Source organism: Vigna unguiculata, chromosome 11, assembly GCF_037176805.1.
Source record: "Vigna unguiculata cultivar grain cowpea cultivar isolate G323 ecotype 2 chromosome 11, ASM3717680v1, whole genome shotgun sequence".
Lineage (NCBI taxonomy): Eukaryota > Viridiplantae > Streptophyta > Magnoliopsida > Fabales > Fabaceae > Vigna > Vigna unguiculata.
The window spans coordinates 5,560,724-5,704,902 of NC_140802.1; the positions used below are offsets into that span (position 1 = coordinate 5,560,724).

Genomic DNA, 144,179 nt, shown 5'->3' on the forward strand with positions numbered 1-144,179 from the left:
ATGCTCGCTGTTCAAGTTCATCCCTCACTAATGCTCATTCTTGTTAATTCTGCTCACCCAACATCTCATTACAAGTTGTTCATCAGACACTCACTATGATGTTCGTCCCAAGCAGATGCTCACACTTGTGCATCGTTCGTGTCATCAGCGTCGTCCGCCTCGCTGTTTGTGTCATCAGCATTGTCTGCATTGCGGTCTACGTTGTCATTTGCGTCATCAGCGTTGTCTGCGTCACCATCATTCGGATCGCCATCGTTTGCATTGTTCGTGTTGTCTGGGTCTTTGGTACCGTCTAACCCATTTCATTGAAGGTAGTGAAATTACAAGGTATTGTCTGCAATCCTTAACTCCATTTTTGCACAAAATTCCTTTGTTCTATTTCGCTACTCAGTAATATCATTTTGGGTCACCAATCTTATCTCATTGGAACCCTAACTTTCGTGAAGCAAATTCAGTTGCAGCAATGAATCTTCGTCTTCTCGGCGATGTTTGACGTTTCAGGTGACGTGTTAAGTGTCTTTATTCTCTATTTGGGGTAAATTTTGTAGTAGTGAAAAGGATAGATTCATTTAAGGAAGAGAAGGAAGCAATCAAATTTGAAGAAAGTTAAGTGTCTGACTCCATTCTGTTTCTTAAGGCTCCTATAAAAATTATCCTTACTCCTTTCAGCAACATTAACTACAACGATTGATGTTTTCTCACTAATTATGTTTGTTCTCAATAATCTAGCCCAAATAGGTATTATTGAGGGGAGGAAGACATCACCACCTTGCTTTCAATTTTCAGCTTTTGCAATTTTCTGGGGCGGCTTGGTGGAGGAGTTGTATCAGAACATTTTGTCAGGTGAGTGACACTTACTCATGCTGAGAAAATTGTTTGTACATATAATGTTTATCTACATAAGTTACAATATCAATAGATGACTAAGTATTGATACTTCTTTGGAGTGATACTTCTTAATCCATGTTTTTTGACGTTTTTCAGGACAAGAACAGTTCCAAGGACCGCATGGATGTCGTGCACGCAGACAATTATGCTCATTGTATACCTTCTGTTTGCCTATGCTGTCAATGGAACCCTTTACCCTGCAGTTGCATTCCTGGGTGTCTACTATGGTGTGCAAATCTCCGTGATGATCCCCACAGTTTCTGAAGTTTTCGGTCTCAAGCACTACGATGTACTGAGCAGCATGATGGGGTTGGGGAATCCAATTGGTGTAGTGTTGTTTTCTGTTCTGCTAGCAGTGAACATATACGATAATTGGTATGTTTAAAAAGAAATTAGAATTGTTCCTGCAATTTATTAATATATATTTTCCTATTATTATTCTTTTTTGTAGTCTCATTTGTTTTATTGACTATGTGTTACATGTACATAATTAAGCTTTTTGTTTATTCTGGGTTTGGTGCTAGATAATGTGACTTGGAATGTTTAATTACATATTAGTTACCTTCGCTCGGCTTTGGAACTTGCAAAATGCATATAATATTGTAGTCCTTCCTTCTATGAGCTATATTGGTATTTTTTAGTTGCTTGTCTTCTGACTCTTCTTTTTGGTGAACCTTTTACTGGTAAAGTTGTATGCTGACATTCACTCTATGATTCTTGATAATTGTGTTACCATATGAAAATACATCTTGATAGACTAAAATAAGAAAAATCTTATAAATTATTAGTAACCTCAATTCTTAAATGATATGATTATATGCTTGACACATGTTATCCAAAATATTATCACAAAAAGCAAGTACAAAACTAATTAGTTTCTACGACCTATCTGAATTGAAGGTATCATCTAATTAGTTACTAAACTCAAATGAGGTAGTGATGAAGAAGTTTGTTACTTAAGAAAAGTATGTGACATAGTTTAGTTATAAACATAGGAGATTAACGAGAAGGGTTACTGTGATGAAGATGAAAGGAGAGGAATGAGAAGCAACTATAAAAATATAGGAGATCGCCTATATTTTTCTTTTACATGGTGCATGTTTCTCAATGCCTTACTAGTACAGAATAGTATCTAAATTTGGTAGTTGTAAGCTAACGACGTTCACATGAATGGTGTCTCCTATCATTTACTTCAATGACTGAAAATTGGTCCACATCCATAATTCAAGATGTTGACACTAGAAATTGTTCAACCCTAATACATTGACTACTAACTATATATATAGAGTCATTATCATTATAATTAATTATTCTATGCATAATTCAATGGTATAAAGTGATCACGATGCTTTATGCATGTTTTCTTGTCAACAACACCAATTATGAAAGAAAACAAAAATGGATAGCTTTTGTAGTTTTATTAGGATATCTAGTCATTTTTTTCAATGGCAAGGTTCTTTTGTAATGTTGGCATGCAATAATTTACAAGCGCAGGCAATGAAAGAGCAAGCTCAACTTAGGGAGGAGATGGCTTATCAGTACAAGCTGGGAAACTTCAAGGTCAGAATTACATGATAATTTCCTATTTTGAGATCTGATTTTAGCTTTTAAGACTCATCTAAAACTATTTGTTGTTTTATCACTATAGGTTGTTACTGCTATCCAGAGAAGGTTGGATCCTGATGTTGCCATATAGTTAAACATTACTTGTTGTAAATGAAGAATTGGGTTTATAGGGCAGAAATAATGTTGTCGGCATGACCGAGTAATGATGATCATGTCGCCACAAGGATTGATTTTGTGCCAACTACATGTATCTTTTAACCTGGTGTTAGCATGCCATGGATGGTTATGTTTCGATGGATGAGTAAATTTTCACTATTATTGCCTCTTCTATACTACTTTTGCTAACTGAAGAGTAATGCTTTTTCAACCAGTGACCATTTCAAATCTCTAAGAGTTCAAGTTGCGTGCATGGCTTCAAAATTGTCCACCACTCATGATCATTCGGACATACAGAAATTGACTATTTGAAAGTTCATCTTTTGAAATGATCTTTTGTCTGACATTATTTCTTACCACATGTTTGAGTGAAAACGGAGAGAAGGAAAATCTGGATATGGAGAGATTAAGGACTAAAGTTGCAACCTGAGACATGCAGTTGTATTATGTACCCACTGATAGTTATGTCGTACTGCTTCCATTGAAGACAATTGTCATCATTCAGTTTGAAAATGAAAAGCTAAGATGCTTTTTGGTTGAGAAAATATTATATATTTTTGTTTCATGTTGAAGTTTCTGGAATTTTTTTTTTGTTTCAATTTAAAAATATTTTTACGTTTACTTCCTATTTACTTAATATTTTTGCTTGTCAATATTGAAGGCTTGAAAAAGGAAATTGAAAAATATTCTTGATGTCACGGGCAGCAGCACATATGAAGATATTGAAGGCAATACCCTTGGCATATTATTCATTGTGTTTGGTCTTAAATGAAGCATACTTTTATTATTTTATTATTTGAGAGAGTTAGTTGTTATTTGTTTTTTTTTTCATAATGTGGATATTTAATTATAGTGCTAATAAAAGTAGCCATTTATACTTTTATTATTTGAGAGAGTTAGTTGTTAATTATTTGTTTTTTTTTTCATAATGTGGATATTTAATTATAGTGTTAATAAAAATAGCCAATTGGGTTCGATCTCAAACCTCTTAGAAAGTAGGCAAATGCTCTACCACTTAACTAAGCATTATACACTTTTAAAAGGATTCTTGAAATATATATATATATATATATATATATATATTTTAAGGATTTTAGAATGTTTTAATTTTTTTTTATATTTGAGTTATCTACGAAATTCTTTGTAGGTAATTTACCTATGCTGGTTTTTGTAGGTAGTTATCTGCGAAAATTTTCATACATAATTTATCTACGAAATATTTCGTAGGTGATTCGACTATTGGATGACAAATTTTTTGACGAAAATTTTTGTAGATAATTATGGATGCTCCAATTTCATAGATAATATTCGTAGATAAGTTATCTACGAAACTTATTTTCGTAGATAAAGTTACCTACCAACTCAATATCTATGAAATTTACGTCGTAGGTAATTCGTAGATAACAATATATTACCTACAAAAATTTGACGTAGATAATAAGTTAATTTCTTGTAGTTTATATATCCATAAGTTGCTTGCAAAGAAAAATAAGTGACTATTTATAGTAAAAAGGTGTCCCTCAGGCTAAATGTAGATAAAATTCAAATGTTTCTAAAGTGAAATGCAAATCTAACATAGTGGTCTAAATTAGTTAGGCAAAATTACAAAGTTCTTTGAGGGAAATTTGAATTTCAAAATTCAAATAAAAGAAATTATCTTAGTGGTCTAAAATTGTGAACACATTTTATATGCTTGTTGATGCTTTCTAAGTCTTTGTTTGACTTTTTTGGTTGTGCTAGGTTGAAAATTGGAGCCTTCCAAAGCGGTTTGATGGGACTCAAGTTCCTCTTTCCTTCTTTTATTATTATTTTTTCTTATTATTCACACCCTTAGCTTATTTGCGTTGAATAGTCTCAACTATAAAAATTGCTATTTAAACATATTTTTACAATGAAAGTAAATTTTTCATTTATAAAATTGAATATAAATATGCTTATTCTATTTTATAAACATCTATTTATTTAATATTATTTAAGATTCCTCTATTCATCAAATTTATATATAAATCTCGTTGCAAGTTATTATATATATACCTCCTCCATGGCAACCAGTCGCAATTGACCTTTTGGTCCTTCTATAGCCTCTTGGAAGCTTCTGGGCTCTTAACCATTTATCTTTTCAATTGTTTTCAAAGCATAGATGACAAAGTTAGCATATACAAACCTCTATGTAGGTTTGATTGTCATATTCTCCCTATCATGTGTAAGCTAATAGCTGAAGTCGACCTCTTTACTTTTAGAACTTCTCATGAAAGAGGTAGAGGTTTGGTACACATCATTTGATGCCTTATCGCCTTACACCACTTGATGGTTTGATCCACCACCAAAAGGTTTAACCTCGAAATTGATTTTATCTTTCCTTTTCTTTGGATCTCTACACATATCCTTGTTAACAAAGAATTTGGTCTCTCCTACCCCAACCTCCATAATATGTATACCTTCACAACTTTTTTGTATCCAATGAAAATTTGCCTTTCAGTCCATGCCTCTAGTTTATCCTTCTTAACATGTACAAATCCCGAGGTGCCAAACATTCTCAAATTCTCACAATTTGCAAGCCTTTCACTTCATATATTTTCATAGGAATTTTGTAGCTTAGAGTAGATTATAGACTATTATTTATTAGGTAGACAATAGTGTTTGCAACTTTCCTCCAAAAGGCAATTTGACTCCTAGAAGTATAGATCCCAACCTCTCTAAGATGGTTTTGTTCATCGTCTTAGTCAACCCATTGTATAGTTGTGTACTTGTAATCATCTTTCACTTATTTATACCTTATGCCCTACAAAACTCATTAAACTCCCTTAAAACAAACTTCAACCCATTGTTTATCGTCGAAACTTCCAATTTGGTACCTTGTTGATTACTCACCATGGTGTGTCACTCTTTAAACCATTGAAAAGTATGGATGGAAATGTGGGACGGCCCGGCCTGTTTAGGCCCGCCCCACACTTGACCTGCAAAATGTGGGTTGGGTTGGCCTATCCCGCGTTAAAAATACTTATTGTACCAGCCTTAGATGTCATAGCTTCACCTTATCCTACATTGTTTGACTAGTCATAGACACAAGCACAGTCATTCTTGAATACAGTCATTCTTGAACCAAATAAGATGTACAAATCGTTCTTGGTTGTTGAATCTTTATCACTCATTGTCCAATCTTGGTTGTTGAACCACTATGATTAAACATATTTATCGATAAAATGATTTGTCTTGAGCTTTGGAACATACCTCACTTCTTGCAATAGCATTTCTCAGTCATCAAACATCTTTAATATGATAGACCTCGGGCCTTGCACCTTATAGACTTCATTGTTTCTAAGAATGATTACTCCGCCTTATTTCAATTCCAAAGTCTCATATAGCTCTTTCACTAGACATGTATGATAAGTGCATCTTGAGTCCATGACCCAGATCCTATGTGCATTAGACACAGACTCCACTCGCATCCCAACAAACTGACAATTATCATATACTAAAGCAACATCAACAAATTCTTTCTTGGAATGGAATTTCTTGCCTTTCTCGTTTCTCTAATTTTGTTCACAACTTATCATGAAGTGACTTTTCTTGTGGCAATCATAGCACTCACCTTCTACTAGATCGTTTGATGAGTATTGCTTTGTCTTCTTCCCTTTAAACTCATTTTCCTTATTCCCCTTGAACTTAGACACATTCAGACTTAAACCATTACCCTTTCCTTTAGACTCTTGAAACTTATGAAGCTCCTTAATCCTTATCAAGGTTTGCACCTCCTTTAAAGAGTAAGGGTTTTCTACTTCCTGAACACCAAAGTGTATTTAAATCTCCATACATCTCAGGCAAGACGTAAAAAAAGTAAAGTCTTATCTTCATCCTTAAGTTTCACTTTAATGTTCTCTAGGTTGTCTAAAATCTTACTAAAATTTGCTAGTTGTTACAACATCATTCTTGTATCAGTCATCCTGAATGAACATAATTATTGCATTAAACAAAGTTTATGTTCCAAAAACTTAGTCATGTACAATAACTCAAGTTTCACCCACATTAACGCAACAATTTTCTCTTTACCAACTTCTCTTAGTGTTTGACTAAGACACTAAATTATGGTTCTCTTAACTTTGTTGATCGTGTCAAACTTATTCTTCTTCTAAGACATAAATGCTAGAATGGTCGTCTCACTCTTCAAAGTCTCATCTCAACCTTGTTGTTTCAAGATGGCTTCCAACTTGATCCTCCACAGTCTAAAGTCTTTGTCCTCGAAAAACTTTTGGCCATCAAACTTGGTGGCCATATTTTTAACTTCTTGACTTTCTTTTTCTTATTTCCATATACAACACTAGTTGTTGGGTTCTCAACAATATCAATTCAAGAAAACATAAGAATAAGATTGAAAGAAAGCACTTTTATTGATCTTGGAAGGCTCTATAAACAGAGGCTAATTATAATTCAGTGTGATGTTTAAGCCCATAAGGGTCTTTACATAAAGATCTCAGAATAAGAGAATAACAAAAAACAATTAAAACATTTAAATCTAAAAATACTTTCACTAGACTGTATTACATCACTATTAGACAATCTGTAATAAACAATCTATTGTGTCATTCTATCAAACAGTTTAATAACCTTACTAAACTATTTAGCACATCATTTGTTGCACATAATTTAAAGTCAATCATCACACAATTCATACTTAGATTTTTGACATTGTCATCTTTTCTGGAATGGCGTATCTCATATTTAATTCTAATTGTTCAACGTTTCCATATGACAAATTCAACTATCAAATAAGTAAAACATCTTCACTTTTAATACACTTAATAGATAACCTATTTATCCTTCCTTCCACTTTCACAAAGAAATTAGTAATCTTTTCAATAGTTCTTTTATGATGTCATGTGATTACATTCAATACACACTCTTCCTCTTCGATTATCAATCAACTTTCATCACATCAAATGTTCTTTCAACATTGACTATTTTTAATATATTCTCATTTAATCTAAAATATATCAATTTATGTCATAAATTATTTATTTGTAGACCAATGATTCTAATCAATTTTGTTAGCATTTTTTTTTTTTTGAAAAAAATCTATCAATAATAATTTAAAATTTTTTTCTGAACAAAATAGTTTGATATTGTGATTTTATTATATTCGAAGGAAAAAAGTAAGAGGAAGAAATTGAAAAAAAAAAAAAAACTTAGAACGAGAATGGAAGTATGATATTTAAAAAAGTTGCTCCGCTTGTTAAATATTTTTACTATTTTTACTTTATTTAATTATATTTTCTCTAAAATATCTTATTGTTAATTAATTTTAAATTTTTGATAACACTAATTTCTTTTAGTATTTACTTTTAAAATTTGTCTTTGATTTTTATATTTCCAAAATGATAAATTCAATCTTTTAACTCTTAAAATGATGTGATTGTAATTATTTTTATTCTAAATTTGATACTTATTGACCGTGTTTAAATTAAATCCATATGATATATAGTTTTGAAAATTTGAAATTTAATATTTAAAAATCATCGTATATTATTACATTAGTTGATAAAAAAACTAAATGCATTTTTTATTTAAAATTAATTAACTAATTTTTAAAACCCGAAACCAAAGACAAATTTAATGAATAATTGTACGAAGGAAAAATAATATTCAACCCTTACTTTTTTATTCAAGCACACTAATCTCAACATAAATCCTTTATTAAGAGAAACAATAAAACCAAAGTTAACACACGAAGGCACACGGTCAAACACAGTTACCAAATCTAAAACGGCGGCGTTTCGATTGCCGTCGTTTCAGTTCACGGAATCCTGAAACGCCGCCGTCTCTATTCGTGTCTGGTAAGCTTAGAAACGTCACCGTTTTCATTCAGGTCTTGGAAGCTTCGAGATCCGCGGCTTTCTGGAGGAGACTGTTGGGGTCGTCTTCGAGGACCATCTGGATAGGGAAGGAGCCGAGGCCGTCGGCGATGGCGAGCATGATCTTCTTCATCTCCTCTCGGAACTCGTCGCGGTCCACGGTACCGCTCCGGTCGACGTCGAATTTGTCGAAGATGGAGTCGTAAAGCGTGGCGAGCTTCTCCGGCGTAGTGGTCACGTCGATGCCAAAGTGCGCTTCGATGAGGCGCATGGACTCGAACGCCTTGCGGAGCTCCGACCGCGACAGCACGCCGTCGTTGTTGAGGTCCAGCGCCGTGAACTGATCGTCCACGCACTTCGTGAACGCGGCGGTGTCGTTGACGAAGTCGCTCACGGTGGTGCCGTCGATTATTACCACTCCCATTCTGTTCTCTCTCACTTTCCCTCTAAAGATTAGTAGTGCTCTTTGTGACAGTGAACTATTTAATACAAGATTTTATAAATTATTTTATAAAATTTTATTTATTATAACTGAATTTCATTTATTACATATTTTTTTATAAATTTTACTCTAAAAGCAAAATGTTTCATCAAATTCACATTTGTTACTTTAAAAATTAATTTGATTATCGGGTTAAGATTAACAATCATTTTTTTTTTTTAAATTCAGGAATCTTAAATTTAAGATTCTCTTTATATCATCTTAATATATTTTAATGGATTTATTTATGTTTAGTTGTTAAAATTACAGTTATTAATACTAGCATTAAAATTGTTCCAATGATATTTTGTTGCGACTGGAAACCGTTGGAAAAGGGTGGCCATTCGATTCTGCGTCGTCAGCAGCAGATTTTTTTACGAAAATCTATGGACGCAGTTTGATTTTGGGACATCGAGATGGAAAATTTTGTACTCACATGTAAAAGAAAAAATTAAATTGGTCTGTTATTTTATTTTTTAATTTGATCCTTATTTTAGAAGATTTGTTTCGTGATATTCTATTCGTGATTAATGTATTAATAACGTTTATCGATATGTTATATGTTAATTCCAGATTTTTTTAATCTTTTAAAAATTTTAATTTGATTTTAATTTTCTTTTATGGATAATATTAGATTATTATATGATTTAAATCTCATCTTATCATAATTTTTGAGTTTTTCGGATGGATACTCCCTTAATTTTATTTGTCATGTTTTTGTTACTCAATCTTAATGGAACATGGTGGAACATGGGGTTATATGTAGAAAAGTTTTTGACAAATACGTACCTTTAATTATTAGGGTCCACTCTTATTTATAGGAGATTAATCTCTTTTTTACCTTGATTCAAAATGTGGGTTGAGTCCTGATTACGTTCACAGTGATCCAATCTTCATTGGGCTTGGTGTGGGCTTAGTTGGACCCAGACTTTAGGCCTATCATTCTTTCATAGTGGTTTCCTTTAACTTTTCTCTAAGTTAAAGTACACTGCATTCCACTGATGTGGTTGGTTAGTGTAGGTATCGCCTTTATGATTAAGGAATCCGCCTAGTTGGTTACCCTTGTCGTTATGTAAGTTAGTTGATTCATGCATGTTTATTGATGAGGTATTAACTCAGTATGTCGTTATGTATTCGGTTGTGATTTGTGTGGTATTCCTTTAGGCCTAATGGTTACTTTAAGTTAGCGACCTTTTTGGATAGTGGCCAATCTTGCCTTAAGTTAGCAGCCTTCTAGGATAGCGGACAATTTGGCCATTATGGTACACTTTAAAAAAAAAATTATGTGTTAAATTAAGATCCTATTCACGTGGTAAAGATAATGTGACATGGCATTTATAATGTGGCATTGATAGTACTACATGTCAAGGTTGATGTGAAAAATCTAAATTTAGTTTCTGTATTTGTTATTTTGTTTCAATTTATCCCCAATTTCTTTGTAAACCAAAGCAATTTCATCTCGTGGCGGAACTTTAAAAAAAATTTAGGGGTGCCAAATTAATTTTTTTTAAATTCATTATATGCAACTTTGAGAGTTTTAGATAGTTGTTTTTCGTAGTCTTTAATTTTTGGATTATCGGGAAATTTTTCAAGTTTGATTGATGTACATAAATAAATCTTCTTCTTAAAAAAAATCAATTATTTTATTCTTTATCATAATTTTTCTAATATAAATCTACCACCTCTCACCTATTTAGAAAAATATGAATTTGTTATCACCTAATCCAAAGTAAACAAATTTATCACATGCAAGAGGAAACCATATACTTAAAAAAAGTACAAAATAAACCAATTCAAAAGAATAAATTAATTGATCTAAAATATTATTTAACTTATCAATTTTACTGTGTTACCATTTTATTTTGAAAAAGAAGTGATATTAAAAGTAAAAATTGAGATAAAAAGAAGAGATAAAATACAAAATAAAAAAAAAGTATGTATGATATTTTAAGAAAAACTTAAAAAATTAATATAAATAATATAATAATACATAAATAAATAATTTAAATGTATATAACAAATTAAATAAATAAAAAATTGGGGGAGTCATGGCTCCCCTCCATCATGCGGAAGGTCTGCTACTAATTTAATCCATTCTAAATTGAGACGAAAATTTTAATTTGTATATAAATATTATATTGATATTTTTATGGATTAAATATATTTTTTGTCTCTTAACTTTAGATGAGATTGAAATTAATCCTTTCTCGAAACTTTGGACCAATTTAGTCTCTCATCCTTAGAAATACGTGAATTTAGTCATTTTAATCAATTTTTTGTTAAGTTTATTTGATGTTCAAACACGTTTCTCAACTAATATTGAAACGAAAATGTGTCAAACGGTGTAAACAACTTCAATGATATCATGAAAAGTGTTTGATACGTCAAATAAATTTAACAAAATTTGATTAAAATGAATAAATTTATGCATTTCTAAAGGTGAGAGGCTAAATTGGGCCACCAAATTTTCTAAGAGAGATTAATTTCAATTTTCATTCAAAGTTTAGGAAGCAAAAACATATTTAACCTTATTTTTATTATAATGGATATTTTTAACCAGATTAAGTTTATTTAAATTTATATTTTGTATTAAACTTTATTTTAAACCTATTTTAAATATTATATATATATATATATATATAATTTATTATATGTATTTATATTATCTTAATTAATGTATTTAATTATTTCAACTTTGAATATAAAAATGAAGGAACCAATACAAATTAATTATCATTAACTAGTGTCCTTACTGGTTAACATTCTCCTTTTAATTGTGTATAACTTCCACGAGACTCTTCATTGTCTGTACTTTTGGATCTTCAACCTCCATTTGGAGCTTGATTTCTTTAAAATCTTTTGACATCTAGACTAGGTCTTAATATGAAGACATTATTTGATTATAAAAAAAAAACAAATCTCTTATTTTTAATTTTTGAAAAATCAACTAAGTGTAGTTATAGAAAGTCTTAGAAAGCAAAGTTTACAGTTTATTAAGAATGAATATTTTAATTAATTAAATTATAAGGATATAAATAGCAAAACAGACAATTCCTTCTTCATTTATTATAAACTTCAATCTTTGTATTACTTGACTCTTCCTAACCTTGCTCTAAATTTAGGAGATTACCATTCATCCATTTCACTTCCAGAAACCAACTTAAAAGACAACATAAAATATATCAAATCTATTTCATTATAATCTTGATATGAGTAAGTTTTCTCTTTTCTCTTAAATTTTAAGTTCCTTAATTATCGTTCTTGTACATGTCGATTGTAAGAAAAAATGAATGTTTGTTATCTTAGGATTGTAATTACATATTTGGTCTCTGAACAAATGTTTAGAATTAAAAGAAAAATTGTCTTAATTTAAATGAAAATTAAATTGGGTTATGATTATCAAGTATGTTGCTCTCATGTGATAAATGGTGAATTTGAATGAATTCTTTGATGTTATTAATATTGAGTAGTATGATGAAATTAACATGCTATTGTTGAATAAGAATTGAATGTATTATGATAATTGAACTTAAATGAAAAAGAAATAAAAGCAAACTCTTTAAGGCATAATTGAGTTGAAATTTTTTTATAAATTTCAATACGCAACCAGGCTTGCTCGAGTTAAATCCGTGATGAGCCGGGTTGGTGAGTCAACCCGTAGATAAAAGGATCACACACGTATTTTTTATTAAGTTGGGTTTTACATTTCAGTCATGTTAGGTTTTTTTTTTCTAACCAACACATAAATAATTTGTATTTTTTTTATTTTGGTTTGTATTTGGATTGTATTAAATTTTATTTAGATTTTAATTAGAATTATAATTTAGTTTTGACTGAAAAAAAATTGTATTTTTTTTAATTAAGTGAACCTGTGAACCAACCCATTTAACTCGCCAACCTGTGGTTGGCCAGACCGAGTTCGAATTTTTTTGACTCGCTAAAAAGTAAGCTGGATTGGGTTAGTTCGCTAAATGATCAACCCGTGATGGGTCGAGCCGGGTCGGGCCAGGTTACCCATTTTGACATCTCTACTTTTATACATGAAAGTTTTCGAAAGAATAATGATATTTTGATAACTAATTTTTAATAATTTTTTTTTACAACTTAAGTTGATATTTTATAAATAATTTTATAATAAATGAAAAAAATATAAATAATACTATAAATTATAAGAAAAAAATTGTTAAAATTTAATCCTTAAAAAATATTTTTCTCTTAGAAGAGTAGAAGAAATTTTTTTTCTCTATAGGCTAAAAGTGAATGAAGGTAAAGGCTTGTAATAATGAATATGAAGTCACCAAAAGGAGAATATGATATCATGTTTTCTTGCCACTTGTCATCCACGCATGCCACGAGAAGCCACTAAGTCTCTATACATCATTTGCCATAGTGGGTTGGTGAAGTGACGCACTAAGTTATAATACACTTTTCTAGTTTTGTTCACACCATTCTTTTCTTGCTTTTACACATTAAAAGAAACATTAGTTTACAACTAATATTTGTTATTGTTGTTTTTTTTTTCGTTCCAACCTTAATCATAACGCTATTGTTATCTTAAAATAACGTATTTTCATTACATTTTAATTTAATATAAACATCACCAACACCATATATTTATACATACATATATACACTTTCACCAACACCATAATGTTTTCTCAATATTTAAGCACTTTCCATTCTCACATTCACCTCAACCACTTTCCCATCTCTCTCACTTCATTTTCTGAACACTCTTCACAAAATGTCCTACCACCACAAGACAAAAGCCATGGCAGAGTTCTTGTTGCTGGCAACAGTGATAGTTGGCACTGCCATGGGAGATTCTTCATCAAATGACAAAGATGAATGCGCACAGCAATTGGTAGGGCTAGCAACATGTTTGCCCTATGTTGGAGGTCAAGCACAAGCTCCAGCTACAGATTGTTGCAGTGGTCTCAAGCAAGTTCTGAAGAACAACAAGAAGTGTTTGTGTGTAATCATCAGAGATCGCAATGATCCTGACCTTGGTGGCTTGCAGATTAATGTCACTTTGGCTTTGAATCTCCCCACTGCATGCAATTCCCCTGTCAATGTCTCCAAGTGCCCCGGTAACATTCTGTTTGTAATACTCTAAATTATAGATTTCTAAGTACGAGCTTAAATTCGTATAGTCTGATTTGGAGTGAATACTCCGTCACAGTTTTATCCTTAAAAAACGTCTTGAAGGGTAAACAGAGTAAGAGGGATTGAAACCGTCTAACTTCTCAACTTTTAAGCGAAGTGAGATTATTAGACGTGGTATGATTGTTTTAAGGTTTTAGATCGAAGGGTTTGTTTGTAGGTAAAGTTGAAAGGGAGAATGAGATAGGTTGTAGATTTAAGGTTTAATTAGTCAGATGATAGTCACTCTCATTTAAATGTGTCAGTTTGGTATCCACTTTTAAAAAGGTGTCGATTGAGTCCTAACTTTTGAAAATATGTCTGAATTAAGTCATTTTCAGCAAAAAATTATTACCACCGTTAACGATATTAATATTTAAAATGACTTACAAAATTAAGTATTGATATTTATATTAAAATTTAGTGGTAAAAGTCATGAATTAAGTTAACGACTTTAGTAATTTTGTCTGAAAGAGACATGATTAAGATATTTTTTCAAAAGTTGGAACTAGATTAACATATTTTAAAAAACGGGTACCAAAGTGACACATCTAAACGAAAGTGGATGTCATCTCACTAATTAAACCTAGGTTTAACTTCACTTACTAACAATGTAGGATATAAGATTAGTTTATTGAGTTTAAAAGGATGGTAAGAGAGATTATGGATTCAACTCCACCTATAATAAATACTATAACTAACATTGCTGATGAAAAAAAGAGAGGTTAAAGTTGATGTTATTTTAAGTTAAAACATATCCGTATTTTATTAGTGTTCATTTCTACTACGAAACCTCTAAAAAGACCATGAAATTCTTACCTCTTATCTCATGTGAAAGTTAATTGTGATTTGTAGAAAAATATATTCTTTTTCTTTTACTTATATTTTTTTTCCTTAAGAAAAAGAAATGCTTGTTACCTAATAGTCACTTTTCAATGGAAGCAGAACTCTTGCACATGGACCCCAAATCAAAAGAGGCTCAAGTTTTTTATCAGTTGGAGAAAGGAAAAAATGGCACAAGTCCTGCACCAAGTCCTTCAGGTAATGAAATTGACATCAAACTTTGTTTGCTAGTTACTTAAAGAACATGTTTAAATTGTGAGTTTAAATGAGTTAATTTGTATAAAATATGAGTTATTTTTTATATATTGTTGAATTCCTTTATTTCTATTTAGTGTCAACTCAAATTTACACATGAATCTTTATAAATTTAAAAAAAAATGAAAACGTTATTTATATATTAAAAATTAATTTGTATGCGGATTAAAAATATTTCAAGAAAGTAAATCCAGAGTGATTATGATGCAGCTGCAGTTGGGGCAAATCCTTCAAGCAACCAAACATCCAGTGCCCCACAGAAGAATGATGCATTCTGCAAAAAAAATGGATTTTTTAGGTTAAATGTTTTGGCTATTGGGCTTCAAGTTTGGGCTTTAACTGGGCTTTTGTGCTAAATTCTTTTCTCTCTTTCATTTATCTCCCTTTATGTACCACTAATGTTATTATTACTTAATATAAAAATATGCCAAGTATGGTGTGATTATTTTTCCCTTCAAATTATTGTACAATTTGTGAGAAAATGTATGGAAAATATGAAATTCATGTGTATGAAAATAATAGTTTTTAATATATATATTTTTCTTATGTTCATATTTTTTTAAACTAAATACTTTCAAAAACATTTCTAAAATAATAAAATGAAATTAGTCTTTCCATAATTTACAAATTGGTTTATACATAAAGTAATTTAAACTTATGGAAAAATTATTTTAATTTTTTTTTTCTTTTAGAAAATTGTTTCTGGAAAATTTATCTAATGATAAAACTCATTGTAATTGATGCGAGAATATTTATATTGGCACCAACTCCATTTAACAAAACATTTTGTCTAACAGATCTAAAAATATCACTTTAAATATATTCTAAAAACAGTTAATTCTCATTCTGGTACATTAATAATTTTATATGACTTAAAAATTGAAATTAATGACAATTTAAATATATTTACATTTTTGAACACGTGTTAGTTGAATATCTTTACTTCAACATTTTTTATCAGAGTGACTTAGAAAGTTTGAATTATTCCATGTCATCTAAAATTTTCAATTTCTTTTAATTAAAATTAAGATAAAATTAATTTTAATGAAAAAGTAATTAAAATTCAAGACAAACTTATAATAATTTATACTATACTAATTATTTAAATAACATTAATTAACAATTAGTTACAAATTATAAAATGATGAAGTTCAACCAATAAAAATAACATTAATGAATACCAACACCTTAGCCATAAATAACCTAGGAATGACCACTCCATCAATGATCTACTTACTCAACTTCAATTTAGGTCATTGAATTCTCCACCTACTTATTTCTATTGTTGAAATTAATGCTTCTATTTTATTATTTATTACAGTAAAATTAAAAGAAATATTTGCTTTTTTGACAATTATTAAATCAATTCTCGATACATAAGAGTGTTTTATGAATTTGGATTTTTTGGATTTTGTTGTGTTATTTTTCTACTTAATTTTCATAATATACTGATTATTATCGATTTTGACATTTTTAAATATATTAGAAAAATATTTAAAATATCGATGTAATGTATTTTTAATATTCGATATAGAATAGCATCCAAAAAATCAGTAGAAAATTTACACTCATCTTTTATTTATATATTGAAAATGTGTTTTTCTTTCTTACACTTAGCATTGGGTTATGTTTGTTTTCTCTTTTAATCCCTTAAACTGTGGAAGATTTTTTTTTCTTTTGTTAAACACAGTTCGTATAATGTCACTAGCATTAATGATATTTAAAATATAATATTCGTCATTAAAAGAGAAATATTATATCAATAAATATATTTGGAGACTAACAAATTTTTATATATACTTTACATTCACTATTCTACTCTTCGATTTCTCTTTCTTTACAAATACAAAAGATAACTTTTTTAATGACCAAAATACTCCTAAAATTATATTGTCAAGCATATAGTGTTAAAAAAAATTGTTTTAAATAAGAGGTACTTAAGTTTCTAAATTAGGTTAGACATGCGATTAATGTTTGGTTATATTTGAGGTTTGTTTCGGCTATGTATGGTTTCAAAATTATTTTGGTAGACATGTTCTTGTTGTATTAAATGTGAACTTTGAGTAACATGTGAATATTTGGATCTTGGAAGAAAGATGTATTTCTGGTATAGATTATTGTTTCTGACATGGGTTTAAAATGTGGGTCCATATATCCTATGTTCAAGTCTCTAAAAGTTTCAACCTTAAAATTAAAGGGTTGAATGTATTTTTTGTCCTTTAACTTTCAGTAAATTTTAGAAGATATAATTATTGATTTGATACCCCAACTTTTTGGTTAAGTTCAATTTGATACCCATATTTTTAGTTTGTTCAATTTAGTATCCCAATTATCTAAAGAAATTCAAATTGATAATCTCTGTTAAGTTGAAGTTAACACTGTATTCGTACAGGACACGTGTCAAGCCATGAAATTTTTTATTTTTTTTAATTTTTTCAAAAAATTTTAAAACTACCACGTGTCAGTTTATCATCGTGCCACGTAGCAGCTTACAATCATGACACATGACAGTGATAATAGTTATTTTCAATTTAGTACCCAATTTAAATTTTTGGTTCAATTTAGTACCCAATTTTATTAAAATGATCAAATTTCGTCATTTTCAATTTGAGACCAAATTAGTAACTAAGTTTAATTATAACTTATATATACATGTTAAAATAATTGTTTTGAATTTATACATCAAATCACTACACCTAAATATTAAAATTATTTTATTTTTTACAAGTGTAAAAAATTTCATGTGTAAAAAATTACAAAGGTTAAAATGTAAAAATTAAAATAATTTAAGTATTTAGGTGAAATGATTTGATGTATATATTAGAAAAAGTTGCTGTAAAATATGTATATATAAGTTGTAATTAAACTTATTTACTAATTTGGTCTCAAATTAGAGAGGACAAAATTGGATCATTTTAAAAAATTGGGATACTAAATTAAACCAAAAATTTAAATTGGGGTACTAAATTGAAAACAACTATTATCACTGCCACGTGTCATGATTGTAAGCTGCCACGTGGCACGATGATAAACTGACACGTGGTAGTTTTAAAATTTTTTGAAAAAAAAATATTTTTTTTAAATAATAATAATTTTAAAAAATTAAAAAAAAATAAAAATTTCATGGCTTGACAAGTGTCCTATACGGACACAGTAACTTAACGGAGATGACCAAATTGAATCTCTTTAGATAATTGGGTCCTAAATTGAACAAACCAAAAGTATAGGTACCAAATTGAACTTAACCAAAAAGTTGGGGTACCAAATCAGTAATTATACAATTTTAGAATTAGTTTATTTTAAAACTTTATACCAATTTAATCATTCAGCTTTCGAAATATGTAGATTTAATCCTTTTAATAAAATTGTGTTAAGTTTATTTGATATTTCAAACGTTTTTCATAATAATATTTGACTTAACATTAAAACAAAAATATATCAAATAATATAAATAACTCAAATACAATCATGAAAATACATATAAAACATCAAATAAACCTAACAAAATTTGATTAAAAGAACTAAATTCACATATTTCGAAAAATGAAAAACTAAATTGGTCTAAAGTTTCAAAATAGACTAATTTCAAAATTCACTAAAAGTCAAGGGACAAAAACATATTTAACCCAAAATTAAAATCCAAATTTTCTAATTTTTTAGTTCAAATAAAGACGTACACGATAAATATTTATTAAAAAAGATTACTAACCTAACATCATTCTTTACAATTCAAGTATTATAATTTATAAATTTTAATCTTTAAACTTGTATTCGTTTTATTATCGTATATTTTTTAAATGTCAGACCTTTTTGTCATGTTTGTAAGCAATTCACCATACTGCCAATTATGTAATTTTGTTTATTTAGTAATATGTAACGTTACTATTATAAATCCCAAATTCATATTCAATTTAAATTTATCTTAGGTTCCATTTCCTACCGTTATAAATACCAATTAAAACAAACTAAATAATTAACTTTTATATGAAGAAAGATTTCTAACACTGTATTTCCCCTACACAGTTTCAAAAAACCTTAAACCCAACACACATTTACAAAAAATAGTTTCTACTTGTTTTTTTCTTTTAGGTCTTCATCTATAACGATTTATAGATATATAAAGATGATTTCCTCTTTTTTGTCCACATTTCAAAATATCAATTTTATCATTTAAAATATAATTATTTATTAAATTTTTTAAAATTGACCGTTACTTTTACAAACTTTTTTATAAAATCGTCTATCTCTGCTCTTTTATTTTTCTCTATTTATCAACCGTTATTCTCTCATCTTTTCTGATATATTTTACTTTATTTTCAATAAATATAATTTTATTTTATATATTAACTTAATAACATTATATTATCATCATCTACTAATATAATATCACGACAGTGTTTTTGTGTACGCCAGTAAAGATTAAGTTTGTTTAAATATATATATAGAAATTGTTATTTTAAATTTATGAACTAGCTAATTTAAGTTATGATTTTTTATTTATTTTTCTTAGAAAGTGCTCACTTAAGGTGAGTTAGTGTGAAAAGTGTTGGCATTAGAGAAGCATGGGCAAAGAAAGAAACTTGGAACTGTTAAGCACCGAATGAAGCCCCAATGCATGTGTAACACTTGATATCCACGAATATACCTATTTAGGGTTAGGGTTTATCTGATGATGGAAAAATGCCATTGGAGTTTGGCAAAAATTGCAGGGAAGTGTCTATTTCTAAAAAATTGTGTGATGGTCCTTCCTCTAACAGACCCAATGCATGTTGATTCCATACTACAGAGATTCATCAATAATGTGTCAGGTTGCAGTGATGCATCATGCATTGGGAACATGAATCACCACATGCAAGGAATTCATCTTAGGATTCTCTTACTCTTTCAACAATTTCTACATTTTCTACTCTATCATTTTAAAATGGATCATCATATTTTTAAATTAAATTTTGATAAATTTTTTTACAACACGAAGTAATTTTAAATTATAAAAATAAAAATTTTTCTTAAAAAATGTTACATCATATTATAAGAAAAAAAGTTATTAAAACTTAGTCGTGAAAAATGTTTTTAAAACTACATTTACGCAGTTAATTCATATATATATATATATATATATATATATATATATATATGTATATATATATTATTAATTTATATAAATATTACAATAAATATGACTAATTATATATTTAAGTTATAAAAACGAACATGTTTGGATAAGTTATTTAAAAGGATTTTTATGAGAAAAAAATATAATAATAAACTTGACCTTTTATAATTAAAATTCGCTTATACATAAATTAAAAATGAAAATTTTGGAAATTATATAAAAATAAGTTAACTAACTCATAAATTATTTTTCATTAATAAAGAAATATTTTTTATTTTCTTCGTATCTTTCATTTGTAAGAGCCTTGAAAGTTTTTCCAAACATGCTATTTTAACTTCTCAATTCCTTATTAAGGAGGCTTTAACTTCCACGTAAAAAAAAAAAAAAAAAACTAATTTGCAAGTAACAAAGATATATAATAATAGAATATTAAGAAAGTATTTACACCTTCATGATATATAATTTTATTACCATATAAGAAAGAGTTAGTTAAGATTTGGAAAAATATAACTTTCTTCAAATCTTTTAAATAGCCAAAATAATTAATATAATTTATATTTTTGCTCAAGCATACATCATTCTTCACCTTCCCATAACTAAGTTAAGAGATCACTCTTCTTAACTATTTTTCATTAATATTAATAACAAATGCATAATACAAATAAGAAAATAAATAATTTTTATAATAAATAATTTTATTTAAAGATCTGACTTGTTGTGATAAAATTTTAAAAATTATAATGTTTCAAAAAAAAAATGAAGAGAACAAAAAGGTAAAAAAAACGAAATTTACATAAATATAATAATTTTAAAATATTTGAAAAAAAATGCGGTTAATACAACTATTTTACATAAATAATAATTTGTTTTCTTGAACAAAAGGAAAAAACACCAACTCTTATATCAATTTAACTATTTGAAGAAAAGTATTATGTTTTATTCAACATAAAAAAATAAGCACATTTATTTAGTATTATTATATATGTCAATTTTTTATGGTGATATAAAAAATAAAAAAAAATAGATCATATATTATCATAATTATTAAAATAAAAATATATTACTAACTTTACAAAAATTAATTATAAAATAAATATTATAATTTTGTCATTAATACTTTTTCATATGATTAATAGTTAATTAAATTTAAAACAGAATAATAACAAAACATAAAGAATAAAATAATAAAATAAATTATATCAACAATAATAAAATTAGTAATAAATTATATATACTTTGAGCGGTTACAAAATAAAAATGATAAGATATAGATTATAAATTAAAAAGAATAGATTAATACTTATAGTGTTAATAAATTAATAAATATTATACAAAACTGATCAAATAACTATAACGGAATAAGACTTGAATAAATTAAAAATTTGACTATAGGACAATTTGTTTTAAATATTTAACAAGTAAGTGGATCAATTTTTTCAAAGTAATAGACCAATATTTGTAATTTTATTCTTGGGTTTAAAATTGCCCCAAAAGCAAGCACAACACTATATTCATCCCAATACTTTTCAGATTTGACCACCATCAATTTAACCACATTCTTTAATACTTCCTCTCCATCCTTCACATTCTCAATCAACAAACTTTGAATCTTCTAAGCTTGTAAGAAATATAAATTCAAGTTGGGATAACTTGTGGCAAAAATTAAGGTTGTGATATCATAAAAAGGCAATAAAAACCTAAAAAAATTTGAGTCCTCTCTCCTTCCTCTGAAGGGCAATATTTTTAACATTCACCAACCAAATGACAAGCTTCCAAAAACATGTTGATATTTTAGGACACTTTTGAGCTTCAAGCATGTTGAGTTCCATCGTGTAGAGACATCAAGAAACAACCCACATGATGTAATCAACATTGCCAAATTCTTCAAGACATTGTTTGAATTCTACCATTATAGTCTCTGAACCCCTAACATATTTGATGTTATTTCTAATTTGATCCAAATCATTGCCAAACACTTTTAATCCTTCTTGAACAATCAAATTCAATATGTGTGCACAACAATATATATGAAAGAATTCCCCCCCCCCTCAACCCCCACATATCAAACAATTTTGTAGATTAAGTTGAATTCTTAAGGAATTTTGGAGCACATCATTAGCAGAAGCATTGTCCAAAGTAATAAAAAATACTTTTTTCTCAAGTCTCAATCTTGCAAAAGTTCATAAACTTTCCTAAACAACTTAAAACCTTTATGTGTGTGTGAAAGGAGGGGGAGGGGGAGGGGGTAGGTAGACATGTGGCAAAAGTTTATAAGCTTACTATTTAATTTTTAATTTAAGTTCACAAAATGAGCAGTTGAAGATATGAAACCCTCAGTATTAATAGATGTCCACAAATCATAAGTGAAAAAATCCCACTAAGAATGGAAACAAGCAAATTCTTAAGCATCATATTTTCTTTAATGTACAATCTCCCAATATCATCTTTCTAGTAACCATAATTGCATTAGGACACAAGTAGCTTATCCAATTCCTGAGTTCAGGATACTCAACAAATTTATAAGGCAAATTGTGCCTAATAATTAGTTCACACAACAATTCATGGTGCATTGCTTGATCTATTTTATTTCCCTTCAATTTTCCTTGGATATCTAGCATCATTTGACCAACATCTTCACCTTTTTCTTTTATCATATTTCATAACATAACATATTCAAATGAGAAGTTCCATATTTTCTTCCACCACACACAAATATTTTGTTGCAACCATTACACTTTGCTCTTTTTTTCCCATCCTTATCCACCCCATTCCTAGTATAATACCTCTAATAATCAACTATGCTAGCCTTATTTTTTCTATTTTTAGTCTCAACTACTGTTTTCAATATCATCTTCCTCAATTTCATTTTCACAAAAGGGTATATTAACATCCTTTCATCCATTCTTTCTTATTTTTAAATTCTAATTCAATTTCCTAATACACCTACATCAACAACAAATCAATAACAATACACACATCATCAAGCAATACAAATTCAATATATACAAGTTACAACATCATCAAATCAACAATATATCCTGACTCAACTAAGTGTTTAACTCATATAGAATAAAAATACTTAGAGTGAGAGTTAAAAGAGGTCATCAGTGTGAGTTTAACTTCATGGTTGAACTTACATATGGATGATTTACCTATTATACTATTTTAATTGAGGTATAACCATGGAATGGCGAGGAAAGTCCTTGAAAATAGGAGGTGCATGGTCCTAGAGTAATAAATACATTGTGTCTTTTGGAAGTTTTGTTCAGTTAGGATATCTTTGAAAGGTCACTAGTGCAGTTTCATGTTTAGACAGCGTCTTATATGCCTCGGTTCTCCCGCAAACGAGGTAGATAGAGACGCGGTGGCATTTTTGTGATTTTAAACAACTTTTATGCCTCGGTTTACAAAAGAACCAAGGCCTATGAGTGTTTATGCCTCGGTTATAATTCCAACCGAGGCAGTAATGCTGTCAAAAAATTCCAACCTTCCTGCTTTTTTGAAATTCAAAAATAATGACGCAATTTTATGCCTCGGGTCCCACTCAACCGAAGCCTATTCAGGTTTATGCCTCGGTTTCGAATTAACTGAGGCAGTAAACCCAATTAGGTTTAAAAACCCCAAATCGCAACACTGTTCTTGCGTCTTATTCATTCGAAAAAAAGGGGCAGTCGCTGGTTCAGAGAATCCAGGTCGCGCCACCACTGATTTTGCTCCTCCATCACGATGACTCCATGATTGTCCTCTTCATCTTTGAGAAGAAACTCCGTGAGCGTTGCGAAACCCAACGAGGGTTTCACCGGGAGAGTGAGAGGGTGAGGGAGACCAGGGATTTGGTACGATGCAGAATCGAAGAGAAAGGCTTCGGGGGGTTAATGGCCTGGATCATGCACACGTCGAAGATGGATATAGGGTTGAAGACGAGCCTCTGGATTTGAAAAGTCTTGGACAAGTCCTTGCTCCAGGTGAAGAGGATGTCAGGGATGAAGACATTGGGATGAGACTCTTTCAGGACAGCTTCGATCTGAGGCTGGATGAAGTGCGCTGCCATGTGGATTTTTGCGGCGGTGGTGCTCATGGTGGCTGAAACCAGATTTTCCACAGCTTCCGGTAGACCCACACTGGTGTTAGGGAATTTGATGAGGTGGACGCAGATGTGGTGGTCGAAGGCTATGTCGTCGTCGATGGTTTTCTGAAAGAGTTTGGCGTTGCCGAGAGTGGTGACGATTGTTACGTGCTGTCCACGTGAGGCGACCAAGCGTGAGAGCTGAACCAGTGAGATTTGATGGGGGCGTGCGATGGCAGATTGAAGTTGTGGTGGTTTGAAGGGGAAAGAAGAAGAAGCTTTATTTTTTTAATTAGGTTTACCCATTAGGCCTCGATTATGAGAAAACCAAGGCAGTAAATATTAAATATGCCTCGGGTTAGTAACCGAGGCATAAAATACTACCTTTTTACCTTAGCCGTATATGCCTTGGTTGTGGACCTGAAGCCAAAAACTGAAAATAATCGCTGTCATTTTCCTTCCCTGCATTAGTGGGTTGAATATATGTGATGTGAAATTGTTTGTGATGGAATAAGTTATTGATGTATGGTAGATGTTTTATTATGATCATAATATTTAAATCTATATAGTTATATGAAAAACCCTTTATTATGACCATAATATATAAACCTTTATTAATATTTTAAATGACTTTAGCTTTGTTGTCCATAATTTTACTCTTTGCTATGACCGTGTTATTGACGTGAGTAAAGAGAGAGGTGTGCATGTGTAAATTATGAACAACATTAAGATTATCTAAGGATTTAGGAGACTAATAAGATATATGTAGATTACATTATATATTTATTTTGTAGCAGTATGTAAAAATAATTTGATATTTTATTTTGGAAAACCTTTTTCTATATTTTGAAGCACTAAACTTAATCCTCTTATCCTATGTGTTTGCTTTTTGAATACCTTTGTTATATGGATCTTTGAATTGTTACAATAATAGTTACAAATATCATATTTTCATTATTATATCCATTTAGTTAAAATGTAATATAAAGAATTTGTTCCTTGTACAAACAAAATAAAATATAATAAAACCACGGCAATGAATAAATAAAGATAGTAAAAGAGGTAAACATAACAACCATTTCAATAAAAAAAAAACTTAAAATGTTTAGAAAGTAGCATTTAAAACAAGTTATAAATTATTTTTAAAAACATAGCTAAACCAAAATCAAATAATAGGGCAAGAAGTTATTTTAGCTATTAAAAGGTTAACAATTAACTACAATGATGTGCCAAATGACAAAAAGTTAAAAACTAAAGCAAGTTATCATGCAACACTTGTATCTGCTCCTTAACTGTATTTAAGAAAGGTAAATAAAAAATACTTATATTTTTTAAAATTTGAATAAAATATAAAATATTTGATTATTTGTATTTAATTTGTGGGTTTTGGTTGCTATATAAGTTGAAAAAGAGGGGGAGGGAGGCTCGTTGTTCACCCGCCGCCTGAAGAAAAACGAGAAGTGTGGCTGCAGAGAGGGAAAGAAAAAGGGTTCAACCAATTCACACATCACGCATTCCTTCCCATCAAACCCACTCTAAAACTCAAACCTTCTCTTTCTCTTTCCTCTCTCTCGCATTCCTTCTCAACACTACTCCATTCCTTTTCCTGATTCAGATTCCAACCCTTCAAACTTTCCCACCAATACCCCTTTTTATTCTTCTTTTTTCTTCCTACCAAACGATAAAAATAACCCTTTTCGCCATCACCCTCATTGCCACCTAAGGTTTTCTCACACACCCATCATCTCTTTTTCTGTAAAGTTTCGGTCTTTGTCAGTTTTTTCCTCGTCTTTCTTTGGTTCTGCATGTGGGTGATGTGTATGCAATGTCACTGCCGCGTGTGTATCTTGTCATCTCATATTTGCATTTTTCGTGTAATGTTTCTGTTCTTGGTGGTTCTGGTGGTTTCATCGTTTTTGGTAGTTTTGTGGCCAACTGGTGGATCTTAGGAATGGTTAATTAATCCAATAACACTGTTGTGTTTGAGTCTCACGATGTTTTTTGTGTTATGGTTACTGACATGTGTGAGTGTTTGCATGTGGTGTAGGAGAAACAGCAAAAGAGGGGTTTCGATTCAGAGAAAAAGATGAAGTACGTGTTGGTGACAGGTGGTGTTGTGAGTGGACTTGGGAAAGGAGTCACTGCAAGCAGTATTGGTGTGCTCCTTCAGGCCTGTGGCTTTCGAGTTACTTCTATCAAGATTGGTATTTTTCTGTTTTCTTTTGTTTCTTTGATTTAATTGTCACTCGTTTCTTGGAATATAGAAAAAATATCGAATGGAATGGGGAGGTTTTGCCGGTTCCATTTTTTGCTTGAAACAAGAATGAATGGAATTGAGCAAAATAACATGCATCTTGTACGGGAAAGAATAAGGGTTTTTTTTTTTTTTTTAAATTTATTTTGTTTAGTTTTATTTTAAAATATCCATGCAATGGAATGGTGAGTTTAATTCTTACCATCTGATCGTTTGTTACATTTTGTATGCATGTTTCTGAATTGATTATTATCGTCTTTATAAATGATTTTTTTTTACAGTTGTATTGAAACCAAGACAAATGACTATTTATTTGAAATAAGTTGAACATATCTTAATTAATAATGGTGAATGACATTGTGAAGTTCTAAGGGGAACTGAGAAATATTGCATTTTAATTTATCTCTGTTGGCATAGAGGAAATGGCTGGCTTGTGTTTTTTAAGTTGGTAATGATGTGAAAGCCTGGTCTTTCTTTGTTTGTGAAAGTATTTTTGGTATGCAAAATAATATTTGTTTTTATGCAATTTGAGTTGTGATTAAACTTATCTATCTCTTGCAGATCCCTATCTGAACACTGATGCAGGAACGATGTCTCCTTTTGAACATGGCGAAGTGTTTGTTTTAGACGATGGCGGTGAGGTAAAAAACCTGACCCCTTTTATATAATGCCATGATGCTATGCACTCATTTCTTTGAACTCAGTTGATGAATAACATGGCATTGGGCATTATCATGTGAATATTCAATCTTGTGGTTGAATTCAGTTTTAGTAAAAGGATACCTTTTCATTCATGTCTTATTTTCAATTTGGTTAAAGGTTGACCTCGATCTTGGAAACTATGAACGTTTCCTGGACCTCAAGTTAACTCGTGACAATAATATCACAACTGGAAAAATTTACCAGGTTGGTAAATTGTCTTTTTTTCCCTTTTAAAATGTCATGAAGTCAGTTAATCTTCCTATTCGTGCTTGAATTCTTAATGTTTTTGTTTTTATTTTGAATGCTTTTTAGTCTGTTATTGCAAAGGAGAGAAGAGGAGATTATCTTGGCAAGACCGTGCAGGTACATCTCTCTTCTGGGTTTATCTCCAAATATATTTGTTTTGGGTTGAATGCATCTTGGTTCTGATTTCATCTTTGCTGTTTTGGTAGGTTGTTCCACACATTACTGATGCCATCCAAGAATGGATAGAGCGTGTCGCACAAATACCAGTTGATGGAAAAGAAGGCCCAGCTGATGTCTGTGTCATTGAGTTGGGTGGAACTATTGGTACATTGATATTTTTTAAATATTTTTTTATTGAAGTAGAATTTGATTTCCAATAGCATTATAATTTTATTCTTCCAAATAAACTCATGCTAGGCATCACTGTGAGCTTTATAAGATTTTTTTAATTATTCAATATTTTAATTTTAAATATCATGGATGGGGTCAAACCAGAATTTCTCACTTTAAGTAGGACTGTAACAGTAATATGAAAATGCCTGAACCTTCATATTTTCAATGTTAATCCAATGACTTTTCTTTAATGTAGGGGATATTGAGTCCATGCCTTTTATTGAAGCACTTGGGCAATTTTCCTACCGTGTAGGTAATAATTGTCATGCCTGATACCTCATATTCTACTGAATTATATTCACTAATTTCTGTTTGGTGTACTTCAACAATGTAGTCTTGCTTATGTTACTGTTTCCTTTTCCTAGGCCCCGGAAACTTCTGTTTAGTTCATGTCAGCTTGGTGCCTGTTCTCAATGTTGTTGGTGAACAGGTATTGCAAACTGTTTGCTATCAGAGAAGAATTTTTATTCATCCTTCTTAGAAATAAACAAGAGAAAATGTATTTAGATTGTATCTTAGATCTATTTTGCACAGTTAATAAATAGATTGGGAATGTATTGCAGAAAACAAAGCCAACTCAGCACAGTGTCCGTCAACTTAGAGGGTTAGGGTTGACTCCAAATCTTCTTGCTTGTCGCAGTTCAAAGGTCTGTCTATTACTTTTTAACCTTGTTTTCATGTTGGTTCCATATTTTGATTGTAGTTTTTCATTGTCCTTTACAGGAACTTGATGACAATGTCAAGGAAAAACTTTCTCAATTTTGTCATGTTCCGGTAACGATACTAATGTTGACAATTTTCTCCTTGTTATCTTTATATACCCTTGCATACTCAAAGGAAACTTTTGCTTGCGCAGTCATCAAACATACTCACTCTCTATGATGTTCCAAATATTTGGCACATTCCTTTGCTATTAAGAGTAAGTAATTCTGTGAGATTTTATGAAACTACTTTTTTTGTATTACTGAAACCCTGTTTGTGGAGTTTTAAGTTGTTTCGCTTGTGGTTTAGTATTCTTTTTCCTAGACAGTTGAATAGCATTATTTTTTACGAAGCAATGTGATTCATAGAATAACCAAAATTTCTCTTTTTTGATGTTCTTTTACTATAATAGGACCAGAAGGCACATGAGGCAATCCTGAAAACATTAAACCTTCGAGGGTTTGTTTGACAAACTCATTCTTTAATTTGTTGTACATCTTCATCATATTTATGTGCTGATGGCAGTTACCTCAAGCAGTTCTGTGATTCAGCTAATCTTTATGGTCCTATTATTTGCAGTGTTGCTACAGAGCCCAATTTTAAGGAGTGGATTGCAACAACAAAAGTATATGACAAATTTAACGAATCTGTGAGTTTCAATATTCCTGATGTAATATCATCCAAAATTTTTTTGTATATTCCATCAGTGAGTTTCAATATCAACACTGAGTAGTGGCTAGTACTGAGCGCACAACTATTTTTTTTTCTTCACAGGTTAGAATTGCAATGGTGGGAAAATATACAAATCTTTCAGATGCATATCTTTCTGTACTGAAGGTACGAAAAATTTGCCAGTGATCTTTGCAATGTCCACAAAATGTGCTCGTATAAAGGCCAACTAACTCTTAAATTAAAGTATAAATTTTGTCCTGTTCAACCCGTACATTAGCTTTTATTAGAGTTCAATCACTGTTTTATCAATTTGTGGTCCTGACTCTGTTATCTGTAGCATAGAGGCACTCATATCATTTGTTATGACTAATCTGCAGTAATGTAATCAGCAATGGGTGTCTATATCACCCTACGATTCTGATGCATGGAAACCTGGATTTGGTATACTAAGGCAAAGCAACAGAACCTTAAGAAAATAAGGAAAAGTAAGAAAAATGGCTAAAAGGAAGCATTGATTTTTCAGAATATATAGGGAGTTATAACATCACTAGTGATAAATTATGGCTTACAAACACAAAATATATTGAATTGCTTTTTCACATGTTATGTTTTTTTGTGCAATTCCATTCATAATGTCAGTGGCTAAGTGAGTGAGTCAACATATTTACAGATTTACTTGAGTAAAAACACCAGAGAAAGTTTTTTCATGTTAAATTTGTATTTTCCTGCATGGAATATTGTATCTTTCTTTATTTTATCACTACATTTTATGGATGAACTCCTTTGCCTTTTCTTTTTGGTTTTTGTTTTCTTTCTGTCTAAAAGGATGTAATATTTGTGAGGATAAGCCAAGGACTTGTTATTATTGCTCAGAATGCATGTATATAACGTAAGATTGATTTTGAATCTTTGGTATGTATTGAATTTCCTCATTCAAGTGAATTTGATATGAACCATACTCTACGGAGTGTTTGAACTATAATGTTGCAGACCCTTATGTTCTTTGTCCTTTTGTGCAGGCACTTTTGCATGCTTCTGTTGCTTGCAACCGTAAGCTTGTTGTGGACTGGGTTCCTGCAGAAAATCTTGAAGATGATACCTCTAAAGAGGTGGACAGATCTTTCTATTGTTCTGCATGTCATCTAACTGTTTTTGTTTTACTTTATGCCAAATCTCTGATGATATGTTTACTTCTTGCAGGATCCTGATGCACATAAAGCTGCTTGGGCTCTTTTGAAGGTTTTTTCCTTGCTACCATTCGGAGTGTTTTAGACTAAATGCTTTCATTGTGTGTCAATACACTCTTATTGATAATGAATGTATTGGAATGTAGATGTTGACTAAAAACTCTTATTGCAGGGTGCTAATGGGATTCTAGTTCCAGGAGGATTCGGTGATAGAGGTGTGCAAGGAAAAATTCTTGCTGCCAAGTATGCTCGAGAAAATAGTGTTCCATTTCTTGGCATTTGCTTGGGGATGCAAATTGCTGTCATTGAGTTTTCAAGATCTGTTCTGGGTCTTCATGATGCTAATAGCACAGAATTTGATCCCAAAACTAAAAATCCATGTGTCATATTTATGCCAGAAGTATATTTCTTGATACACCTTTTTACTCTGTTCATATTGTGATAATATTGTTCCTTGGCAAATTTACTTAAGATGGTTTGTAACTTTGTATTATATATATATCAATAGGGTTCAAAGACTCATATGGGGGGAACTATGCGTCTCGGTTCGAGGAGAACTTACTTTCACGTTGCTGACTGCAAATCGGCCAAGTTGTAAGTATAAATAAATATTTCATATGTTGTCATTTCCTGAGGGGATAACACTGATTATAATTTTGATGATCTTTGTTCCAACAAGAATATATTCATTATCACTTTTATGTTAAGAGTTTTAGTTCACATGGTACCATATTGGTCTCCAAAAATTGATATAGCAGTGATATGATATTTTTTTTTTTCATTAGGTATGGCAATGTACACTTTGTTGATGAGCGACATCGGCATCGATATGAGGTAAATTGTGTTTACTTTTAGAAGCTTCCTTTATGTGAAAGGTGTTAAGAATCATTCATACAATACGAATTCAGATTCTCTGCTGAGTTTTTAGTGTTGTATTTTTGCTGAACTTTCAAAATAATTTGATGGGTGTGTTTGATATTTTAACATATATTAAACCCTTTTCTATATACTGTACAGGTTAATCCTGACTTGATATCACAACTTGAGAGTGCTGGTCTGTCTTTTGTTGGCAAAGATGAAACAGGGAAGCGCATGGAGGTGTGTCCTTGAGATTGATTAAACCCTTATGGCATTAAATCTTGAAATTGCCACAAACTGTTAAACATATATATATATATATATATATATATATATATATATATATATATATATATATATTCCTTTTATCATTATGTGACTATGAATTATACAAATGCAGATAGTTGAATTTCCTGGCCATCCTTTCTTCATCGGTGCTCAATTTCACCCCGAGTTTAAGTCAAGACCAGGGAAACCTTCTCCATTGTTCTTAGGTATTTTTCCAGAGTTACTTCCTCTTGATTTTTATTTAACTTGAAGATAAATGAATTGATTCACTTCCTAGGCGAATGAAGTGCAATTTTGACATCTCAGTTATGCTGATATTCCAAAATCCATCAATCATTTGCCATTAATAATTTTGCCAAAGTTTAGTGTTTTGTGCTATTTTTCTTCCATAGCTTGCTATGGTTATTGCTGATAGCAATCCTCTTTAGTTCTGAACCAAATATTGAATTTATTACATTGATTAAGTTGGGAATCTTCATCTTGGGAAGTTCCAAACTACAAATTTGGTTGAAAAAGATTGGCACATTGAATGAACTAAATGAAGAGTGTGTGATTGTGACAGGGTTGATAACAGCAGCATGTGATAAGACAGTTGTGCCTGCAAGCAAAGGGTATAGCACAAAGATAGCAACAGGGATACTTGGTTCACACTCACCAATGTTGAAAGCACACAATGGAAATGGGTTCAAGTCTCCCAATAGTTCCTTAAATGGTGTATATACAAGTACAACTACCAATGGGGTGTGTGTGGATGGTAGCTGTTAATCAACTTGGTTGTTTTTGCTTACAAATATGTGGGGTTTGATTTTCTCCAGTGACAATTTTGTCCACGGTTAGCTTGTACAGTTTTTAGTGGACTTAGTAGTTCATCAGGGGTTTTCTTTCTCCACCAGATCAAGCAAATTTTGAGTCTTTTAACAGCTTTTCATATTTCCAACCATATAGGCCAAACCTTGTGGATCATCATACTTGTTCACAATGAATATCAAAACATGGTTGTTGCCTTCCTTAATTTCCATTCTGCTTTTCTTCTGTAGTTTTTGAATGAATAATGAAGAGGGGTGATCCTATGTTCCATCATTCATCATGTCACACTTTGGATTTCCTTGGGGAAAGAATAAGAATAGAGCAAAATGTGTTTTTAGAGACTTCATGTTTGTGTCAAATTTGGTCTTAGTTATTGTATTTTAGAATCAATGATTTGGTCTTTGACATTTTTAAGAAAAAAAAAGGTGGAATTGGTTTTTGTTTTTCACCTTATCTCTTTTAGTCTTGTTTGTTGATGTGGTTAATTGGCCACGTGACATTTGGGATTAATTGTATCTTATTTTAGAAATGTGAAGACTGGTTTTAGATTTGAAGTACAACGATTATCATCAATCTTGATTACAAGTTTTATACCAAAAGTTGAATTTTATATAATATTATCAACTCCTTATTTTTAAAGGTTTATAGATAATCAAATTTGGAAGTAAAATTCACTTATATATTAACAATAGGAATTAGGTTATTGTTAGAGATCAAGTCAAAAAATAGGGACCAATAAATTTCGATTAGAAACTTGAGAACAACATTCATAAATTTTAGTGTACCAAGATAAAAGTTTGTTATTATAACATGTTTAAACATTTTTAATAATATTAAATATTTTATAATAAAACTAGTCATATTAAAAGTACTTTTTATATAATTATTATCATGGATACTACTTAGGTTTGAACTACCAATACTAAGCAATTCCATTCTCATAGGATTTGTTGATATTTCTGGTATAATAGTATTTTCACATAAACCCTTTCACTATAATATAGTTTTTATTATGATATAAGTTATCAAAATAAGTGCATGACCTCATTTTGTATGTGTGGTGGAAAGGGAATAAAAAAATACTTTCCTTTTCAATTCTTTCTCAAACTATAGAACAAAACAAGTGAAGATGAAAATAAAAAATCCTAGCCCCATATATTATGATAAGCCTCCTAGGTTTAACTTCTAAAATCCAAGCTAATTCTTAAACTTCTTTTACTCTCCCTATCAATCAAAGGGTATAGTTTGAACTTTATCTATTATCACTTTGTTTTAATATTTATATTTATAAAACACTTTCACTTTATGATCTAATCTGATTTAAATATGTTAATTAAGCTAAATAAATAACTTGTATTTTTTTTTTTATTTTAGTAAAGAAAATGTTATCTATAAAGGGGATTCCCCTTTTTGTGTCCACATTTCAAAATACTAATTTTATCCTTTAAATATAATAATTTATTAAATTTTAAAAATTGACCATTATTTTTGCAAGCTTTTTATAAAATCGGCTATCTCTTTTTTATTTATCAATGATTATTCTTTCACCTGTTCTGATATATTTCACCTTATTTTTAATAAATATAATTTTAGTTTATATATTAACTTAATAACATTACAATATTATCACTTACTAATATAATATCATGCATATTTAAAAAATGCATACACACATGCACAATAACGTCTGTGTTTGTGTTTATGCTAGTATTATACAAAGTGGATAATTAAGTTGGACACCTTGTCGCAAAGAATAAATTATTTTAATCATTTAATCAATTGACTTGTATACATACTCGTTTGTAATAAATTATTTATATTTTTTAATTGATTATTTGGAATTGTATGATATTTGCTTTTCATAAGCTTGTACTTTAAGTAAGTCTTCCTCTAGTTTCCCACTTTTTCTTGCATTACTTAGTTTTTCTCTTTTTAATGAATTTTAGTTTTATTAAAAAACCAATTGAGAATTGAACTTTTGTTTTTCTACTATAATTGTGCCTAACTTTTCATGTGCAATTGTTGAGTGTTATTTCTAGAAAACATAGGAGATGCAAAGTATTCATATGTCGTTGTGATTTGTTGGCTTCAAAAAGCTTATGAGGATGTTACATAAAGGAATCAAACAAGACAGAACTCATGGTATGTTGTTATTTTGGGAAGTGGATTTTCATATACAAAGGTAGAAAATGTGATAAAGAAAACGCCTCAATTTGAAACATTTCCTTTTATGATGCATGTATTCACATGGATTGTAGGGTTCGTTTGTGGTGAGTCACAATTGGTTATTAGTTTTTCTCATTTCAATTGAAAAACTTGATAATTAAAGAAAATGTTAGATATTTTTTATAACTATTTTTAATAGAAAAAAAAACTACAGTAAATGTTTTTTTTTTATAAAATTAAATTCCTTTACGTATGAATTAGTTTATAATTGTCTTTGATAGAGAAAATGAAATGAATTCCCTTATAAATTAAAATACTTTTATTTGTAGGGTTTCTAAAAGTGCTTTCCTTTTAACCTTTTTTAGAATTTGATTCTTAACTGTCTATGATCTCATGGGAGGTGGGAAGTTATTGCGATAATGTTTTGCTGCAATGAATTTACCATAAAATGTATATCATATTTCAAAAGTTAGTATACGAGAATTTTTATAAATTACTTCTTACATATGGTAAATATTAAATTTTTGTGTTGGTATGAACAAGTTTATTCGAATAAACTATAGAAAGTGATATCACCGCAAAAAGGAAGATGGATAAGATAAAAAACTAAAAAAAATTAGAAAAAGATTAGGAGATGCTTGGAAATTTCTTGTATTTATAATTATCTTTGCCATCTAAGCTAGAATTAGAATAAACTTATCCAAGTTTAAAAATATGTAAAATGAGCTTTTTTATATGAACATAAAACAAATATTGAAGTCTAATATCATTTAGGAGTAATTTTCTAAAATTGGACTAAATTGTTGCAGATAAACTAGATCTTTCACATGCCCCTTGAACAAAATACATTGTGTCATCAAAGAGCAACTTCGATAGAAAGGTCCAAAAAAATACTTCAAATTAGACTAAAATTATAAGAGGCAAAATTAAAGATATATTTCCCCACTTCCCAAAGACAACTTAACCATTCAAATTTGATATTTGTAGTTCTAGTTAATATTTGAACAAGACATTTGAAAGTAAAGCATTTGAAAATTAGTGAAAATTTTCACCTTTAGTTTGAATTTCTCTCTTCTTCTATAGGTTTGAGTCTATATATTGAATATCCTCAAATGAGAACATTCAAGGATCCTCATAATACTTACACTTTATGAAAATAAAGAAGCCAATGTTAATGAAGTGCATGTTAAAATTACTTCTGTTGATGAAGTTTTTGTAATATGTTGAACATCATCCCTTCAAAATTAAATAACTTTATTAGATTTAAACAAAAAGAGATCAACCATTCAGTTGCAACAATTACAAATTCACCTGTATACATCAAATTCATAGTAGGATTAAACACAATATATGTTTGATTTTTGGGACATAAATGTGTTAGAATGAATTGTGCCATTGGTAGGTGAAAAGAGAAATTAGTCACTAAAGGAAACATAAACAGGTGTTCAGTCACAGCTCATAGCGATTCACACCATGGTACGAAAGAGAAAGCAGAAGAATTAAAGGGATGATGAAATCCAGAGCAGAAGATTATATCAGTCTTCTGCTTCCCCTCCATCGGCTGATGTTCCTTGAGATTTTGCCATCTCCACAACTTCTCCAGGTGGTGGGTGGTCAAACTTGCAGGTCGCACCAAACTTGCATGTTCCAGTTTTCAAATAATATGGACAAATAACAGCACCCTGTCATGTAACAGAACATCAACCATACATTGTTTAAATATAACCTTGTTTTGGTAGAAATTTTGAGGCTGCTACGTAAGCTAGAGCTTATGTCCACAATGAAAGAATGCACATGGACGATTTGCTTAGACACATAAACAGCATCTACTAAGATTGTTTTGGTAAGCTCTCTTCACATGCAGTGAGACATATCAAGTGAATTGAAATAGGTTGACACCAAAGCCAAAGCCAGACTAGTCATATCAATCTTACACTTTTTGAAAATGTTAATAGAAAAATGCAAATAAAGCGACAAATTGAAGTATGCCCCTGAAAAAGATTTGACATACCTCTCTTCTTGGTAATCCTGCAGGAGTGAGCTTGACAGAAGCCTGCTTTGACAGTGATGGTGCTGAGCGATCAATTGGGTGATGATACTTGCATCTTTCACCGAATTTACAGTCGCCAGTTTTCATGTAAAACTACACGGCAAGCCATTGAATAGAAATATAAAACGAAATTAGAATTTAATGAGGTTGTGACAGAAGTTCAGTAAATCAATAAGTTTCCATGAAGATTTAATAATTATCTTTCTCTATATGGAATAATATAATTAAAAAAAAATTAGTTAGTTAGTTAGTTACACTCACAATTGTAAAATAGAATCAGTGTTACATGCTACGAAACCCGGATACGACATGGAGATACGACTAAATTGAAAAAACATAGAACACGGGACACGGCGTGTATATACATATTAGTTTCAAACTTTTAACTAACACATTCTCAACTAACACAAAAATGAATATAATCTACCTAATATCCAAAAAAGTGAAAAGTAGCAATCATATACAATTTTTTCCTTATTTTTATAATCATAATAGAAACTTATGTAATAAGTTTACAAGTTTATGGATTTTTTAGAAAATTATTGAATTTGTAATTATTAACATTGTGTTGGAGGCATGTCAAAATCATGTCAAATACAAAAAAAATGCCTTTCAAATTGGACTTTACTGAGATATGTGTCGTACAAGAATCGTAGGCGTGCCGGTGTTCGACACGTGTGGGACACGGGACACACCGTTGATGAGGTGTGTCCGAGCTTCATAGATAAAGAGGAAAAGAGAGGAGGAGAGAAAATTGGGATCTTCAGCTATTGCTCAGTTATATTAACTTTAATTATCAACCACAACGTGAGCTTACTAATAAGCAGCCATGGAGCAGTGGTGAACACTATTAGAATGTAACTTCAAATTTTATGTAATTACTTAAAAAAAGGGAACTAATCCGACTGATCAAATTGTCTCCACTTTGTAACCAATTCACCTGTTTCAACACCCACTTTCCACATACTGGCTTTGGATGCTTTAAGGGAAATATCATATTGTCGATGACAAGAAAATGACATTAAAAACGTACTTGATAATCAACTTTATCCTAATCCCTTCCTTGAAATCTCAATAATGTGTCTGCTATTGCCATGACAATAAATTCATATTCAAGCCCCCAACATTAAGTTAATCTCATTCTAACCATACAATATATCAACAAATGTTTATTTGTTTCTAGCCTAGAAAATCACAAAATGATACTTTGTATAATTCTTGATCTAACCTATTTCATGGTATTATTATTAAGGCTACCCTACCTTATTTAGCTTTTAAAAAAAACAGATAGATCTGAATTGAACCCTTAGCCCCCTGCATTTTTTAAATTGAATACTAAATAACCCAACAAATAAATACTGACATGTAAAATTCCAAATACGTATTGGCTGGAAATCTAATTACTATAACAAAAGACAAGTCTTTGCTTACATCACATTCGATCTGGCCAGGTCGTTGAGGATAGATGGTTTCTGCAATTCCCACCTGAGACTGGAAAACATGCCACATGCATAAGACAGAGTTTTGGGTAAGTCATCTACGATGACATCTCATGGAAATGCAGTTTAGAATCATTATTTTTGTTTGTTTGTTTTGTTGTTAATATTGTGAATTGTTAAGAGCAAATCTCAAACTTGTCCTCCTACATTATTGAGTCAAAACAGCAAAGAGGCTTCACCACTATAAACCCAAACATGTATTTTTCTAAGAGAAACATATCCTACGCATATAATGCACTAGACGAGCAGCAGCATCTCAAAAAACATTATGCTTAACAATTTAAGGCAACCAGGAAACTATGGAAGACAAACAGAAAACGAGACTTGAGGCAAAAACAATGAAAAATACAAAATGAATGGCTATAGCACACACCCACAAAAAACCGTACCTAATTACTTAATATTGATTTAGAATGGAAGATGAGCAAAAGTACACCACACAAATATTCTTCTTCTTTGAGAATATAACTAAGAAAAATATTACTTTTACAATGTTTACATATCACCAATACTTATCCGTTTAAATCTATCAAGCAATGATTCAATGTTCCATGTTTGACTGTATACTAGAATACTGTGTGTTCATTTGGTGGATAACCAGAAATATACAACACATTAAGAAACTCAGTCTGAAGCATCTACAGTTCCAGCCCCTACCCCACAATAACGAGCATCAGGGATAACATTATTTGCAATTTGAATTTGTCAATCCTCTACGACAATAAGTACAGTAGCAATTTCCACATTACCATTGGATTTGACAGCCTTGGGTCAAAACCTTGATAAACAGACATAGCTGGACTGAGAAGTCCAATATTCAGACTAGTAGCTGAGGATGGAAAAATAGAAGCGCCTAATCCAGCAATGGGTGGATTAATTGCTGCATGAAAGTATGATCATGTGAAATAGTTGTTTAGAAAGGAAAAAATATGAACAATCAATATGTTATACATACCATTCCTATCAGGATGATTGTAGCGGCAAGTGGCACCGTACTTACAACTGATTCATATGAATGAAAAAAAAAATTAAGGATATTTAATCCAAAGAACATGTGCTATGCCTAGCTTATTATGGAGAAATAATCACCTTTTATGCAGTTTCCTATGAGAGCTATGGAAAAATAAGTATGACTTCCTCTAAAATTATGAAACCAATTGAAAATAAACCAATACTTACCTGCCAGTTTTCATGTAGAATGGACAATCCACTTCCCCCTGTCAGAAGAAAATTGCACAGTAAAACACAGGCTTTTACAAAATGAAGGCAACAAATTAGAACGGAGAAGGTCGTCACAAGCTAGAAGTCAAGGAATGTATGGGTATCTTATTGTTTAACTATAGAAAAAAGAGATGCATTGAGCATAAACCAAGTTCTTCCAAGAGACAGTACGGAGACTTTATTTATATTGAGAAAACAAAAGCAATAGAATATTTAAAAGATATGTGATATCCACTAATATAAAGATACGAACAAGTAAAATGTATTTAAGAATGCATATATAACATAAATACTGCTTATTTAAAGGATTTGCTCATTATTTCTACAATTATAACATTGCCCATCAGCTTACTGCAATTATGATCAATCATTGGTCCTCCTACAGAATTTGTCAATTTGTTAGTCCACTTTTTACTGGAGTTGATAAATTCCTGGTGATGTCTCCAAATTCCAACTTTTCTCTAATGAAAAGACAGTTGTCACATATAAGGTTCATTTGGGATTTTTCGTCATGTTTAAGCTCTTTGAGAAGTTGATTTAGACATACAAGCTTGTAAGTGTCTAATGTCAGTGTCCTGTATTCCACTTCTGCACTTGACCTTGCCTTGATATTTTGTTTTTTACTTTCCCATGATATTAAATTACCTCCAACAAGAATAGAATATGATCTAACGCTTGGTGACCCTCCCCAGTCAGCGTCATAATACCCAACAATTTGATTATTTTCATGAGACCTTTGATAGGAATACTCTTAATATCTGCATCCTAATGGTCTCAACAAGGAGAGTTTAAAATCTGACTTACTATGCTCACAGCAATGACAATGTTAGGACGAGCCACAATGAGTTAATTTAGCTTACCAATAAAACTGTCCATATCTCACAGGATCACAACACAATTTTCCTTGGTCAATTACAAGTTTGACACTCGGATCCATTAGGGTGTCACAAGTTTAGCATTTAACATCTCTATTATCTCACGTGTTCAAGATCTTTTCTCTAGAAATGTTCTGCAAGATATTGTTTAGGTTAGACAATACCCTCATTACTATATGTAATAACAATTTCTTAGGGAAAATGATGATAAAACAAAGAATGATCAGCACCACTTTGTATCATTCCAAACTGTTGGATATCAGTTTGGAATGCCCAAACCATCAACACCCAACGATTGATGTGCCAGTTGGAAGAGGAACCAACTCCTAAATACCACTACTAAGGAAGACACACATCTCATCAATCATCATTGTTGCTACTTTGAGTGAGATAAACGTGACTTGATAATAGGAACAAAAGATAACAAGGATAAAAGTGTAATGCACGATGGGAAGTTTATTATAACTGAGGTTAGTATGGCGGAGATAAGGGTTACATGGGTCCCATACTAGAATGTGAATACATCATGAGTGGTGTTGAAATGAAATGTTATTTTTATTAGTTTTCTTGTGTGTACCACCTTTAGGGTTAGGGTTTTAGACAAGTGCCTTGCCTCTTCTTTTGTCCTATAAAGACATCAACAAAAGCCCTACAATGTAAAGCAGATATACATTTTATTTTCTCCATCTCTTTAATTCAAGTTGGTATCAAGAGCCTTACTCACCTCTGTCCATTGTCTTTAAGGTAGCTGCCACCATCCCCTGCCATAAAGTGCAATATTTCTTTTGGCAAATTCAGGGTTAGGTGTCTCGAGGAGCACAACCAATCTCCGATGGTCCCTAATTCAAAATATCTTTGACATGCAACTCACCTCCAGGCCCTCTTTAGGCACGTGTCTCCCACGTGTCATCTTCCTAGTGTTGGAATCACACTGAACTGCTATTATTTGTCTTGTCAACGCCTTCTAAGCTTGTTACTGCCCTTGTTGTCTTTATTCATTGGCAGTAGCTCCAAACTAGGGTTTTTCCTTCAAGGCTAGGGTTTTTCCTTCTCTCCTCAAATTTGGTGTGGTTGTCTTTAGAATGACTTCTCCCATTTCTACTACTACTATGACCACAACAAAGCTCATATGGAAAGTTTATTTATCTTGGCCTACTTCCATGGTGTTATGGTTGCTATGTCAAGGATATCATGATTATTTGGAGAAGGATGTCATTGCTATTGCAAATAAAAAAAACTTCAGTGGCAAAAACTGGTCTTCTAGTTATGTGCTATTTTATGGCAATCAATTGAACAAGATGTCTTAGAAATTCTAAGATTGTACAAGACATCTTCCATTTGAAAAAATGCATAAGATATTTTTGCTAATGAAATTCAATGCTCTTTTATGCAACTCAAAGAGTAGCCTCTTTCAAATAGACCAATCATGATATGATCTTACATGTAGCAAAAGGTTGAGTTATAGTAGAAGAATTGAAGAGATTGTTGGAATAATAATTAGGTCTAGTTATGTTAGTGTAGTCAGTAGGCCTGAAGCAAGGAGTTGTGTGTTTGGGTTATCTCTAATTTTTGTTCCTAGTTTTGTAGCTAGTAGTCTAGGACAGTCTCTTGACCTTCCATCTTCCTATTGTATCAACTCTTAATCAATATAAATAGTAGAACATGAGATGGGTCCTTTAAGCCCTCTAGAAATATATTTTTGTGTTTAATCTCAAGTTGTTATCAGAGCGGGTCGATCCCGCTCTAGTTTTCTTGTCTTGTCTTGGTTGTTGGACGTAGTCACTAGTGTCCGCATCTATCCACCTCCGTTTGTTGCTGTCCACCACTATCTACAACTGTCCACGTTTTTTTTGAAACTGCCCAATTTGTCTAACGCTGTCGTCCACCTTTATCTACAGTTGTCCACGTTTTTTTTAAACTATCCAACGCTATTAACCATTGTTCTTTGCCCGTCCACCGCCGACCACCATTGTAGTTTCGTCGGGCAACCACCGGATTTGGATCGCCTCTCCGAGCAATAGCCAACCCTTTAGTGAAGCAGATCATTTAGTCTTTTACTATCATACATCTCTCGAGAAATGTGTTTATTTAATAGTTTATGTTGATGATATAGTTATTACAGGAAATGATGCTGCTGGAATATCTCAACTGAAGGAGTACTTGTAGGAATCTTGGAAGCCTCAAATACTTCTTGAGCATTGAAGTAGCTTAGTCAAAAGATAGATTTGTAATCTCTCAAAGGAAGTATGCCCTTGATATATTATAAGAAATATGTATGATTGATTGTAGACAAGTAAACCATCCTATGGACCCAAATCAAAAGTTAACGACAGAAGAAGGTGAATTATTCTTTGGTCCAGAAAGATATAGAAGGCTAGTTGGAAAGAATTAGGGGGGCATATTAGGAAGACACAAAAGGTTTACGAAAGAAAGAAGTGGAAACCAATTGCATGGGGACCACAAGCCCACACACGTTGATTCTGATACTAACATAATTGCCTACGTGGCTTCTAGAAGGAGGAGGGGAGATCTTTCGTTTTGGGAGGTAGAGAGAGGGAGGGTTTTAGGGGGGTTTTCCGTTGGAGGAAAAGGGGGGCTGGTTTTTTTTTTTGGACAGGGAGAACCAGATAGTTAGAAGGCAGGGCCATGGAAAGAGGGTTATCCTCAAACAGTTGTTTTTGAATTCAATAATACAATCAGTATTTTCTTTTCATCTCTCCTTTTCTTTGTGGTTACTTATTAGTACCTAAAAAAGACTCCTGGGCAAGGGTTCTTATATGAAGATAAAGGAAGCATCCACATCTCACTGTATGTTTCCCAATAATAGGATGTCTTCTTCCTCTCTCAAATATAAAGTTCCTCACTATAATTTTTCCAAATAACCCTTTATACCATGTTTCTCCACGTGTGTTTGGGTGTACTTGTTTCATTCACAATGTCTCTCCAAGTCTTGGCAAGCTTTTTGTAAAAGCTTGATGTATAAATGTTATTCTCCCTCAACTAAAAGGTATTATATGTTTGCTAATTTCACCTTCTTTGAGGATGCACCTTCTTTGAGGATGCACCTTCATTACTATACTTGAAGAGGTAATGGAGAAACATCACAAGTTATAGCAGATTCATTGTTGGAGAGACATGAATGTCCTAATTGTGCATTCATCATTTGAGGGACAACACATGCACATATCGATGCTGATGGGAATAATAAAGGTCATGTGACTCATATCCCAAGTTGTTAGAGATCAAACATTGACTAAAGATATAATTAAATTATAATATATAAATGAATGCAAATCTTACCTAATAAGTTTGTTTTGTGAGATTGAGTTAGATTTAAAATTCACTTTTTGAGATGGTATTACCTATTCTAGTGAAATTTGTTAGGACTAATGTCATCCACTATTGAACCACCCATAAATATCTAGTCTCACACTCGAGATGTCTAACCTTCAGCACGAGACGATGCATTGGAAATCCTACATCGACTAGAGATATGAAAAAATTAAATATAAGTTCATGCAAACTTCACCTTACAAACTAATTTTTTTATATTGAGTTAGACTAAAAGTCCACTTTCTAAGAGTCATCTTGCCCAATACCCGATCCTACAAGGTAACATCTTGCCCAAACTAATTTGGAAGCCCAGTTGAATAGTTAGACCCACCCATCTTCTCAATATTAAACATATGGTTAAAAATGCTAGAGAATATGTTCTACGTGTTGATTGGGTGCTGGAAGACGTTTCTTTATTTCTTAAAATCCAGAAAAAAATAACCTGAGGGAAAATTAGATCAAACCATTGAATAAGCTTTGACGGAGCCACCACCACAAGGGTAGGAGTTCATGAAACAGGCAACCTAGGTGCAAGTTGGTTGGCCTTCAGGTGCCACCACAAGTGTCGATTGGAGATTTGGGTTTGTAGGAGAGAAGTCATTTTGGGTTGTAGGAGAGAAGTCGCATGTGAGGGCACATGGATGCGTGGTTTTATATAGGTGTTTATACAGTTGGATAGATTAGTGCAACCCAATCCCAACCTTGTGCTTGCCGGAGCAAATGGAGGTTGCCAGAACAATGCACGTGAACTTGAGAGAAAGGTTCACCAAAAGAAAAAATCCTCTAGAGAAGATGAGTCTACTAAGCCAATACAGTTTTAAAAAATCCTCTAATTACCATGTTAAACTATAGGAAAGAGAGAGACATTGAGCTGAAACTATATGTTTTTGAGATAACACATGCTTTGTTTATACTGAGATAACAAAATTAATACAATGAATAGTGAAGATTTGATATCCTCCAATAACAAATATATGATACAGGAATAAAAATATTCCAAGTAATACATATATAATCTAGATATTCCTTATTATAAAGGATTTGCTCCTCATTTCTATAATTACAGCACTTATAATATAAATTAGAGGAATGCCAGGAACAAAATCTTTTCAACACACCCTCTTCTACTAGTTAAAATTAACCAACTATAAAAGTTGTGTTCCTAGCACTTCTATAAGCTATAACTTCATATACCATCAAAGTAAAACAGTAACCAATCCAATCCCTGAAATTCAATATCATTATTTCTACTACAATTGTTAATTTCAGTCAGCAGTTCAAAGCAGCATACATCTAGCAAATAATGGAATGAATTGGAAAAATCAATAAATTTGGAAAGAGCATGATACTAAATGAATTGATGCGTCTTTCCTTTGATCAAAGGACGGACACCAAAGGATAAAGATTTACCAGTCTTACTGGAAGTCCTTTGCTATTTTGGAATGATGGAGATATAAGAGACTTAATTGGTTGTGTATCTCCAAGGGCTCCTCCTATCATAGAATTTATTTCTGTCTGTGCAGCAGTATGACTCAACTCATCAGACGACTGAATCTGGATATCCTTGGGGTGATGGAATTTACAAGAAGCACCAAATTTACATTTTCCAGTTTTCATGTAGAACTGCATAAATATTCAAACATCGCATAAGCCATATAGATAAGTAAAATCTCATGTTAAGGGAAGGTATAAATTACTAACCGAGCATGGGGGCTCTGATGGCCTGTCAGGTAAGCCAGAAGTTACATCATCATTTTCAGAGGAAACCTTAGGATGATTAAATTTGCACTTTGAACCAAACTTGCATCTCTGAGTTTTCAGAAAGAACTGCAATGTATTGGATTCAAATGAATTAGAAAATGCCCAAATACATATGAAGAGAGAGAGAGAAAAAAGGCAAAATATGCTCACTGGACAATCTGGTACCCCTGGTCTCTCAGGAGGAGTTTCACTTATAACAACATTTGGAACCTAAATCAGGTATGAATCAACCATGTGCATCATCAACAAATTAGTACAAACCAAATTTTCTGGACAATAAGATTTCATCTTGTGAGATAAAAACCCAATGCAAGCAGAGAAAGAAATAGAAATAATATGAAGGGTAAGAAACACAATATTTACTCACAACATGAGATAACTAGAACAAGAGTGATCGTAGCATACAAAATAGGCAGCCCATGTAGATTTTAACCACAATATTTGCCACACCCATCCTAAACCTCAAAGGGTAATAGATTCTTCTAGAGAAAAATTGATTAACATTGTTGTAAAATATCATTCTGATAAAGTTGCACAGGAAGTACATAGACTAATGCATAAAAATATGCCTATAAAGTTGCCAAATCAAAAAACTGAAACAGGATTATCAGCTCAGAACAAAGATATAGAAAGTAAGATTAAGAAAGATAATGCGGCATTTGGGGGCAATAACCTCCTTCACAAAAATTAAACACAATTTATGTTTCTTTACCTTCCTCACTAACTTTCTTATACTACTAATAGCCTAATAGCCTAATAGTATATCCCACTCTTTTCCCCCTTCCACACACACACTGTGGTAAGTTCTCAACCCATCTCATATTCCCCCTCATGTATCCTGCAAAGGGTGCCCAAGAAGAAAGTATGCAGTAGAGATTTTGGAGGAAAGTAAAGAAACTAGCTTGTACTGAGTTCCCCATTTCACATTTGTGGAGACTCCCACAGTTCCACTAAATCCCAAATACGGTTGGCCACTATCAAACCCCAGGAATTATTGAAGACACAAGTCCAGATTATCTTACAGCTAAACAAGATATTTTTGTTAGCTCTACCCTTAGAGATAAAGGGTTTTTAATGAGACCACTAAAGATAAAATGTGAGGTTCATATTTTATTAAAAATAAAACATGTCAAGATGTATCTCTTGTCTCCACTAGTTTTGTTAGTTCAAATGACTAAGAAACATATCTTCATCTCGTAAGTCCTCAAGCTAAATTTATAACAAGGTTCATTCGTATGATTTGCATGCTCCAGCCTCTGGCAAAAGCATTGGGATATTACAATTAGCCATTAATCTTTAATATTATTAGAATATATATGGTAATAAAAGAACTATCGAACTATAATATTTTCCTGGTGTTTATTCTATTATAATTTATAATTTTACTCTATTACAAATAATAAATATTTCTAATATACAGTTTTCACAGTGAAAAAAATTGAAAACGAGGGTTTTTGCTACAAATGTAGCTAATATAAAAACTGGAAAAACATTAGTTAAATTGGTATATAATACTCTACCATACATTCATATATAAATATTTAACTCTATAACTTTCTATAAAATATAGAATCGTAAGAATACATGTTAACTTTACAGTTACCAATAGTAAATGTACTATACACTACAATATAATTTTCATAGGCATAAAAATAATAATAGTGATAATAATGGCAAACAGTCACCTCTTTCCAATCCCGGATTCCACCCTCAGGAACCCAACCAGGATGGTCAAACTTGCAGCTATCTCCAAACTTACAGGTTCTTGTGAGCATATAGTGGGCACAATCTTTCTCTCCTGGCCTCTGTGGATATATAGTCATATTGGAAGCACTTTCATATCTAGGGCGCTTGGCCAGTGAGTTTGTAGAATACCAAGCTTCACTTTGCCCAATTGTACCCAAAATGGTTGGATGGTAGAGAGCTATAGTACATAATAGACGGGTATATACAAAAAACCAAAGCAAACGTATAATGTTACGTTATAAGTTTGACTAAGAAAATAATTTTCCACAAAAAGCATACGTTAATAAATATAATGGATATACTTTATATAAAAAATAAAATATACCAACCACACAACATGGCATATTCCTAAAAAATACGTAAAGTAATAACTATATGGACGAATTGAAGTACACAATGGTCAGCGTCGCCTTGTCGCCTTGTCAGTAAGTAACAAGTAGCGCACTCACAAGAAAAGCAAACCCGGACAATCTTTTTTCTCTCCTTAGCTACTATAATCAATGTTGTTCATAATAAGTTGCATGCATTCAATAATAACAGAATCTATCCTAATCATATCTCCGCTCATTCGCTATACCAGCCACTAATCTGCATCATCAATTGAGATTCCAAAATCATATCCATAACTAACCCTGTGCTGGCAGCCAGAGTCCATCATAACCAGAGACAATGAAATTTAACCTGGATACTCCGATGGCCAAAACACAAATTAATCACTAAAACTTTAAAACAAGAGTAAAATACTAACAAGACAACAACCAATACAAACTACACTACACTACACTACTCTGCACAACACAACAACTCTATGATGTGCTTCACATCCTCACCCTCAGGACCACCTATCATATAATCTCAAACATAAACTCCAAGTACTGAGCTTATCTTGCTAGAAAACTGAAACAACAAACATGTGCTTCAAGAACTAAACACAATGAGTGAAATCTCTGTTACTTCATTTCAAAGTAAACACGACATTGAGCTCATTTACTCAGTCCCTGTTTGGATTCAACGTAGAGAAACAAACAAACCCTTTTCTAATACTAAAAACAAAAACTCATTTCTTTTGCTTAAAGACAACCCACTCAAACATGCACTTATAACCTAAGTTCGTAGATTCCAACATACAAGAGGACTCAGTGAAATCTCGGTTACTTCATTTTTACTTTAACCTAAACTCAATAGGTTCAACTTGGAGAAATAACGAATCAGCTAGTTCTAAAAACCAATCTACGGAAACAAGCACTTTTGACCTAGACAAAAAAAAGAGAGTAAAAGGGGGAAATGTAAGAAACTAACCGTCGGAGGAGCGTTTGAAGTCGAGGGAGGAGGTGGCGGCGGAGGAGGCCCAGGGGGAGAGGTAGTTGGTGGCGGAGGAGGAGACGATGCGGGAGGTAACACCGGGCGGGGCAATGTCGTCGGCGAGTGAGGAGGAGAAGCGGAGGGCGGTGGAGTCGGCGGCGCGGTGGTGGTGGTGGGAGAGGAACATGGTTGAGGAGTCGGAGTCGCGGAATCGGTAGTTGGTGGAAGGGCTGTAGGAGGAGTAGATGTGGTTTTCCATTTTGACGGAAACTGAAACGAGAAAACGATGCTGGTGTGAGTCACGGGAATAATGCTTGTGTTAGTGTTATGGTTGCTTTGGCTTGAGAATTTGATACTAATAAGTGAGTGAATGAGTGAGATTGCACTTTGCAGAAGTGTGTTTAGTGGGACTTTACAAGCCTGGTGAGACCTCACACACAACCTTTTTTCTTTAACTCTCTTTTAGCTTTTTGCCTTTTTTCCTTCATTTGCAACCTCATGATCCAGTATCAACAAGGTATATAATAAATATTAGTTTAGTGGTTATTAGATTGATTGTAGTTAAAATGATCATTTTTCATTCAAAATGTACATATTTTAATGCTTGATTATCTCCTTTGATATAGGAAGTAGATTATACCAAAAATATAGTTAAATAATCTATTAATATATATATATATATATATATATATATAATATTTTTGAAAGGTGGAGAATTTTCTTATGGATGTATCTTATATGTCCTATCTTCTCTTTTATATTCATCGTTATTTTTTTTTAGTTTTATTTACAATTTAAAATCATTCATATTTTTCAATATTATTAGAGATGTTAAAATGAGTTTTAACTCATGAGTCAACCCGACTTATCACATGTTTAGGTTAGGTTAAAAAAAATTATTTTTTCAAGAGTGAGATGAACTGAACCTGACTCACTTAATCTACGGGTTAAAAAGGTTTGAATCGGATTAAATACGGGTTGACCCGTAACCCACTAACAACCACACTTTATTAATATTTTTTACCACTTTTTTTATAAGATTTTTATTATATTTATTTATTATTTCTAATTATATAGGTTTAGAATTGACCTTTTTAAATGCTAAAATGTTGTTTAATAATATTTGAATAGTTTGAATGTTTAATTTATTTGTTTGTCAAGTTATATAGGTTGATACTTCAATCTCCAACTACTATCTTTATAATAATATTTGGAGAATTAGGTGAACACTTGATTCCACTATTGTAAACAAATAAATAAATTGAGTCAATGCACTTTTATTGTACTGTAATAAATTGAGCCATACCACCATTTATTATGTAATTACAATCATCATTTATATATTTTTTATTAAAAAATTATACACATTCATGATGATTGAAGAATAAATGTTTTGTTTCTTAAAAAAATAGAAAGGTGTCGTAGATAATTTAGTTAGTGTCCTGCAGAACAAATAAGAGATGTTAGGAACACAAATATCGTCTTACCTCAATCCTCAACCTCTCAAGTTGGCTCCTTTTCGGCTTGCATATGCCATCTGCCATCTGCCATCTGCCAGTGTATGCGGTTTGGACCTTTGAGAGGTTACCTACGGAGAGGGCTCCGATGATCAAGTCAGTGAAAGGGCTCTTAAAAAGTCAAATATCTTATCAAGGGATTAATGAAAGCGTACCTTTAATTATTGGGATCCACGTGTATTTATAGAGTCATTAATTATGCCTACCCTTCTTATGGGCTGGGCCATTGTTTGGGTCCTAGATGGGCCTAGGCCAAGCACAAGCCCCGAGTTAGTGTTTGTTGGTACCAGGGGTCTTGCCTGCAACATTTGAAGTTTGGTGTTATCAACAGATTACGTCTTACCTTTTGAAGTAGGCGGCCTAGACCGCTATGTGTTTCCGCTTGACCGGTTACTTACTTGATAATTTCATTTGTGGGGTTATGTGTAGGCGGGTTTGGCCGTGCGATTTTCTTGGTCTGCCTAGGTGCAGTACAATTAGTGATGTATGTTAATTAGGTAGTTAGTAGTATGCTTAGGATAGATCTAAAATCAATAATGATCATGTTTAATCATTATATCTCTTGTTCTCCTTCCATTTTCTTCTTTGTTCTTGTGAATGTGTTTTAACAAACGATATATAGAGTTATGTTAATTGATGACCTATGTGTGATGACCACTAGCTTGTGAGATATTATGTTGTGTGAGAAATCTTAATCTTGTGGTTTTTTTTTATCTATTTTGTAAAACTTTTTGATTTTGGAATTTAGTAAGGTTCAAAGGGTGAATGGAGGTTGTGGAAAATTTCTCAAAATGAAAGGTGATCAGAACAAAGACAAAATTTTGATAAGAAAAACATGTAGTATTATGCCTATAAAAAAGGGGTTCATTTTGTAGATGAATGCTACAACACTAAAGGAAAACAAGTGAAGGAGAATGAAGCTAAAAAGGCACAAGTTGATATTGATGATTTTGATTCAGGTCCTTTTCTTGTCATGGTGATAACATTAATTGTACTAAATTTGATAACTTGTATTTGAACATTGAATGTTCAATTCACATGATAGGAAATAAAGAGTTCTTTGGTAGTATTGATGAAGAAGTTAAGAGAAAGATAAAGTTTTTAAATAATAACATTGTTACAACTGAAGGGATGGACAAATTTTTTGATTCAAAGTAAAGATGAAAAATAATAATTCATAACACATGTTCTTTGTGTACCATAAATGAAGATTAACTTGTTAAGCCTTTAACAATTAGTAGAGAAAGGCTATGTCGTGAATATGGAGAAAAAATGTGATGAAAGTCACTAATTCTAAAGACTCCTTTATCAAAGAACAAAACCTTTAAAATTGGGATTCATATTCATGAAAACATTATTTTACATTTATTATGGGATATTAGAATTTGCATTTCCATTAAACATTTAGACGTATAAGTTTTAAAAGCTTATGAATATGAAAGGAATGGTGCATGGTTTGCCCCTTATAAAGTACTATGAAGGTTGTATCATAAGCATACATAATAGGAATCCCTTCAAATAAAAAATTTCATCAATAAAAAAAACCATTGAAATTCATATATTCAAATATGTGAGGTCCTATGTGATGTGTAACACCCTAGACGGATATTACTTAGTACACAAAAAAATATAATTAAAATTCAATTTGATACCATTCCCAACACATAGGAAAATTTAAAACTTTGTCAACATGATCCATTACAAGTTCCAAAAACTAAAATCAACTTAAAAAAAAGAAGAAAACATTATGAAATATAGTTCTTTTAAAGTTCTTTCAAAATTCCCCACAACTAGCCCCCATCTCCTCACCTATGTCTCGCCAACATCACTTGAAACCACATATGCTCCCATGTGACAATGCCACACGATCATCGCACAACCACAAGCAAAAAAGGGTGAGCTTAATAAAATAAAACATATACAAATCACATAATCACCTCACCAAACAACATAACACGACAAGATACCTATACATTGAGTCTTTACATCACAAGGTAATTACACAGCCATAACCTCATAAACCATACGAGGCCAACACAACCAGACACATCATTACTCTATTCAACTAGAGTCTTAAAGATAACACAACCCATCTACGAATTTTCCCGCTCGTAGTCTAACCTCTACAAACCTACCCGCTCGTAGTCCAACCAATATTCAACCCTCAACTTACAAACCTCCTCGTTTGTAACATTTCAGCATAAACATAACCATAACCCAACATGAAGAATTTATAGGATTCACGCTTCATCACCCAATTCATGTAGGCACACATAGAACACAAATAACTTAGCTCCTCAATACCACAGACCACCAAGCCATCACACACATACATGCATAACACACACAAAAATGAGAAAAAAAATATTCTTGGAAAACTGCTTGGCAGAACAAAACTGTCACCCGACGATTACTGTTGTGGTCCGTTTGGTTATCTGCGACACTGCCTGGCGCTCCAATGCGCAGTGCCTCCCTATCCCATATCTCGCCTGGCAGTTTAGTAGCGTTGCCAAATGTTAGTGAAAACGACAAGTGCATCGGTCGCACGTAACAAGTAATAAATATATCGTTCTCTCTACAGAGACTTATGCGACACATGACAAATCTCACAATTCATAACACAAATAGACAACAAAGCTCACAAAACACAAAGAAACTATTTTTGGTATTTTATCAAACAGTTAGTGTGCAACAGAAATTTAAGATAAATTATATACCATTGCCAAGACTAGATTTCTTTCACTTTATTCTCATGCATTCACAAACATCTTAATTACAATTTCATGTCAAAATCAACTGACAAGAATACTTAAATCATATTCCTAGTGACTTTGAGTCTATGATAACTCATCAAGTTTCAATTCCTTGAATCCTCAACAAGTGAAATCATGCATTAAGTTTAAGAGTCTTAAGATTACTAATGAATCATGTTCTATCTTTAAATACAAGCTCCATTAGGTATTCAATTTTAGTTCTAGGTTCAAAAGACATTTTCCAACACCTCAAGAACCACAAATCATGCATGGGTGGCCAACCAAAGCAAACTTTAAGCATGGAAATCGAATACTAACATAGAAATGGAAAAGCATATGGATTAACATCACACAATACATAAGAATTAAGTTCATTACATCTAATCTCAACATATAGGTTTAGCTCTCCATGGTGGAGAACCTAGGTTTTACAAATGGAAACCAAAGAGAAGATGCAATCCCTTTTTCAAGATTATTGGCAGCTGCTCCATGCTCCAATTGCGCCTCCCCTTTGCATCAACACCTCCAATTCGTAGATCCTCTCCCTCATCAACCCCAAAAGGGAGAAAAAACCATGGATGAAGATTGAAGACCCAAAGATGAGTGGGAGAGCTTCCCAAATCCTCAATCAACCTCCAAGGGCCTCTCTTAGTCACTCTAGGTGAAGAGAAGTCGTGGGAGGAAGAAATGATCCTAAACCCTCATGAGAAAACATGTTTAAATACCCATTTTTGACCTATCATCGTCGTCACTGCCTGGCGCCATCTCAGCACCGTTGGGCGTTATCAGTAAAATCGCAAAACTGCCAACTCTTGAGAGTTACCGCCTAGCAGCATGTCTCCACCGCTCGACAACAAGTTTTGCGAATTGAATGACGCTCAACCTCACTTTCCACCGCTCAGCCTTGTGTAGTTTGACATCATTTTGTATTTAAAGCATTGGGCGTGATTCCTTGGTGTCCGGCATGGGTATTTAGCTCAAAATCAAACTTTTACTTTCCAAAACATGCTCCCTTAGGTTCTTGCTTGTTTTCATCCACTATGATTGCTCCCTATTCATTTATTCACACACTTAAAAGAGAGATTAGAAGTAAAACAAGCATAAAATAGCTAAAAAACAAAAATAATACAAAGCACACTAAACTTGAGAATATAACAAGATAAAAACTAGGAAAGAGTTGATTTATTCATGAAAATAAGCACACAAAAAGAAGTAAAAATAGACGTTATCACCAGACGCTATACCAGTAGCACCAAATATTGTTGCTCATTTACGATCCATTTACAGATTTTCACCACCCAATAATTCAACCACAGGTTCCAAACACAAAAACATCATTCACATATTGCAAACATGAACCACAAGATGGAATACCACTAATTAAGTGTTCAAGACATGCATAACAACTAAACCTTCAAAACACCATAACCAAACAACAAGAACTCACCATAAGAATCTCATTTATCATGGGATCAAAAAATCAACATCTACGACAATAACCATAATATGTTCCTCATTCCAAACCCATGTTTAACATGCATATAAGACTTCCACTTGCACAACGTAATTTACATACTCACATCTCATCTAGATATTCAATTCTTAATGTTTTTCAACCCATCTCTAGTTAACCAATTATCCTTTCAACATTATTAGGTATTCATGCTTAGCACATCAATCTTTATAAAAAATCCTATTGGTACAATGAAAAGAAATACAATTCTACCACCACCAATTCATGCATATCACACACTTCTTTAAACACACCAAAATTTCACAAAACAGTGGCAATTTGACCATTCCATAACATTATAATAAACATTTGAAAGTGAAAGTGCAAAGAGAAACCAAACTCGCATCATCGCACAACAAACCTGGATTCCGTTGCACATTGGAGGCTACCTAGCAGTCCACAACTGTCGTCAGTGGTGCACCAAAGGTTCATGTGTAGAACCTCATTTTCTCCACTTGCAAAAATACCCATACCCCAAAAACGTGACCCATTCATGTAATTGCACGAAAAATCAACCAATCATGCTTCCAACATCCATACATACTCATTTGGCTTCATCAAAACACGTACATACAATGTTAATGCAACACATGGACACCAAACATCTTGTTCATGAAGAAAATGGAATCAAATGGCGAAGAGGCAACATACAATCATGGTAAAACGAAAATACAACTCCCCTTACCTCTTTTCCCGATGCTCCGCCCTTGCTCGCGCTAAAGATGACCTCCTAGGTTCTTCTCCTTACCCAAAAAAAGCTTCAACCTTTACCTTTAACATCAAATACCTTCCTAGTTGTCTACGCTCTCGTTAGGTCTCCTTTTGGTGCTCTAAAAATTCAGCCTTCATAGCCCCACGAATTTCCCCTCAATTCTTCACTAACCAACCCCTTAACTCCCTTTTTTTAGCCTAACAAAAATTACTAAAATAATTAAAAACGAAAATGGCTTAATTGTCATTCAAGTGCCATTAACATGGAAGTTTCTGCCCATAAAGTCTCATAAAGGCAAATAAATAATTAGTATATCACACTAATGACATACACAAGATTCAATCCAAGACCACCCAACACCACCAAGTACTCTCAACCACTTGAGCTACCATTATTCCTTGTTATAACTTGACAACATAATTATTTTATATATACTTCTAATCCATAATCATTACAAATAAATATTTATTTATTTATTTAATTTTCCTTGGTCTTACACGATGGAAAACACCTTCTCCTCCACACAACAAAAGACAAATGAACATTATTAACCTTTCTCAAGAAAGGTTTCTTGGATAAGAACTAAGAAGATTACTCCCATGTTTGCTCTCAAGAACAATAAAAAAAGCATAATAGCAATTTGAATTCTTATTCATCAAAAAGGAGTCTGACATGTAGTAAATGATCTTATTTATAGATGTATAACCCCTTAGCAGTTCTTATAACAAAAAATGTGAGACTAATAAGGTTGAAAATGAGTCAAAACCAGAGCCCTTCCTTATCTTTCTATTGTGCACACAATTGACTTAAAAGTTGTCTCTCATAAGTAATGCGGGACTCCAAGCTTTCATTCTTTCTTCTTAATGTGTTGACCAAATTTTCCTTACTTATCTTGGGTCTTTCTTCAAAGCAATGTTTGGGATTTCTATTTGAAGAATGAACAACACACTTTACTAAAATTTTACTTTAATGTTTTAGTTAATATTCAAAGTACTTGAAGTAAAACCATGTTGAAATACTACAACATTGATATTTTCAAATATTTAAATATCACCAAATTAAACAAACATACATATGCATTTATATGAGGATCACAAGTTAACATAATTAACATAAGTAGTAGACAATTGAAAGGGTGTCCAAAATGCTCTTCCTACATTTGTACTTCCAAAGATCACAAGTTACCATAATTAACATAAGTAGTAGACAATTGAAAGGGTGTCCAAAATACTCTTCCTACATTTGTACTTCCAAAAATGGGCATAAAATAAAATAAAATAAATTATAAGTTACAAATTACAAATATGCAAGTACTCTGATATTCTTATTGCTTTTCATCTTGTCAACTTCAAACACAAACTCGAAACATTCATCGAATCCATGAGAAGTACAAAACTTCATCCAGATACTTCCAATTTTGTTAGACTTCCTTAGAATATTTCTTAACAGAAGTTTGCACTTGACCATCTTACATGGTTAATGAAGAACAATATTTCTAAATCTTCCTTGTCGAAAGATACTTGCCAAAATCAGATGACAAATCCTGAAGAAAAAAATTATTGACTGAGTAAATAAATAAAATGAAATATGTATATAAATAAAACATCGATGTTCAACAAAAATCCTAGTATGAAAAGATGATATTTTAAAAGAAAAGAGAGAAAAATTGAATTTCTTTTTTGCAAAGATGCAATTTTGACCTATTAGCTTCCCCATAGAGTCAAAATAAAAGAAAATTTTACCTAACACTAAAGCATTCACTACAACATTGTTTTGGAAAAACTACGAATATTCAAATCCTTAGGTAAAACACATTCAAAAATATCATTTTGTTTTTGAAAAGAAAACAACATTGTTAAAATTGTATACTTTTTGCAAAGATGAAAGAAATGGAAAAACCGTAATGATGAAAAAGAACCTAAAAACCGAAACACGATTTCCTTTTTCAGTCTACATTTGTGTGAATAGTTTTTGCAAATATGTAGTGCATACCGAAAACCTAAACTGTACTAGTTTTTCAAACTTGATAAGCATTCAAAAACATTAATTTTGAATAAAAAAGCCTAAAAGCAAAGTAGCATTTTGTTTCTGAAAAGGAAACAATATTGCTAATAATGTATACTTTTTGGGGAGATTGAAGAAATGAAAAAACCCTAATGTTGAAAAAGAACCTGAAAACCTAAACATGAATTTATTTTTCAATATACATTTTTGTGAATGGTTTTTGTAGAGATAGAGTGCATACCTTTTCTTAACGATTAGGTGTAAGAATCACATTCTCCTGGGGAAAAGGCTTGTGGGATGATGAAAAGTTTTGATAATTGTAGAAAGTGTGGAAGAGGTTTCATATTTTGTGGTGATTCATTATTGACTCGAATGGTCAAACATATATTGATGAGAGAATGGTTTCTGGAAGATAAAAAGTAAGTATGTAAATATGAGAACCTTTCAAATTCGTACAAACCTTGTTGTAGAAGCAACATAAATTGATTACAAAATTAAAATTTAAAAATTATAATTACATAAAAGATTACATCTAAATCATATCAAGGTTTGGTGTAAATTTTAAATGTAGTCATAATTCATTATGAAAACATGTTGGAAGATGCAAATATTTATTTATCAGTGTAAATCATCGTATTATGTTGGAATACAAAAAGTATTTATTAGTTGTTGAAGGAAATTTTTTTTTCAATAAATTATAGTCTTAGAATATGAAAGTAATTATTATTTACTAGTTGTAAACCATTTAGTATCAGGTGATACGTTATTCAACATTTTTTCAAATTAATGGATTTGTGAGAATATGAAAAATAGGCCAAAGGTCTACACAGTTTTTTAAAGAAACATCGAATTTTTAAATAAACGAAATGTATATTTTTTAAAATGAGTTATTTAGACCATAAAAACTTAAATTTTACATATGTCCACATAATTTGTAATACTTTTTTTCTCCATTTGTCACAACTTCAATTATAAATTTCATTAAACATTATCGGTATAAGTTTTTATTAATTTATAAAAAATTGAAAGATTCGTAGAAAACTACATGACATAAAACAAATATTATAGATCTTCATATTGACATCAAGTTAAAGTTCATATTACTAAAGTTTAAAAACTAAAAGACATATTACATATTCATATAATTCATATAAATATAAACTAAAGTTCATGGTTGATTTTACGGTGACAAATTATAAAGAACTTTCACATACATACTTGTTTTTTCACTATCAACCTAAAAAATAAGTACATCATTTTCCTTTAGTGGGCATAAATTTTGTTTCATCCACAGCCTATTTTGACAAACCTTGTTCTTATTAGCAACTTGCTTTAGACTTGGCCTTCTGGTCCATGGAGCACAATAGTTGAAAGTCTACTATTGCGAAAATAGTTGGCTAAGTCTAAATTTAAATCCTGCGGAAAAAAATAATAATTAAAATTCGAATAATGTCCGAAACGACATAACGATTACTAGTACATCAAACAACATGAGAGAAGTGCGAACAAGTAATTTATTACTCATGCATCAAAACAATGAAATTAAAGGTAAGAATGTAAAATATTTCACCAAATAGCTAGTTTGCGAATTATATTTCAAAAATCGGACCTAAAAAAAGTTTGACATAGTTAGAGGAGCATTTGTTGCAATATTCTTTAGAAATTTGCCAATAATAGAGTCTAAACAATGGTTGGAAAAGAGAATTTGGAAGGAAGAATTTCCAACACATTTTAACATGAAATATTTATGTGAATGCAACTCAAAAACTTTTTAAATTAGACTACCCTTGAGTAACCATTAGATTTTGCATATCCATATTATATGTAACGTTGTAAAGATTACCCTTTTCGTCAATAATGGTCCACTGTGAAATGAGTTTACTCCCAAATCATATTACAAACAATCAGTCAACATAACCAAAATCTTTGTAAAACAACAAGTTCATAAGAAATAGACATCAACAAAAGAAAAAAAAATAGTGGAATGTAGTACACCATGGAAAATAGTGCAAAAGATAGAAACATGGTAATGAATCATCTCTTAAAATTTTTGGAACAAGTATGGATTGTGAAGTGGCCATTGATTCAATTAGTAAGATAGAAAGAAGATTTGTAAGTAAAAAATATGGAAGAAGAATATTACTTATAGAGTTATAGAGTGATGAATATAAATGAACTTAACATACTTCTCCTATAAATAATAAATAATAAATAATTAAAATAAAGTGTTATTTTAGAAAACTAAACACATCAAAAAATGAAACTCTCTTTCAACCATAGTTGGGGTTGGGACTGTTAGAATACATATTAAAGTTACAAGTTCCACCATCATGGTTTACATTTATTGTATATCTTTGGGAACTAAAGACAAATCTTACACCTTGACATGACTTATTAAATAAAAAATATTAAATAAATAAATAAAAGATATTAACATTCACAAATATTTGATGAGAGAAGTGAAGCGAACACATAATCAATTTTGTGAAAGAAAAATGCAATACTAAAAAACTTTAATCTAATGGAGAAAGGTAAGAACATGAGGTGTGGTCATTGGATAAGAAATCTTACCATTTTCTTGGAAGGAATGAAGAAGAAATATGTGTTCTTATAAGTTATTCAATTTGACAATATAAAAAATTTAAGTGATTTCTTAATTGCTAAATTAATTACTTGCATGACTAAAAACAAACTCCAAAAGAAAAAAAAAAACTTATTTAGAAAGGAGATATAAATAAGAGAAAGAAAAGTACTATCCTCAAAAAGGTTAAATAAAATGGAGTTGCAATATTCTAGTTAAGACAATAAAACCATTCACAAACCTACTCAATCCATGATGTTTAAGGCTAACCCAAACAAATTCTTGCTTGGTCATGTGCTTCATCTCTTCAAAATTTTAATTCTCCTATTTCTATTTTGTACTGTTGCAACGAGCTAAGCTACGTAAACATTATTTACTATCAAGAATTATTATGGTTTTTCTTACTTCATAATTCCTATTACTTCAACTTCAACCATGGTTCATGGTGATCAAAGGTTAGTATATTACATTATGTTATTTAGGGTTTTGCTTTGTTTTGGTTAATTTGTTTGAAAATCCAATTATATTGTTTGATTTCATTAATTTTCCTTCTTTTGTTTATAATTTAGGTTTTTTTTTTTCTATTTTTCTCCCTGGGTTTTATTCAATGATAGCACTGAAAATCTACCACATTGAGTGGTCAATTCTAGAAGCTTTATTCAATAAGTTTAACTAATTCTATGATACATCCTCCTAACAATTATAGTTGATATGTAGTTATCATTCACTATCAAATTAATAATTCATGCTTATATATTCTGTTTTATGCATATATTTATAAGTGGCTGCGAGTTATTTAAGGTATATACATTTAACATTAAAAAAATAAAAGTCCACTAAGAGACAAAGAGAGTGTGAGATTAAAAGTCCCAGAGCGGGTGTAGAGAGTATAGATAAAGGAAACTCAAAATAAAACATTAAACATTGTGTTTTCTTTTGAGAGATATTAGTTGAAATTGAAAAAGTGTATGAATGAACACATGACAATATTCAAATGGAGAATGGAACAATATTAGGGTTATCACGTGTTCTTCTCTTTTTAGTTTAGTTGTTGTTTTTCTTTAGTTTTTGTTTTCTATTTTTTAAGATTGTTGTAGTTTAGTTTGTTGTGACTATTTAAGATCAAGGTTGCATTATGTAAGAGGAGAGTCATAATGAGTAGAAAGTTGCATTTTAGGTCTTCACTCATCAATACACATTTATAAGTTAAATTTGACTTAATTAAATTATTAAAATGTATAATATGTTGAAAAAATTTGAGAATATATTTTAGTATCTTTTGTAGCTTGAATACCATGAAGATAATGAAGACCATGAAGATCATGAAGAAAATCTTGTACAATAATAAAATTTGTTATGTAGTAAAGAAACAATTTTAGATATATTATATTTTAGCTTTGTGGATTTAATTTTGAAAGGTTGGTGTAAAATCTTTTATGTAGTTTCCATTTTCTAATCAATTTAAGAAACTATTATATCATAGAGGATGAACGTTTAGGAATTATGATTCTAACAATTAAATTATTAGAAGAGTTCAAGAACTTACTTGGATCCATTGCAAAGTTCTCTTAATCAATATGCTTTTCCTTCTCTCACTTCTTTTTAATGGTTTCTTGATGATATAGAATTATCAAGTAGAAAATATTCTCTTATCAAAGTTACTTTTCTTTATGTTCTCTTTGAAACGTAAAAACTCTACCACTTTTCAGAAGCAACTGTCATCCTTTTCTTCTAGTATTTTAAAACTTTAATAAAATACTATAATACCCCTATGAAGTGAGAAGTGAGGAAATTAATTTAATAAGTCTAAAATAATCTCCATAACTTTAATAACTTATATTCTAATAATCATCACATTAGAATATTTACATTAAATCTATTCTTTAAATTACATGAACCACATATTAAATTAATATATAATTTAACATTCTCCCACTTGGTTCATGTGATGACTTGAAGATCCAATATTAAACTTTAAGTGTGCACCATTCATTGGAATTATTAAGTCAACTTTCTTTAATAATTGAATTGGATGATGGATCATGGCAGTTGGTAGCTATTCAACAACATGGTTCCTTCCATGTATCACAAATCATCTGACTCAATTTCAGTTTAATTATACCATAATATGTATCTTTATTTTCTTTTCAAAGATACATCCTGTCATTCCACATAAACAAAACAATAATGTATACTTTTAATTGTGAATGACAAATAAATGCACAAAAACATAACTATAATTGAATTCATAAGTGTCAAATGTAAGACCCGTGAAATTAGTTAATTAAATAATTAATTAATTAATAAATGCGAGTTGAAAGAGCCTTTATGACATTAATTGTTGTTTGGTGTGACATGGAAAAGTAATAGCTGAAGTGGTTGAGAGTACTTTGATTGTGTGAGAGGACTTGGGTTTGAGTCCTATGTATGCCAATTATGTGTTGTATGGTTTATTTATTATTTTGTTTTGGTAATGGAATTGTGAATGGTGAGTGATAGTATAATCATAAGATTATAATGGTTATCACCAAATGTGAATTGGCATAGTGGTTGTGCTTTGGCCTCATGAGTGGAGGGTCACAGGTTCAAACCTTGATGGGCATAGAGTAAGCTTTATTTTTGCTAACTATCAATGTGATATGGTCACTGTTTGTAGGCGAGGTGGGTTAGCCTATAGGGGTCTGAGATGTGCTTGGTGGTTGGATGCATGTGTCCGGCGCACGATGGGCAAGGAATTGTTATGTTTTTTATGTTCTTGTCGGCTACTATTGGGCGAGGAGTCCATAGTGTGGCGATGATCGCGTATCTTGTTATCCGGGAGCAGATGATGTGACACGTGGGCCAGGAGATGCATAGACTCGGAGCGAGGGCTAGCAGGGGATATTTTGTATATACATATAGTATATGTCTATGATTTTATTTTGAGAATATTATGAAAACCTGGCGGGAGCCATTGATTTTGTATTTCAGTTTTATGAATTATGGACTCCTGGTTTTATGGCTTTATATATTAAAGTTTTGAATTTCCCATGTTTTGGGAAATAATTTATAATAAATGCGACAATTATTGTATTTTATATTTTATTTATTTAATATCAGTAATAATCCTTAGGGATGTTACAATTGGTATTAGAGCAAAAGTTTTGAAAATATTTTTAAAATATTTTGGGGCTAGTGGGAAGTGAGCTTATTGATATGTTTGTTTGTGCATGTTGTGTGTTGAATGTTGAAAGATGTGTGTGGTTTTTGTTGACTAAGTGATTGATTTATAACAGTTGTGATGTGGCATATCCAGGCTATGACTACTAACAGGAGGAGGCGGAGTAGTGGTGCTGATGACATCACGGAGGCGATTCACCGGATGGTGGATGCGATGCAGCCACCCGTAGCGGCACAACCTAGGACGACGATTGCACCAGTTAGGGTGCCAACTATGGAGGATTTCCTACGCCACAAGCCAGCAGAGTTCACTGGCAAGGCCTCCCCTGATGAAGCAGATGCATGGATCCGCAAATGTGAGAAGATTTTCAGGGTGATGAACTGTGAGGATGAGCAGAAGCTGCTCTTTGCTACCTATCTGCTGAATGAGGATGCATAGTATTGGTGGACAGGTATGCAACAACAAATGGAGACTCGGGAGGAGCCGACGACCTGGGCAAACTTCAGGACTCGTTTCCTAGAGAAATATTTTCCAAATACAGCTAGACAGGACTGGGAGGCAGAGTTCCTTGATTTGCAGCAAGGGGATATGTCAGTACAGGAGTACGTCAACAAATTTGAACATTTGGCGAGATACTCCTCACAGAATATGACTGAGGAATGGAGGTGCTTGAAGTTTGAGCGAGGACTCAAACATGAATTGAAGAAAGTGGTGACACCTATGAGAGAGAGGAGATTTCCAATCTTGGTGGAACAGGCCAAGAGCACTGAGCACTTGGAGAAGGGCCCTGTTCCTCTTGTGAGCCAGCATTAGAAAAATGTCGCGGAGGCTAGGCAGATGAAAAAGCCGTATAGCCGGCCTCAGACATCTCAGGGTCCCACTTGCTACCAGTGTGGCAGACCCTACTTGAAGAGGAATTGTCCACAGTTGGCAGGAGGAGTAGGAGGGTCAGGCGACCATCGCAAGTGTTTTATATGCGATAAACCAGGACACTTCGCCAATAATTGCCCAGAGAAGAAGATTCTTAGCACGAAGAAAGCAACATCATCGCCAATAGAGCGAGCTAGGGCAACGGGCAAAGTCTTTGCCCTGACCACCACCGAGGCTACACAGTCGGGTAATCTTATCCTTGAACCTTGTGTGTTGTTTGGTAACGTAGTACTTGTGTTGTTTGATTCCGGGGCAACCCATTCTTTTATTTCTAATGTGTGTGTGGGGAGATTGAAATTGGTGACACGCGATTTGGGATGTGAGTTGCTTATTTCAACTCCCTCCTCAGGTCAAGTGGCTACCAGTTCAGTCTGCGTTGGGTGTTCAATGGAAGTGGCAGGTCACATATTCAAGGTGAACTTGGTGTGCTTGCCTTTAGAAGGACTGGATGTAATCTTGGGGATGGACTGGCTATCCAACAATTACGTCATCATTGATTGTGGACGACGCAGTTTGGTATTCCCAGAACATGAAGGATTGGAGCTAATCTCGGCTCAGAGGGCAATAAACGAAGTAGAAGTCGGAGCCACCTACTTTATGATAGTGGCTCATGCAGAGAAGAATAGCACCGTCGAGAAGATCAGTGTGATTCCAGTAGTGGAGGAGTATGCTTATGTGTTTCCGGATGAAATACCTGAGTTGCCACCGAGTAGGGATGTGGATTTTTTCATTAATCTCATCCCTGGAGCTGGTCCAGTGTCCATGGCGCCCTATAGAATGGCCCCAGCGGAGTTGACTGAGTTGAAGAAGAAAATAGAAGATTTGCTTGAGAAGAAGTTCATCTGGCCGAGCGCATCACCTTGGGGAGCACCGATACTGCTAGTAAAGAAAAAGGATGGCAGTTCAAGGTTGTGTGTTGACTATCGTTAGTTGAATAAGCTGACCATAAAGAATAAGTATCCACTGCCAAGGATCGAAGATCTACTGGATTAGCTGAGGGGAGTCGCAGTATTCTCTAAGATTGACTTGAGGTCTGGATATCATCAGATCTTAGTCAAACCGGAGGATGTGCAAAAGACGACGTTCAGGTCACGATACGGCCATTATGAGTATGTAGTGATGCCGTTCGAGGTGACAAATGCTCTTGATATTTTCATGGACTACATGAATAGGATATTCCGACCGTACCTGGATCAGTTTGTTGTCGTGTTCATTGACGACATACTGATATACTCTGAAAGTCGGGATGTACATGCAGATAATCTGAGAGCGGTGTTGGGAATTCTCAAAGAGCATAAACTGTATGGGAAGCTGTCAAAGTGTGAGTTTTGGCTGGATGAGGTACAGTTCTTGGGCCATGTAATCTCAGCCCAAGGTATAGCGGTGGATCCAACGAAGATTGAAACAATGGTGAAGTGGGAAAGGCCACAGACTGTGACTGAGGTGAGGAGTGTTTTAGGCCTGGCAGGTTATTACAGGCGGTTTGTGGAGGGGTTCTCCAAGATGGTGCGTCCCTTGACTCAACTCACTAGAAAGGACCAGCCTTTCTCTTGGACAGACGAGTGTGAGGTCTGTTTTGAGGACATGAAGAAGAGATTGACCACTGCACCAATATTAGCTATTCCTGACACTACCAAGACATTTGAGGTGTACTGTGATGCTTCATACCAAGGTCTAGATTTTGTGTTGATGCAGGAGAAATGGCCTATTGCTTATGCATCTCGTCAGCTGAAGGTGCATGAGAAAAACTACCCTACACACGACTTAGAATTGGCGGCGATGGTTTTTGCTCTCAAAACATGGAGGCACTACTTGTATGGGGCAGAATTTCAGGTATTCAGTGATCACAAAAGTTTGAAATACTTGTTTGATCAGAAGAAATTGAATATGAGGTAGAGACGTTGGATGGAATATCTGAAAGATTACGACTTTAAGCTATTATACCACCCTGGTAAGGCTAATGTCGTAGCAGACACTCTGAGCAGGAAGAAAGCTCATGTGTCGACCATGATGATTAAAGAGTTAGAATTGATTGAGAAGCTGTGAGATATGAATTTGGGATTAGATGTGGAGGCAGGTTTCATACGGTGCAACATGTGGAGAATCACTAATGAGTTTCTAGATAAGGTTCGGGTGGAACAGGGTAAGGATCAGGAACTGCAACATATCATTAGTGAGTTAGGCATAGAGAAGAGAAAGGACTTCAAGATGGGTAGAGATGGTATCCTGTGATTCAGAGAGAGGGTGTGTATACCCAGTAGCCGTGTATTGAGGAAAATGCTCTTGGATGAAGGGCATAAGAGTCGTCTTAGCATACATCCAGTATGACTAAGATGTACAAAGACTTAAAGGCGACCTTCTGGTGGACGGGCATGAAAATTGATGTGGCAGATTATATAGCATCCTGTTTAGTGTGTCAGAAAGCGAAAATAGAGCATCAGAGGCCAGGTGGTACGTTAGAGCCTCTTGAGATTCCTCAGTGGAAATGAGACAACATTTCCATGGATTTCGTTACACATCTACCGAAGTCGGTGAGGGGGCATGATTCCATATGGGTAATAGTGGATAGATTAACGAAATGCGCTCACTTTCTACCCATTAATCAGAAGATGTCTCTAGATAAACTAGCAAAGCTGTATGTCAAGGAAATAATCAAACTGCATGGTGTTCCAGCGAGTATCATATCAGATAAAGATCCGCGATTTACCTCGAGGTTCTGGCTGTCGTTGCAGAACACTTTGGGCACGCAGTTGAGAATGAGCTCGGCATATCATCCTCAGACCGATGGGCAGTCTGAGAGATGTGCAATATGTGCTACAGTTGTGAACATGTGTTCTGGATCACCTTGGGACTTGGAGTGATGTGCTACCGTTGGTGGAGTTTACTTATAATAATAGCTACCATTCCAGCATTGGGATGGCACCCTACGAGGTCTTGTATTGGGACACCTTTGTGTTGGCAGTAGGATGGAGAGTTTGTGGTTCTTGGTCCAGAATTTTTACAACAGACTACTGAGAAGGTAAGGGTAATACAGGATCGGGTGCGTGCAACTCAAAATCGGCAGAAATCCTACGCAGATAAGAGAAGGAGGCCACTTGAGTTTGAGGTTGGGGATCATGTGTTCCTCAGGGTTACACCTACAACAAGTATTGGGAGAGCATTGAAGTCGAGGAAGCTGACTCCTCGATTCATCGGTCCATATCAGATTACGAGGCGAATTAGACCGGTGGCGTACGAGATTGCATTGCCACCTCACTTGGCAAACCTGCACAATGTTTTCCACGTATCACAGTTGAGGAAGTACGTGGCGGATCCTTCTCATATGCTGGAACAGGATGATGTTCAGGTGCGTGAGAACCTGACTCTTGGAGTTGGACCGGTGAGGATTCTAGATTCTCAAGTCAAACAACTCAGAGGGAAGGAGATTCAGACTGTGAAGGTTCTCTGGGATGAGGCAACCCAGGAGATGACTTGGGAGATGGAAGATCTCCTGAGGAAGTCCTATCCTCACCTCTTTGCTGGTAAGTTCTATTTTCGAGGACGAAAACTTTTAAAGGTGGGGGTATGTAAGACCTGTGAAATTAGTTAATTAAATAATTAATTAATTAATAAATGCGAGTTGAAAGAGCCTTTATGACATTAATTATTGTTTGGTGTGATGTGGAAAAGTACTAGCTTAAATGGTTAAGAGTACTTTGATTGTGTGAGAGGACTCGGGTTTGAGTCCTATGTATCCCAATTATGTGTTGTATGGTTTATTTATTATTTTGTTTTGGTAATGGAATTGTGAATGGTGAGTGATAGTATAATTATAAGATTATAATGCTTATCACCAAATGTGAATTGGCATAGTGGTTGTGCTTTGGCCTCATGAGTGAAGGGTTACGGGTTCAAACCTTGATGGGCATTAGAGTAAGCTTTATTTTTGCTAACTATCAATTGTGGTATGAATGTGGAAAGGTAGAGATAGCCTAGTAGAATGGGGCAGCCAAGAGGGTTGGGAAAACCATAATAAATCCCATTTTCGTTTTATTTTTAAGACACCTATAAAAGGCAAAGTTTAGGTAAAAAGAAGGGTTTCTGTAATTGTTTTGTGGCAGCTTGAGAGGAGGACGAAATTGGAGAGTGAGAGGTTGAGTTGGGTGTGCAAGGGCTGAAGCAAGGGGGAAATCGTGAATCAAGGGGTCCTGTCTTCACAATTTTTGATCACATATTCCAGGTTAGGGGAGCTGAACTGTAATTGTATGCTTTTGGTCATCTTGCATGCTTGTGATGTTGTTTTGCCATGAAATTTTGAGTTCCTTATGAGAAGAATTAGGGGATTGGTATTTGGTACTGTTGTATTGGAAATTTCATGTGAATTGGTGTTCATGATGGCTATTCTGTGTTGTGTATATTCTTATGGTATGAAAAGTGAGAATGGGAGTCTATATGGCATTTGTATCTTGATGTTTTGTGAGTGTAATGTTGACAATTGAATTGGTGTGTTTTGGGAGCGTTTTTGGGCGAGGAACTGTTATGTTCCCGTCGGCTACTATTGGGCGAGGAGTCCATAGTATGGTGATTGCGTGCGTGCTAGGGTCCAAGTGTGAGACTTGGATGATTTACTACAGACGAGGAGTCTGTAGGGCAGAACTATGAGCGGGATAGGCTTATAGGATTGGACCACGAATGAGTTAGTTTCGTGGGAGCACAGTGAAGTCCCAAGACCTAGTTTATGCATATGACTCATGAAGGACTATGAGGTCATGGTTGGGTGATTTGAAAAGTATAAGAATTGCAGTTATGTTATTTGGTTTGGGAAACATGTTTGTTCTTATATCTGTTTATATTTCATTGTGCATAGCTCACCCTATCTGTGTGTGGCGATGATCGGGTATCTTATTATCCGGGAGCAGATGATGTGACAAGTGGGCCAGGAGATGCATAGAATCAGAGCGAGGGCTAGCAGGGGATATTTTGTATATACATATAGTATATGTCTATGATTTTGTTTTGAGAATATTATGAAAACATGGCGGGAGCCATTGATTTTGTATTTCAGTTTTATGAATTATGGACTCCTGATTTTATGGCTTTATATATTAAAGTTTTGAATTTCCCATGTTTTGGGAAATAGTTTATAATAAATGCGACAATTATTGTATTTTGTATTTTATTTATTTAATATCAGTAATACTCCTTAGGGATGTTACATCAAACAAAGAGAGCATTATTGTAATAATGTATATATACCAGATTACATTCATAACAAGGACTTGTCCATAACACCCATCCTTTCAACATGACCAATAAATGTTTTGGGTGGTAAGCCTTTAGTTAATGGATCTGCTATCATTAAATTTATACCAATATGCTCAATTAACACTCTGCGTTTTTGCACTTCTTCTTTGACCGATAAGTATTTCAAATCCATATGTTTTGCACCTTTCGATTACTTATCATTCTTAGAGAAGAAAGCAGTTGCATAATTGTCACAATAAATCCTTAATGGTCTAGCAATATTGTCAACAATACTAAGCCTTGACACAAAATTTTGCAACCACAAAGCATGAACAATAGCCTCAAAGCATGCTACAAATTTAGCCTCCATGGTGGAAGTAGCAATAACTAATTGTTTTGCACTTTTCCAAGAAATTGCTCCTCTAACCAATAGATAAACATATTCAAATGTGGATTTTCTTGAATCCACACATCCTGCATAGTCTGAATCCGAGTAACCAATCACTTCAAGATGATCTGACTTCTTGTAGGTGAGCATATAGTTCTTGGTGCCTTGTAAGTACCTAAGAACTTTCTTTGCAGCTTTCTAGTGGTCCATACCGGGATTACTTTGATATCGACCTAACATACCAACAACAAAACTGATATCCGATCGAGTACAAGTTTGAGCATACATCAAACTCCCAACCACTGATGCATAAGGAATTGACTCCATGGCCTTTCATTCCAAATCATTCTTAGGATAGTGCATTTGACTAAACTTATCCCCTTTCTGAATTGGAACTATTCCAGCAGAGCATTTATCCATTCCGAATCTCTCTAATACCTTGTTAATATATGATTTTTGAGACAATCCCAACAATCCTTGTGATCTATCACAAAATATGTCTATTCCTATCACATAAGATGCCTCACTCATATCTTTCATTTTAAAGTTATTAGAGAGAAACTTCTTTACATCATGTAACATGGCAACATTATTAGTAGCAAGTACAATATAATCAACATATAGGACTAAAATTACAAACATGCTCCTACTAACCTTCATGTAGATACACCGATCAACGGTGTTTTCTACAAAACCATATGACGTGATGGTATCATTAAACTTAAGATACCATTGTCTAGAAGCTTGTTTTAGTCCATATATTGACTTCTTTAATTTACACACCATATTTTCCTTTCCCGTGGAAACAAAACCTTCAGGTTGATCCATATATATTTCTTCCTCTAAGTCACTATTTAGAAAGGCGATCTTTACATCCATCTGGTGAAGCTCTAAATCATAATGAGCCACCAAAGCCAAAATAATTCTCAAAGAGTCCGTTTTAGAAACAGGAGAGAAGGTCTCTTTGTAATCAATGTCATCCTTTTGAGTAAAACCTTTGGCAACAAGTCTAGCCTTATATCTTTCAATATTGCCTTTTGAGTCATGTTTGGTCTTAAAGACCCATTTACAACCCACTTGTTTAGAATTTTCAGGCAATTCTACTAGATCCCAAACTTGATTGTCATCCATTGACTTTAACTCTTCTTTCATTGCATTGAACCACTTTTCAAAATTATCACTTTCCATGGCTTGTTTAACTGAGACTGGATCCTCATTGATGCTTAAGTCACATTCATGTTCAATAGAGTAAACCACATAGTCATCTGAAATAGTTGGTCTCTTTTGCGTTACAGACCTTCTTAATATTTCTTCTTGTGGTTCCTCTACCATTTCCTCATTAGTGACTTGCACATTGTAACTTGGTTCATTATCTATATGTTCATTTTGTGGTATTGGAACATCAACTTGTTGTCTCTGCATGTTGTGTGACTATGATACAATAATAGGGATAACAACTTGAGAAGAGACATGTGTAGAAACATTACCGTTAGTCTCTTGAATGTCCATTATACGTGATTTCTCACTCCCACTGAACTTGCCATTCTCAATGAACCTAGCATTACCAGACTCAACTATTCTTGTACTATGGTTAGGACAATAGAACCTATATCCTTTTGACTTTTCAGGATAACCGATGAAGTAACCACTAATGGTTCTTGCATCAAGATTGTTTTCATGTGGATTATATATCCTTACTTCTGCCAGATATCCCCAAACATGAAGATGTCTTAAAATAGGTTTCCTTCTAGTCCACAGTTCAAAAGGAGTCTTAGGAACTGCTTTACTAGGAACCCTGTTAAGAAGATAAACAACAGTCTTTAATGAATACATCCACAAAGATTTAGGAACATTGTTATGACTCAACATACTCCTAACCATATCCATGAGAGTACGATTTTGCCTTTCTGCTACACCATTTTGTTGTGGTGTACCGGGCATTGTATATTGTGCACAAATACCCTGACTTTCGAGAAACTTTGCAAATGGACCTAGGCATTGTCCAGTTTCAGTGGATTTTCCATAAAATTCACCACCTCTATCGGATCTCACAACCTTTACTTTTCTATTTAATTTCCTTTCTACTTCATCAATAAACACCTTTAGGATGTCCACTGATTGAAACTTTCATGCAAAAGATATAAATAACAATAATGTGAAAACTCATCTATAAAGGTGATAAAATACTTTTCACCACTCCAAGATGGAATGTCAAATAGACCACAAATATCTGTGTGTATTAATTCAAGAAGTTCATTACTTCTTATGGTAGAATTCTTTGATATGTGTTTAGTTTGTTTACCTTTAATACAATCAACACATACATCCCAGTCACCAAAATCCAATTGAGGTAAGATTTCATTTTTCACCAACCTCATCATCCTTTCTTTGGATATATGACCCAATCTTTGGTGCCATAAGAAAGCAGAATTTTCATTCTGTACATTGCCCTTACTATTAGAAACATGTTCAACATTAAACAGGGAATTAGTAAAATTAACATTAAGATTCAAACGGTATAATCCATCACATAAAGTACAAGAACCATAATAGTACGTATGTCTATACAAATAAAAAACACCATTTGGAATCTTAAAATTAAAACCTAAACAATCCAACTTTGCAAAATAAATCAAGTTTCTAGCACAACCAGGAACATAGAGACACTTTTCAAGATCTAGTCCCTATTCCTTCTATTTGTGCCTTCATTATGTTCCCCATATATAAATATTTTCCAGTTCCTTTTATGGGTTGGATTGAAAGAAATCCCTGCATAATATTAGAAACATGAGTGATAGCTCCAAAATCTAACCACCAAGTATTATTAGGCACTTCAACAATATTTGTTTCAAAACTTACAGAAACATAAAATGTACCTTTCGTTTCAAACCATGATTTCCTTTCCAGACAATCTTTCTTGAAGTAACCCACCTTCTTGCAAAAGAAGCATTTATGGTCCTTCTTGATTATGCCCTCATTAACTTTCATTAGGGCTTTGTCCTTCTTGTTCTTCTTTCCTGGATTAGCTTTGCTAGAGCTAGAACCATCATGAGTCATGAGATGAATTGAATGATCCTTCACTTTTTTGAGCCTTCCTTCCTCTTGAACTAACATGGCTTTTATTTCTTGAAAGTTCCATTTATCTTTTATAGTATTATAATTCACTTGGAATTAGCCAAATTCAGGAGGAAGAGATTTCATAATAAAATGTACCAGAAAGGATTCATTCACATCTATTCCCATTGACTTCAACTTTGCAGCTATGTTTGCCATCCCTATTACATGATCATGAATGGGCTGTGACCAATCAAACTTTTTAGTTGTCAACTCACTCATGAGAGTTCCCACAATGGACTTATCAGTAATGTCCAACTGTTATTGATTAACCTTATAAATTCCTTTGCATTTTCGGTCTTGGGCATATATGACTTCACATTCTCTGCCATGGTCATGCGCATCAAGTTCAAAGACAACCGATTAGACCTTTGCCAAGTCTCATAAAGAGTCTTTTCATCTGTTGTACTGGTCTCATTGATGGCTGGGGGCATCTCATCCATAACTATGGCTAAATCTAAATCGAACACACCCAATTGAAACTGGATTTGTTCGTACCAATTAGCATATTTCAAGCCATTGAACTTGATCACACCACTGCCCAGACCACACATATTCATGGAAGCTGTAGAAAAAAATATAAACTCACACATATTAATGCTTTGATAAATTTAATGTATTCAGACAAATAACTACACTAGTCATGCATTTAAGTTCACCTTTGGGTGACGCTTAAAATGACAAATACCATACAAGTCATTCATTTAAGTTCACCTTTGGGTGATGCTTAAACTGACATATATCATACAATTAAGATGATAAAAAAATATGTACTTTAATAGACAATCAATCATACTCAAGTTTACATGTATGTTATCTTTGGATATTTTACTAAGTATATCAAATGTATGTCTCACTTTAATATCATTATAAGCAATGGTTCACCTTTGGATAATCCATATATGCCTTATAACAATAACTTTCAATAAACCCATAAACCAATTAATATATCCATAATTTGGTATCCTTTATTTCATGGATGATTACCATAATTCAACTTTACTTTAGAATTAATTAAAATGTAAAATTTGATCCCTTTGGTGATTACAAATTTACCATACAATTAATTCCTAAATTTGAGCTTTTAAACCACTACATTGCACAATGTCCATTCTCCTAAATAGTGATGAGCAATTTAGAAAACAACGGAATAACAAAACTTTAAATTTCTATTATAATTGCAAATCACCCGAAATTCAACTTAATTGAATTTTCTTTATCGAAGTGAAATTAGCAATAGCAAATAAACCATAAAGCAAACCATTATGCCATACATGTAAGTCAATGCACTTTCAAAGCATTCGTAACAGTAAAAGCTTTCAAATTCACATTGCAGAATTTAAAAGGTTTTCAATTCAATGCTTCTTTAAATCCCGCTACATGCGTACACATTTCAAATTAAACCCATTCCTAATAGTGAAAACTATAATTCACATTTGCATTTATAACTTTTAAATACACGGCTTCCGATAATACTTCAATGCACAACGAAAAAATGATGGCATCCTTATATGCTATTAAAATAATGCATATTGCAATCCAAATGGTGCAACGAGAAACAATTAAAATTTTAGCAACAAAAAACCCTACATTCCATAATTTCAAATTAGGGTTTTATAATTTGAGAAATACTCTTTTATGGAGAATCATAAATTCATAAACATGGCTCTGATACCAATGTAAATTTTTTTATGTAGTTTCCATTTTCTAATCAATTTAAGAAACTATTCTATCATAGAGGAGGAATGTTTAGGAATTATTATTCTCACAATTATATTATTAGAAGAGTTCAAGAACTTACCTGGATCCATTGCAAAGTTCTCTTAATCAATATGTTTTCCTTTCTCTTACTTCTCTTTAATGGCTTCTTGATGATATAGAATTACCAAGTAGAAAGTCTTCTCTGGTCGAAGTCACTTTTCTTTACGTTCTCTTTGAAACGTAAAAACTCTACCACTTTTCAGAAGCAATTGTCATCCTTTTCTTCTAGTATTTTAAAACTTTAATAAAATACTATAATACCCCTATGAAGTGAGAAGTGAGGGAATTAATTTAACAAGTCTAAAATAATCCATGTAACCTTAATAACTTATATTCTAATAATCATCACATTAGAATCTTTACATTAAAGTTATTCTTTAAATTACATGAACCACATATTAAATTATATATAATTTAACAGGTTGATCCTTACTAATGACTTCAAGATAGTTATTTTAATATGTAGTTTGAATTCTAATATGAAAATATATGTATGAGTGATATTTATATTGGATTCAATTATGAATGTTGTTTGAACTCTTAATATAATGTGGTCTCTAAATGTTTAATATTGTAATTTGGAGACATAAAATTTCATTATGAACTTGTATAAGCAACAATTTAATAAGGGTGACTTAATTCAAAGGCAACATTTATATGGGTGTGATCTAATATTTAGACCACGATTTTTATAGTTTAGGCCCCAATTTTATTTTATATTGTTGCCTAAATTGATTTTTTTTGTATTGAAGTGAAAAATATAAAGTAAAGATTTTTTTTTTCTAATCTTCATATAATAAGAAACCTGGTTAATGGAACAACACAAAAAGAATATAAGACTTTCACGTAATGGGTTGGGCTCGATGGTTGACAATAAACATACAATCTTATCCTTACAAGTAGCGAGATAAGGTCTAAACCCATGACCTCAAGGTCATAAGGGTTGCACTCTATGAACATAAAGACATGAACACAACTAAATTGCAAAAATATAGGACACATTGTTTCTTATTTTCTGCATGCGTAAATGTTGTACACAAAATTAACAATCAATATGAACAAAGAAAATGTCCAACACAAAAAATAAACATGAAATATTTATCTTACATGTGTAAACTGAATGGGAAAGTAAGGTCTTTGATTAATGTCTATCCAAAATCAACAATTTAAACCCACTCTCGCTCCTTCACATTCTCAAATATACATCATAACATTCTAATTACTTAAAATGGTTGCTCAAACATAATTTATTTTAAACCATTTAAACACACGACAACAAACTATTCTTTCTGTTCTAAATATGTTTAAGGTCACATTGCTAGACTAAGACAATTATCACATAAAAAATTAAATATGGTAGTTTTTCAAAAACTTCATATTAAAATCGTCATTATTAATGCCATTTTTGTTGTGATACTTTGACTATAATCAAACTTTAATTGCTAAGAAAAATATCTTGAAAATAACATGCTAGTATGTTGGATCAAGAATGATGCAAATGACATAAAACGTGTTGTATATTACATGAAACACATGAAGTTAATCCTAACCTTTGATATAGATCTATGTTTGAATTTCATAATTAAATTCCTTCCCTTTTTCTTTGATAATTCTCCACCATATTGGGATACATGGATCTAGAATATGAATTTACATGTCATTCCATTATAATTAGCATTTGAATTTGAAGATGACTTATTTTATTTAGGCATTGCTTTAGTGCCTTATATCTTAAAGAGGTTTTAGTATCGATCTTACTTGTCTTCATTGAGAGTTTTCCACGTAATATACACATCATTTTATTTATTTATTTATCTTGAAGTATTTTTGACAAAATTATAGTTGGGTCTTTTGGAGAAGAAATCAGAGTCAGTTTGATATCGTCCCTGGACAATCTTAGAGCCTCTCACAAAAACATTAATGGAGATCATGTGCCTTCCTTGTATTATAGAATGAGGGGTGTCGAAGAACTCACCTTGGGTTCAAATTGAATAACCTCCATGGCCACTGACGACCATGCGAAACGACCTACCAAAACACCCATTTAATTTATACTTTAAATATGTTTTTGTCCCTTAACTTTAAGTGAAAATTGGAATTAATCTATTTTCGAAACTTTGGTCTAATTTAATATTCAAATGTACACATGTCAAATGATATATGGAGCACGTTGAGAGGGTATTAAAACCCTTTTAAAGAAAGGGGTATCGAAACACCCATTTAATTTAGGGTTAAATAATTTTTTTATCTCTTAACTTTCAGTGAAAATTAGAATTAGTCACTTTTCAAAACTTTGGTCCAATTTAGTCCCCCGACTTTAAAACTGTGTGGATTTAGTCATTTTAACCAATTTTTGTTAAGTTTATTTAACGTTTTAAATACATTTCACGATAGCATTTGAGTTGTTTACACAATTTAACACATTTTTGCTTCAATGTTAGCTAAGAAACCATCATGAAATACGTTTGAAACGTTAAATAGACTTAATAAAAATTGGTTAAAATGACTAAATTCACACAATTCTAAAGTTAGGGGACTAAATTTGGTCAAAGTTTTGAATATGGACTAATTCTAATTTTCACTAAAAGTTACGGGACAAAAAACATATTTAACCCTTTAATTTATAGTCATGCCTAACTCGTAAAACATATTTGATATATTGATTTTGGGAGAATCATTCTTGTCACAATGTGAAGAAATTCTTTAAGTATTATTTCAAAGGCTAAGATTAAATTCATGATTCTCATGTAGTATACAACACATTTTATGTCATTTTCACCTTCTTAATCTAACATACTAGTAATGTTATTGTTGTGATATTTTTCTTAGTAGTAAAATTTTGATTGTACTCAAAGTATCACTACAAAATTCGTACTAACGGTGGTGATTTTAAGATAACAATTCTACAAAAACTATCATAATTATCTTTATGGTATGACAAATTTATAATTGCCACATTTTGTATTCGAAACATGACATTTACAAGTGTCATTTAATAAGTATATTCTATTACAAGTGTAATTTTCTCAAATGACCAATGCAATGCTAAAATAGCATAGAGAAGAAAGTGTAGAAAAAAAGTTGAAAAGGAGAACAATAAATCTTTTACTAAAATTTACATATTTGTGTACAACATTTAATTTTCATAGACATCTTTCAAAATTTGTTTTGAAATGTAGTGTACATTTTTGTACAAGTAAAGAATTGTATGTATGCTTTTAAAAGTACTCAAAATCTTCATAAGATGAATCTGATTGTGTATGGTTGCTTTTATGACTTGTAACAATATCTGCAACCCTTTTATCCATAAGTGGAACATCGGTTTTTCTAATGTACGGGGAAAAATCAAAAGGTTCTGGTATAATTGGAGGTGTAGCACTTCTAACAAGAGCCCAATTCACTCCATGGAAAAAGGGGTGTTGCTTTATTTCTGTGGCACCTCTCTTATAAGCAAATCTTTTTTTAGGCTCTTTCACCAACAACCCTTGTATAAGGTCTCTTGCCACTTTGCTAACAACTGGTTTTTCTGGAAACCTTAAGGGTTGTCCTACAACATTGAAAAGGGTCGCTCTATTTCCAGCACCTTTAAAGGGTGTTATTCCATGCAAAAGCTCATACAAAAAGATTCCAAAGGTCCACCAATCCACTGCACTACCATGTCCTTCACCACGAATAATCTCTGGTGCAAGATACTCATGTGTCCCTACAAAGGACATTGACCTCACATTTGTAGGCTCAGCCATTAGTTCAGGGAGGCATCCTCCAACCACAAGGCCAAAATCTGACTTTGTCTTACGATTCTTTTTTGAAGGCAAAATGCGTGGAAAGAAACTTGAGTGGTGCATGCAACCATGTATTGTTTGATCATGACTTAGAAGGCCTCCATAAGGACCATTACTACTTTCGTGTGCAGATGAGGACTTCACTAGTGTAGGATTCACAGAGCATCGAAGAGATAAGTCAAAATCTGATAACATTATGTGACCTTCATCTCGAACTAGAACATTTTCTGGTTTTAAGTCTCTATACACAATGCCTAACATGTGCAAGTATTCCAAGGCTAACAAAATTTCAGAACAATAAAACCTGTCACAGGAAATAAGACATGGAATTCTTAAATTGTTACAAAGTTTATGTCATATATGTTTTTATTAGTGCACAATTTAGGTGGTAAGAGATTTGACATGTTTCTTTCTCTTGTGTAGATAAACAAAGATTACCCATAAGTTCAATTTAGTTACACAAATGTAGAGATAAACATGCTTAATGAACATGTTTTTTTTAAACTGTTGAATTTTTAATTAACTTTACGATTGTAATTATATTGTGTTGTGAAATAGTACATATAACATGAAGACAAGATTCACTCTCATGTGTATGACTTTCCTTTCTTTTGAAACAACATAATGGTTATGAAGTTACTATATTTTTCAATTGTTATCAGAAGTGTGTGTAGAAATACAAAATGACAAAGAATGCATTAAAGAAAACTTTGTCCAAAAAGGTTGACTAAAAAAGATTTTAGTGTTACACTATTTCATTATTAACTCAAAAGAGAACAATTGGTAGAAATAAATAAATTGCATTTGTTTCATTGAAACTTTGATATGTCATCTTATAGGGTTAAATGTGTTTTTAGTCCCTAGTCTTTGCCATGAAATTGGAGTTCGTTCATATTCCAAAATTCGATACAATTTAGGACCCAAACTTTAAAAATAAATAGATATAATACTCCTAATCTTATTGTGTTTAATTTTTTTGACGTGATAAACAACATTGCAAGCTAGCATTTGAGCTATTTACATTGTTTGACATGTTCCAACTCAAATGCAAGCCTAGAGCATTGTTTAACATGCAAAAAAAAATGTCGTTGGGTTAAAAGGACTATATCCATTCATTTTTAGAGTTTGGAGACCAAAATGTATCAAAGTTTGGGAAATAGAGGAATTCAAATTTTGCATCCAAGTTTAGAGACTACAAACATATTTAACTCTATTTCATATTAATAAAGGATTAACTTACCACATTTAACTACTTATATTGAACATATTAACATATAATCATGTATAGTAGCTATTATAGCATGCACTTTGGTGGAATCCAAGTGCCATGTATATGTGTGTTTAAGCAACTAACCGTGTAGCTTCTTCAGTGAAATGCTTGCTAGGTTGTTTCATTCGAAGACAATGCAAACTACCACTGCTACAAAACTCCATGACTAGACAATAGTATTTATCAGTCTCAAAATAAGAATATAAAGTTGGCAGAAAAGGGTGATCAAGAAGTCCAAGTATTTCTCTTTCTGTTTGTGCTCTCAAAAGCTTGTTTCTACTAGCAAGTGCTGCCTTATCCATTACTTTCATCGCAAAGAATGCTTTGGTTCCTTTAAGTTCCACAAGGTACACACTTCCAATATCACCATATCCAACACGCTTTAAAAGCTTGAAATGACTGAGATCAAGACCATTACCATTAGAAACCATGTTAATTGCATCCCACCTCACATCACCTCCAGTATGAGGCTTAATATGTGCACAACAAATGCTATTTAAACTGTCACTACGAGAGCTACTGCCACTTCTATGACCACCTTGAATGGTGTTTTTTTTAGGTACAAGAAAATTTCTTACATCTTCTGTTGTTGCTCCTGGTGTCGTCATGGTTGAAGGATAGTGATTTGAAGACATTCTTGTACTTGGAGTATGCAGCTTAATATGTGCAATGCTTATGCTCTTTAAACTGTCACTACGAGAGCTACTAACACTTTTATGGCAACCTAGAATTGTGTTTTTTGTGGGTACAAGAAAATTCCTTGCATCTTCTGTTGTTGCTCCTGGTGATGTTGTGGTTGAAGGATTGTGATTTGAAGACATTCTTGTACTTGGAGTATGTGGCTTAGTATGTGCAATGCTAATGCTCTCTAAACTGTCACTACGAGAGCTACTGCCACTTCTATGACCACCTAGAATGGTGTTTTTGGTAGGTACAAGAAAATTTCTTGCATCTTCTGTTGTTGTTCTTGGTGATGTTGTGGTTGAATGATTGTGATTTAAAAACATTCTTGTACTTGGAGATGGGTGCTCAGTAGTGGAAAACTCATAAGTATTGTTGTTATGAACGTGATGGGGTTTAGATGTTGGTTTACTCGTCACTTTTGCATTATGTTTAGAAAAAACTTGTTCTATTTCTCTTTCTCGGCTGGTTTTGTAATCACTTATGGAAGTATGATTAGTGGTATATTGATTTTCTTTGTGGATATGACTTTCAAAATCATTTGATGAATTTGCATAAGCCTGATTCATCTTGCGAATCTGCATTTCAAATTCAAGATATATATATATCATTAATTTCCATCAATAAATTTTTAGTTAAAAATAATGCCTAAATGAAATAACAATATGTATAATTACATCAGGTAAATTAGGCCTTTGGGTTGGCTTTGAAGAACAATGCAATGACACCCTTCGAGAGGAATTTCTACAAACAAAAATGTTAAAAAATTAAATTAGTTATGATAGGATATCTTACATGTGAACAATTGTTTTAATATCATGTCATATTAAATATAACAAATTATTTTCAAGAAATAGTTATTTTAATTTGTTTTAACCAAAAGTTCTAATAGAAAGTTGTAAAAATAAGTAGCTATTTGTTCAAAATAAATTGAACAACAAAATACATAATTATAAAAAAAAATTATGAACTAAGTAAACATGTGTTATAATTTTTTGTTCACACATAGCAAAAGGAAACTATAAAAAACTTAAATGTATAAAAGCACAAAAATGATGAAGAAATACTCATTTCATAATGAAATGTATAAAAAATAAACAAATTAAGTGAGATAAAAGTCAAATACATGTATGATAATATGTACAATTATTAGAAATCAAAAACCATTTAATCTTGTACAAGAATTGACACAAGTAATGGTATATGATCGTGGATAAACATGGTGAGAAAAAGAAAGAATTCTTTTTCAAAAGAGATTCTAGAAATGCATGTGAAACTAAAAGTTAAAAAAAAAAAATCAATAACACCTTATAATTTCATAGGCTCTCTGAGATTGAGCAAGAGAAACAATGATATATGTTTCCCTTGCATGTATATCTATGAAGAGACATCTTTGGATTTTGAAATTTTGAGAAAGAAAGAAACAAAGAGAAGAGAAGAAAAGAAAAATTTTATTTGGTTTTAGGAAAGAAATAACAAATGGATATTGAAAATAGCTTGTTCTTGTTTGGATCACCATCCATTCATGGGAGGAATTTGTGGAACAAAAGAGGGAAGATAATAATAGACCCATAATATGTGTATATAAATAAATAATTAAACTGTGTTTATGCATTATGTATTTGCCATCAAGATGAATGGGGTAGCGTCTAATTCTCTTGTGAAATAATGGTTTATGTAATTCTCTTGTTAAAATATATTTTTTCATATATATTTCTTTACTTATATATCTTTTTTCCTTCTTTCTTATATTGTACTTTTATTTTAATAGTAATTTTATTTATAAAACTTATGTTATTAATTATAGGTGATAAAAAAATTTCCTTTCAGTTTCCAATTTTTTATATTGGTCCTTTGAAAATAGTTAATTACTAATATTGTTCATTTAACTAATTTATAGCCAAACATTAATATTATAATTTATAGTCAAACATTTGGACATAATTTGAGAGTTGATTTTTTGAACTAAAGCTAAATTATGGATGGTTTGTCAACCTTCTTTCGCTTCTGGATAGAATGTTGTTCTTTTTTTAACTAATATTTTTCTGTGATTATGTTTACCTTAAATTCTTTTCAAATTAAAAGTATCTACCACTTTTAAAGATAGGAAAAATACTACAAGAATATTGGCGTTAGTTAAAATGAGACGTCATAAGTGCAATATCATTTTTTATTAGTCAAATAGAGATAAATAATTATTTTTTATTTATCGTAAGCTTGACCGGTACCGAGACATAAAAAATATAATAATCAGTTTTGTTTAGGAGGACAATGCGGGCTGGTCCAACCCGTATTTGGCTCGCACAATGTGGGCTGATCTATTCCGCCTCACATTTTAACGCGGACTAAAATGTCTGTCCCACCCCATATAAGTATGGGTTTGCGGGTCTGCAAGCCAACCCGCTTTTTTTAAAAATTTTAAAATTTTTTTATTCTTTTAAATTTTTTTTAATTCTTATGCTAAAACTTTCAATGTTCAAAAAATTGGGAAACTGTAAGAAGTTCACAAAATTATTAAAGCAAAGACTTTGAAAAGTTGGATGATAAATTGGTAATTCAACATTTTCATCATAATCGTACTTTGACATACAAGATGTATTCTTCAAATTTTAGTACATTAAACAATACATAATACTTGTCTTTTCCAATCATACAAGAATTTAAAACGTTAATGTAAATGTCCAAAAAAAAAGTAACTAATACACAAAAATGCAAACTTTTTTTTGTGCGAACCACATGCCAGCCCGCGCAGGCTGTGGGCTTTGACGGGTTAGGCCACTGCATGCCTGCAAATTCACTGTCATGACCCACTCTGCATTATTTTTGTGGGCTTGTGGGTTGACCCGACATGTCAGACTTGTATTACCATCCTAGTTTTGCTTGTTTCATAAAGTGAAAAAACTTAAGAAATCTACAAATATTTTCAATATAATAAAAGTTGTTTCTTTTATTTATATATATAATTTTAAGTTGAAGAAACTGAAAGTGCAATCTATTCAATACTAAATTTCTTAAAAAGCAAGATCAGCATTTATATCCATCTCTCATATCAACTCATTGTGTGAAACGCGTAATTTAAGAATTTTTTTTTTTCAATTGATGTCTATAATCAAAACCTAATGTTTTATCTTTTATGTGGTAGTGTCATTACTTCAACAAGTTTTTGCAGATAAAGTGGTTCAAACACTAAATGACTTTGTATCCCAAAATTGGATATACCTTGGAAAAGACAAACTCTTCTCCAAACAAAACCTTAGCAATTTCTTATTTTTCACCAATTCTAGGTGTTATCAACTACCTCTCATTTAATACGCATTTATTGTTTCAAACACCCTTGTCTAGAAGCTACTCTCTTCACACTTCTGCACTAACCTTTTATTCAATTACAAGTCTCATTGCATGTCACAGGTCCTTAATAAAAAGTAGAAGAAGATAATGAAAGTAACAAAGAGAGGAAAAAGATTGTTTAAGGAAGTGTGTCACATGAGATAACTTACTTATCTTAACATATTGAAATATATGCATATTAGCAATCAAATATTACACCATCACATCTCAAGTGCATTGAAAACCACTCAAACAAACTCCACACCAACGAACACGAGTCTAAATTTTCTGTTGAGGCTTTTTGTATTGCTCGTCTACAAACTGATATTGGTATATTAAAATAAAATGCTACTTATGTCAGTGTATTAAAATAGGGTTAACTATATTTTTTGTCTCTTAACTTTTAGTAAAATTTGGAATTAGTCAATCTTCGAAACTTTTAACTAATTTAGTTTTTCATTTTTAAATTTTTAACCAAATTTTATTAAATTTATTTGATGTTGCAAATGCAATTCAGAATTGTATTTGAGTTGTTTATATTGTTTGAAACATTTTCGCTTTAATGTTAAGTCAAATACTATTATCTTTGAAACGTCAAATAAACTTAACAAAATTTGGTTAAAATGACTAAATTCACGTATTTCGAAAGATGAATGACTAAATTGGTCCAAAGTTTCAAAAATGAACTAATTACAAATTTCACTAAAAGTTAAAGGACCAAAAACATATTTAACCCATTAAAATAAAATGCTAGCATTAGAATTCATCTCTATTTCAAATTTTGATATATTTTAGTCTTTAAAATTTAAAAATAAATAAATAAAGTCCTTTTAATTTAATGTTGTTAATTTTTTTGGATCAGTTAAATGATGTTCTAAGTTGACATTTGAGTCAAAACATATCAAACTCATGCAAATATCCCAAACATCAACCTAAAACCCGTTCAACACATTAAATTTTTTTAATGCAGCTAGATTAGGATAACTATATCCATTCATTTTTAAACTTTAGGAATCAAAATATATCAAAATTTGAGACATAAACGAATTCCAATTTCATATCAAGTTTAGATATACGTAACCCTAAAATAAAACATCAAAATTAGCGTCAATCAATATATTTAGAAAATACATCATAAAAACAACACCAAAGACTCAACTAACTGACAATCTAAATTCTAGAGGAACTCCAAAACACATTGTGGGATGACATTCACCAAAGCCAAAAAGTTGGAGAAAAGAGCAAAAAGATAAGAACTCCATAGAAAGAGGAAAAAGAAGAGGAATGTGGTCCTACAGTCCCCTATGCAAGTATCCCCACACAGGCTGTTAAAGGGAATAATAAATAATGCAAAGCCTGATTGCTCACATGGACTAAAACCAAAAAGCAAACTGACACCACACATGCCCTTGCCTTCCCTCACAATTGCACATGCACATGCTCACTGTCCCCTAACTCCTAAACCTTCTTCTTCTCATAATCTTTCACTTAAATCATCAATTGCACCTTAATTAATCACACCCAAACTCTCATTAACTCCACACACCTCATGAAAAAATCACAAAACCCCTCTTTCTCCCTATCTAATCTACTCTAATATTATACACAAAGTAACATTACATACATACAACTATAGTTAGCATGCACATTACACATATATGTATATGCTCTTCAGCACACACAATCTTGGTCTTGATCTCTTCTGGGTCAATTCAATTTTTTTCTGAGATGAAGTTGGAACTATTGAGAGGACTCTGTTGTGCATTGCAAGTGTCTATGGCAAGTGATTAAGTGGTCATTGGTGAGTCCTGCTGCTTGCATAAATGAGTGTAGCACTGTTGGACCTACAAACCTAAACCCTCTTCTGATCATGTCTTTGCTTATGCTCTCTGATTTTGATGTCTTCACTGGAATCTTGTGGCCAAACTTGTATTGTGTGGAGATGGGTTTGTGATTCACAAAACCCCAAATGTACTTGTCAAATGAACCAAACTCCTTGTTAATCTGCAATGACCCAGTTTAGAAAGAGATTGTTAAAAATCTATATCTTCATATAATCACCACAGAACGTGTTATCACATAAATTAGTCCAACAGAGTTCTGCATTTACACTACATGTCTCTTTCTATGTCCCCTCAATTAAAATATAATAACACTTGAGCAAAAGAAACTAGCAACTGAGAAAAAGAGAGAGAAAGAGAGAGGGAGAAATTGTAGTTGCAAGTTGTTTTTTTTATGTTGGACAGACAGGAAAAGAGACAGATAATTTAAGTCCAAAAACAATACTCCTTTACTACCTGTCAGAAAGAATTTTTTGTGGGTACAGTACACATTTGTTTCAGAATTTAATTAGAATACATTATGGTATACCCTTTTGTTTTCATTTTTATCCAATTACACATTGTCATATAATAATAACTACCTTAAAAGACATGTCTCACAAGGTTGATACGGTTGGAAATTGAAGAGAAGTTAACAAAATGCAGTGGAATGAAAAAAGTCATTATTGTACTTCTCATCATTCATACTACTAATCTGTTTTTTTGTCGAGAGAACATTCACTCAATTCTTGAAACTAGTGGTCTTGGAGGGCCACAATGTGTGTAAAGAAGAGAAACCATTATTTCAAATTTTCTATTGAGTTTTCTGGTGTTGTTCTTGGCTGATCATTAAAATACACTAATGTTAGTACTTTAAAAATCTTTGTAATATATTTTAAAACATCAAAATCATTGTCTATTCATGTATTTCAAAGACACAACAGAGAAACATTATCATGAAAAATCCAACAAAGAATTCAAATTCAGATTCCAATTACCAATTAGCAATGAGAGAGTAAAAGGGTGCCTTTTTTGAGGCTTGATTCTTGCTTACCTCTAAAATTCTGTTAGCATTGTCAACAACACCTCGAACTCTGCTGATATCAATGCCATATTCCAAACTAATAGAGACCATTTGCTTATCAGTCATGTTGGCCAAGGTTGCTGCATCAAATTCTGAAAATGCAGTCCTGCACATGGTTTAAAATTCTTTAGTTGGTTCATTTAAGGGGACCCCATCAAAAGAAAGGTACACACACATGTTGGTGTGCTGTGCAATGAAGCATTTATATGTTTCTTTCTGCAGAATCCAACCTGAAATTCTGGCGTTTCTTCAAGATTGAGGTCCAATCTGATCCAACCTGAGCACCACTTAAAACTAGAAGCTCAAACAACATCCTGTGGTCACAATAATGTTTTTGTTAATCATCACTTGTCTCTACTATCTTTGTTTTGGTCAAAGTTTATGCTCCTTGGATAAATTTCAGATATAAAGGTAGAATGAATTAAGTTTCTTATGCATATTCTTATATAACATTTTCAAAAGTTATTTTGAATTATTGTATGAACTTTAGTTTTACAGAAAAGCTTAATTCATTTTCTTCTTTTATTCATTGAAAAGATTATCCAACCAAGATGGTAACTCACTTGTCATCATGAACTGGAACTTCCCATTCTTCATCATGATAAGCAATATAGATAGGATCTGTGTGCAAAAGAGGCACTGAGATTAGCACATTGCAGAAGTATAAGAAGTGGGAATCAATTAGCACTGAAATATGAATTTTTTCAGATACCTGAATTAGGTGTGATAAAGCTGCATCTCTTCTCCTCCTCACTTGTCTTTGAAGGAAGATTGGTTGAAGGATCAAGAGGAACAACTCTTTCAAACTTTGCAGACTTTGATCTTCCATAATGGGCAATCTTCATTTTTCTCTGTGCATGCTGCAGTGCCATCTGTTCCCTCCTCACTGCAGCAATGCTTCCTGGGGATTCAGTGATCAGAGTGGAAGAGTAGCTCAATGAGGCCTCTATGGAGGCAGAAGAAGATGAATCCTTAAAACTCTTAGACTTTTTCCTCTCTAGAGTTGGAGGAGTTTTGATGGTGTGTCTTGGGGTAACAATCTTCTCAGAACTTGAGTTCAGTCCATTATTATCACTGCCTCTCTTTGTAGCTAGGGGCCTAGGTGACCTAGACTTTGGAGAAACAGGAGGTGTTAGTGAGGTTTTGGTTGGAAGTGGTGGTGAAGGTGGAGAATATGATTTTGGTGACACTTTCTTGATTGAATTTCTTCTCTCAAGACTAGGAACTCTGTTACAAGTAGGTTGAAGAACTGGCCTACCATTGATTCTGGCCAAAGGGTATGTGGCTGTGGCTGTGACTTCTATGCCTACAGTTACTTTGGTCTTGTAGCTGCACATTTTGTTGTGTGCTTCAATGGAAATGCTGAAAAGGAAGAGGTTTGAATATGAAACAATGGCAAAGGAAGAAGAGAAGAAAATGAAGGATGTGATGAGGGATTGAAGGAGAGTGAAGGGAGCGATGTGGGGTTTTATAAAATGTGAGGATGGTGGGGATAGTTAAAGGGGAAGTTGTAACATGGGAAGGTGGGAATCTGCCATACAAACTCTTGTGAAGGGTGTTACTTTAGCCAAACTAAACCACGAGGGGGTGAATATGACATAGACTTCTAAAGTGACCATTTGACAATGTCTTGAACCTAATGCTTAAGTAAATCAAATTTAGATTATCTATCGAGTTTTACTTAGTCAAATACAACAAAGTACGAATTTCGAAGTAGTATATTTTTAATGTTCAGCAGAAGACAACACTAAAAAATTCAGTAGAGAATCTGGACTCAAATAAATGTTTTCATATGATAATATTATAAGAGAGGATTGGTTAACCTTTATGACAGTTTTTTTCATATTCAAGTCTAACTGTTAGCAAGATTCTTATTGATATGATGAGTATTGGAGTTAGAATTATAAGGGTTGTATAAGGAGGGAATCAAGGAAGCTTAGAAGGGGATTCGTTGGGTGAGATATTGTGGTATGTGTTGGAGTGATGAAGCATTTCCACTTTGTTGCAATAATATGCTTCTCTTCCCAAGGATTTTGTAGGTATGAAGTGATGGAGAAGGAAGGTAAAAAAGATGGAAGAAAAGAACCAATGATTGGTCTAGTCTTTTTAGCTGTATGGAATCTCAATCCCTTACTCTTTCTAGCTGTATGTGTGAGAGAAAGAGTGAACGGTTTTGGGGGAAGAAAAAGCACATGAGACACTTTATGTGCATCACAAAGTTTGTTCTGGTAATGGTGTTGTAAGTTGTAAGTTGTTGTAACAAATAAAATAAGAGAAGTTGAGATCATGTGAGAGTTTTGGTGGGGTTTTGGTGACATTCACTGAGATCTTTTCTATTTTTCTTTGTTCTTATATTTGTGTCTAGCTTCCAATTTGTGTGTACTTTCCAGGTAAACTGAGTTGCATATGTTATCATCAGTGGTCCTCACTGTGTATTAACTCCCAATTCTTGATAATTATGGAAGATATCTCTTCAGCTGAGCACAGTTTGAGTACTCTTAATATCCTTACAGCTTGGAGCAATGACTTGTTCACTTAAACCATGTTATGCTCCAAAAGTGTAGGCCCCTACTCAAATTCTTCCACTTTATTCTCTCTTGGGTAGTCACATCTCACGTCAGAGATATATATTTTTAAGTAGGACTAAATATTAATGAGTGGTCTAATATTAATTCGATGGTGGATGATACGATAGGTCTAACAAACGATAAATCTCATTAGAATAGGTTTCGGATGATATTGATACCATTTCAAGAAGTGAACTTTAAACATAACCGAGACTTTCAAAACTGACTTGTAAAATAAGATTTGTAGCCACTGTCAAACAATAAATCTCACTAAAATAGGTTTCGGACGATATTAATACCATCTCAAGAAGTGAACTTTAAACACAACCTAATCTTTCAAAATCAACTTGTAAAATAAGATTTGTAGGCGCCGTCAATTCGTTTCATCTCTAATCAAATGTGAGATTTCTAATATCTTTTTTCTAACTTATATTGTTACCTCATGAACATATGATCTCATACCACCAAATTAAACTAATACCATCTTACCTTTGTAGCTCACCTTATTGGAAGGTTTCATATTAAAACCTTGAGACATTGAAAAGGGTGAAAAGTAAACTGAATAAATGAAAAGGAAAATAAAGAAAGGTTAAAATTTTGATTCCCCTTAAAAGACAAATTTTGCAGCATCCAATAGATATATTAGATGACCCTTTATTTGGGAAGTATCCTATGGTACCACACCTACACACCCACTATGGTTAATGGATCATTAATCTCTGCAAACATTTCATATTCTAGCTGTCTGCTACATGCAAGAAACATATAAGTTTAGTGATGCCTCAAAATTGTGTGGTTTATGCAAAGTGATTTTATGGTTGAAGGAAATAATATCATTGATCTCCCTTAACACTGTAATCTTCTCACAGATTTCAAGAAATCTGCTATTATTTTTTTAAACTTTCAGCCTTTCCTAGGCACAGGATCTTTATTTTGTTCTTCTAAACTTTATTCTGTGAAGGTTTATGGAAAAGTTTTGCATCCAACACTTCATCATGGAAGGAATTTTAGTGCCTGTTCATATCATGAGAGATTGGTTACTTTTTCATGTCTTCATTTTCCACCGCAATATTTTGAAAACAACTGGGACATATTTGTTGCACGTTCGTATCAAAATTATTGTATTCAAAGACTATAAACTCAAAACTCAACATTACAAGAAATTGCATATTTGCCGAACAAATTCGTTAGAAATGGACTTTAAGTCTAATTTAATCCCACAAAACTGGTTCGTAAGGTGGGGTTTGCACCCCACCTACATATTGTTAATTGATCTTATTTTTAATTGATGTAAAATTTCTAACAAAATTTTATCCAAAAAATATCTTTACTAGTGAACTTTGAAATTTTTATTATTGAATGATATTTTTATCGGTAATATATCTATCGTTAAATTAGTACTTATATTATTTACAAATATTTTTACCGATAATATATTCATCGTTAAATTTTACTATAGTAATTTTTAATTTTTATTATAATAAATGTTTCTGTCAATAGGTTCGTCGGTAAATTAGTAGTGTATGGATGGTAAATTTGTTTTATTTTATTATGTTATATATATTTTCTTTGGTACATTGTAAGTTTAACTATATTCTTATTCTATTTTGAATTTCAAAAGAAAACATATAGATAGAGTATAAGATCGTTATGAAATACGCAATAAATATATTATATTATAGGTTTAATTATGCCTTTGGTATTCATTTTGGAGTCAAAATCTCAAAATGATACCCAAATTTTTAAAAGTCTCAAAATGGTCCCTTTTTTTGTTGAAACGTTTCACGTTTGTCCTTGCCGTTAAGTCAACGTTGACGCCGTTAGAGGGAGTGTCACGTGTCAGTTCCTCGATTTTTTGAATTTTTTTATTAATTTTTTTATTAATTTTTTTTTTATTTTGAATTTTTATTTTGAGTTTTTTAAAAAAAATTAAAAAATTGTCACGTGTCAAGCTGTCATCGTGCCACGTGGTAGTGACAGTGACATGTGTCAATATTACGCCACGTGTCATTTTCTTAGTCTCAATTTGGTCCCTTTATTTTAATTTGTCTCAATTTAGTCCCAATTTTTGTAAAAATTAGCAATTTTGTCCCTCTCCAAATTGAAATCAAATTTAATTTTTGTATAAATGTACACAAATATTTCCATCAAAATTGATATTTCAAGTAAATATTTTTAACCAAATTAAGTTCATTTAATTAATATTTAAAATGGTTTAAAAGTTGTTAATAGAAAAAAATTCATAAATTACCTAGTTTATGTTACAATAAAACACATATAAATTTAAAATTTTAAAACAATTTTAAGTAAAGTTGAATGTGAAACATAATTTTAACTAAACTTAGCTATGTTAAAAATATCAATTTGAATACAAATATCAAATTTAATAAAAATATTTGTATAACATTTATATAAAATTAAATTTTGTTTCAATTTGAAGGGGGACAAAATTGCTAATTTTTACAAAAATTGGGACTAAATTGAGACAAATTAAAATAAAGGGACCAAATTGAGACTAACAAAATGACACGTGGCGTAATACTGACACGTGATTGCCACGTGACACGATGACAGCTTGACACGTGGCAATTTTTTGATTTTTTAAGAAAATTCAAAAAAAATTAATAAAAAAATTCAAAAAATCGAGGAACTGACACGTGGCACTCCCTCTAACAGCGTCAACCTTGACTTAACGGCAAGGGCAAACGTGAGACATTTCAACAAAAAAAGGACCATTTTGAGACTTAAAAATTTGGGTACCATTTTGACATTTTGACTCCAAAATAGGGATCAAAGACATAATTAAACCTATATTATATATATATATATATATATATATATATATATATATATATATATATATATATGATGGAGAATAAATTTATTATCATACTAACTATCATACATCTAATTCATCCCACATTTTTTACTGTGTAAGTCAATGTTGTCCAACATTGTCATCTCTAGCCCTAGACTTATTTTATTTACGCAAGTTCTCAAATTTAAATAATATATAAGAATAAATATTTTACTAAAAGTGGTCTAATGAGGTTGATCCACAAAAATTATTGGCAATGCATACAACCTACCAAAAAAATTAAATATAATTTCTTTACAAATTGTTAAAATATGATAACTTAGAGGAATCTTTGACTGCTTAGGATTTAGATCCTCGGAGAGTTATAAGAACATTTAAGCAAACCATATTTTCACACATAACCCTAAAATACTAATTAAAATGATTCATTCAGCTATTCAAAACATTTTTTTTTTTAATCTTTCTAATGTACTTAAAGTAGCTTATCAGGGAAAGTGGTCCCAAACATGATTTTATTATTTTTCTTAAGATAAAAGTACAATGTCAAAACGAATTTATATTTGTGAACCAATATCCCACTTATCACATGGTTAAGTTAGGTTGTGTGAAAAAATATTTAGTTTTATTTAACTATATTAAAATATAATCAAATTACTCAATTTGTGAGTTAAATAGGTTCAAAATTTCTACCTCTAAGAAAATTTAAATGGAATTAAGTTGACTTTGTTTTCTTTAACTCAACCTTTAGAAAAGAAAAAAGTATAGTATGAGCCTAAAAAAAACACAACCTATGGTGTCTTTGAATCCAATGAATTTTAGAGACAGAAAAGATAGCTGAAATAAATAAAGGTCTTTCCTTTTCTTTTTTATGGTGTAATCAATTATTTATTTCGCTGCCAGCTTACCCTTTTTTACTCAATAAATTTTTTCGGGAGGATGTATAGATTGTGGATTTATGTAGGACACGTGTCACTAACATATATTTTTCACATTTTCCTCACATATTCTTAAAAGATGAAAATTTTATATTTTATTATCACCAAAAGAATATATATATATATATATATATATATATATATATATATATATATATATATATATATATATATTCACCCGTTTATACTTATGTATAGGAAATGATCTAGAAATGAATAATTTTATAATGTTAATTATCATCTCACTTTATTCAAGCCTATTTAAATATTTACAAATCTTAATATAACAATTATAAATTTTCAAGTTAAAATACTTTTCATCTTCAATTTATTATAAAAATTGTGTTTTTGTATTTAAATTAGATTATAAAGTATCTAGTTCTATATTTTATAATGGTGTTATATGTAACATATTCTTCTCAACAAATGGTGTGTGTAATTTTTTTATGTGACAAATATAATTTTAGAAGAGCAAAAAAAAAATAATCAAACGTAATACATCTTAAATCAAGGACAAGAATTATAGATCAGTAGTTTGTTTCATACAAGTATATCTATCATAAGGTCACAATGCAAAACAAAATGTTAATAAAGGTATTCCACTAGTATTTGAGTGAACCATTTGTATAGTTTATAGAAATTTTGACAACATTCAATGTAAGTCATGGGTACGATAAACTAAACAGGCTGAGAAACAAAGACCTTATGTCTGGTGCTCAATTTTTTTTTTTTGTAGATACCAAGTATGAATCATGCTTCTTTTACTCAAACTCAACAGGTAGACCAATAAAAACTAAATCTCATCTATCCATCTCAAAATAAACTAATTCATGATGATCATGATCACAAATTGTTGTTCAATTACAAAATCAAAACAAATCGACTATAGAAATTGTAATCGATATATCTTAAGCTTGTGGTTAACAACAAGGTGAATGTCGATCTAAGACTTTTCGACAATTGTGGAATTACCAGATTCATTTTCGTGCTCGCGTCAAACGTAAATTTCGTGATATCAGAGTGTGACACTGAAGTCAAAGGCTTTGTTCCTCTCATTGATCCCTAGTCTGATGAAGGTGTGCATGTCGTAATCGTCCTCGATCTTAAGGATGAAATAACATGACAAGTTGAGGACCGGCTCATTGCACTCGTATTCGCCTGGCACATGAAGCACATGACGAAGAGGTCACTAGTGTTCAAATCCTTAAGTAGTCCCGATGAGATACGATGTGAATCCGTTTTGGCCAAATCTTGTTAGACTCACTGCACTTATAGTTGTCAGAGGAGGTGCACACGGTAGGATCTAGTAGAGAAAGACCTAACGCACCACCATAAACCGTCAATTTTTGAAATTTATAAAAAAAAAATTAAGTTTGAGGACCAAAATGTATCAAAATTTAAGATAATATCAAATTCCAATTTACATTTAAGTTTAAAGACTAAAATCATATTTAACTCTTGAAATTATTTTATTCTTGATGTTTGGTATGAGTTATTTCACAACACTTGAGTCATATTTTCTTAGTTAATATTAATGATTTTTTTTTCTAATGTCAAACACATTTGTTTTGAATTTATATCAACTAAGGTTCTATTTAGTTGATGTCACTTAGAATTGTTTTAAAACCAATATAAATTGGAGTTATTTTATAGACAATACAGGTTGGGGTTATTTATTGATCAACATTAATTAGGAATTTTTTTATCAACATTGTATTTTACCAATGTTCACTACAAAAAATCATGTAAGTTGTGGCGTTTATTTTTGTATATTACGACGTTTTCAAACGTCATTATTTACGCGCGTGACGCTTTTTGAAAATGTCGTAATTGCTACCGCCACAAAATATAATATGGCGTTTTCATGTCAAACGCCGCTACAAACGTCACTTTATACATTGTATAAAGTGACGTTTTAAAGAGGTAAATAACGACAATTAAAAATGATGTTATTTGCTTCCTCGAAAATAAATCCAATGAAAATAGCGACACTTGAAAATGTCATAATTCTAATTATATGACGACATTTATAAATGTCACTATAATATATTATAAAAAAAATTAATAAAATATTTTATTATTTATTATTATCCACTATATTTATAATTTCATAATTCAGTAATATTGCATTATTATTATTATCCATTTATATTTATATTTTCATATTTCAATAATGTTTTATTATTATTATTATTACCCACCTATATTTATAATTTTATATTCAACATATTTTTTCTTTAATAATGACAAGTTAAATTATGAAAAAAATTATAAAACTCTATAAGAAATTATGCTAGAATACAAATAAAATGAACAAAAGAAGAAATTTCATTGAAACAATTTCAAAGTGTTGAAGAGTTAAAAGATCCAAACATAAAATAGACAATACTAAAAGTCATTTTGAAATCGGAATACAATTATACTTTTAAACCTAAACCTAATTTGTTTCGCTTCCACCACTTGATCGTACTACATCATTTGGAGACGGTGCACCACTTTGAACATCCTGTGCATTCAATGAATAAGAAATATAAGTAATTGAATAATTTTAAAATAGAAATACAATAAAATTAATTAATTTTCTTAAGTAAATTATAATACCTCGTTACCAGACAGATGTACTAAAGCAGCAACCATTGCAGCAAGAGGTTCAAGAATATATTCTCTAGAAGCAATGTAGGCAAGCACTTTTTGCATTTTGCTTCATTTGATTCTTAACAATTGCAAGCTCACTTTCCATCTTTACAAACTTGTCATCCATATTTGATGAAGTTCCACTTGATTCCACTTAATCTTGCAGTTGGGCATTGCTTGAAAGCAAGTGTAGGACAAGCTCTAAAAGAAAGACCTCTAACCCAACCTGGATATTCTTTTCCAAATATAACACCAATCGGATCATTTGGAGATATATATTTATTTAATTAATTAAAAATAGGTTTTAAATGCTTCTAATTCTACTATAGATATTCACCTTATTTAAATTTTTAATAAAATAATATTTATGTTTCTTGATGTTGATAGATACGAATCATTTCTTCCTAACAATGTTAATAAATACACTTATATTATACCTATATCATACATATATAATAGGTCAGTGAATACCAATTATGAGCAGGATTTTTTATTAATATTTGTTACTTTATATCATAAAATGTGTCAATCTAATTTTGGAATAACTTTAACCCTCTAGTTTACTGGTTTAACAAGCATCAATTTACTTGCAGGGAATAAGTTGAATACAACTTTGTCCTGTGAAAATAAAAAATGGATTCATTCTCATTACTCATCCATCTTTATTCATCTTCACCTATCACCACTAATCCCAATGTATTTTCAGTTCTCGCCACCTCTTATCACCATATTTAAATTACAATTACAACAATAAAAAACTTCAACCTTAAGATGCACCTATAAATGCACACAACATTCTGTAAATTTTCTACGTGCACCACATATACATAGTAAAATCAATTATAACTAATAATGTATGGCACCGCATTATCCTGCATTATTATTTAGAATATTAACTTGGTTCTGATGTTTATCTCCACACTACATAAACTTTAACTTATAGTATAGTCATCAGAAGCTTCTTAAAGTGTACAAGTAAATTATAAACTAAGAAAATTTTTCCATAATCTGATCAAGGTTTGTTAGCATTAATCTATATATTTATACTGATTTAGCATAAATTACATTGTTTTGAAACCATGAATACTTCGTAGTAAAAGAGTTAACGTGCAACAGGGAATATAAACATGACTTGGCTGCCTCCTAACGAAGTGAGTAAAAGGTGAGGGAATCTAGCTTTAACCTTCCACATGACAAAAATTAAGATTAATCACAGATACTGTTCGTTCATGAAGAAAAAATTAGTTCTGGTGAAGGTGAGTAACATTGACAATTTTTGGCTTCATCATACACCCATGGCACCCAAAACCACAGAAAAAGCACACAACATTTTGTAAATTAACCCACATGCACCATATATAAATAGTAAAGTCAAAAAATATACATATAGACACCACTCTCTTTGTTTAAGCAAAAAAAAAAATACATTGAACAAAGAAAACCAGAGGCAAGAAATATGTGGACCTCATTCTTTTTTTTTCTTTATTAGTAATGACACAGAATTTGGCTTTATGAAATCAATATGAAATTACCGTGATAAGATAATCATCTCCAAGTGTAGAAAATTTAGACTTTGACAACACCAATTGCTTCTTGAATACCTCATAACCCTTATTTAAGTCACCATTTTACCTGCATCAAAAACAAAATTTATGGTTACCTTGAATTATCAACATTTAACCTCTCACATGAGTTGTCAAAATAGTTGGTGTTAATGAATCTTTTCCATTAAAATTACAAAGCACTTACATGCATTTCTATATAATTTCAAACTTTTAAAAAAGAATGGCTTGATAGAATCGTGAAACTGCAATGGATAGTTTAGGATAGCTTGACATAATGATGCTATAAAGGATTTGAAAACAAAGGAAGATTCATCTAAAGTAAAAACCATAAAATATCTTGATATGACCCTTAGTGTTATGTGTCTATAAAATTATATTCATTCTCTTAAAATTTCGCATCTATACAAAATCTTGGGCTAGAGTGTAGAGACTTGGGGAAAAGTTATGGGGAAAAATACAATGAAAAGTGCTAGAGTTGCAGTTTTGATGATAATTATGATGTCTTTTGTCCAAATTCTATAGGCAAACAAACTCTCGTGTATTCAATTATGTGTTGTTGAATGTTTACCAAATCAAGTTCATTATTATCAATCTTTTATAGCCTGTACTAAACGATGTCCACCAAACACCAGTGCCTCCAATTGTGTTAATATGTATATATACCTACATCCTTTTTATTCACAACCTCACAAATTTCTTATTGATTGTATTTATTTTTTCTGATGTCGTATTCATACGATGGGTGTGGAAATTATATTCACATAAATACAAAAGTAAGTTAATGAAACATATATCTTCTAATTCTACTTCCGTGAGATACCAAACGCTAGCAGATTTACTTCCGAAAGGCAGTCCAATTAACATAACATTCAATTTCATCAATGCAGAACTATAATTATCATATAATTAATTAAATAATATTAAAAAATATGAGGAAGATTCATCTAAAATAAAAACCATAAAACCCTAAACTTTGTCCATAATAGAGAACTAAAAAATAGAGCGTAATGGTTTTTGACCTTCAAAACCCTAAAACCCTAACACAATACATTACCTTGAATGAACCAATGAAATTGAAGAAATGAAGAAAATCAAACAAGAACGAAAACTCTAAAACCCTAATACAATACATTACCTTGAATAAACCAATGAAGTTGAAGAAATGAAGAAAATTGAACAAGAGCGAAAGTATTGGGTCGACTGTGAACAACAACAGGCGCTTGCGGAAGAGGATTCGAACAACTGCGAATAGTTGGGAGGGAGTGTCTGTGAACGGTGATGGCTAACAATGCGAACGACTTTGAAAATGAAAATATTGCTTTTGGGAATGGAGGGAATTCATTTAAGAAAAAAAAAGGGTCTAACAGATTAAAAATCGGAAAAAAGTTTTAGAGTAAAAAAAATATTTATTGAAAACTGACAATTTTAAATGACATAATTTTCAATAGTAGTATGACATTTGATAATACGATAGTTAAAAACGCCATATTTTACATGTAAAATATGACAGTTTTAAAAATGTTGTATTATACTGAAAAAACGACATTTTCAAAGAAACGCCATATTAAAAACGCTATTATATACACGATTTTTTGTAGTGGTTAATTTGAAAACTTTTTCAATCGACATTGATTGAAAAGTTGGAAAGAAATAATCCTAACTAACTATGTAACGCTCATATAACTGACAATCATATTATATTCAACTCTACAACCTGTATAGTAACATATCAAAGTATTTTAAAACACACTATAAATTATATATACAAACATAAAATGTTTTTTCTCAAAAGTAAGATATAACAAGAACTAATATATTAATATTTCTGCTCATCCATATCTGCTAAACATGCATCTATGTCTACTAATATATATGAATTTAAAGAATGATAGTATAAACAAAAACAATCTTATACAATCTCATTACAATCACACATTCACAAATATAATAATAATAATAGATCACACATGAATCAAATTTTTTTTTTTATGTTTTATACTACTTTTGAACTTTATCGACATGAATTTCATAAAATTTATTTTTCAATCTAAAACATTTACCATTCAAGTATAATTTTGTATTCCTAATTCATCTTATTCTTTATTCTTTATTTACTATACATCTATTACTAACTCTCTCTTTTTTTTCAAAATAAAAATTTATTACTAAATAGTAAAAGAGTCTAGATTGAAAAATAAATTTCTATTCACGTCAATAAAATCCAAAAGTGGTTTAGAATAGAAAAAAATGCCACATGAATTTATATAACAAAGTAATAGTCACTAATATATATATATATATATATATATATATATATATATATATATATATATATATATATATATATATATATTATTGACACCTTTTAAAAAAACTCGTATGTAATTTCTATCATAGATTAACAATTTATTATTTAAGCATACTTAAGTTTTCATGGTTGTGTGTAAGTTTAAGACATCTAATATCTCAAACTCATATTGTTCCATATGTGAAACAAACTCTAATTTAGCTTCCTACTACTTAAGATTCTAATTTATGTGATCTAAACACTTGATGAAACTAATATATCTTTATTATAGATTCTATAACTTAATATATCTCTATTATGTATATCATTTAAATCATAATTATTCTATATCATAAAAAAAATACTAAAAAATTAACAACTCATCATTCATTGCACCATAATAAGATTCAATTGTCACAAGTCACTAAAATATAATAATTTATTGAAATATAAATAATTTTTAGAAACCTTTAAAAATATATTATTTAAAGTGTAGAAAACATTGTTTCGCTTGGTAATCTTATTTAACTAATTAAGTACATGTTTAAATTTATTTAGTGACCAATATACTAATTCGACCAAAAGTTCATTTGTGCAATGACATGTTGATCGTTCAACAAACAAAACTTTTTGGATTTTCACAAATTTAATTTCATTTAGTATCCAAATCTTTTAATGAATGAAGTTTGTTCAATAAACCATGTGACTATGCAGAAGATATATCTCCAAAAATTCATAAATTATGCAAAAACTTACAATTCTAACCAAATGTTTAATTTTATATTCAAATTTAACTATTCCAAAATCCATGTTCAAAGTCAATCTATTGTTTAGCGAAATTCCACAATTAAAAAACATACAATTAATTATTTTGGATTTCGAAACCAATATCAATCAAATTCTCTATTCCTAAAGTTAATTTAACATTTTTCTCTAAGTTACTTACAAAATACAAACATATATGGTTTCCTTATCTAGAATGATTCAAATTACAAACAAAAACACCCATAAAATCAGAAAATTTTCAAAATTATAAAGATCTAAATTACATAACTAAACAGAACTAAATCTTTATATATGACTAAACTAAGCGAAAAGTTCACATTAGTCAACTTATCAAATCAAAATAAATGTCAATCATAAAAAGAAAAGAAAAAGGATTTAGAACAATTATATACGAATTAAAAGATAATTTAAAAAATATTTTTTTTTAAACTATTGTATATATAAGTTAATTATAAGATTTTAAAATGTGTATTTTATATTTTAAATTTTCTAGTTTAGAATTTCTTATAAAAATTCACTACTAAAAAAACTCATATTTTCTACCAATTTTGTTTTGAATTTTTTTATAGAAAATATTTCTAAATTTTGATATGAAAAAAAATTTGCAGAAAATTGCTGTCAATTTTTTTGCAAAATATTTTATATAAAACACTCTTCGCAATAAATTTTGTAGAAAATACTTGCGAATTTTATAATTTTGTAATGAAATAATTCGTTACGAAATAATTACTTACTAATTAAAATTCTAAAAAAAAATAGCAGTAAAAAGTCTTTTCTTATAAATTTTTTAACAAATTTATAAAAAAAAAATTATATAATATGAAAATTTTTAATAATTTGGTAAAAAGAAAAATATATCCTTATCTTATTATCATAATTTTCATTTGTACCCTAAGATTCCCATTGCCTCTCTCCTTTTTGGCAATATTTTTGTGATTCTTTTGAGGTGAATAATAATTGAATTGTACTCACATTCGAAATTCCTGATTACCATGCTTCATTAGTAATTTTTATTCTTTTGCTTTAACACCTCCTAACATTCTTTTGTTATTTATTGCAACCTTTTTTGTCTTCAAACAAAAAGATGTTTTCAACCAGAAAAAAAAAAATGTTCTAAAAATTTAATTAAACAATTAACATGCATATTTCAGGTAAATTCTGGGAGTTCAAAGTTATGCGCCACAATTTTACAATTAGTTAAATATGTAATTTTTTTTATCGTACTTTTCTGTTATGTGTACGCAGAAGAATCCATGATTCGACCATGAATATTTTAAAATTAGAAACTAAAATCCTGAAGAAATCACCAAAGTTATGAATATGTCTTAGGTTATTGAAAGCATGACGAAGAATAAATTCATAGTTTTCGGTAAGTATTATTTGAATTTATCTTGATGAAAATAAGTAAAATTGATATTTAAATCGTAAAATTCTAAGATTTTATATTATATTTAAAAGTTAAATTTCATGTAAGATAGTAGAATCGATATAAAATTATAAAATTATATAAATAGAAGTTTTTTTTTTTAATTTTTTGATGGACTCTTCGCCTTAAGAAAATCTATTCAGTTTAAATTAAATCTAACCTTAATTAAAAGTTAATATAACTAAAAAAATTATCGTTATTACATTTCATCAACTAAAAATTAATATAATTATTATTAAAATCCACTTATGATAGTGAAGAAGATAAAATTATTGCTATCTCATTCAAATTCTTATTAGTATATTTAGGAAAGAGGTAAAGATAGTAAAGATCCTTTCAATTTTTATTTTAATTGAAATATTTTATATTACATGAAACATTAAGTCAAAAAATGTTATACAATAAAAATACTTTCAATTAAATTGAATGAAATATTAAATAACAAAAGCAATAATTCATAAACTTATCATAAGTTTAAAATGATTAACATTTCCTATAAATTTGACTCATATATTATTAATATTGTATCTTCTAATAACACAAAAAGAAGATATTTATTGAAACTCTAGCATTTTAAGCTATTTTTTTATATAATGAGAGGTTGACTTAAAATTGATTGGTTTGGGCACGATGGAGACATTCCATGTGATGACGAGGCACTCTTTAATTCAATAATTGTTTATGGATAACTAACCAATATATATATATATATATATATATATATATATATATATATATATATGAATATCACAAAATTCAAAATTCAAAATTCAAATACTTCAATTTCAATAACACACGCTCTGCTACCGTTGCTTTTCTGTTTCATTTCCTTCGCTCTTCCAAAACCTAAACTTTTCTTTTTAAATTCATTTCTTCAATCATTCTCTTCTTTCTTCTTTAAATTCTCTCTCAACTCCTGTTTCCAACTACAGTGTTTTTTAAATTAATTATTACTTGCTATCAGATAGTGTATTATTGAAAATGAATTTTAAATCTAATTCAACCCAGTTTGTAAAAAAGATTCGTATTTATTTATATATTATGAGATTATCTTATTTTTAGTTTGACATAAATTTTTTTAAAAATATTATATTTAATGTTGTCTTAATCTATAACAACGAAATATATATTCTTATTTAATTGGTGTCAATTGTAATAGTTTTTTTTGTTTTGTTAAATATGATCGTTTTTCTTTTGTTATTAATGATTTTATGCTGTGATTTAAAATATTGTTAAAATTAAAATCAAAAGAAATTTCCATATATTATAAAAGTTCTTTATATGCATATTTAAATCAATTGTAATTTATATTCTATTTCATTTTACCCTTTATTTCTTTTAGCGAAATACGGTTGCACTTTTTTTGTCTTCAGTAATTTTTCTGTTCTTATCTTCCAACTTTTTATTCTTATTTATTTTATGCGGTTATATGGATTTTTAACTTGATACATCATTATTTAGTAAACTATTTCAGGACAAAAATAAAATAAAAATGTTTCAGAAAAAAAAAACTTTTAGAACCACAATTTCCAAGAATGTAATATAAAATTATTATGGTTAAATATGTGTTTGTCCCTTAACTTTAAGTGAATTTTGTAATTAGTTCATTTCGAAATTTTAGATCAGTTTAGTCTTTCATATTTCAAAATACGTATATTTAGTCATTTTAATCAAATTTTGTTAGGTTTATTTGATATTTTGTATACATGTCAGGATTGTATTTGAGTTGTTTATACTATTTGATACATGTTTGCTTCAATGTTAAGTCAAATACTATTATGAAACGTGCTTGAAATGTCAGATAAACTTAACAAAATTTCATTAAAATGACTAAATCAATGTATTTTGAAATACGAAGGACTAAATTGGTCTAAATTTTCGAAATGGACTAATTCCAAAATTCACTGAAAGTTAAGGACAAAAACAAATTTAACCCAAATTATTAAAATTTAGAATCATAATTCAACAAATAGAAGTATTTCCAAAAACCATATTTAAGTCCTTATTTTAACTTGTTTATATTTCTCTCTCATCTCTAAAGTATTATATTTCTTTTTTCATTTTTATACATTTTTCTTTTTTGTTTTTTATATCCCTCCACTCCAAAATGGGTTGAATGTTAACCTTTTTTTTTTTAATTTTCATTTTAACATTTATATATCTAAATGGCATAAATGCATGGAAATATTGGACCTACAATATGTATGTGGATGGGAATGGAATATTTAGTTGTGAGGCAGAAAACAAAAAGGATGTTACTTTACTTTACTATATGTTAATCTTCTTTATCATATGAATGCACATGATCATGGAAAGTACAATCTCTTCCCATCGCTCTATTATTTGTTTTTTTTCTAACTACAATTATCTCTTAGACACACTTTCTAGGAACCTACCCCAACAACAATCCTTTTCAAATATGCCCTAATTTTTTTTCATTTTTAATTAAACACAAAAAGAAGAAAAAAAAACTATACTTTACCATTCAATCTATCACTTTTTACCTTACACTTTCAAGAGGGTGTTTAGAACAACAACTCTTTTATTTTCATTCCCATTAGAATGAGATTGTTTTGGAGAATGATTACTCAAAAAAAAATAAAAAAATTGTTGTGTTATTGTTAGGTTTTATGAGAAAGTTTAGTAATTTTTCACTCAACTATGATCATGAAATTTTTTGTTCCCATTTATAATCATTATTTCTTATGATTTTTTTATCATCTTATGTTCATTAAAAAAATATTTATTCACATACCATTTATTTAAAAATATTATGAGTATTACTCTTACACTCATTTGGTCCCAAAAGGTTTTTCTTTAATAAATAATAAAATGTAAAAATAAAGTAAAAATATACACATGTATTACTTCATTATGTAAAACTCACACTCACAAAAAAACGTGAGAAAAATAATTAAGAATAAAATACTCTCAAATACTAAGATTCTCTATAAGTTCTTAATATGAATAAGGCCATAAATTAATTAATTAAGAAGTCACTTTAATTAATTTGAAATCTAATCAATGATTAATTCAATAAAGATCATTAGAAAATCAATGAAGATTCGTATTTCGGAAAGACATTGTAATTAACCTATTTCCTTATATTTTTTAAGCCCTTTTGATCTATTTGCTATTTGTTTCTTGTTTTATTTATTCATTTTCTATTTGATTTAATTGCTACGCATCTCATCTTTTATCTTTATATTTCAAAATCTAATATTTTCATTATAGTATTCTATGCACATATTTAGTTTAGGCATGCTATATTTGCGCATCTCATTTGTATTTGTTCCTTTTAGATTGCTCTAGGCGTGTTGCATTTAGTACTTTAGAAGTTTTAATTTTAATAATTGAGTGTCCCATCAAATTTTAATAATTCTAATAAAAATAATTAGAAAAACCTGTAATTAATGAAAATTACTTAGGATCTAATTACAATTTATAAAACTTTAAAAGAAATTTTGATGATGGGTAGAGTTTGGATTCTCTACTTGTTTTTTTATGTTGTTCCTCTGCTGTGTCTTCAAAATACATTGATGGTCATTAATTTTGAAATATATTAAAGTTATCTTTAAAGCATCAAAACAATGTGTTTTGAAGGCTCAGCAGAGAATAGTACAAAAAAAAAAACTCAACAGAGAAACTAGACTCGGATGGGTATGGGTTTCATCATCAATTATTATCAAAATTTGATCCAATACTAAGAATTATTATCAAAATTTGATCAAATACTAAGAATCCATAAACGTGTTTTTCAAAACCACAAATTTATTTTCATTTATGTGGTGAATTTTGAATTATTTTTAGTTTGATTAAAAGAAATCTTATATAAATACAACATTTTAAGCTATTAAGTAATGACAAATTCATAAAAAGAAATATTTTCATTATCTAAATATCCCATAAATATTAAAAAGTGAATGTGAGTGAATGGATAAGATGATACGAATTTGGCAATGAAGAAGAATGGAAGCACATGGAAACCAATTATTTTGCAACCAACTTTGCATGTACATTTGTTTGGGAGGGGACACTTCCTTTATACATACGAATCACCCATTCCTATTCACAACAATTGCATATGTTGTCTCATCAACTAAATTACTTTAAAAAATCTCACTTCCTACCAAAATTAAAACATGGAAAAAGTTATGGTTAAATCATTTTTTACTTAATTAAACTTTTAGCTCTATGATATATATACATTGTCATAGTAAAACTTTTTGACCATTAAAAATGTCAAGTCACCACATGGCATCATGATATACTAAAATAAATAAGAATATTTATAGAAAATAATATAAAAGTATTTTATTTGTGATAACTAAAGTAGAGTAAATTACATTTTTTGCTTTTGTTTTATTTTAGAAGATGGATATATGTGGTTGTTTTTAAAGAAGTTTTATATTGAAAAGATTGTTCACAAACTGCTGACTTCGTCGATGTGAATGACTTGTTTTTTCCTTTATAAACCTTAAAGTGATTGAATGTGAGAATGTTATTTCCATAAATCTTTTATCTTTTTATTTTTTTACAGTGAGAATTATCATTTTTGGACCCGTAAATTGTACAGTTCCATTTACACTGTAATATTTTTGTTTTACCTTTGTATTCTGAGTTTTTCAAATTAGACTCACTTTCATTTCACGAGTTGGACCTAGTTCTACCGAAGAGGTTCAAGTAAGCCCATTAACCTTTTGACATTTTTAAAAAAACTATTAAGCTTTTCCACCTTAGTTTCTCCTATCAATTTATTTACTCTTCAAAGTTATGTTTTGTTCCTCTCGAACTCAGTTGCTTTCACTCATTCAAGCAAAAGTTGAGCTAGGGTTTGTGTGAGATCCTACTTTGAGCTAACTGAACACTCTTCCTACATGTAAGTAAATCTCAACCTCTGTCCCATTCTTGTTTTTTTTTATCTCTAAGCTTTGGTTCCACGTTAATCTCTAAAATGGTCTCATTTTCGTCCCCCTTCGTTATGTTTGCCAGCTTCTTAAGCTGTAGTAGTACAGTGGCACTCTTCAGTTAGGGCTCTCTCTCTCCGCAACTTGCTTTTAGTTTCGAGGCAAGGAAGCTAGGATTTTAACGTTTTTGAAATATCTTACATGTCTTTGGTTCTATTTCATGTTTAAAATGCTTGGATGATGCTTGTGTGTGTATTAGAATGAATTGTCTGTGGTTTATTTTGGATTCTGGCGGGCTCTAATTAATCACTATATTGACCAATTTACGAAATAAAAAATTATTACTAAAATAGTCACTATTATAAATTAAATATTATAATTAATCACTAATTAATTAGAAACTAATTTAGAAATAAATTTCTTTGGTACCAAAAATCTTAGTAGCTAATACTTGGTGACCAATTTTTCTTTGGTAACTAAAACCTTGATAGTTAAATTTTAAAAACCAATTTAAAGACCAATTATAATTTTTTATTCATAATAGTACTATTTTAGTAACCAATAATTTTTCATTTTGTAAATTAATATCTAAATTTGTCACTATAGTGACTAACAACTTTTAATCACTAAAATTGATTGTTAATGAGACATTTTGTTATAGTGCTCACCCAAATAGTTGTATTTGCCAAGAGGTATACTTTAATAATTCAACTATACAAAACTAGTTTTTAAGATGAGGTTTGCATCCACTGATATATTATAGCAGTCTGTTACCGAGTAAAACAATAGATCCAATACACAATAAATTTTGTTAAAATATTTGATTTTTTTCAATTAATAGATAAATTAGTACCTGACACCTTCCATCCAACCTGGAAAAGGTTCAAATTGTGTGCTGGTTATCATGGTGGGGCGTATGATGACCAATGGTAGAGTGTTTTTCATTTTCATTGAAATTATTTCCCCCATTCCTTTGGTGAAGACATAAGTGTTTGGCTATCCATGAACATTTGCCCTATGTTAACAATAGATAAGGCAAGATTAAGAAGACAAAAATGGAAATTCAAATTTTCTTTGAATTTCTTTATGATATTTTTTACTGTGTCTTCAATCTTCAAAATATATTGATGATTACTAATTTTAAAATTTTAAAATATATTAAAAATAATTTTAAAATACCAAAATAAAATATATTATGCATAAAAACAATTCAAAACTACACATATGAATGCATACTTGTGGCATAATTAATTTGAAAATATATAATGCATTAGTTTAGTTCTTTAAACAAAGTTTGTTTCTATTTGGACTAAATACCAATTCCCTGATCTTAAACCTTTTGAATGACTTTTGAATCTGTTGCAATTACTAACTACAGCTTCAACATTATTTCAAAAGTTCTGGCAGACACATTCACACTCATTGCTCCAAAAATTATTTCACCATAGCAATTGGGCTCTATTAAATGCAGAAAAATAGTTGAGGCTTTTACTTTCTGCACCCTCAAAATTTTCAAAATCACTATTTTACTTTTCCTAAAAGTGACTTTTGGATTACATATTCTAAATCTGGAAAAATATTTCCAAAATTTTCAAAACAAGACTTTTAGAACAGAATTTTCAAAATAAATTTTTCAGAATTTATATAATATATCTTTCAGAACGTTCATATATGAAATATGTTCTAAAATATGCATTTATATGCCCTAAAAAATGAGTTAATTACTTGATTTGATCATTGCGTACCCGTAGATAAGTGGAGAACAATCTCATTTATGGCAATTCATAGCAAAACTCAATATATGAAAAACTCCCGTTGTGTTAGTGCTCATTGCAATATCATATCTGCAAAATAATATATACACACGTAAGTGAGATATATAATCTTCCGATTACATAATCAATTTAATCTATAAAAAGATTGTGATTAAGAGTAGGTTAGATTTTTCGATGTTCAGTCTAGATTCAATAAATGAATTGAATCTATAATCTAAATCTAGTTCATCTGGTTAAAATAAATTTGGATTCATATCCATTTTAACTAAATTAATCATATTTAGATTTTTTTTTTCGATCCAATTTAAATTGGATTAAAAGTATAGAATATTTTGTCGATAATATTAAATTCAATAATATCAATATAATATATTTGTTCTATTAGATATAAACATAATTAATTTAACTTATCTTTCGACTTAAGTCAATTCAACTTGACTTTAGATTTTAGTTGACTCAACTCGATTTATGATTAGAATCTATACGTGTCAATCTCCGATCAGGGTCAATTTTTAATTAAAATTCACTAAAACCAACCTTCTAAAGACACAGACTACGATGAACTTTTGACTGACTCCGACCCGACTGAGGTGCATTCAACTTGAAGATATTTTATTCATCCTTAACTTTGATATATTAACAAGAATAATTGTTGGTTGACAAAATTGTTTTGAACGGTAAAATAATATTTATGTATCATTTAAGTTGTTAGCATAATACTAAGCTTAATTTTGATTTATTTTATTTTAAAAATATTTCTTAAATTAATTGTATGTCGTATTGATAGAAATTAAATTACTTATTTTTGATAAATGAAATCTTATTACCTCTTATTAAAGTTGGTGGTTGCAGCAGTGTGTACTATAATGTCCAACTCTTTCAACATTTGGTTGCTCATGTTTTTGTCTTGAATGTCCAAGTTTTGAAGAGAAACATCAGCAGCAACTGCAACCACTTTCTCTGACACAAAAGATCTAAAATCTGCACCCACCTTATCTTTTAGCACCTTCAATAAGTCCTTCCCAATTACCTCAATATGTGTAAATATATTCAATTTCAATATTGGTTAGGAACACTTATTTAAACAAACATCTTGACAAAGAAATAAAATAAAATAAATTTATTCATAAATCGAAGTTAATTTATTTATAAGTTAAGAATCATAGTGGAACTTAATGAGTGCGAGTTTGATTATTTCATTCATTTTTAAATAAAAAATTATTTTTATATTTATTATCATATTCAAAATAGGTATGAAATTTTAGTCTTCTCTACACACCGTCAAGGAACGGATATACTTAATTATAACTATTATTTTTTTCAAATATTAATTAAATAATTTTTTATTAAAATAAAAATTACAATAAAAAAATCACGATATTATAAAGTATTTAATGTTAAAGGATACATAATTTCTTTTCTATAATATTAAATATTAAAAAAATTATAATTACATAAGTGTGAAAAAGATATCAATTAGCAATTAGATAAAAATAAAATAATTATAAAAGAGTAAATAATAAAATATGTAGCATGAAAACAACTTAAGAAATTAAGAATAAAAAAAATTAATATAATTTTGATTACCTAATAAAGTGTTTTAGTAATTTAAAATAATGATGGATATGAAAACGAAGACCGGTATTAGAATGAAAATGGGACAATATGTACATTTTCTTATTTTTCCACATACTCAATTTAGAAAATTGATTATTTCTTATATTTATATTTAACGAATGCAAATATTATTTCACTCATACTCATCTCTAATGAATGCAAATATTCCCTGTCAAACTTGAAGAATTTATTTGTCATTACAAAAATTTGGACACGCAAAATTGCCATCTTATTTTTCTTTAAATTAAAAATTAAAATAAAATTTGTTTAAAATAATTACTTTTCTGTGTTAATAGACTTAAGAAACGTGAATATGTAATCATATTATAACCTAAATTATTAATAATTAAAAATTAAATTTTAGTTCATAATTATAATGAAATAATTTAATTATAAATATAATAATTATTTTAATTTATCTTATTATTTAATCAATGAAAATTAAAAAAATATTTACACAATTAAATATATTATACATATAATTCAAAAATTAAAATATAAAAAAATGACAAATTTAGGAATGTGTGGTAAACCAAGAATAAGTTAGAGCGAACTATTTTGACACCCTAACAAATTCACTTCTTAAATTAATGTTTCGTAAATGAGTCTGCAAGACTACATCGGTGTGCAAGCTTTGGATTTGGTGGCCTTAGAAGAAGGTATGACATTTTTATCTATTTTTAATTTATTATTTTAATCATTAAATTGATGTAATGATCTAATAATAATCAAAGTGGTGAGTTAAAATTCAATCCACCAGTTGATTTGAAGTTTATATGGTGTTGCTCTTTTATAATTTTTTTTTTCAAAATTAAACAGTGAAAAAATAATGTCAAGTTAGTATATTTTGAAAAATATAGAGTACACTCATTTTGATTTATACAAAGAAAATATCAAATAATCATAAATTTATACATGTATGTATATCCAGTCTACATATTTAGGAGAAAACATAATTCAATTGAAAGTTTGAATAATATAATAGTTGATAAAAATTATATTAGTTTGTTCCATCCCTTATATAAATATACAATGTACAAACTATTTTACCATTGATGACTCTATTTGAAAAAGTTTTTTTTTTTCATTTGAACAACCAAATTATAATTTTACATTATCTTGATTATTAACTCCTTTTATTAAAATTGAAGAACGACAACAAATAGTGAAGTTGTCTATATTCTAGTAAACTTTAAATATTATATATTATATCAATTTTGTTATATATATATATATATATATATATATATATAATGAGATGTTTAGATAAATATAATTTTTGTAAGCAAAAGAAAATTACAAATATTTATGAAAGAAATTTGAGATAACATAATCTAATTAAAAATTGTTGAATGATATAATAATTTGATAAAGGTTACATCAATATACATAAAAAAATGTTTTAACCTAACGTTACACCATTCAAAAAAACTTTGTTAAAAAAAGTATTCTTTTATTGCTAGATTAAAAGTTCCTTAACGTATACAAAAAATTAAATTAATCTAAATCAAATTATACTAACTATAATTCAATGGGTGAATTATTAACATTGTATTTTAATAAAAGAAAATGACTTTTGATTACTAAATTTCGTCAACTTTTTCTCACAATCTTAAGTGTTATTTTTATAAGTGGTTTTCTATTTTTTCATTTTCTCATTCTCAATATTTTAAAACTACTTAAAAGATGTCACTTCATGTTATAAGAGAAAATTGTCAAAATTTAGTAATCAAAATATCATCGTATTTTAATAAAACTATAAACGTGAAATTTGAGAAAGAGAAAATCACAAACCTTTTCCTACAAATCTTGTTGCACCTTTCACAAAAATGGTCTTTCCTCTGAGGAACTCATGGAAACTTTCAACCTTAGCCATGGGTAGATATCTTTATTTACAAAAATTAATATGATTAGTGTCCAAGAAAATGTAATAATAACTTTCAAAAAGTTGTAATTTCTAATTTTGTATTAAAATGAAAAAAAAAACTAATGTATATTTGAAAATATGGATGTCAAATATAAAAGAGGTAAAAGTATAAAAGATGGTACACAAATTATATAAATTAATATAAAAGCCCATTCAAATAAAACATAAGAAGATGCAACAGGATGATAGTGATAGTAGTAAGAATAAAGGGTGCAAACAGTACATGGAAGGAATTTAAACAAAGAGGTGGGTGCAGAGAGTAAAATGAGGTTGCAGCAATTAATATGAGTCCAGAAACAAAAGTAGAGATGTAGATAATAGAAATAGAAGGTGCAGAAAGAAACTAGACCGGGCCGGGCCCATATCCAGTTTTTAATTTTGTTTTATTATTATTGTTTTTTATTAGTATTATATTTTTGGTATAATGATTGATTTGTTCTCTCAATATTTTGAATTTATTGAGTTTGGTTATCAAGTATTTAGAAAGTATAATTTGATATTCTTATTTATTTATTAAAGTAGATCGATTTAGTAACTTCTATTATATTCCAATTAAGACAGTTTGTACAGTGGTCCGAAGTAACTATGCAATAAATTAAACAACTAATAAATTAAGCAATCAATCCAATAAACAAAACAGTTCACTAATATACAAACAGTGTTAACCGAGTGTTAACCGAGATATAACGAGAGGTCAACCAGATTGAAGCAACTCAACAAATTGAAAGACAAAATGGATAATTTACATTTATTTTTTATTTTTATTTTTTATTACTTTTACTTTTTTTTTCTATATTTTTAATTCCCCCCACATATTTTTCTTAAATCCTAGATGTTTCTTCTCCTCCCTCTCTTAACAGATCATCACCACACCAGACGCTCATGGCGTTGTCCACATTACCGCCGACAGACAACCAATCTCGCAGCCGGAGGCGACACCGGCAAACACCTACGGCAATGCACGGCCGGAATCGGCGTTCCTCTTCTTTCTCCATTCTTTCTCCTCCACGATCCAATCGAACATGAACGAAGCTTCCACCAAAGAAACCTCTGCGCAGCACAGTTCAAAATCCAGAACGAAACCCCCGCGAGCTCATCATTGTCACTCCATTCGAAGCTACCGTGAAACGTCGCTATTGCTTTCCTCTTTCATTCCCGGTTCTAACGTTGCGCTCTGTTTCGATCACGTCACCGCTAGCAAAGGCCGTCAAGCTTCATCGAGACTCGCCAGCGGCATTGCCGCCGGCGATTATGTTCGTCTGTTCGTTGCGCGACTCGCTTTCTCCATCTTCTAGCGCGAACCATAAGCCTAGCGTGACAATCAGAGTAATTACCGGCGGTGACGCCCTTTTCCTTTTTCTTCGAAGTCACGTGAGCTCTTCTTCTTCATTTACCACCGCTGTGCAAAGACAAATTGTGCATTTCTCTCCTTCAAATCGCGATTCATTCTAAAACCTAGCTCTTCCGCTTCACTCCGGCCACCGTCAGCACCACCAGTCTTAATTCTCCGATTATATCATTCCTTATTTAATTTTCTGTTTTTTTTTTTATTGAAATGTTGAATTGAACTTTATTCTCCGATTATGGAGATTTACCTTTGGATTTTGATGAGTTAAGAATAGGATTGTATATTGTCTCTGATTGAATACAGAGTAATGATAAGAATGAAATCTGTTTTGGTATAATTTTTTCTTCTGTGTTTGTCCTCTGCGTATGAATTTGCATTACAAAAGTGGCTAGTAATAAGAAAAGCAGTATTCAAAACAAAGAAAGTAGCAATTTGCAGTAAAATTGAAGATCAGTGAAATTGGAAACAAAACAATCACAATATTCATTTCAATTGTAGAATCAAACACAAATGAACAACCAATCCATCCATCCTATACTGAAACAAAACTAAGAAATAGCACCTACCAAGCGTGACACCTTGTATTCTTACTGCTTCTATTTTCTTTGTCTTTGAGATCTTTCTCGCTCTCAACTTTTCCAGTTCTGTGCTCACTTCTCTTCCTCACTCGTTCTCTCTAACCTTTTTCTCTCTGATTTTTCAGACCCCCTACAAATTGAGCACTAAACCTTTTATAAGAGTCAAATATTCATCCATTCCCCACCACACCAAGGTTTTTTAACAGATTTTCAAAAATCATCTGTAACCTAATGGCGCGAAGCCTGGGAGTTCTGGACAATGTATCTGCCACGTGGCACTAAAAGATTGGACTTAAAAAATTATTTTAAAATTAAGAAGACTAAAATATAATGTAATCTAAATTTGAAAAGTATAAAATTTCTTAACTGAAAGTTTTAAATTACGCAAAAGTTCTTTTAAACTATTTAACGACTATTTGATAATTTGTATAAAAATAAAATAATTTTAACAAAAATTAATTTTTATATTTTAAAAAAAAGAAAAAATAAATAATTACAGAAAATAATGTGGTAAAAGAAAAAATAGTGTCAAAAATACCGATGTCCTTTAACTTAATATACACGTAGCGTTGGATATCCTTATTTATACAGAGTCTACAGACAGATAAGTATAACATCATTAGCGAGCCTGACAACGCATCTCACAGTTTTTTTTTTTTTTTTTTTCTTTTCTAAATTTAGAGACTAAATGAATACTTTTCAATTTAAAAGACTAAAAGTACCTAAATTTAGGTAAGCCGAAACTTATGTATTTCAGGAATATTAATATTATTTCAGTTACTCCCGTTAATAAAATAATAAAAACTATTTTAATTTGAATATACTCATTATAGTTGCCGAACAAGGAGATACACATTAATTATTTCACTTATGAGAATAAATTCAGATTTTTTATTGTAAATTAGAAAATTAGAAATATAGAACAAGAACGACGACGAAAAGACATTAAAATACAAAATAATAACAAAGTTATGAATAATGTTTTTTTTTTACGAAGAAAAACAAGTAAAACAAAAACAACATGCTAATTACGGAGTTATTCACGAATACATTTTATTGATAATTGTAAAAAGTTATAAATAAATAAAAATTGTTGACGGATCAGTAATAGTACAAAATCTATCGATAAAATAATTATTAGTAAAATTTCTTCACGACGAAAAATTCTGTTGGCATTTATTAAGAGTTAAAATCCATCTATATATCGTTGAAGCGAGAAAAGTTAGTGTAAGTTAAATTTTAATTATAATAGTTAATTATACTTTGTATTGTTTTAATTAGTTTTTTCTTGTGTTTTTTATAGAAAAAAAATTCAACTGTAAAATAAATAAATGTCCATTTTTTTTCTTCAAGGAAGAAAATAAGAGTTATTTTCATTATTTTGATTAATTTTGTGTTTTAAAATAAGTTTCTACATTGACATTTTAACTCAATAAAATTAATTTTTTATACAAAATTATCAATGATAGTTGTTTGGTCATGTGTAAGGCCCGTTAATATTATTCCTTATTTTTCCTGCCCTAAACTAAAAGGTTGCCTTTGTAAGTGGGCCTAAGGGCTGACCCAGTACATAAAACCCTTCTCAGTTCCCCTAAGTCACATTTTCCTTTCGTTTCAGAGAACTTAAACTGCAGCCGTCAACCCCCTCCGCTAGGGTTTTACTTCCACTGTCACATTGAGCTAAGAGAACTCGTGCTCCATGTAAGTATCTCTTCTAGCCGTACTGGTTTCCTTTTTACCATCTTTTCGTGATTTCGGTTAACGTCATTTGTCTGGTTCTGTTCCACCCCTATTTCAACCCATAGTCCATCCTTAGAGTTGTTGCGTTCGTGGTCGTGCCGTCGGGGTCTTAGCTAAACTTTTCCAGGTACGAGAAGTTAGAGTTTTCGAGTCTTGAATGATTTTATGGCTGGTTTTGATGTTTGTTGGGTATTGCATGAACTGTATGTCTGTGATGAATGTGTGAACGATCTTGGACTGTTGCTTGGGTATGGATATGTGACTGTTGCAGGAAAGGCAGTGGCGAGATCTGTCAATCTCACCCAGGCTAGAGTAACTCACCCAGGCGAGACCTGTAGGAGTAACCAGGGTTTCGCGAACCCTCGCCCAAGCGGAGGACTCTGGTTTTGAGCGAGGCCAGTCTCGCTCAGGCGAGAGCCACTCACCTAAGCGAGGAGGAGTGAAGGCTTGGAACGCTGTTGTGGTCTAGCCCAGGCGAGGGACACCACTGTTGGGCGAGGTGTTTTCTCGCCCAAGCGAGCCAAGACTCGCCTAAGCGAGACTACGAGGAAATCCCAGCATTTGTCGCGATCTCGCCTAAGCAAGGGTCTATCGCCTAAGCGAGAATACCCCTCTCGCCTGAGCGAGGGCTCTTGGCTTGAGCGAGATATGCTGCAGGTTGGATGCCTCTCTTAAATTGGTAATTAGATTGTTGGTTATGATGTGTTTTGTATGAAGTATGGAGTTTGTGAATTGAAAGGCATGATGATCTGTGTTATAAATTGTATAAATGATTATGCATGTTGGGAGGAGATTATATGTGGGGGAAATGTGAACTTGACATGATTTCTACATGAATTGTACATGAGAAGTTGGATACATATGTATGTGCGTGTGGTCACAAACCTGGCATGAGCAACAATGGATCTTGATGGTTGGTAAACCTTTGGCATGGTTTTGGTATGAGGAGAAACACCTTACTCATGATTGGGAACAACGAGTTGGTAATGATTCAACATATGAGAAATGAGGATTTGGTTATGGATTTTGGTTTGAAATCTTTTGTGCAACGTATGTGTAAATTCTTGGTTGTTTGTGTATGTTGTTATGTGTCAGTGCTTAATTCCTTGGAGTCTCTAAGTGAGACTTTCAGGGTCGCGCTTCAGTGGTCGGGACGTAATTCCATGGCCCCTGTTAGTGGGTGTCCATGGTGGTGCCCCATCTGTATAACTAGGTAAGGATTCAAGGTAAGGTTGCATCCTGATGCTCTAAGGAGTCAGTTAGTCTCACTTAGAGCGGACTGACTCCTGTGGTGAGAGTAGCAGGAGACCTGAAATTCATTAAGGGCTAACCTTGTGGTGAGGGAAATTGATTCATTGTAACACTTGTAACACATAGCTCGGGGGTGAGCAGCTCGGGGGTGAGCAGAGGTATCCACCACAAGTGCGAGCATCCGCTGAATCCGACCAAGTTATACGTATCCGGATGAGTCGAGACGAGTCGTAGTGTAGCGATTGAAAGTCATAACATGCTTGGTTGTCGTATGGATATTGAATGGTGAAAATATATTTGACTGCATGATGAGAATATTGTTGGCTCTAGCTTACCCTGTTCGTTGTATGGTTGTCTCGTATGTGGCAATTCTTTCTTGCGATGATCATCAATTTAATTGATGGGAGCAGAAGGGCGAGGCTCCCGCGGTCAGCAAGGAAATGACGATTCCGCTGCTTAGCCATTTGGACTGGACTTTATATTTCTTTTCTTCATGGTTTTAGTTAGGGCTATGGTCCATGTATTGTTTTACACCTTACTACTCTTTTCTCTTTTGCTAGACTTGTATTTTTTTGGGTTTCGTTGGCATCGTGATGTGCCCAGGTTGTAGGAGTTGTGTTAAGGACCCCAGGACTACGCTACAGTACTATTTTGTGTGACGTTTCTTTTAATTTTGAGTAATAATTAAATGGGACGTTACATCATGCATCACCGATAACATTTAAATCTTGATTAAATACATATATGTTTTATATTATTATTTGAAAAATTATAAATTATCATTATTTTTTATATATTATGTATCTGAATAAGAAAGTGTTTTTAACGAAGAAAAAAATGATTAACATCAAGCATCGCATTGGAAAAATGCTATTTAATTTTTTATTATCTATTTTTCTGATTTAGAACAAATCATGTTGTAATGAATTACTAATTTTATCCTTTACACTTTGTCATTTACAATATTTTATATTAAAATTCTAGACTTTGTTCTTTGTTCCTTCTATGAATGTCATATACAAATTATAAATACCAAAAATCTAAAATGTTTGTCTTTTATATTTTTTTCTTTTATTTCAAGATTTATGTATTAATAAAAAATACAAAACAAAGAAACAAGAAATCTCATTGAAAAACATTTAAGGTTGATCGTTAACATAGCAGTGGTTTTAAACCTCAAGCATTATCGAGGATTTTAAACCCCAAGTAATACTAGCCTTGTGTTTGGATGGAGCATTTCAATAATGCTTAGAAATTGAAATGCTTTGTATTTGAATTGCTTGTAATTAAATTCCATTCATTTTTTAAATAACTTGTTTGGATAAGGAAATTAAAATACCTTACATTTCAATTTCTTGTTTGGAAAAATAAATTGAATTTATTGTGAGATAAAATTTAATTTTAACAATATTTATTTTACGCTTAATTATGTTTTGAGTTCATGATAAATTTTGAAACATGCTCGACAAACCAGATGGGTCGGGCAGACCCAACTACACAACCAGATTGGTTAGACCTGACGACCCACCGGAGCTAGACCGACTGGGAAGCCTAGACAGGTTGGGTGGCCTAATGATCTAGAAGCCTGACGACCCATACTACATGATTGTGCCGTTAAGTTCGTCAATATGGCCCGATCCAACCTTTCAAGGTCATTGGCCCAATGCTCTAGACGGGTCCGACGACCTGAACGGGCCCAACGATCAAGACAGGCCTGACGAGCTGGACGGGCCCGACGAGCTGGACGAGCCCGACAATCTGGACAGGGCCGAATACCCGAACGGGTTCAAATACCTGGACAGGCCCGTACACCCAGACAGGCCTGAAGACCCGGACGAGTCTGACGACTAAGATGGGCCCGACGACCCGGACAGTCCCAACGACCTAGACGGGCCCGAGACTCGAACGAGCACGACAACTCGTACGGGCCCTTTCAAACCGTCGGGTCCGTCCGGGTCGTCGGACCCGTTTGGATCGTCGGGACCGTCCGGGTCATCGAGTCCATTCAGGTCATCGTTCTTATCCGGGTCATCGGGCTCGTTTGGGTTGTTGGACTTGTCCAGGTCGTCGGGACTGTCCGTGTCGTCTCACACTTCCGGGTCGTCGGGCTCGTTCGAGTCGTCAGGCTCGTCCAGGTCATCGGGCCCAATGATTTGGAAGGGCTCGTCCGGGATTGTTGGGCTCGTTTGGGTTGTCCAGGTCGTTGGGCTCGTCCGAGTTGTTTGACCCATCTAGGTTCTCAGGCCCTTTTGGGTCATCAAGCCCGTTTGGATCGTTGGGCCCGTTTGGGTCGTCAAACCTGTTTGGGTCATCGAGCCCGTTTTGGTCGTCGGGTCTGTCCAGTTCGTCAGGCATGTCCGGGTCATCGAGCCCATCCTGGTCTTTAGGCCCGTCTGGGTCATCGGGCACGTTCGGGTCGTCGTGCCCGTCCGGATCGTTTAGAATGTGAGGTTGAGTAAGAAGAATTTCAAATTCCACCTATTTTGAGGGTATTTGAATTTCTACTAATTTAGCTAATTGAAATCCTTCAAAAAAATACTTACATTTGAAATGCTTTTTAATTTCTCTATCCAAACAAAGTATTTCATTACAAAGAAATATAAATTCTTCAAAAAAATGAATTGCTTCATTAAAATACTCTATCCAAACACACTCTAGGGATTTCAAACCCAAGGTAATACCAAAAGTTTCGTAAATTGTCAATAAGTTGCATTATTTTAAGGATTGCTAAAAACACCAATGTTGGCTCTTCTATAGGAATAACAAACCACAAAAAATACTCTTAGTAGGGTGTTTAAACGCCCAAAAACACTAAATATATCTCCAGCTAAAAACAATTATTTTCATAGTATAAATATTCATTATAGTAATTAATGATAGAGTTTGATTGGTAGTAATTATCCATCAATAAATATCACAATTTAATTTTTCTTATTCTTTCTATATTTTATATTTCTTATCCGTCAATGTTGTTAATTTAGTAAAAAAGTGTTTTAATAAGTTGATATTAATGTAATTGAAACAAATATTATACATAACTTGTTATCTGTAATCATTTTGATTTACTGCTAACGCATTTTACATTACTATAGTTTTTCTTCTATATATTTATTTATTTTAGAATTTTTCCTTTGGAATTTTTGTAAAGTATTATGAAGAACGATTTTTCTTGTGAATTTTACAAAGTACATATAAGAATAAAGTCTCTCTAAAAAAAATGAATAGTGTTAGACGTCTCTAAATTTAAATCATTTGGTGAGAACTATATTTAGGATAAATTTTTCTATTATTTTTTATCTTTTCTTCTATTTTGCGTATGGCGTGATTTAGCATACAACTTAGATTTGATAAGACAAAATAAACTTATGTGAGGTTGAATATGTTATAATGTGCTTACTTGTTAAGTTTGATTATTTAGGACCAATCTAAAGCTTTCTTGAACATTCTTAAATTATAATTTTAGAGTTAATTACCTTGAAGAACAAGACAACTATATAGGAAAGAAAAACTAATATTAATCTCAACTAGATTATTCACATATGTAAGAATTTCTTAAAAGTCAAATTTCCCTTATATGTGTTTTTAGTTGTTTGAACTTGTTAAGTGGAGATTGTTGATAGTAATTTGAGAAGAAAGAAATTTTACTCTAAGGTGAAATTTGTAAATCTTTGTGTACTAAACTATTTTTAGGTTAGATTGCTTGTTTATAGATCTAGGTATAGTGAATTCTTTCTAGGATAAGTTGTCTTTCCATAGGCATATAGAAGTAGATAGTTTGATACATTTTCCAACAATAAGTAAATAGACATATGAAGATATAATTCTTTAGGGTTGACAAAGCAAGCACCATAGAAAGTTGAAGAAAAATAGTTTCAACTCATTTTCCAAAGTGCTCTTTAATATGAAAGATGATTTTATACGAATCTTCTTGGTCAGATGAAAGAAATTGACATTCTCTCCAAGATAAAATAAACATACATATATTTGAAAAGTATTATGCTAGCTTAAAAATATGTACGTATGATATGAGAAAACACATTGTTTAAGATACATAAAAAGAATCTACACAATGTTATATTATTTGATAATTGAAATTGCATCTTACATGATGATGCGATGATGGATCTTGACAGAAAGGTTGAATGTGTTAAAATAATATACTCAAAATTTATATATTTAAACATTTTTATTGATATAACAAAAATATATATAATTTAATATTGAAATATCCTTGTATATTTTTGTTAGAAAAAAAATAATTTTGAAGTTGTATTTGATATGAAATTCATTTTTTATAAACTTTTTTAATTTCATTTCTTTCACTTATGATATATTCTAATATTTAAGAATATTTTTTTAAATAAGTTTCAAATAATTAATATAAAAATTTTCATTTGTAATTCGAATATTAAGGAAGGATTATGCTAATTTAATATATAATATATACTACATATATTTTAACTCAAAGATTACTAAGCTCTGCATAAAAAGTCACACAAACTGATAACATAAGCTAAACAGAAAAACAGAAAGGTAACTCTAGTTAACTCTAATACTATTATTAATAAATTGTTTGCGTAGAAAATTGATTTGTTTGAGGATAATCATTAAAATGTTAAAAACATTAAATAAAAGTTTAATAAAGACAGTTTTATAAAATATTTGATGTTATAACAAATATGATTTGATGAAGACAAGTTGGTATGTAATGGAGTCTTTTTACTAAAAGAAATAAAAAACTGTATCTTAAAGATAATTTATTTAAAAAGAAGTTATACAAACGAAATAGTGTAATGGGGGTATTAAAGTAATTCAACTTAATATTTAAAAATCATTTTTATTGGTCAAATGGCATCTTGAGTATTATTATTGCGACCACGTGTTTGTTTTTTGAATTTAAAAATGAAAAAATTGGCGTCACTACACTAAAGAAATGCAATAAACACGCACTGCAATTATTGTATAAATTGGGTCGATTAAAATTTTTCTTAATTTAAAACCTAAATCTCACTAATCAAGATATAGAATTTTATTCAAAATAAAATATATAAAAAAATATACCTCATTAAATCCTAATAATCTTTAATCTTGTATAGTAATCAGATCTAGAAGATTAATGTATACTTAAAAAAAAAAATCCCTGTAAAATTTTCTATTATATTATAAATATGAGATTATGCCGTAAATGTCAATCAACTCAACAAATTGTGATTTTTTTACTATGTAAAATCCATTTAGAGATACAATTCATATATTAGTAGCTGAAAAATACTATAAGAAAAAGGAAAAATATTTAATTTATTCGATGGAAATCTCTTCAATGAAGTGTTCCGTTACGTTCAAGGTATGATGTTTTACTTATTTACTCGAATTATAAATACGTTATCTATTAGTAAAGAAAAAAAATGTTTGCATCCAATCTGAATTTACTTTTGTTGAAATTTTATTAATATTACATAGGCTAAATTATATAAATTGTTTTTTATCTGTTATCTTCTTTGTTTTGATCTTTTATATTTAAAAGAATTAATTTTTACGATTTTAATTGAGTTATAATAGTTGTATTTTTTAAACCTAATTTTTGACATTTCATTTCATTCTTCATCTTTTTTTCATATTTTTTTTTCTCGTTATTATCCTATTTCTCCTTCTCACGGAAGAAGTTATGGACGAAGAAAATTGAATTAGAGTTTAGCAGGAGGAGAAAACTTAAGGAATCCATAATATAGGAGGAACGTGACAAAATAAGAAAAAAAAATAGACAAAAATATTTGATGAAGACTAAACAAGCTTTAAGAAAAATATAGGAAGAATATTTTGTAAAAGCTTAGAAGTTCTTTAAAAATGTTGACGAAGAATCTAAAATGGTTTAGTAGACAACAATATGTTTTATAATAGAATGAAGTTGTTAGATGTATTTAATTACATAATTATCTAAGTGAATATGTAAGTTCACAAATATAATTAATACATTAATATAAGAGTTGCAATTTCTCTCACCTCATCACACAATATGTATAATTTTAAGATCGAGAATGACATTGTAATAGTTTACTAATTTTAATTTTTACATTTTTTCATTTATATAATTTGATATTAAAGTTGTAGAATAACATGTAAATTATAAATACTAAAATTTTAAAATTTTTCCCTTTTATAATTTTGTTTATTTGTTTCAGGATTTATGCACATTAAAATAAAGGTTAAAATACCTTTTTATCCCAAATTTCGTCAAGTTTTTTCAAATAAATCCTAATTTTGGTTTCGTGTTCAAATAGATCCTAATTTTCGTCAATTTTGTTCAATTAAGTCCTTTTTTGCTAACACCATTTAAATCAATAACGGCCATGAACAGTGACTGCCACTTGTCATTTTGTGGTTTTTTTATTTTTATTTTTTGAATTTTTTTTTGAATTTTTTTAAAATTTTTTTAAAATTTTTTTAAATTTTTTTTAAATGTACACGTGTCAACCCAGTAGCATGCCACGTGTCACTTTGTCGTTTTTTTTGAATTTTTTTTTTAAATTTTTTCTTTGATTTTTTTTAAAATTTTTTAAAATGTCTACGTGTCAACCTAGTAGCGTGTCACGTGTCAAAGTCAAAGTTCTATATCCAATTTGGTCCCTATATTTGTTATTTTTGTGCAATTGAGTCCCAATTTTTGTTAAAATTAACCAATTTGGTCCCTCTCCAAATTGAAACTAAATTTAATTTTTATATTAAAATTCACATTTTTTATTAAATATTTTATATAACATATTAAAATTCACATAATTATAACTTTGATATAAAAATTAAATTTGGTCACATCTTTGATAGGGACCAAATTGGTTAATGTTAACAAAAATTGGGACTAAATTGAACAAAAATAACAAATATGGGAACCAAATTGAATATAGAACATTGACTTTGACACGTGGCACACTACTGGTTGACATGTGGACATTTAAAAAATATTTAAAAAAAAAAATTCAAAAAAAATCACGAAGTGACTCGTGGCACGCTATTGGGTTGACACGTATACATTTTTTAAAAAATTAAAAAAACTTAAGAAAATAAAAATAAAAAATAAAAAAATTCAAAAAAATAAAAATAAAAAAATTCATAAAAACCACGAAGTGACACGTGGTAGTCACTGTTCATAGCCGTGAATGATTTAAACGGTGTTAGCAAAAAAGGACCCAATTGAACAAAATTGACGAAAATTAGGACCTATTTGAACACAAAACCAAAATTAGGACTTATTTGAAAAAACTTGACGAAAATTGGGACCAAAAATGTATTTTAACGTTAAAAATAAATACAATTGTAATATCTCATTTAATAATGAAAAACTATCAAACAAAGGAATTTTATAATTGATTGTCAATATCAGATAATTCAAAATAAATATATATAACATTAGTACAACAGTCCAAGATGAAATAACCATATTAACATAATATCTATACAGGGAATCTACTAAACTAGAGAGTTTTTCTCTAAAACTACAAAGGTGATTATTGAAAAAAGAAGAAGACAAAACACAACAACCAATAGAACACATAACATGGTATGCTAGCTAAAAAAGAGATACAAATAATCACAACATATCAAGTTATTTAATTTACATATGAGATATAGTTACACCCATAAAAAAGATCATACATACAATCAGACTCTTTTAGACTCAATTTATCTGGATTAGTGCACTTGAGTCAGACTTGTGAAAGTATGCACTTGTGGTAGTAATACATTGCTCTACCACATTGCTCTACCAAATCCATGACCTGGTCATAAGAACCCTAGAACCATTCTTATGACATGACCTCCAACCACTTTCGCCCCCTAATCATTTCCTCCACATGAGTATAAATTATTAGTAGAGTTCAAGATAGCCCCACAAAATGAAATAGTCCTTACCTCAATGCACACCTTAGTGAATCACACATTAAATGGGATTCCATCCAAGGAAAAGTCCTATAACTCATCCATTCATACCATTGTTTAACCTTACGAACCAAATCACACATTAAACAGGTCCCTCTAAGGAAATGCCCTATAACTCATCCATTCATACCCTTGTTTCACCTTATGAACCAAATACACAATTGTGATAACCATTGATATCATACAACTATGAGAAAAGGCTCACAAAATATGCAGAACAAAAATGGGGCCAAGTAGCATCAGAGGTGTGCCCAATATGGCTTTCTAGGTGCTTGGCGCCAGTGGACCATTTTAGCACCCAACACTAAGGTCCGTAGAACACCTTTGGATGAATTTTTGAGATTAGCACCCAACAGCACAGGGTGGCGCCCAATGACACGAAGTTAGTGATCTCACTAACTTTGGTTTCGCCTAGCGGAGCGCAGACTTGCCAACAACAACCAAGTCAGAGGTGTCAATTTGCGCTTAATGCCATTGGAAAATGAATAAGAAAAATCTAGCTTGATCAATTGACTCTAATTGGGACCTTTATTTCTTTCTTTAGTTCCAACCGATGTAAAATAATATGTAAATGGTACCAGTTAAGCCAATTTCTCAATTTAGAATTCATAACAACATATAACAACATTCATTTAACATAAATCACAACTTCTATATGAATTAACACATGTTCATAAATAGGCTTTAACATTAAATTTGTCACACCATCAACATACAATATCAATTTCAACATATAGACAAAATCACAACAAGCTAGCTTCCCTTACTTGATCAAACTGATCAAACAACTTTAAGACAACTCAACACCTCCAAACTTACAGGATACTTTATCTACACATAGAAACATTACAAACATGATCACACCATACCACTATTATCATTGATTAACATAAAAACATATAGAAGACTAATAGAACACATGTAAATCAAAAGTGACTGCATGCAAGGGAGAAAACAAATTTGACAGAGAAAGAGCTGAAAAATTAACTTGCTCAAATTGAGGAAACAACCTGTTGGAATTGAAGAGTTCATCACAACAATCACTCCAACCATCTCAAATTTTCAAAAAGACAAACAGAGAGTAAGAAAGAGGAGAGGGTAAAGAACACTGTAAAAGTGGTTCCGTGAGAGATAATGTGTTTTAAAGTAATGAAACTCATTTATAAACTTTCTATTTATACTTAAGTGCTTTAACTTTAAAATAATTGAGTCTTACTATTTTAGAGACACTATCAATTTTAAAGTACCATTTTATAGGTCCTTACTGCAATAAAATAATAACGAGGATTTGAAACCCTAAAAAAAAATTGTAAGTTGAATGTTGACATAACGAGAGTTCTATATTGTTGGAAATACACGAGGTTTCATAAACCGTCAAGAGTGAAACTTAGACAAAATTGCAACTATCGAAGACTAGGCAACTTTTTGTTAGTGTTTAAAATAAAATTTGAAAAACATAGTTTTCTCCTTTTTAAACAAATAAAAGAAAACATTAAATATTTCAAAAGATAAACAATCGAGATTTAATCTAAACGTTAAAGTACCTTTACATAATTTAGCTTATTATTTACTATAATTTTAACGTTTGATATAACAAAACGATTCATATTTAAATATCATAATTTCTAAATATTGATATTATTGATATGGTAGTTATAATGACAATGACCAAAATTGTTAGAGAATATCTAAATTTAAACGTAGAATTATAATTCGTTCATATTCAAAATTTTGATATATTTTGAATCTAAACTTTAAAAATAATGCATATAAATTTTTTTATCTGATGTCGTTAATTTTTTTTTCAAGTTTTTTAATTTGATGTCGTTAATTTTTTTTTCAAGTACTAATCAATATGTCATATTAGTATTTGAGAAAGAACGTGTCAAACTGTCAGGTTACACGCAACTTGAAAGATTGATTTGCGTATTGAAAAAGTTCAATTAAATTGGTTAAAAGGATTATATGTATTATTTTTAAAAATTGAAACCAAACTATATTAAAATGTAAAACTAAACTATATTAAAGTTTCAGATGACGAATTTTAATTCTACATAAAAGAATAAAAGAATAAGTACCGAAAATATATTTAATTTTAACTAATATTATAATTTTTCTTATTAATCAAATAAATATTTATACAAATTCTAAATTTTATAATTAAATGATTTAATAAAATTATTTTTATTAAAGGTTTTATGCAACTTCTTTTAATTATTATATTTGTGACAAATTGTTTAATATTTTTGTTTTAGTTTATGAGAAAGACTTAATGTGATCTATTATATTAATGTTAGTGTTATTAAAAGATTTGGGAGTATGAACACTCTTTCTAATAAAAAAAGAAGAAGAAATATATCACTATCAAATTATCTCACTCAAACAAATGTTAATAGAAAGAAATTATATTAACTTATTCTAATAAATACTAAATATTAAGATAATATTAAGTAAAGAATTTTAAAAATATATTAAACAGTTAATATAAATACGGAAAATAAAAGGCATATTAAAATAAATGTATTTAAATTATGTTGAATCTTAACTTTTAAGTAATTTATGATTATTGGATTTAAAGTAACATTCTATTTGAAAACTAACTTTTTTGGTAAAAGAAATTTTTATTAGGAACTAAGTATTAATTCCCAAGTTTTATCGTATTAAAACTTTTAAATTAAATTCTAAAAAATAAAATAAATATGAAAGATAACACTCAATTATAAATATACTAGCAAGACTTTAATCATAATTATAACTTTCTTACATGGTTAAGTTAAACCGTTACTAAACAATGTAATTAAGGCGAAAATAGTAGATACGTTATCGTATACCGGAAACACCCTTTGTCTTCGTTATCGTTCAGGTAGAAAAACGCGCAAGATAAAGGGTAACACTCACACTGGTGGATCAGAGAGAGAGAGAGAGAAAGAGAAAGAGAGAGAGAACGTTTCAATGACGAAAAAGGCAGTGTTGATCGGAATCAACTACCCGGGCACCAAGGCGGAGCTCAAAGGTTGCATAAACGACGTGTGGCGGATGCGCCAGTGCCTCGTCGAGCGTTACGGCTTCTCCGAAGACAACATCACCGTGTTGATCGACACGGACAAATCGTACACGGAGCCCACGGGGAAGAACATCCGGTCGGCGTTGACCTCGCTGGTCCGATCGGCGGAGCCCGGAGACGTGCTGTTCGTGCACTACAGCGGACACGGAACGCGGCTTCCTGCGGAAACGGGAGAGGATGATGACACTGGATATGATGAATGCATTGTTCCTTCTGATATGAACCTCATCACTGGTTGGTTACTGTCTGGATCCGTTTTTAACTCTTTGTTTTGTTCTTTTCTGGCTTTTTGCTGTGTGGTTGTGATCGCTTTTTTCGGGATGGGTTTTTCTTTTGGTTTGGACATGATTGGGGAATATTATTTTTCTCGGTTTCAACTTTTGAGGTAAAAATTAAAATATAAAACTAGCAATGCTTGAAATTTTGTGAAAAAGAAAATTTGAAAAAGTTAATTGTTTTTTTAATCTGAAAATCTGTGATTTATGATTCCTATTTTGTGTATGTAGAAGCGGAATTTATGTTACTTCAAAACAAAATTGTGTTTTAGGTAACTCTTTTGCCGAATTGATCGAAACAAAAATTATTCTGATTGCAATTGATTATAGTAGTGTATTATTTATTGATCATTGACATAATTTAATTTTCGTAGTTGTCTCAAAAAATTGTTGGAATTAATTAGTTGTCTGTTTTCTTTTGGTTTTCTGGGTTTTGAGATGAAGGAAAAGTTGACCTAGATCTGATTGTATGCGCGTGAAATGAGTGTAGACTTGTGACACCATTTTGGGGATGTTTGATTTTATAAACGGTTGATGAAGTGGAAAGCACCAATTAGTGCATTCGATTTATATAGAATTTTTCTATCTGTTTACACTATGAACCAATAGGAAATCATCCCCTTGTATTAATTTTTAAAATGATTAAAACACTTTTTTAGATAAAAGTTAGAATTGTTTTAGATTTTTTTGTTGAAGATAATTGGGACTTTTCCTCGTTAGAGAAGTTTTCAGAAACTTCAAGAAATACTTTTTAAGTTTTGTATCCAAATAAACACTCAGTCCTTAAGTAAGCAATCTATGCATTGATTTTGCAATGTCCTGAACAATTGGTCAAACATGACAACTTTATTCACGTTAGCAATTACTATCTATCATGTGCTATATTTTATTAGTTATGGAAATTAAATTCTTCCAGAGTGATGTCACCCATACATAGACAATGTGAAGTTTTTCCTATATATGATCCAATTATAAAATACTTTATAATTACAATTACTAGGATTTTGTGATAATTACTCTGCGACCATATCGAAGATGATTTCTGACCGATTGACGATATAATTTTATAGATTATATTGCTAGTATATGAAAATTAAACGCTTCTTACTGATGCTTGTAATTTCATAGATTAAATTGATTTATTACTCCTTTTACTTTAATGGGTGGTGATTACGTTTGTCGAGTATCCTGCAAAGTTGAGACCAAATTTGGTCTACCATGGTCAGAAATGGAAAACAGATGGATCTGTTTAGTTAGTAAAATGAGCCGATCCGTGTTTTTTCTTTAGCCCTATGTTCATGCTGTGTTTGTTTGAGTAATTCCAACTTAATTGTGAAATAATGGCAGTAGTATTTTCGTGTTTTTCGGTACACCATTGATGCATTGGCTTGATTTACTTGAGTGTGTGATAAACTATCTGTGTAGGTCAGTGCAAACAGGTGATGATTCAGGGAATTTCTTGAAAACTGATGATGATTCTTATGTTAATAGCTACTTAATTCAAACATAGTAGAAGTAAATTGTTATGTTTGAGATGAAAGATTGTTTCATCGGCATGATTTTTTCGTGGGAAGTAACAGGCCATTTGTGTATGTCTGTGAAAACAGATGATGATTTCAGGGAGTTTGTGGATGGGATTCCCAGAGGGGTCAGGATCACAATTGTGTCTGATTCTTGCCACAGTGGTGGCCTACTTGAAGAAGCTAAGGAGCAGATAGGAGAGAGTACAAAGGGAGAGGAGGAAGAGTCTCAGTCTGGCTCTGGCTCTGGCTTTGGATTTTCAAATTTTCTCCATCGGAAGGTGGAAGATGCCATTGAGTCTCGCGGATTCCATATCCCTTCAGGTTTGCGCCATCACAGAGACAGGGATGATGGTGATGAGGCTGACGATAGGGATATCGATCTTCCACATGGGGACTATGGCTATGTAAAGAATAGATCTCTGCCCCTTTCAACCCTCATTGATATACTAAAGCAGAAAACTGGGAAAGATGACATTGATGTTGGGAAACTCAGACCTACCCTTTTCGATGTCTTTGGGGAAGATTCTAGTCCTAAAGTGAAGAAGTTCATGAATGTCATTTTGAATAAACTCCAACAAGGAGGTGGTGAAGGTGGGGGTGGAATATTGGGGTTTGTGGGTGGTCTTGCCCAAGAGTTTCTCAAGCATAAGCTTGATGATGATGAGGGATACGCCAAGCCTGCACTGGAGACACGTGTGGAAAGTAAGCAGGAGGCATATGCTGGATCATCCAAACACAGCCTTCCGGATGGTGGGATTATGATGAGTGGATGTCAGAGTGACCAAACTTCTGCAGATGCAAGTCCTTCGGGAAACGCTGCCGGTGCTTATGGAGCTTTCAGCAATGCAATACAGGAAATACTTAAGGAGAGTGATGGTGCAATCACAAACCACGAACTTGTTCAGAGGGCACGAGAGAAGCTCAAGAAAACCGGTTTCACTCAAAAACCGGGACTCTACTGCAGTGATCACCATGTTGATGCTCCTTTTGTGTGTTGATCTGCGCTTTTCCGATGCAGAAGAGAACAAGAGAATAATGTGTTGTTTACTTGTTTATAGTATGCTTGTGTATTGCTGTGTATGTTTGGTATGAAAATGAAGTTATTGCTTTCATACAGTTATCATATGCTGCTCTGCTATCAGGTAAGGACTATTTAAAATTATAGTGTCTTTGTGGTTACATTCATTGTGCTGAGAGACTGAAATATCAGAACAAGGTTCATGCACCAGACCTCAGATTTTGAATCTGAATACTTGGGTGTACGTGGAATTATTATAAAATATAGTGTTAAATTTTGTGTCGTTTGAATTATTCTTGCACCTTTGTAAGGATTTGATTTGTTGAACAAGGTTGTATGTTATATAATGCTCAGTTGTATCTCTTTCTTTGTTCAGCCGTTCAGAACAAGGTTGTATGTTATTCAAACACTCACAAAACAAGATTAATTTGAGACTTATTAAATTTACAGTGTTCTTAAGAACTTATGAGTATGATATGCAAGTTTTTGATAATATAACATGTTCTACAAAATTAGGAGTGTACATATCACGTGAAATAGGAAATGAGAGAACCATACGGATCGGTGTTTAAACTTCATACCGGTAGGCTCCAAGTCTCATGACCGATCAGTTTCAAAAAAGACAATGTGACAATTAATTATGGGATTATCATATTAAACAAGATTAAAAGATAATTGGGTTATTATTAGATTATCATTAAGGTAAAAATTCATTTAATGACCTATAAAAATGGTATATTTTTGAATCTACTGTATTTCTTAAATCATGTCTTAATCAGATATTGACTTGAATGTGAAAGTATTTTTGATAATTTAATAGATAATTGATCAGAAGAATATGACAAAAGAGGAAGTCGCGAAAAAAAAAAAAACAATAACAAAACTAAATAATATAAGTATTAATGTATATTTAGTCTTACAAGAACAAGAAGAACAAAATTCACAAGTTTTGTAGGATAAATATCTAAAAATATACATGGAGAAAGGAAAATGTAGGAGATTAAACACTAAATAATAAATTTTTCAGTATAACATTATTTATGATAAAAAAAAATTTGTTTAAAGTGCCCTGAGATAAAATGAGGTGAAATCTAAAATTTTACATCAAACTTTTTACTGGTTTTCTTGTATTGACCATTAAAAGTTAACTTTTACTGGTTTTCTTGTATTGACCATTAAATGTTTAAAGTGCCCTGAGATAAAAACTTTTTACTGGTTTTCTTGTATTGACCATTAAAAGTTAACTTTTACATCATCTTTATTCGTATATATCTGTATATATCTTGATGTCTAATCGTAGGATAACAATTTACCCCCTTATGTAGTTTCTTGTAAATAAAGACATGAAAATATCCAAAATCTTACATTAGATTGCAACTTTATTACACTCTTTAGCATTTAATCTTACTACATTTTCGACATATTTTTACCATTTATTTTCTTATTCCTTAATACAAAAGACACATAATCATTCTTAAGTAGTACTTTACTTTCAAGTCATTTTTACACTTATTATAGGTTAAATCATATTTTTTTCCTTTTTTATTTATATTATTCAATTTCGAAAAAGTATAAGAACGAGTAGAATTTTGTTATAAATAATTTTAGTTTTATTGTAAAAGAAGAAAAACTATTATATGTAATTTTGTAAATGTAAAGTAGAACTATACTCTAAATTTGATTATATATAAATGGTTGAAAGTCACAAAGAGCTTATATAAGTTTAAATGTATTTTCATAAACAATTAAAAGGGATTTGTTCAAACAAATTAATAAAAGCATAAAACATCCATTTTTTTTACCAATAAGTCAAATTCCACCATTAGCTAATAAATAAGTCACTCCATATTTACTTAGCTTTTCCAAACTAACCTTCAAATTTTACACAACACTAATATTCTCATGTTCTATGGTTTTGTCTTATATGTGAGAATGAGTTTTGTCTTGTAGTGATGTGTGATAAGGTTTTTTAAGAACAAGTTAGAGCATTCTTAGTTCTTCTCTCTTCAAATTGAAAACATGAAATTTTAAGGTAAAGGAAGTTATCTTGAATTGAATGGTTTAATAGATAATTGAGTTTTGAGAAGGAATTTTGTTGATTTAAGAATTGAGCCTTCAGTTAAACACCATGTAAGTGTACAAAGATAATTGGATTTAATGAAGATTAAGAAATGTTATTTATCTAAAGATTTTGAATATTACTTTAAAATATTGGTAGATGTATTTTCTAATTGGTCTAAATCACCATCACTTTGAAAATATTATTTAGTACGGTTTAATGATCGTTGGTTGTTTATGATGCCAATGGTGGCATTGTTGTATGTTTTTTTAGTAAGAAATTAATAAGAAACATTTTAGAAATATGAAAATTTTCAAATTGTTAGTTTTTGAAATCATAATAAACACACAACTTGCTCTCGATAATTTCCTCTCTTGAGCTACAGTTTTCACTTAAGCTAAAGATTTCTTACTCGTAATATTTTTACTCAAACAAGATATTTACTAAAAATAAATCATTTTCTCTAATGAATTTTGATGCATATAAAGATTTTTTGCTCAAGTGAGAGAGATAGAGACCAAATCATTTTTTTTCTTCGATAAATTCGTGCTTTAAATAGAAATCCTAACAAAAATTAATTTTCTTTTCTATTCTTGATATTTATTCACTCAAGTGACTTTTATGTGATGAAATTCATATGTTTTTAAGTTGATAAACATTTGGTATGTGTATATAATTGATTAATAGATTTAGAGACTAGTTGTTAAATTTCAAATGATGATTGAATGATTAGTTAAATGTTATGTATGAGTTGAAATAAATAATATTTTTGAGTAATGATATAATTATAAAAGTAAAATTTGCTTACTATATAAACTGTTTATGATTAAATGAAGATTCACAAATCTAATCTCACACCTAAATATGGTGTGTGGATCATGTGTGTATTTATAAGTATTAAGTTGTGTGCATTTATAAGTATTAAGTTGATAAATATAGATATTTTTGTTTCACAAATTCTTAAAGTCATGTGAGCTAAGATACTAAGTTGTGAGAAATTAAAAAAAAAATCATTGACAATTGTAACATTTTGTATATTTGCGATTGGGTTGTATTAAATCCATCATAATCCTTTACTCTTAATTAGGTTTGTTCTTGGCCCAAGACTTAGATTTTTCTTTGTATTCCAAGATTAATTATTTGTTGGAAATAGTCAAAGTTTGAGTCAAACGTTTCACATCGGATAAAATACATATAAAGTTAAACACTATATAAGATTTTGGGGTAAAAGTGTGTCAAATGCCTTATATAGAATCACAACAATAACTATAATCCTCATATGAGACATAACTCAATAATGGGGGTTAACGAAGTGACTGACCACATAATCACAACAAGAAGTGGTCACCATACACCTGAAGGGAAATATACCATATAAAGTGAGTCAAAAGTTCCACATTGAATAAGGAGTTAAAAGTCCCACATTGGGTAGAATAAACAAAGTTAAACACTTTATAAGAATAAATGCCCATAAAACTATGACTTGAGGTTTTTGAGGTCAAAGTTGATGGATTTATATATATTATATATATATATATATATATATATATATATTTTTTTTTTTTTCTTTTTTCATATATTTTGGTTATATATGGGTTGACATATATAAGATATTTAACATCACTTTAACCCCAAAACCTTAAGGCAATAGTATTATGTGTCTTTATTCTTATATAGTGTTTAGTTTTGTCTTTTCTATCCAATGTGGGACTTTGACTATTCCCAATACAAATGGTGCCAAATATCTTATATATATAAGACCAATGTCATAGATATCTAGAACCATAATCTCTATAACCATAACTATATGACTATAACCAAACATATGAAACATAATCCATCATTATTAATTTATCATTGTGTTTGAGATATAAATAAATCATTATTATTGTTCAATTATACAATTATTTTAATTTGTATTAGTTCATAATATTTTGTGTTTTGTTGTGCTTCAATATAGTTCTTGATGGTAATCTTAAATAATGATAATTTTGTATAATACTTTATGACTCTCCTTAACTATTAATAATACAGGGTTTTACAAAATTCCATATTTCTCTTATGGGTGTGACAAAGTGCAACATTTACTTCTCAGTCTTTGTATGTCACACATTTTAAACCTTTAAGTCGTTATCAATTTTCGTTCTCACGCTTCCAATTTTTGTTAGTTTAATTTCTTGTCAATGTAGGTAATCTCTGTTAGTTGAACTTCTTTTTCAATCTAACTCCCTTTGCAATTTTATTTTATTTTTTTAACTTTTTGTGATTAATTTATTTCTTATCTCATCAACAGACTCATTTTTTTTTCAATTCATTTTGCGAACCATTTTTTTTCACCAATTATTGTGATAACTTCTTTTCTTACATTTCTACAAGATTATTGTATAGCTTAAGTTATCAATAAATTTCCTATTAATAATAGAAAAAGGTTTAATTAGTCGCATGTACCCATTTTCGTTTAGATGTATCAGTTTGATACCCACTCTAAAAAAAGTGTCAATCGAGTCCCAAGTTTTAAAAAAAATGTCTCAATTAGATCATTTTCATACAAAAATTATTAACGCCGTTAATTTTATTCAAGACTTTTACCACGAAATTTTGATATAAGTATCAATACTTAATTTGGTAAGTCATTTTAAATATCAATACCATTAACAATGTTAATAATTTTTTTCTGAAAGGAACCTGATTGATGCAACTCTTCAAAAGTTAAGACTCAATTGACACATTTTTAAAAGCGGAAAACAAACTGACACATCCGAACAAAAGTAAGTATCATCTAACTAATTAAACCAAAAACTAACTAAGTAAAAACTCATTTAAAGACCTGTAAAGATGATATATTTTTGAATATACTGTATTTCTTGAATTATGTCTTAATTAGACATTAACTTGAATGTCAGAATACCTTTAATAATTTAATAGATAATATATTGGAGGAACCTAATGACAAAAGAGAAAGTCGCGAAAAAAATAAATAAACAATAAGAAGTGTGACACTAGTGAGTATTAGTGTATATTTAGCCTTACAAGAATAAGGAAGAACAAAATTCACAAGTTCTCTAGAAAAAATATTCTAAAAATATACGTGGAGAAAGGAAAATGGGGAGATAAACACTAAATAATAAAATTTTCACTATAACATTATTTATGATCAAAATTATTTCTTAAAAGTACCCTGAGATAAGTTGTGGCGAAATCTAATTTTTTCAACTTTTTACTGGTTTTATTGTAGTGATCATTAAAAGTTAACTTTTACATTATCTTTATTCGCATATATATCTTGATGTCTAAACGTAGGATAATAATTTACCACCTTATGTAGTTTCTTGTAAAAAAAGACATGAAAATATCCAAAATCTTACTATGATTGCAACTTTATTACACTCTTTAGCATTTAATCTTATTACATTTTCGTCATATTTTTACCATTTATTTTGTTATTCCTTAATAGAAAGGCACGTAGCCAATCTTAAATAGTACTTTACTTTCAAGTCACTTTTACACTTATTATAGGTTAATTCATATTCTTTTTTCTTTTTCATTTATATTATTCAATTTCGGAAAAGTATAAGAACGAGTAGAATTTTGTTATAAATAATTTAATGTTTTATTGTCAAAGAAGAAAAACTTTTATATGTAATTTTGTAAATGTAAAAGAGAACTATACTCTAAATTTGATTATATATTATGTAAGTTTAAATGTATTTTCATAAACAATTAAACATAAGGGAATTTGTTCAAACAAATTAGTAAAAGCATAAAATATCCATTTTTTTTTTACCAATAAGTCAAGTTCCACCATTAGCTGATAAATAAGTCATTCCATATTTACTTAACTTTTCCAAACAAACCTTCAAATTTTACACAACACTAATATTCTCATGTTCTATGGTTTTGTCTTATATGTGAGAATGAGTTTTGTCTTGTAGTGATGTGTAATAAGGTTTTTTAAGAACAATTTAGAGCATTCTTAGTTCTTCTCTCTGTTCAAATTGAGAACATGGAATTTTAAGGTAAAGTTGTCTTGAATGGTTTAATTGTTAATTGAGTTTTGAGAACAAATTTTGTTGATTTAAGAATTGAGCCTTCAGTTAAACACCATGTGAGTGTAGAAGATAATTGGATTTAATCAAGGTAAAGAAATAATATTTATCTCAAGATTTTGAATATTACTTTAAAATATTGGTAGATGTATTTTCTAATTGGTGTAAATCACCATCACTTTGAAAATATTATTTAGTACAGTTTAATGATTGTTGGTTGTTTGTGGAATATAGTTATGATGTCAATGGTGTCATTCTTGTAATGCTTGATTATCGAAAAACTAATTAGACCAAAATATGTTTATTTTGAGTAAGAAATTAATAAGAAACATTTTAGAAATATGAAAATTTTCAAATTGTTGGTTTTTGAAATCATAATAAACACACGACTTGCTCTCGATAATTTCCTTTCTTGAGCTACATTTTTCACTCAAGCTAAAGATTTTTTACTCGTAATATTTTTACTTAAACAAGATATTTACTAAAAATAAATCATTTTCTCTAATGAATTTTGATGCATATAAAGTATTTTTGCTCAAGTGAGAGAGATAGAGACCAAATCATTTTTTTTTCTTTGATAAATTCATGCTTTAAATAGAAATCCTGACAAAAATTAATTTTCTTTTCTATTCTTGATATTTATTCACTCAAGTGACTTTTATGTAATGAAATTCATATGTTTTTAAGTTGATATACATTTGGTATGTGTGTCAGGTTTTACAGAGGGGGTTTCACTGGGGAGAACAACACCAATGAGATCTGAGCCTAACCACATAAGACATTGACACCACTCTCAACCCAAAACCTTAAGGCAATGGGTTTATGGGCCTTGATCCTTATATGGTGCTCTACTTTCTCAATACTGGTCAATGTGGGACTTAGACTCACACTTGAATTCCTAACAATCTCCCCCTCAAGGGTGAGTCCCTTCAACCGCATTGGTACACTCCCCCTCCAGCGGAAGCTGTCCAACCACGAGTACTCCTTTTCTGTCCTTTTCTGTACCGCCGTTCTTTCTTAACGGGACACGCTTTACCTGACCCACACTGTCAGGAAGACTTTCGATACTAGGACCATACTGCACTCGTCTGAGCCGGTATTAACCATCGGCTCTGATACCACTTGTCAGGTTTTACAGAGGGGGTTTCATTGGGGAGAACAACACCAATGAGATCTGAGCCTAACCACATAAGATACTGACACCACTCTCAACCCAAAACCTTAAGGCGATGGGTTTATGGGCCTTGATCCTTATATGGTGCTCTACTTTCTCAATTCTGGTCAATGTGGGACTTAGACTCACACTTGAATTCCTAACAATCTCCCCCTCAAGGGTGAGTCCCTTCAACCACATTGGTACACTCCCCCTCCAGCGGAAGCATTCCCAACCACGAGTACCCCTTCTCGTACCGCCGTTATTCGTAACGGGACACGCTTACCTGACCCACACTGTCAGGAAGACTTTCGATACTAGGACCATACTGGTACTGTACTCGTCTGAACCGATTTTAACCATCGGCTCTGATACCACTCTGATGGGGAAAACAATAACAAACAATATACCAGAGAATGCAGCGGATATAATTTCCCCTAACTTGCAAGAATCTATGAGGAGCAATAATCAAAGAGCAGCAATAATAAACCACCAAAAGCACAAATAAAGGCACCAAGATTTTTAACGTGGAAAACCCCTCAAATCAAGGGTAAAAACCACGAGTCGTCCAGACCAAAGAAATAGCTTCACTATGATCAACAAGAGTACAAAAGAGTCTTAATCAATAGCACAAATTAGTGCCAACACCCAACCAAATAACAAAGCAACAAAGCTTTCAAATAGAGAAGAACAAGAGAGGAAAACCTCTACAAATCACTGCTGCAGTGCGAAATTAATATCTCCCAACTCAGACCTCGTATCAAAGATCCGACCGGTCAGAATGAAGAGCAATGAGTTCCGAACCTGCTGTAAAAATTTCAGCCCGATCCAACGGTGAACGAATCCGCAGCGCCGAATTTACTGCGACAGCTCTATGAAAAACGTGAACAGAATTTTCCCTCTACCTCTCCCTCTATGTGTTAGGGCTTTCAGTGTATTCTGACTCTATTGTTCTGCCTCTCTCTTTATTTTATAGCCTCCTCTCCACTAGGTTTAAGTGAGACATGGGCTTCTCAAATTTTGGGCCTTTTCTCCACATAGGAAGGGAGCCCAATACCCAACAAATCTCCCCCTCACAACTATGTGGAGATAACCGCCAAACCGGCGATCTCACAACAAACTTCAAACTTTCCTCTTGGCAATGCTTTAGTCATCATATCAGCACCATTATCATCTGTATGAACCTTTTTCAACTCCAACAACTTAGCATCCAAAGCATCACGTATCCAATGATACCTCACATCAATATGTTTGGATCTAGAATGAAAAGTTGGATTCTTACCAAGATGGATAGCACTTTGGCTATCAACAAACAATGAATAGTTATCTTGCCTAAAACCAAGCTCCTGCAAGAATTTCTTCAACCATAACACCTCCTTGCATGCTTCAGTAATAGCAATGAACTCTGCTTCTGTAGTAGACAACGCTACACACCTTTGTAGTCTTGATTGCCAAGCCACAGCTCCCCCTGCAAACTTTATCAAATAGCCCGAAGTGGACTTTCTGGAATCAATATCCCCAGCCAAATCTGAGTCTGAGTAACCCATCAAAGTAGGTTTATCACCTCCAAAACAAAGCTTCATATCAACTGTACCATGAAGATACCTCAAAATCCATTTCACAGCATTCCAATGCTCTCTACCTGGGTTTGACAAAAATCGACTAACTGTACCAACAGCATGTGCAATATCTGGTCTTGTACACACCATCGCATACATCAAACTGCCCACCGCAGATGCATAAGGAACTCTACTCATATTGGTCTTCTCAACTTCATTTGAAGGACTCTGTTTAACACTCAGTTTAAAATGAGTAGCAAGAGGAGTACTCACAGCTTTAGCATTTTCCATCTGGAATCTCTGCAACACCTTCCTAATGTATTGCTCTTGTGATAGATAAATCTTCTTTTCTCTCCTATCACGTGAGATATGTATGCCAAGAATCCTTTTAGCAGCTCCCAAGTCTTTCATGGCAAAAGACTCGCCAAGTGTCTTCTTTAACCTGTCAATTTTGGAAATATCTTTTCCAACAATAAGCATGTCATCAACATATAATAACAGGATAATAAAGTCATCATTAGAAAAACTTTTAACAAAGACACAATGATCAGAAGTAGTCTTCATGTAACCCTGCTCACACATAAAAGACTCAAACTTCTTATACCACTGCCTTGGAGCCTGCTTCAAACCGTATAGACTCTTCCTTAGTCTACACACATATTCTTCCTTGCCTTTAACAAGAAAACCATCAGGTTGCTTCATGTATATCTCTTCCTCCAAATTACCATGAAGGAAAGCTGTCTTCACATCCATCTGCTCAACCTCCAAATCAAGAGTAGCAGCTAAACTTAGCACAGTTCTGATGGATGACATTTTCACCACAGGTGAGAAAATCTCATTGAAATCAACACCCTTTTTCTGTCTGAAACCTTTCACCACTAATCTGGCCTTGTACCTTGGAAGTGTAGAATTTGAATCTTGTTTCACCCTGAAAATCCACCTAGTTTCCAATGCCCTTTTGCCCTTAGGCAATTTCACCAAGTCGTAAGTGTGATTATCATGCAAAGATTTCATCTCATCTTGCATTGCATCCAGCCACTGTTTCTTCTCTTCACTATCCAAAGCCTCTTCAAAACACTCAGGTTCTCCACCGTCAGTCAAGGTTATGTACTCATCACAGGAATACCTTGTAGAAGGTTGTTTTTGTCTATTAGACCTCCTGAGTTGGACTTGAGGTGATTCAGGTATATCACCAAGATCGTCATCATCATCATGTTCCTCTTGAGCATCATCAATTGGAACCTCTACTCCACTTCCAAACTGTTGATCATCAACATCACCATGTTGCTCATTGTCTTGAGCTTCCGTTTCAACATTCTCCAAATTGTGAGCGGGCAACCTCATCGGATTACCATCAGTGAGATTACTATCTTTCTCGGGTGTGGTCTTCTCCACCTTATCAATGTCTTCAATGGTCTGGTCTTCCATGAATTGTACATCACGACTTCTAACAAGCTTCTTCTCAACAGGATCATAAAACCTGTAGCCAAATTCATCCTCACCATAGCCAATAAAGATACATTGCCTTGTCTTTTTATCTAACTTGGATCTTTCATCCTTAGGAACATGAACAAATGCCCTGCAACCAAAGACACGCAAATGATCATAGCTAATATTCTTACCAAACCAAATTTTGTCTGGCACCTCAGTATTCAAAGCAACTGCGGGACTGAGATTAATAACATGCACAGCTGCAAGCAATGCCTCTCCCCAAAAGTGCTTAGGCAACTTTGCTTCTGAAAGCATACATGTAACCCTTTCAACCAAGGTCCTGTTCATCCTCTCCGCTAGACCATTCAACTGAGGAGTTTTAGGAGGAGTCTTCTCGTGTCTGATACCATGCTGCCTGCAATAAACATCAAAAGGTCCACGGTACTCACCACCATTATCACTACGGATGCATTTCAGCTTCTTGCCTGATTGCCTCTCAACCATAGCATGAAATTCCTTGAACTTTTCAAGTACTTGACCTTTCCGCTGAAGAGCATAGACCCATAGCTTCCTGGAACAATCATCAATAAAAGTAACAAAGTAAACTGCACCACTAAATGACTTTACCTTTAATGGGCCACAAACGTCAGAATGCACCAATTCAAGTAATTCTGACTTCCTTGAGGGTGGATGCTTCTTAAAAGATACTCTGGTTTGTTTACCAGCCATGCAATGAGAACATTTCTCCAATTCTGCATTTCTCAATCCCATAAGCACATCCTTTTTAGCTAAGCAGTTAAGCCCTTTCTCACTTATATGACCAAGCCTCCGGTGCCACAAAGATGCCTCCATATACATAGCATTCACACTGTCTTTAGCAACCAAAGCTTTAGTCCAATACAATTTAGATTGTTTCTCCCCTCTGGCCATAACCAAGTTACCTTTAGTGAGCTTCCATTTACTAGAACCAAAGTGATTGTCATAACCACAATCATCAAGCAACTGCACAGAGATTAAATTAAAACGGACATCCGGAGCATGTTTGACTCCTTTAAGCAACAACTGCACTCCCATGTTGGTTTGCAGGCAAACATCACCAACACCAATCACTTTAGACTCACCATCATTACCCATCTTCAACACTCCAAAATCACCAGAAGTGTAAGATGTGAAGAACTCCTTCCTAGGTGTAACATGCAGTGTAGCACCACTATCAATAATCCACATGCTCTCATCAGATACAAGATTAACGGACTCAAAGTCACGAAGAAGAACAAGATCACCATCTGTAGCAGTAGTGACACGATCATCATCATCATGATCATTCTCTCTCTGTTTGCCCTTCTTGTCTTTGTTCTCCTTTTTCCACTTAAAACAATATTTCTGAATGTGCCCAGTTTTATGACAAAAATGACACTCTAAATTCTTGTATCTTGACTTGGACTTGCTCCTACTCTTCTCTCTACCACCTTTATGTTCCTTTTTCTGACTTCTCCCCCTAGCTTCTGTAACAAGCATCTCAGACTGAGATGAAGAACCATGTGCCTTCCTTCTCATCTCTTCATTAAGAGCACCGCTCTTTGCCATCTGAAAAGAAACAACACCATTCGAGGCAGAGTTCGTAATTGAAACCCGAAATACCTCCCAAGACTCTGGTAGAGTATTAAGCAACCATAATCCCATAACTTCGTCATCAAACTTTATGCCCATTCCTGACAATTGATCTAGGAGCCCTTGAAACTCATTTAAGTGATCAGAAATAGAAGAATTCTCCCTGTGCCTCAAATTCATCAAGCAATTTAACAAATACAATTTATTATTGCCCGACTTAGAAGCATACAAAGACTCAATCTTCTCCCACAAAGCTCTGGCATGTGTCTCATTAGCAATATGATTATAAACATTATCTTCAACATATTGCCGAATAAAACCACATACCTGTTGGTGCTCAAAGTCCCATTCTTCTTCAGACATAGAATCTGGCTTCTGTGTAGCAAAGACCGGAAGATGCAATTTCTTGACAAATAATAAATCTTTCATCTTGCCCTTCCACAAATGATAATTTGTACCATTCAAAGCAACCATCTTTGCATTTGCCTCCATCATTCAAGCAAGTAAATATAGCCCAACCAAGAGCTCTGATACCACTTGTCAGGTTTTACAGAGGGGGTTTCACTGGGGAGAACAACACCAATGAGATCTGAGCCTAACCACATAAGACATTGACACCACTCTCAACCCAAAACCTTAAGGCAATGGGTTTATGGGCCTTGATCCTTATATGGTGCTCTACTTTCTCAATACTGGTCAATGTGGGACTTAGACTCACACTTGGATTCCTAACAATGTGTATATAATTGATTAATAGATTTAGAGACTAGTTGTTAAATTTCAAATTATGATTGAATGATTAGTTAAATGTTATGTATGAGTTGAAATAAATAATAGTTTTGAGTAATGATATAATTATAAAAGTAAAATTTGCTTACTATATAAAATGTTTATGATTAAATGAAGATTCACAAATCTAATCTCACACCTAAATATGATGTGTGGATCATGTGTGTATTTATAAGTATTAAGTTGTGTGTATTTATAAGTATTAAGTTGATAAATATAGATATTTTTGTTTCACAAATTCTTAAAGTCATGTGAGCTAAGATATTAAGTTGTGAGAAATTAAAAAAAAAATCATTGACAATTGTAACATTTTGGATAATTGTGATTGGGTTGTATTAAATCCATCATAATCCTCTACTCTTAATTAGGTTTGTCCTTAGCCCAAGACTTAGATTTTTATTTGTATTCGAAGATTAATTATTTGTTGGGAATAGTCAAAGTTTAAGTCAAACATTTCACATCCGATAGAATGGATAGAATACATATAAAGTTAAAAACTATATAAGATTTTGGGGTAAAAGTGTGTTAAATGCCTTATATAGAATCACAACAATAACTATAATCCTCATATGAAACATAACTCAATAATGGGGGTTAACGAAGTGACTGACCGCATAATCACAATAAAAAGGGATTACCATACACCTGAAGGGAAATATACCATATGAAGTGAGTCAAAAGTTCCACATTGGGTAGAATAAACAAAGTTAAACACTTTATAAGAATAAATGCCCATAAAATTATGACTTGAGGTTTTTGAGGTCAAAGTTGATGGGTTTTTATACATATATATATATATATATATATATATATATATATATATATATATATATATATATATATATATATATATATTTTGGTTATATATGGGTTGACAATTGTATTACACATATATAAGGTATTTAACATCACTTTAACCCCAAAACCTTAAGACAATGGTGTTATGTGTCTTTATTGTTATATAGTGTTTAACTTTGTCTTATTTATCCAATGTGGGACTTTGACTATTCCCAATAAAAATAGTGCCAAATATCTTTTATATAACTAAACATATAAAACATGATCCATCATTATTAATTTATCATTGTGTTTGTTTGAGATATAAGTAAATCATTATTATTGTTCAATTATACAATTATTTTAATTTGAATTAGTTCATAATATTTTGTGTTTTGTTATGTTTCAATATAGTTCTTGATGGTAATCTTAAATAATGATAATTTTGTATAATACTTTATGACTCTCCTGTAACTATTAGTAATACAGTGTTTTAACTTTTTGTGATTAATTTATTTCTTATCTCATCAACAGACTCATTTTTTTTTTGACAATTCATTTTGCGAACCATTTTTTTTCACCAATCATTGTGATAATTTCTTTTCTTACATTTCTACAAGATTATTGTATAGCCTAAGTTATCAATAAATTTCCTATTAATAATATAAAAACTTATATAGAACTAAGTAAAATTCTTCTTAACAGAAACAGAGAAATAACATAAGATACAGTAGAATAACAGA

At 31.3% G+C, this 144,179-nt stretch overlaps 8 protein-coding genes across 9 annotated transcripts in view; 3 read left to right on the forward strand and 5 right to left on the reverse strand.

Annotated features, from left to right (window-relative positions):
- Window positions 1–400, reverse strand: part of SWI1 (SWITCH1) — a 9,553-nt gene extending 9,153 nt beyond the window's left edge. Inside the window, exons 1-3 of the mRNA XM_085668926.1 lie at window positions 388–400; window positions 126–292; window positions 1–7 (exon numbers count right to left, since the gene is read on the reverse strand). The exon at window positions 1–7 is cut by the window's left edge and continues 44 nt beyond it. Coding sequence (XP_085525052.1) covers window positions 1–7; window positions 126–292; window positions 388–400 — 187 coding nt within the window. The remainder of the gene's footprint in view (window positions 8–125; window positions 293–387) is intronic.
- A 7,844-nt stretch (window positions 401–8,244) lies between these two features.
- On the reverse strand, window positions 8,245–8,928 carry LOC114168960 (Calcium-binding EF-hand family protein). Its single transcript, XM_028053965.2, has one exon. It carries the CDS (start codon window positions 8,881–8,883, stop codon window positions 8,470–8,472), a length of 414 nt encoding a protein of 137 aa, XP_027909766.2. The 5' UTR covers window positions 8,884–8,928; the 3' UTR covers window positions 8,245–8,469.
- A 4,674-nt stretch (window positions 8,929–13,602) lies between these two features.
- On the forward strand, window positions 13,603–15,639 carry LOC114169022 (non-specific lipid transfer protein GPI-anchored 14-like). Its single transcript, XM_028054031.2, has 3 exons — window positions 13,603–14,030; window positions 15,028–15,123; window positions 15,391–15,639. Exons 1-3 carry the CDS (start codon window positions 13,685–13,687, stop codon window positions 15,534–15,536), a joined length of 588 nt encoding a protein of 195 aa, XP_027909832.2. The 5' UTR covers window positions 13,603–13,684; the 3' UTR covers window positions 15,537–15,639.
- Window positions 15,640–26,294: 10,655 nt separating this feature from the next.
- LOC114170627 (uncharacterized) lies at window positions 26,295–32,741 on the forward strand. Of its 2 annotated transcripts, XM_028056146.2 has the most exons (21): window positions 26,407–26,563; window positions 27,175–27,254; window positions 27,433–27,519; window positions 27,628–27,678; window positions 27,768–27,885; window positions 28,151–28,207; window positions 28,320–28,384; window positions 28,518–28,601; window positions 28,678–28,728; window positions 28,811–28,873; window positions 29,069–29,115; window positions 29,236–29,305; window positions 29,431–29,493; window positions 30,348–30,437; window positions 30,529–30,567; window positions 30,688–30,915; window positions 31,024–31,109; window positions 31,301–31,349; window positions 31,533–31,613; window positions 31,774–31,867; window positions 32,224–32,741. In XM_028056146.2, exons 1-21 carry the CDS (start codon window positions 26,446–26,448, stop codon window positions 32,424–32,426), a joined length of 1,824 nt encoding a protein of 607 aa, XP_027911947.1. In that variant the 5' UTR covers window positions 26,407–26,445; the 3' UTR covers window positions 32,427–32,741. The 2 variants fall into 2 exon arrangements, with proteins under 2 accessions (XP_085525288.1, XP_027911947.1); XM_085669162.1 differs by lacking the exons at window positions 31,301–31,349; window positions 31,533–31,613; window positions 31,774–31,867; window positions 32,224–32,741 and adding an exon at window positions 26,295–26,313 and having other exon boundaries at window positions 31,024–31,113.
- Window positions 32,742–35,871: 3,130 nt separating this feature from the next.
- HUA1 (floral homeotic protein (HUA1)) lies at window positions 35,872–48,851 on the reverse strand. Its single transcript, XM_028055042.2, has 11 exons — window positions 48,419–48,851; window positions 47,059–47,297; window positions 45,524–45,583; window positions 45,314–45,439; window positions 45,023–45,235; window positions 39,363–39,400; window positions 39,139–39,185; window positions 38,933–39,063; window positions 38,116–38,175; window positions 36,646–36,777; window positions 35,872–36,316 (listed from the first exon to the last, which is right to left on the reverse strand). Exons 1-11 carry the CDS (start codon window positions 48,678–48,680, stop codon window positions 36,170–36,172), a joined length of 1,455 nt encoding a protein of 484 aa, XP_027910843.2. The 5' UTR covers window positions 48,681–48,851; the 3' UTR covers window positions 35,872–36,169.
- Window positions 48,852–77,200: 28,349 nt separating this feature from the next.
- Window positions 77,201–81,265, reverse strand: LOC114169466 (serine/threonine-protein kinase RHS3-like). Its single transcript, XM_028054623.2, has 4 exons — window positions 81,118–81,265; window positions 80,488–80,554; window positions 79,214–80,388; window positions 77,201–78,163 (listed from the first exon to the last, which is right to left on the reverse strand). Exons 3-4 carry the CDS (start codon window positions 80,377–80,379, stop codon window positions 77,296–77,298), a joined length of 2,034 nt encoding a protein of 677 aa, XP_027910424.2. The 5' UTR covers window positions 80,380–80,388; window positions 80,488–80,554; window positions 81,118–81,265; the 3' UTR covers window positions 77,201–77,295.
- A 2,960-nt stretch (window positions 81,266–84,225) lies between these two features.
- On the reverse strand, window positions 84,226–87,523 carry LOC114168324 (uncharacterized). The gene is made up of 5 exons (XM_028053098.2): window positions 86,754–87,523; window positions 86,605–86,662; window positions 86,272–86,355; window positions 86,012–86,147; window positions 84,226–85,141 (listed from the first exon to the last, which is right to left on the reverse strand). The coding sequence occupies exons 1-5, from the start codon at window positions 87,376–87,378 to the stop codon at window positions 84,878–84,880; spliced, it is 1,167 nt and encodes a 388-aa protein (XP_027908899.2). The 5' UTR covers window positions 87,379–87,523; the 3' UTR covers window positions 84,226–84,877.
- Window positions 87,524–127,014: 39,491 nt separating this feature from the next.
- On the forward strand, window positions 127,015–130,301 carry LOC114169553 (metacaspase-5-like). The gene is made up of 2 exons (XM_028054754.2): window positions 127,015–127,429; window positions 129,078–130,301. Exons 1-2 carry the CDS (start codon window positions 127,084–127,086, stop codon window positions 129,989–129,991), a joined length of 1,260 nt encoding a protein of 419 aa, XP_027910555.2. The 5' UTR covers window positions 127,015–127,083; the 3' UTR covers window positions 129,992–130,301.
- The last annotated feature ends 13,878 nt before the right edge of the window (window positions 130,302–144,179 follow it).

What these genes read in the sequence shown, in the direction of transcription:
- LOC114168960 (XM_028053965.2), bottom strand. Translation starts at nt 8,883, where the DNA reads ATGGGAGTGGTAATAATCGACGGCACCACCGTGAGCGACTTCGTCAAC.
- LOC114169022 (XM_028054031.2), top strand. Translation starts at nt 13,685, where the DNA reads ATGTCCTACCACCACAAGACAAAAGCCATGGCAGAGTTCTTGTTGCTG. An exon ending in CAATGTCTCCAAGTGCCCCG is followed by an intron (nt 14,031 to 15,027) that starts GTAACATTCTGT and finishes CAATGGAAGCAG; the next exon opens with AACTCTTGCACATGGACCCC. An exon ending in TCCTGCACCAAGTCCTTCAG is followed by an intron (nt 15,124 to 15,390) that starts GTAATGAAATTG and finishes ATTATGATGCAG; the next exon opens with CTGCAGTTGGGGCAAATCCT.
- LOC114170627 (XM_028056146.2), top strand. Translation starts at nt 26,446, where the DNA reads ATGAAGTACGTGTTGGTGACAGGTGGTGTTGTGAGTGGACTTGGGAAA. An exon ending in AAGATGATACCTCTAAAGAG is followed by an intron (nt 30,438 to 30,528) that starts GTGGACAGATCT and finishes TACTTCTTGCAG; the next exon opens with GATCCTGATGCACATAAAGC. An exon ending in GACTGCAAATCGGCCAAGTT is followed by an intron (nt 31,110 to 31,300) that starts GTAAGTATAAAT and finishes TTTTTTCATTAG; the next exon opens with GTATGGCAATGTACACTTTG.
- HUA1 (XM_028055042.2), bottom strand. Translation starts at nt 48,680, where the DNA reads ATGGAAAACCACATCTACTCCTCCTACAGCCCTTCCACCAACTACCGA. An exon ending in CAGGGGTACCAGATTGTCCA is followed by an intron (nt 45,440 to 45,523) that starts GTGAGCATATTT and finishes AATACATTGCAG; the next exon opens with TTCTTTCTGAAAACTCAGAG. An exon ending in CAATCATCCTGATAGGAATG is followed by an intron (nt 39,064 to 39,138) that starts GTATGTATAACA and finishes ACTTTCATGCAG; the next exon opens with CAATTAATCCACCCATTGCT.
- LOC114169466 (XM_028054623.2), bottom strand. Translation starts at nt 80,379, where the DNA reads ATGAATCAGGCTTATGCAAATTCATCAAATGATTTTGAAAGTCATATC. An exon ending in TTCACTGAAGAAGCTACACG is followed by an intron (nt 78,164 to 79,213) that starts GTTAGTTGCTTA and finishes TTCCTGTGACAG; the next exon opens with GTTTTATTGTTCTGAAATTT.
- LOC114168324 (XM_028053098.2), bottom strand. Translation starts at nt 87,378, where the DNA reads ATGTGCAGCTACAAGACCAAAGTAACTGTAGGCATAGAAGTCACAGCC. An exon ending in AAGAAACGCCAGAATTTCAG is followed by an intron (nt 86,148 to 86,271) that starts GTTGGATTCTGC and finishes AACCATGTGCAG; the next exon opens with GACTGCATTTTCAGAATTTG. An exon ending in ATGCTAACAGAATTTTAGAG is followed by an intron (nt 85,142 to 86,011) that starts GTAAGCAAGAAT and finishes GGGTCATTGCAG; the next exon opens with ATTAACAAGGAGTTTGGTTC.
- LOC114169553 (XM_028054754.2), top strand. Translation starts at nt 127,084, where the DNA reads ATGACGAAAAAGGCAGTGTTGATCGGAATCAACTACCCGGGCACCAAG. An exon ending in TGATATGAACCTCATCACTG is followed by an intron (nt 127,430 to 129,077) that starts GTTGGTTACTGT and finishes CTGTGAAAACAG; the next exon opens with ATGATGATTTCAGGGAGTTT.